The sequence below is a fragment of the Adiantum capillus-veneris genome, chromosome 8 (assembly GCF_014529385.1).
Source record: "Adiantum capillus-veneris isolate H3 chromosome 8, ASM1452938v2, whole genome shotgun sequence".
Classification (NCBI taxonomy): Eukaryota; Viridiplantae; Streptophyta; class Polypodiopsida; order Polypodiales; family Pteridaceae; genus Adiantum; species Adiantum capillus-veneris.
This window is the reverse complement of record NC_140938.1, coordinates 161,309,934-161,454,112: the sequence shown is the minus strand read 5'-3', so window position 1 is coordinate 161,454,112 and position 144,179 is coordinate 161,309,934. Positions and strand designations below refer to the sequence as shown.

The 144,179-nt window shown below is 45.5% G+C and overlaps 1 protein-coding gene and 2 pseudogenes across 2 annotated transcripts; 1 reads left to right on the top strand and 2 right to left on the bottom strand.

The window, feature by feature from the left end:
- The first annotated feature begins 23,646 nt into the window (after nucleotides 1-23,646).
- Nucleotides 23,647-141,334, top strand: LOC147453265 (nudix hydrolase 19, chloroplastic-like). Of its 2 annotated transcripts, none has more exons than XM_086519130.1 (13): nucleotides 23,647-23,819; nucleotides 85,867-85,964; nucleotides 86,129-86,221; nucleotides 86,300-86,481; nucleotides 86,588-86,723; nucleotides 87,613-87,714; nucleotides 88,254-88,310; nucleotides 139,467-139,594; nucleotides 139,767-139,956; nucleotides 140,036-140,222; nucleotides 140,298-140,353; nucleotides 140,609-140,692; nucleotides 140,804-141,334. In XM_086519130.1, exons 1-13 carry the CDS (start codon nucleotides 23,750-23,752, stop codon nucleotides 140,969-140,971), a joined length of 1,551 nt encoding a protein of 516 aa, XP_086375256.1. In that variant the 5' UTR covers nucleotides 23,647-23,749; the 3' UTR covers nucleotides 140,972-141,334. The 2 variants fall into 2 exon arrangements, with proteins under 2 accessions (XP_086375256.1, XP_086375255.1); XM_086519129.1 differs by having other exon boundaries at nucleotides 23,647-23,855.
- On the bottom strand, nucleotides 102,406-104,181 carry LOC147453267 (uncharacterized; annotated as a pseudogene).
- LOC147453266 (uncharacterized) lies at nucleotides 104,289-106,018 on the bottom strand (annotated as a pseudogene).
- Nucleotides 141,335-144,179: the final 2,845 nt, after the last annotated feature.

Below are 144,179 nucleotides of genomic sequence, written 5' to 3'. Positions count from 1 at the left end.
ATTAGCACTAGGCTTCTAAGCATGGGCAATAAGCTCAAGGCTAGGCCATCCATAAAGTGAACACTTAAGAGAGAGCTCTTAAGAATGGATACTCAAGAATGAATCCTCCAGAATGAAGCCTCAGTGCATAAAGGCTTTCTTATAGAGGCTTGCACCACAATCCTTTCTACTATGGGATTAAGTTTGAGTCCTCTAGCTAGTATATACAATTTGGAACTCTCAATGAGCTCAAGACCTTATACAATGTAAATAGAAAATATTGTGCACATAGCAAAGAGATTATCCCATTCTTGCATTTTCGCAAACAACATATGTGAATTACCAGTGGTACTATCATCCATCCCAGGGGTATTATTAAAATCACCGCAAAGGAATGCATTTGAAGTCCATGAGCAAGAAAAGATGTCTCGCCATAGAGCATCCCTTTGCCCAGATGATGTATGCGCATAAATGCCTTCAAATTCATATACCTAAAAACTCAACAGGCGGTGTACCACCATCTAGTGGGCGTGCGGATCATTATACAAGAGAGCTGGCTAAAGCTCATGCCAAACCAGCATCAATAAACCTAAATAATCTTGCAAACAAGCATATACGATTTAGCAACCTGCAAAATAAGAACACTGACCAGCAAAATCATGTTGATTGTGTTCTTGTAAAACAACTATATTTGCCCTACATGTATGTACATAGTGCCAAGTCATTCACCATTTATCAAGGTTACATAACCCACACACATTGTATGAAATGCATTTAATGCGACTTTGCATTAAAAAAATCATATATACAATGGCAAGAAGCACAAGGATCAAGTCAAGATGCCCATATGGACACCTCTCTCCACCACATCCATGTCAGAACCCATCCACTGAGTCAAAGCAGGAAACTTGTCCATAGAATCTGCCCAAGAGGTGGAGGCCTCACAAGAGTGCATCGCTTTTTCCCAAGCATCAATCAACATGCGATTGTCATTGTAGGGAAGCTACTTAAATAATACATTCTTATTAGCATTAACCAGAGGAACATAATTATGGGATAAAAGTTGGAGTACAAGTTTTCACTGTCTTTTTAGGCACAACCCATGAGCCAACATCACTCGACCCAATATTTTTGCCTTTCCCTGCAGTTACATTCCCAACATCAGCAGACTGCATATTTTTGTTTTTCCCTTTATCTTCATTGGGAGTCACCTTCATAGCAGCGACTCCATTCAATTTAGCTTCAGCCACATATTTTCTCATAGGGGCAGGGATAGAGGAAGGAACAACCGAAAGAGGGGGCTGCAAAATTGGTTCAGGACATTCAAATCGCATGGACCGAATCTACCACATCTGAAACAGGAGGTAGCAAATTTTCCCTGTTTGAGTTTAAAAGGATGCTTTCCCACCCAAGGATCTCCTGAATCCACCATAATTCCATCCGGGGTCTGCTTGTCCGTATCCCAAAGAATGCAAAACCTATTGGTGCTCCCATCCAATTTCCGACAGGATGTGTTGGTTATGCAAGTTGATATTGAAAAGGCCTTTGCCACTGTACACTGGGACTTCATTGTTGCCACAATTAGGTGCCTAGGGTTTGGTCCTAATTTTTCCAATGTGGTTTATTTCATGTATCCATGTCGCAGCTCTTCAAGAATCTTGGAGGGTGAGTTAACAGAATCTTGGCCTCTTGGTTGTTCGATCGGGCAGGACTGCCCTCTTAGTGCTCTATTGTATGCTATTTCCACTCACCCGTTGTTGACTTATCTTGATCATTTGACCTCTATTGAGCGTCTTCATGGTCTGCAGTTACCTTTGGGTTGTACCTTCGTTGGTCAAGCTTATGCCAATGATTTGTTGTTTATGCCTCGTAATCAGCAAGCGGATGTCAAAGCAATTATGGAAACCTTGGAAACTTTTGGCATTACGGCTGGACTTAGAGTCAACTTTTCTAAATCGAAGCTTCTGCCTCTTTGTTCTTGTGATTGGCATAGTCTATTGTGGCCAGGTGAGATTGTTTCTCCAAATGTGATCACTAGGCATTTGGGTTATCCAATTGGATGGAATTTCACTCAATCTCAGAAATTGGATTGGGTTATGCAACATTTGAATGTCAAATTGCATTACTGGAAGCTATCCACTTGGCCTTTACATGTTCATCTACGAATTTTTCAGAGCATAATGTTGGCATATGTTCAGTTCTTTTTGCCATTAATGCATTGGCCTCGTCTATGTCTTGATTCTCTTATGTCGGACATTATGTCTCATTTGTGGCAGACCCATGCTCAGAAAAAAGGCTCACTCTTGATGTCGATGGAGAAGCTTTGCACTCCTAAATGTCTTGGTGACCTTAATATCTTGGATTTGTGCATGCATGTTCTTGCTAGGAAAGCTATGGTGTTGCCTACACTTGCACAACAAATTTAGTCTTGGACTCTCATGTTTGCATACCTTGGTCAACATGTTGTTGCTTCCTGTTTTTTCTATTGGCAATCATCTATCTGGGAGGTGGTTTTTGGCAAGATGGAAGGGCACATTCCTAGATGTTCTCTTGCTTCCACTTTGGTATCTGCCTGGAAAGAGGAGAAGCCATGGAATGGTAGACTACGTACGCAGGTTACTCCACCAACAGGTACAGGGAATGTATCACCAAAAGGAAAGGAAAAGGTTGATGAACCTCCCTTTATGGCTGATGCATCATCAGGGTTTTCACATGTAGACATGGATTCAGATGGTTCTGAACAAAGTCTTGATGAGGAATTTGGAATTCCGGCTGTCAGGACACCTGGTGTAAGGAAAGTACAAGAAGATGCAAGAGGGCAAAGGAGTGACCCAGGACCGTGCAGATCTAACAGAGTCAGAAATCCAGTTCAAAAATTGACTTATGATGGGTATCTAGCGCATCACCAAGCCTACATGGCTAAGGTGATACAGGATGTGGAGCCCACATGTTTTGAGGATGCGGTTGGAAATGTGCATTGGGATAATGCAATGAATGAAGAGATGGCTGCATTGGAAGCAAACGACACATGGGAGTTGGTGCCATTTCCAAGTGGCAAGAAAGCTATTGGCTGTAAATGGGTGTATAAAACTAAGCATAAGGCTGATGGTAACATTGAGCGTCACAAGGCAAGGCTGGTGGCAAAGGGTTACACACAGACGTCTGGCATAGACTTTGAGGAGACCTTTGCTCCAGTGGCAAAGATGACGACTGTGAGAGCTGTCATAGCAGTGGCTGCATCTAGAGGATGGATTATGCATCAAATGGATGTAAAGAATGCCTTCTTGAATGGTGAGTTGCAAGAGGAAGTGTATATGGATCAGCCACCTGGTTATGTCGATCCAGGTTACCCAGATTATGTATGCAGGCTTCTCAAAGCTTTGTATGGTTTGAAGCAGGGCTCTAGAGCATGGTATGACAGGATTGCCAAGTATCTTGTCAGTATTGGTTTTAGGAGAGCTCATGCTGATCATTCACTCTATGTATGTGAGAGTGATGTGGGGATTGTGGTCATTACCGTATATGTAGATGACCTTATTATTGTGGGTGACAATGCTATGGAGATTGACCATGTGAAGGGTCTTCTGAAACAGGAGTTTGAAATGAAAGATTTGGGCGAGTTGCGCTACTTTCTTGGCATTGAGGTGATCAGGACTCCAGAGGGTGTATGGCTGTCACAGAGACAGTATGCTTTGGACATGTTGTCAAAGTATGGTATGGCTGATTGTAAACCAATTTCTATTCCCTTGGATGTGAATGCAAAGCTGAGTTGTTGAGGATGTCAAGATGTACAGGACGATTGTGTAATCTACTTGACTATCACGAGGCCAGACTTGAGCTACACAGTAGACTTGGAGAGTCAGTTCATGCAGCTTCCGAGGAAGCCACATTTGGATGGAGTACGACGCACACTTCGATATGTGCAAGGGACTCTTGACTATGCATTGTTCTATGCAGCAGATGCCCCATTAGCATTGTATGGGTATACAGATGCAGATTGGGCCGGTAGCATTGTTGATAGGAGATCTACGAGTGGCTTCATGTTCTCTTTTGGGAGTGCTGCTATTACTTGGAGCAGCAAAAAGCAGCCTACGGTTGCTTTATCGAGCCCAGAGGCCGAGTACAGAGGTGCAGCAGTTGCAGCGTGCGAGGTAGCTTGGCTACGCACATTACTTGAGGACTTGGGAGTGCAGGTGGACTAGCAGATTGTCATCCATTGTGACAACCTCAGCAGCATGCAGTTGGCTAGGAACCCATTGTTCCATGCCAGGACCAAGCACATAGAGGTCCATTACCACTACGTTCGAGAGCGAGTGTTGGCGGGCAACATCGACTTGATCTACGTCAGCACAGAGGAGCAGATAGCGGATATCTTTACCAAGGCCCTCAAAGCTGAGAAGCTTCGACGTTTCCGGACTATGCTTAGACTCTGCGACATGCAGAGCTCGAGGGGGAGTGTTGAGATGTCGAGCTCTACATCTTGAGCTGGCATCCACTACGGGTCTTGGCCGCTTACGACATTTACTCACTAGCGCGTTAGGTGACCGACATGGAGGATCTCTGCCAGTGATTCTACAGCTGGACTACACTTATAGTGCCAGCCTAGTATGCTTCTAGCGAGTTCACACTTAGTGATCGCATGTACATATGTGCAACTTTTCAGTTTTAGCACTTAGTCATTTGTACTCTCTTTTCTGTGTGAAGAAGAAGAAGCTTTCCATCTCTGTGTGCTTTGTGCTTGTCTTTGATGTAGAGTTGGCATCCACTATGGGTCTTGGCCGCTTACGACATTTACTCACTGGCGCGTTAGGTGACCGACACGGAGGATCTCTGCCAGTGATTCTACAGCTGGACTACACTTATAGTGCCAGCCTAGTACACTTCTAGCGAGTTCACACTTAGTGACCGCAGGTACATATGTGCTACTTTTCAGTTTTAGCACTTAGTCATTTGTACTCTCTTTTCTGTGTGAAGAAGAAGAAGCTTTCCATCTCTGTGTGCTTTGTGCTTGTCTTGTGTAGCTCTCTTGCATCCTCTTTCTTTACACTTTCTTGACAAAACATGAGGTTGCATTACATAAACTTCCTCAAATATGTCACCATTCAAGAAAGCAGTAACAATGTCTAATTGATGTACATCCAAACCAAAATGAGCTGCCAATGCACATAGAAAACACACAGTAGTCATACAATAAATGGGAGCAAAAGTCTCTTCATAATCTATGGCTTTCTCCTGTGCATAGCCTTTTGCACCAAGTCGAGCCTTATAGTGATCAATCTCACCATCTGGCTTGCGTTTCAACTTGTAAACCCACTTTGTACCAATGGCCTTTTTTCCAAGAGGCAAATCAGATAAAGTCCATGTGTCATTTTCTATGAGTGCATCATAATTTGATTGCATGGTAGCCATCCAATTTTCAGAATTTTATGCTTCATCAAAAGATAGAGGTTCCTCTACATTACATAAGCTAGAAACAGCCAACGCATAGCAATTTGATGCTTAAGATGCATGACAAGAACCTCAACGAGTATGAGTAGCCAAAGGTCTATCCGATTTACTGTCATGCAAAGTATGCACCAATCATTTTAGCATACCTCTAGACTGTTTTTTCTCACCCATTTCCTCATCAAGTACATCATGTACATCTGCATCAGAAATTGGCTGATTTGTAACATTTTTAGAAACCCCCACAAGCTATACATTTTCCTCATTCAAATTTACATTCAAATTTCCACCATTGAAAAGAGGCAAAAAAACTGTCACAATGTCATGCGAGCGTGTCTCTAGTACATGATAGTACATGATAGCAAGGGCTAAACACAATCTTCCACAAACACACCATCCCATGAAACCAAGATACACTTTGTTTGTGGATGGTACAACCTGTAACCTTTGCTTTCAGCACTATAACCATCAAAAATGCATTTGACAGCCTTATCATCCAATTTTTTGTGCTATGTTTATGGCACCAGAGCATAAGCCAAACAGCCAAAAATGCGCATGTTCTCAATAGAATGCTTTCTATCATCCATGCTTCATAAGGGATCATAGACTGCAAAGCTTTTGTAGGACACTTGTTAAATGCGTAAGTGGCACAGATGATAGCCTCAAGCCAAAACAAATATGGCAAAGCTTCTATACATCATGCCATTTTTGTAAGCGGTCTTTTTTTCCTTTCAGCAACACCATTTTGTTGAGGTGTATACAGCAGTATACATTGGTGTATTCAACCACCATGACTAGCCAGAAATGCACTAAATTCATGAGACATCTACTCCCCCCCCAATCAAAACGGAGGGTGCCCATAGTACATTTAGAGACATTTTCAGTCATAGACAGAAATTTCTTGAATCACATAAACACTTCGAACTTTGCTTTAAGAGGATACTGCATGCCTGGAGTAATCATCAATGAAAGTCACGAAGTAAAGGTAATTGTACAACGACGGAGTTTGCCTAGGCCCACAAAAATACTATGCACAAGATACAACCTGCATGTAGCCCTAATTGAACCATCCTTTGGAAACTTTGAACACTGCATCTTACCCAAAATACATCCTTCACAAACATGCTTCGCAGGTTCTTCAAGAGGTGGCAAAGAATCAACCATATCAAATTTCTGCAAACATAGCAAACTAGCAAAGTTCAAATGCCCAAAACGTACATGGCAAGTTTTGCATTTGAAACAACCTTTGAACCTGCAAGTGCATTTGCAAAATTTTGCCCACACTTGTCATACAAAAAGAGTTTATACAGTCCATGCCATAAAATTCCAAATGCAACAATCTCATCATCAAAATTGAGATCATGAATTGTACATCTGTCATCCACAAATTTGACAACATACCAAGTCTAGCAAGTGCAAATACAGACAAAAGGTTCTTTTTTATCCCACATACATAAAGTGCATTAACAAGTGTGAAAGAACTACCATTTGCAGTAATCACACAATCTATTCAACTCCCTTGACTCGATAAGAGGCATTGTTGGCACGTGACTAACTTCCCATGAGGGACATCCTTGAGAGAGGAAAACAAGTCACGATGAGAGGCAATGTTCTTTGTAGCACCATTGTCAAAGTACCACACATGAGCATATGCAGCAACTAACGTACATGCGTCATGGATAGAAGGATCATAAGTGCACGCTGCACTAAAATCTCATTCTGCGTCTACATCAACATCACAATCTCCTTTCACAAAAGACTCTACAATTTTTGTTCTTGTAGTGGAACCAACCTCTTTTTTCATAGCCTCTTTTGCCTTCAATTTCCCTTTTCACCAAAATTCCCAAACGAGGTTTTTCCAGTAGAAGCGTTAGAAACATGTGATTTGCCACTTGTCAAAGAACCATGAGAAGTGGCTACATTGTTCTTACCACTTTTCCTTTGAGCAGCAATAAAAGCATGTTCAATTGCACGTTGTTTAGTCTTTTTTTTTTCCTTGAAAGTGACTCTTGCAACATCAATGTGCTTAATGCATAAAACTTGACAACTTCTGGATTTCCTTGGGTCATAAGTCTCCAAGTACTAGCAAAAGTCTGGTAAGAATCTGGCAAAGCATTAAGAACAATCTGCACAAGGGAACTGTCAAAAATGACTTTGCCTGCAGAAATAAGTTGTTCATTAATATCCTTGATACCAACAAGGAAAGTGTCCATTTCATCTTCCTCATACATAATCTTTGACTCCAATCCTTTACGCAATACTGCAATTTTAGCCTCATTGTGACTTGCATAAAGACCAACCAAAATATCCCAAGCATGTTTTGCAGATTTAGTTGAACGAATGTGAGGAGCAATAGTGCACTTCACAGATAATGCATTCAATGAGCCTACACATCTCTTACATACCAATGAGCCTGCTCAGCCGTAGGCAAAACAACTTTAGCAGCAGCTATCCTACCACCAAAGCCTATAGCGTCCTCAACATCGCATGGATCTATAGAACTAGGATGTACATCATTGCCTTGCATAAGATTCCAAACACCGTTTGACATAAGAACTTGTTGCATCATGTAAGCCTACATTGGGTAATTATCCCCATCCAATCTATCCTCATCAACAAACATCTTGAACACATGTGAGTTGTTGTCAGCCATGGTGAATGTCTGCACTTGATGTGAAAATTGCTCGAAAAGAGGAGAAATGAAGCGAGACTAACGCCTGCTATGTAGCACAACCCAAAGAAGACTGTAAGGGACTTGTTTTGCAAAAACCGACACTGATAGAAATTTTGCACAAAATGACAAAATTGCCTGCATGTACTCGAAACGGAAGCCAAAATCAGCCCAAATAAAAATTTTGAGCAAGCTCTACGAGTTTGCCCAAATAAAAATTTTGGGCAAGCTCTACGAGTTTGCCCAAACTATTTTTTGACATCCTGACGCTCACCAAAGATCACCCAAATCAGAGAAAGTGACCAGGTGTGCTGGGAATGTTGGCAATTAAGCCCGAGAGGAAGCAAATTGTTGGAAATAGGGTTGCAAGGAAACACACACAGCTTGGAGAAGATGAAGGAGTCTCAAGGCACACACAACAAAGAGTAGTATTACTTGGTGTGCAATGGAAAGATAAGATAGCCCTAGAGTGATGGGCGTATATACAATGCACAGGGGAAAAACCTCCTACTGAGGGAAAAAATGCACCAGCTGTCCTAAGTGTGTTCACACACATCACTACCACATGTATATGGGGACAATAATATTTTTGGAAAAAATATAATGTTAGTTTGATGATGCTCGTTGCATTGGAAATGGGCACCCACATCATGGGCTATTATTCTTTATAGGAATCTAGGAAGATTCTTAAATTGAAAGGTCTTTGTAGAGTCTATTTTTAACAATAGAAACTACTATTTTTGGACTCTGTGTGTGTGTGTGTGTGTGTGTGTGTGTGTGTGTGCATGCGCACAAGCCTGGTAGGTTGCCCTCCTTATCTCACATCCCTCTCAGTGATCTTGATTGCTTCTCATGGCTCTATAGTAGGTGCACACATGCAACAACGTCGTGCTGGATATCTTGCACATTGTGTTGTGCATGTTGCAAGGCTATGGCTCATTATTTTGTAAAGGCATAGTGAGCAACCTATCTCTCCATTACCCCTCTTTATCTCACATCCCTCTCAGTGATCTTGATTGCTTCTCATGGCTCTATAGGTGCACACATGCAACAGCATCGTGCTAGATGTCTTGCACATTGTGTTGTGCATGATGCAAGTGTATGGCTCATTACCTTGCAAAGGCATAGAGAGCAACCTATTTCTCCATTACCCTAACACTATGTATGCAAATTCCATGAATTGCAAAAGGTATGACTTTATACTTACTACTTATACCAACCTCACCATCTATGGTAAGAAAGTTATAAAAAAGCCTAGTGTGGTAACACAATAGTTTGATGGTGTAGAAATAAGCTTAAGACTCCTCAAGCTCAAGTGCTGGCACTAGTAATGAGTTTCAGGATGGCTCCCTTGGCAGCTCATCACTTGGTCACCTTTTTTTAAGGCGCGGTATCAGATTCATAGATTAGAGACATTTTACTCTCTATATCCAATCAAGGAGAGGATTCCCCTAAGTTCCATCAAGATCTAGATCAAGGACGAAGTGTGGTAATCAAGTCCCGCCTTCCAATTCATGTGCTTATACTCTTTCCTCCCCATTAATAAAGATACTCATGAAGTGGTGGGGGGCCAATCCATCTTATGGTCCCCAATCTGATATCAACTCTCTATTATCCCATCTTTTGCTATTTTTAGTCTGCCTTCTAAGAGGGATTCCCCTATATTATTTAAGTATTAAATTCAATTTTGATCCCAAATCATGTGCTTGTATGCTTTCTTCCAACTTAATAAGGATACTCTAAGCGGGGGGGGGGGGACCAACTCATCTTTTGGTCTGGAGTCTAGTGTCGACTCTGTATTCTTTCATCTTTTGCTATTTTCATTCTAGATTCTAAGAGGGATTCCCCTATATTACTTGACAACCAACATCAAAGAGAAGAATGTCACCATTCCCCTACTGCTTTGGAGGAACCAACTTGTTAGGGTAATCCCAACTTGTGGCACCATGTCGGAAAGGCCTCTAGCCACCTAGGAAGAGATAATTGACATGGTCTAATAGCAAGAGGATGCAACCCATCTATCCACTGATTGTAAAGCACCAAGCCTATATTAGAGGCTATTTTCTAATGAAGCATTACACTTGGAGCATCATCATTGTGTCTATACTCTCTCTCTCTCTCTCTCTCTCTCTCTCTCTCTCTCTCTCTCTCTCTATCTATGCTCTTGCTCTTGGCATAACCTAACCCTAATCACCATCTCTCTAGCCCTAACCCTAACACCATGTAAGCTAAGGCTTCACCCTCCATAGCTTAACGCTAATCATTGGTTATTAGGGAGTACGCTTTCGCATCGACTAACCCATCAAGTGGTATCAAATCATACTAGGCCTAACTAATTTTCTCTCTTAATATTCCGTTTTCCTAATCACTAGCATCTCTAATTAAGCTTGGGCACGTTCTTTGCAATACCAATAAGCCACTACCCTTCTTGATTAGTGAGCTTTTGATTGGCGGTTTTCCATAATTGTGTGTGTCTGCGTAATTTTTGTGTGCTATTGTGTTCACTTTCGGCCAATTTTGCATTAGCATTGCTATCATTGTATTCTTCAATTGGCTTGTGCAATTTATGTGTGTGTGAAGTCATTGCGAAGAGCGATCCATCAAATCTTCCCTTGATTTGATCAAGCCTTACATGCCAAATTAATTATCCAATTAAATTTTGCAAGTTGTGTGTGTGTATAGTCCTCTACACTAGCTTAAATTTGAGCTCTTAAGCTCCAAAATCTGTGGGGATTAAGCCATTTAATCATACTTCCAACTTTAGATGTGTATATGTGTCTACACACTGTGAAGACCGACATAACATAGTTTGTTTTGGAAAGTCCCACGTGGAAATCCATATGGCCAAGAGGTGACAAGCTCAAAGGCCCTGTATCTTTTTTGAGCAACACGCGCGAACATCAAACTTGAATGCATTTGACTTGTGAGCTCTGGAGCGGGTCCGCAAGCAATGATCTTGCACAAGCATAGAAAATCACTCTTTTTGGATTTCTAAAAGAAACCCTTAGTGTTGGACTGGGTTAGGGGGACTTTCATGATTTTCAGTGCATGATGGAGACTTACCTTTCATTTCACATCCTGTCTTTACTTTTCTTGCATTCTATTGTTTTAGAATGCTAAAGTGAAGTTTTATCTTACATAATTTTAATAAATTTTATATACACACACACACACACACACACACACACACACACACACACACACACACACATATGTTTTTTGGCCTATGGAAGACCATAGGGTTCATTGTGCAAGGTTGTTGCAAGACTCAGGCCGTTGGATTCTTTGGTTGGATGAGCACCACATGGCAAGGGTCTTTGTAAAATAACTTTGTTATCCTTTTTGTTTTCTTACATCACTTTCTTGGAGATTCTTTGAGAGACAAGTGTCCCTAAGGGATTCAAAAGTCTTCTCGATAGAAAGCTAAAACTTTGGAATAGAAAGCTATTCTCCAAGGCAGCATTTAATTTTTCGGCATGCTTGAAAATGACTTTAGAGATCAAAACATTAAACAAAATATTCATAGGAGTTTGGTCTTATGATGCAGTCTTCGAGAAAGTCCTTTTTGTCTAAGCGGCAAGTTTTCTTTTATACAAATACAAAATGGAAATAGTGGTAGAAATTTTTTAATTTGCAAAATATTCGAACTATTTTCTAGTATATTTTATCGGGTTTTTTCTCCTTTGCCATCCTTTGCTATCCTTTGCAACCGGCTAATCTCAATTTTCAATCGGCTTAAGCTTAAGCTCAGACACATCTTTCTCAAACACTGAGGTATTGATAAATGATTCTCTCATTTGAGGATTTCAAAAAACAAAATCACTTCACTAAATTGTTTAATTATTTTCTATGCTTATTTGAAAGCATTAAAATATTCTTTTGTTTTGATTTTTAATGTGTCTTTTTATTTTACTTCCTTTTTGTTTTATTTTGTTTCAAAATACTAATGTGCAGTGTGCACCATTTACCTTACTATTGGGGCTCTTTCATATTATATAAGCCATTTGCGAGTAGCGAGTACCTATTAGAAGAACATAAAAAAATGGCATGATTGAGACTTACCTTAAATTTAATTTAAATTTTATTTGTTTTCTCTCACATAGCCTTATGTAGACAATAATGAACTTTCACATTGTTCTTTTTGGGACTCCATAAGGCCATTGTAAAAGGGTTACATTTTGGGTGCAATTGTGGACCATTGGTTAAAAGGCTTGTTCATTAGTGATACATGGCAACGAACTATCTTTTTTGGCTTTCTAAACGAAGCCTTAAAGATGTGTTGGGCTAGGATACTTTCAATGTTTTCAGTGATGATTGAGACTTACCTTAAATGTTATTTTGGTTTTAAAGTATTAAATGGATATTTTTATTTAAAGATTTGTTCGGTTAGGATACTTTCAATGTTTTCAGTGATGATTGAGACTTACCTTAAATGTTATTTTGGTTTTAAAGTATTAAATGGATATTTTTATTTAAAGATTTGTTCGGTTAGGATACTTTCAATGTTTTCAGTGATGATTGAGACTTACCTTAAATGTTATTTTGGTTTTAAAGTATTAAATGGATATTTTTATTTCATCTTAATTCTAGTAAGTTCTATACTACATACATACACATACACACACATATATATTAATTAGTTTATATATATATATATATATATATATATATATATATATAAAATATATAAACAAGCAAACCATGATAAAGAGAAGAAAGACTGGTGCAATGATGTCAAAACTTAGCTTAAAAATCCTACAAATCTCAAAAAATTTACTAGTATATTTGGTTTGCTTCTTGGCAAGAAGGACACTTGATCGCTTAATAAAAGAGACATTCTTGAATAGTGCTTCACCTTATATAATTCTACTAAAACTCAACCTAAAGATTTTATTACTTTCTTAGTGTTTTAGAAAGCCATCATGATCCTTTCACTTGTTAAAATGTCAATCGGACACAAGCCACAAAATAGAAAGTTTATTTGGGTGCAGTCGGGCATGCTAGCACGCAGAGCATCCCTACTTGCTCGGAACAATCTACCCACTCAAAAACCCTTTTCATAAGGGCGTTCCCACCACACATATTCACCACCAAGAGGCCAAGGTCCTCAAGCTTGGAGATTGTTCCCACCTGCAACACTGCAACATCAACAAAACCACTTGGCAGAATGTTGTTCCCACAGGCAACGAGTAGCAAAATTTTAGCATAAACACCAAGGTCCTCGAAAGAGCACCGAGTTTCCCATGAGCCTTTTGCTCCAAAGCCTCCAAGCACACTTGAAAATTCAATGCCTCAAGGTCGAGAGTCAAAGCTTTAGGAGGAGCTTTCCAAGCGGCTCAAGGCATCCCCATTTTATGAAATGTATGTAATAATTGTGAACGAAAGCACACACAGGTTTAGACATTGCCCATCATGTATAAGGTAAGACCGCCCATAAGCATGAGCACACACACAAGTGCACAACATGTTATGTATGTGTGACGGCTGCACCTTCAACACAATGGACCAATGAAGAGAAAAAAAGAAGAAGATGACAACGACATGAAGATGAAAAAGATGAAAACAAACGACAACAACAGCAAAGTGAAGACAAAGCAAAATTTGATGACAACAAACAACTTTGCAAATTTAAAGATGGCATCAACAACACATATGGCCTTCCAACATTGGGGTCACATACACAAAACATTTGAAAGCACCACATTTGTATTTTGACCTACCACCTACTTGCTTACAAATCTCTAGGGGAGGTGCACACTTTGATCCTACACCCGGTTGACATTTATCTTGGGAGGATGTTGTGGCTTTTGTCTTACACCCAATTGACAATTCTCTGGGGATAACACTTTTGTATTTTGCGTGCTAACCAAAATGATGCCTATGTATGAACACATGAACCACAAAAACACATGAAATCTTTGTAAACACCAAGTTTGGCTTAAGGGGGCGTATGTTAGGGTAAGCCCAACTTCTAGCACCATGAGGGAAAGCCCTCTAGCCACCTAGGAAGAGATAATTGATGACATGGTCCAATAGCAAGAGGATGCAATCCATCTAGCCAATGAGTATAAAGCACCAAGCCTATATTAGGGGCTATTTCTAATGAAGCATTGCACTTTGAGCATTATCATTAAGTTTATACTCTCTCTCTCTCTCTCTATGCTCTTTCTCTTGGCACAACCTAATCCTAATCACCATCTCTCTAACCCTAACCCTAACCCTAACCCTAACCCTAACACGATGGTTAAGCTAAGGATTCACCCTCCATAGACTAAAGCTAATCATTGGTGATTAGAGAGTACGCTTCTGCATCGACTATTCCATCACAACTGATGTATTCCTCCATCTCCAAAGTGAGTAGATAATGCCAAGCCAAATGCTAGTGAGCATTTCTGGTAAGCCCAATGTTGCCGCACTGAGAAAAGGGGGAAATGAGCCTTCCAAATATTTTGTGAGGTGATGCTGACTATCATGCAAAATATCTTGTCTTTGGATTGTGGATAACCTTGTCTGGATATCATGCTCAAAGTCCCTTAGTAATATCAATTTGATGTGAGATGAACACTGCCATCAGTGTCAAAATCAGGATTTAAAAAATGCTCTCCAAGGAGGCGCGTGAGCCAACATACTGCACCCTAAGTGACAAAGCCATATTGTGCACTGAACCTACTCAACACAAGTACATATGCTCTATGAATGGCATAGGAGAGGGGGGAAATCCATAAGCAATGACACACTCCATGATCAAGCACGGCCACATGGGAAAAGTGGTTAATTCTAATGTCTTGTGCCCATGAGTTGAGTGAGGTTGTGGGTTGGAGAGTACACAATTGTAGCCTTTAAAGATTAGACATTTCAATTCATCAACTAATCAAGGCAATTTCTAAGTGCTTGAGAGGGTGGCCTGAAATTTTTCTAAGACGATGCGTAGGAGCATTGAGGTAGAGAGTAATTGACCAAACATGAGTGATCCATTAACACCCTCCAAAAGAAACAATGTTCTAACCATTTTTGGGTGCAGCAAATTGGGCTTGTGAATAAACATTCTAGTTGTCCTCTACTATCCCTTGCAAGTTTCCTGTCAGGCCAAGGGCTAGAGGGCAGGGCCCGACCTAGGGGAGTCAGGGATTTAGGCCAAGGGCCAAACTGAAGGTGTGGACAGGGGATCCAGTTAGGGAAAAGGGCCATGGGCCCTCCTATAATAGGTTGGCTGGGAGGAGGATCTGGCATTCAGTCTCCCCTCGACCTTTCACTGGTATTAGAGCTTAGGGGGAGGAACCATCGAAGGGGGAAAGGACTCTCTCAGTTTCTCTCTCGATCCCAGCATGAGCCATGGCCTCCTTTTCGACAAGGGTCTCTCTCTCTCTCTCTCTCTCTCTCTCTCTCTCTCTCTCTCTCTCTCTCTCTCTCTCTCTCTCTCTCTCTCTCTCTCTCTCTCTCATTGGCAAGAGCAGGACGTGCATGTCTGGCATGCTCATGCGGGGCGTGGTGTACAAGGCGGCTAAGCAAGAGGATCACGACGAAGGCCATGTGCAGGACCCGTGTGCAGGGCCGCTAGTGCCGAGGAGGCATGCAAGGTCGAGGTGCATGAAAACAAACGAGGTTGGGCTAGTCAGGGTCCGGAGGCCCCAGCCAGAGGTTTTTGACATAGGGCAGAGCCCCGGTTCGCCACGGAGAGGACCCTGCGTGGTTTTTTCCTCCTCGCTGCGCCCTGCCTTCGTCACCGCCATGGTTTTTCTTGGCGTTTAAAATTCGGGTGCCCTTTGGGGCTTGGGGAACTTGGGCATCCCCTTTCCAAGGAGGCTTTCCCACCCCACCCCATATCTACACTATCTACACGTAAGCCCTCAAGGTCTTGCCGAGTGGTACAAGCCGATGGCAGTACACGAAGCTGACGGGGATCGCAGGCCATTCCCAGTATGACAGAAATTTTCCGATTATCTGAAAATTGTGGTTTGTCTACGATAGCTCTTAGACACTCGAGCAGGATCTACGCATCAACAGGGTGATTCTCCATGGTTGCGAGTCCACTTCGATTCACAAGGAGCTTGGTATGGATTGTCATGCAGCATGACATATGTTGCATTGCAGCTACAACAACGTGTTCTCACCATTCGGAGCGGACTTGTACGAGTCGTTTTTAGATGTTCGACAATGCATGTGACAAATCGAATGCATGCAACAAGGCATGGGCTGGGTTTCATGGAAAGGCTTCAGTATAGCGAATACAATTTATGATGATCTGCAAGGCATTTTACTATGTATTTCATTCGCGACACCATCTTCAGGGATCTTCAAAACCTTTATTTTGCTACAAAGTTAGAGTTTCCTATCACTCATGGCAAGTTTAGGCAGGGCTTGCTCAATAACGCAGGATGTTGAGCATGAAGTCACAGGCTAGGTGAATGCAACCACTATTGCACACCTCAGATACACTTCGTCTGGTAATTTTAAGCTTCCAAGTTCGTTGCAAATAAGGCAAGGCCTTGGTAACAGGAAATGGCAACGGTATTCACCAAAGCATTTCTCGGTTTTATTCTTGTTGGCAACTCGTTCCATTATTCTAATGGAAAGATCCATCGGTAGGCATTGTTCATGAGGTACGCAGTTTCTTTTTTGTTTCTTGAGAATGCGCTTGATAACTATGGTATGCCATGGACATATGAGTGGTCAAGGACAATAGTACTCAAGTCAAGCAGGTACGCGGCACATCTATTGCACGTATTTTTCTATTTTTCAACACATTGTCCAACTCAACAAGGTCGATTACTTGTAAATGCTCGGCAAGGTTAACTTTCTCTTGTTATGCCATTGTAAATTGGCAAGAGCATGTGTTCGTTATGAACACCATAACAATGCATGAGTACTTCTGTGGAGCACGGCTTCCCTTTTGACATTTGGCATAGCGATTCCCACAGTTTGGAATATGCTAATAGCATACAAACTTAGGGAAACTTGTCAAGATGTCTGCAGGTTTTTAGATCACACGAGGACGCAACTATCTCACTCAAGCAGCACATATGGCTATGATCCCGCTTTGAGCGAACTACCAAAAACCTCACCATAAGTGGGCAACAAGGTTAGTACATTTCAAGTTATGTTTGTTCTTGTCTATGTTTTACTTTTTATTTTGGAAAAGATCTCTCTGCTATGCAAAGGAAAGTGCTTGGGCAGACTTCGTACAAAGCAACTGTACAAGCAAAGTGCTTTACCTGTCTTCATGTGAAGCACGGCTTCTCTTATGTGCCATAGTATTATCGATTGACTTTGAATGAATGATAATGGCACACACCTTTGGCACTATATGGATATAAGCTCATAGTTCACGCAACGGTGCACAATGATGTATCCATGCCAAGTGTAATCATCCCAGGCACATATACTAGAGGCTCACATGGTTGAGAATTTCATTGAAACCAAGGGCTTATGATTCTATTTTTTGATATGTCTGCATGGCATACTAGTATGATGGACGCACAACACCCATCATTGCATACGCTTTCGCTATAGCACTAGCTACTCTGTCAAGGATGAGCTCCATTGTTGTTGTTTTTAGACTTTTTTTTTTATGTTTATTCACACGCAACGTGCCATACATCTGCATCTTGATATAGTCACGATCACATACAAGGTAAGTGGGTCAAAATGTGACTTTTGGTACCTCTCTCTACAAGGGCATAGTACAATTACACTAAAAATACATCTTCACGACGGCCAATACTATCAACAAAGACGAGAATGGAAAACAAGAACAAGAACATGGAAGATATGAATCACTGAAGGAAGGGGATCTCAACATGCTTATCAAGAATTGGAGATCTCAACATGCTTATCAAGAGCTTTTTTTATCTTCAAGGGCGACAACAAAGACTCGTAAAAACATGGCAAGTTAAAGAATGGCCTACAATGACAATCAATGCAAAATTCAGCAAGCGAGCTATCCACAATAACTGTATGTACCTCACATAGTGCTTCAACATTGGCTACCTACTCTAGACAACTCAAATTTCAGTGGAACTTAAAAGCAAACCCATCATCAAGTCCATCCACAAAGAGGATCAATTCTACAAACTCAAACACATCAAAATACATCTTTATGGCGGCCAATACTATCAACAAAGACGAGAATGGAAAACAAGAACAAGAACACGGAAGATATGAATCACTCAAGGAAGGGGGGAGCGTCATCAATGACAAAGCACTTCCCAACACATTGAAGACAAATCTAAAGACAATCCTATGACAAGACTGCACATGGTCGTGTCAAGGGATGACACAAGCTAGGAATGCGGGAAATATTGGCGAATTGATCAAAAGAACACCCACAAGGCTGGACACATAGACGGACACCACATATGTACTCTATTATTTTTCCAAGCTAGTGTAGTGATACTCTATGTAGATCCTGATTCCAGAGTAGCAGGTTAATTCTCTGAGTTGTAATCATGTCATGATAATTGTAAAGGTCCATGTGAGCCGGCCACTATCCGTTTGGAAATCCCTAGGTGTAAATTTCAATATCCTTATTGTGAAGGGGGCTTATCTTTAGAAGAAGAAGAAATATCTCTATTGTCTGTATGCTCAAGGAACTACGAATCTCCAACGTGTAATCATCGCAGAAGCTAATGATTGGATAATCCATTTTCAATTTTGAAACGTGCATTGTATTCCTCTCATTGCTCTTTTATTCAAGTGTAATCATTTTCAATTTTGTTGTGGCTTACGATTACGCGTCTATGAGCCTTAATTGCATATTTGAGTTCTTAAATCACTGTTTTATGATGTTTTGTCCATAGAAGAGTGTTCTTAGACCATAGGCGACATTTCTAGATAGTTATCTCGCAATTTTAAGGACCTTTTTCATGATGGATTGTGATTTTGGTACCTTGTCAGCTTGTGACTAGAGTTGGTAGGATACTGCTCCTAGGTGTCATACACCTCCTCTTAAAGTTTTGTTGCATTTTGAGTCTGTTCGAGTGCCAAAATGGCATGATGACCTAGAGCAGTGAGAAAGGACATAAGCAGATTTCCGTGATTAGTGAGTGGTGGTTTTCTTGTTGAGCTGGGTTGTTTTCTTCTTAAAGTTCACTTCTTGAGATTGAAAACCTCATAGAGTCTCCATGCCCCATCCGAGTCACTTCCTTGAGTATTGACAGTATGCTAGTGCCCGATAGCTATGCTAGAGACGTACGGGCATACAACACATTAGAATACGGGGATTTCCTCAGCCTAGCATTCTCTCTCTCTCTCTCTCTCTCTCTCTCTCTCTCTCTCTCTCTCTCTCTCTCTCTCTTTCCCACTTCTCTCCGGGAAAAGTGCAACTAGGAATGATTTTATTCAAATCTTTTTATGTCAATATGGTAATAGTAAGAGCTAAGCACCATCTATTGACACTTATTTTGGAATGGCTAAGAGCCATCTTTTTGTAATCCATCAGTGATTGCTTTCAAGATCGACCAACTCTATTCGGTAGAGTACCCATCACTTATAATGGACAAGCAAGGGTCTTGCCATTACAGATTTTTTGGGCATTATTTTAGCACTACACACTTCACGTGTGACAGTCCAGTTGAGTTTTTGACCGTCTTAAACTCGTAAGGGCTTATCTCTACCAAGGTGTATGGATGAAGCCAACATTGTGACAGCACGGCTGTTCACACAAAACCACGATTATGGATTTTTGGTGTCCAATTTCGGTGGAGCTCCTATTAGCACTAAGAGTGCCTATATGAGTACAATTTGGGGTAAGATCCAGAGCGTGATTATTAATCACTTAGTAAGGGTTGATGGTCTATTCTAGGAACCTTAACACTTGCATTTTCAAGGAAAGAAGTCCACAAACTGTCCAGGGGTAGTGGGAATATTTCAACTTCCAAAGTAATGAAATGCCATGGGCAAGCCCAAGGGGGGTCATGGACAAAGGCCACGGGCCGGCTGCTCGTTGAGTAGTTTGACAATGTTGCCTTAACCAAGGGGTCTGGATTGCAATGGCAAAGTTACATGTGCAATACTACTTGCATTTCACTCATTTTCAATTAGTGTTTCTAGGCCTCTGCAGGTGGGAAATTTGGGCAGGTGCCTTTCCCCCAGATAAGTGAACACTATGCTCAACCTCCAGAGAGATGACAATGTCATGTAAGAGCCAAGAATTTTGGGCCATTGTGTCCAAAATACATTTTTTGCATTACGTAGTTATGAACCCACTTGTAAAGTTTTATTTGGCACATGTTGTGACATGGGATACAACATGGTCTAGGAACTTAAGGAGTTCGGTTTAGCCAGTGTGGAGCATGGATAATGAGGGTCTCTCTCATGCACATCGCATGCATGTTTTACATTTACCTCCACCCCAAGTACATCTCGTACTTGAAGGACATTTTTTCAAACATCCTTACCTGAGACATATTCCACATGTGGAGAATATGAGCCTCTAGGATAGACATTGGTACCGCTCCTTCAATTATGTGTCGTGACGATGTCCCTAGGTGCTGGTCATATTGGTTTTCTAGACCATTTTTAGCACGATGTATCAAGAGCAATTTCAGTGGCCAAAAATTATCGGATACTTAGAATGACTTATTAAGGTACAAGTGCTGATAAACAACATTACAGATGGTTGTTATTAATGAAAAAGTTTCATTGTTTGCACCTAGAAGTGACTTTTGTTTCACCTTCTATTATGGTTCAAATGTTTCAGCAAGGCTTACAAATGATTGCAATAGAAAATATTTAGTTTCTTTGTGCAACTATGTATACTCCTCTTCAATGTGTGCTAGGAGCATCACATTCGCCAAACTTATTGGCAAGGACGATTATGGATATACAGGTTTGGATCTATTTTTTGCTAAATGCATGCACACTAGGTGTTATGGGTCCTAGTGTGTAGCAAAATCTGATTTGGAACGGCATGCGTATTCATCAAGTTGTTGCTTATGAAGCATTTTGCACTCTATGTGCAGTATCTCTATGAGATTACTTTTGGGTCTACCAATCACCAATAGAGGTCATGGCTTAGTTTGGGTGCTTGTGGATTTTTCAAGTTAACCACGATGGTTATTCCGCACATTGTTGATTCCTCAGCAATGTTGTACGATATTGTGATCCCCGTTTACCAATTATCTGGGAAGACTGTCTGTAAATCGTGGGGGAAACACACCTCAGCACTGTCAGTTATCCAAGGGGATAGACAGATTACAAAGTGTAATCTTGTGCTAAAGGATATGCAAAGTGTGTACATTAGCACCAAGCAATCCAATTAATAAGAATTTATTGCTCTACTTGGAGTTTTCTTACCATCAGATAAAGCATGTTTGTGATTAGGTTTAGTCTCTTCATGTATAAGTCTCGTTCTCAACCTTGAACACTAGTTATGATGGGGTTGTTTACTGGTGAAATTTGAGAACAAGTCAAGGACTTACACTTGGCTGATGAGTTATGTCAGCAAGTTACCTTCATGGAAAGGGAAAAGCGGTACACTTTCAAGTACATCTTTGTTGTGATAACTCGTTTAGCATGCTCATGTGCGTTCTAAATGGACCCTACACAATATGATTGGTTGGAGCCAGTAACACAAGATGGTTGCAAATGGACAACAATGTGCAAAATCAAGATGTTATTCTTGATTATATTGGACCTCCTACTGCACCATGTTTCGATCAAACAAACAACTGGATCCATGAGGGATACCATTGTGAAAAACATTAGTGTTCTTATGAAGATCCTACCACTTTTGTTTTTGAGAACAAAAACACTTGAATCGTAAAATGTACATAAACTGTATATCCTTTCGCATAGTCCAATAAAATGTTGATACTTTTGCCACCTGTTAGCTGCAATAGATAGGTAATTATCAATTCCATTACATACAGACTTGTAGTGACATAGATCCAACTTCATCCATTAAAGATCAAGTTAACTATGAAATCGACAAGGAATCTATGGAATACCTTGTGCAACCTGTAAATAGAATTAGCTTTTTGTACAAGCTAATAGTGTCTAGTCATGATGAACTTCATAAGGGGAGTTTTTCATAGGCAAGATTTAACTCCCTCTTCCATTAGAACACAACCAAAATCGATAGAGCTGTGAGATTGGTCTTTTATTCCCGCCCTCTCAGACAATAGACTTTTGGAATTGCATGTCGCTAGCCGCATGTAAACGAGCTTGCTTTTTTGGGACTCAACACTGTCTCTGTGTCAGAAACCGCTCTAATCCTGAGGTGACAACAACATTTATCCACCAAATAAGTTTCTCTAAAATAAGTTACTATTTTTTGTCAGGTGAAAAGTCACAATGGTCAACAAAAGAGGATGAGAAAGAGTCTGTGTGACCCACCATTCAATGGTTCTAATCAACATAAGAGGATGAGAAAGAGTGTGTGTGGCCCACTACTCAATGGTTCTATTCATAGAAGTAAGAAAACAAATGTCAACTACCTTTCTCGAGCGAGTGGCCTACATATAAAAAATCCAATAATTAGTTTGGGTCTCTTCTTTGAGAAATATGAAGACAATAAGTTTGACATCATCAACGTGCCATGTGGCACTCATTGATAAGATTTATCCCAAGAGTTCGATGCTCTACTAAGGTCTTATGTAGGTCAAAAACTTGCTTCATTATTGCTTGTGGCAATATGTCCTTTGGGTAGGCCATAAATTGAGATGTCACCTCATTCACTTAGGCGAGTAAAGTTTTTTTGAGTTTTATGTAAGTCTTTATCATCTTTTGAGTCCAAGGACACATGGAGCACAAGAGATGCAGAAAAGAGAACAAAATTAAGAAAAACAATTGCAAAACATTCCAGTGAGATTTGGGACCCTACTTGTCCACCACTTCTACTTGCCAAACATTTTAGCGAGATTTAAGAGCCCCAAGGTCGTGTTCAGACGAGGCAGTGGTCAAGAAAGGGGAAGTGGCATGCGTCCTCCCTGGAAAACAGCCACCCCCCCCCCCCCCACACACACACACACAAGAAGCCCGTTGTCGGGTTGCTTTTCAACACAAAATGTGGTGCGCGCGTGTTGAACTTAGCTCTGCAACTTCTCAACCATGAGATCAACCACTGAGCTATCCATCACATGCCATATGCCATTCACGGTATTACATAATCTCACTACAGCTATCGTCTTGTGTGAACATCATGAACGAAGGCAATACAAAATGCAATAGTGTGCTGAGGGGCTCGTCAGAACCAACCCTAATTGCCAACATCCAAATGCCAAACATTTAGCGAGATTTGGGGGGCCACCAAATCCGGAATCATTGCAGTGGCGCCCCCATGTCACTAATTGTCACCTCCTTTTCGGAGGTGGGATCAACGTCTAGGGAATGCACATTCCCATGTTTGTGGATCCAAGTTTGAACCCATGCCTCCTCTCTCCCTTGAAGTTGATTCTAATCGCTAAGATATCATGTACATGTTGAAGGGTGTGTGTGTTAAGTTTATAGATCAGGTCATCACGAATAAGTTCACACCTAGTTCACATGGAGTTCACACAACAATTGATGTGGTGCACATAACGTTCACATTGAGTTCAAACCAAATTTGATTTGGTGCATATACGTCCCGAGTGTCAATTGGACCCTACTGATGCGTGATCGTTGGAGAACGTCTAGCTATTGATGACATCGCTGTGAAGGGCGGCTATTCTCACCATGTGGTCGTGGTCCCTCCTCCAACCCGTCGGACTGTGCTCGAGGCGCTTTTCGCAACTTGCCACAAGGGGTCAGTCTGCAAGCTCTTTCCAAATGCTTTATGGAGGTGTGTGTCACTCGCGTTGAAATAACTTCGAGCCTTCAATGGATCGGCATGGGGGTCATGTGGCAAGAGTCACGTGTTTTGAGAGGCTGAAAATAAAGGACCACGGGTGACTTCTTCTTGATGGCTACGGCTCGCAGGAAATTGCAGATGTATGAGGTTGTCCAATGGCTGCAAAGAAACGGAGAGACAGGGGGCTTAGTGGGAAATCTTTCTCGTGATAAAATTGCGGTTCAAAGGGTTGCCTAAGAAGGCTGAAGCTGAGGCTCTAATCTGTCAACAATTCACAAGAGGTTCTAGCTGCTCTTTGGCTGAGATTCGGAGCTAAGGTCGTCAGCCCTTATAGGCTAGTATGGGAGCTAAAGGGGCAGTGGGATCTGCTACTAAAATTCCAAAGACTGTTTGGTTCTTAAGACACTTGGCTGAGCAAAAATGCGAAGGTTACTGGCTGCTAGGGGGGTTGTCGAGTTCACCTCTACTTCTTCTTGTACACTTGTTTTAAAAGTGATCGTCGAGGTCTCTTTTAGAGGAATCAGATTTTGGGTCTACCATTGTCTTCGAGTTTAATTGTAGAGATTCCATTACAAATGTGCCAAGTTAATATCAGTTGCAATCCTCACCAAAAATATGTCTAAAAATGCAATGGGTGAACCATATATATGCTTGCTTGCATCATGCTCTAGACTGCTGGATAGTACGTGATTGTAGAACACGATTTGCTCACCGTCACCATGATTGCACCTTGTAGTGTTGGGGTGTGACTGACAGGAGTATACACTAGCTGGTGGACGGTGACATAGGTATTGCTCAAGCACTATTGCATAAGCCAAGCAACCAAACACACACAAGTGACCAATGGATGGCTTCTTGCCATGCCGAGCCTCATAAGGAGTAATAGATTGCAACGCTTTAGTGGAACACATGTTTAGTACATATGCAACACGCATGACAGCCTTAAGCCAAAACGTGTAGGGCAAAGCTTAGCTTTTGACCATACATCATGCCATTTTCATAAGTGAACTATTTTTCCTCTCCACGATGCCATTTTGTTGAGGGGCTGTTGTTAACTTCTTTGGTGTTTTATTCCACGACTAGCTAGAAATGCATTGAACTCTTTAGACATACACTCCTCCCCTCGATCAGAACGGCGGTACATGAGTGGTTGTACTGCTGAAGCTTCTTCAACTTCTTGGAATTGAGCTTATGATCCTTGGGAGCATTTGGCTGCCAAATCTCGTCATTCACTATCAAGATAAGGTTATGGGTCGCCAAAACTTCCTCCATAAGGAGTTTCCAATCCTGGTTGTTCTGGTATCGAACTTTTAAACTTGTGAAACAATCGGCAACAAGAAAATTTTCCTGGTCAAATTACTCTTGTAATTCCGTGTCATGAGTAACTCCTCAAGCTCTCTTCGGAGTTATCCAATGTATCAAGAATAGTGTCGTCTTCATGAGAACTCTATGCAATATCCTTAGGTGCCATGGTCAAGCCACTCCAAAGTTCTTTTGAGGATGGTAGAATGGGCCGAAGAGTGTTTTCCTTGTTGAAGTTTTGCCCAATGCATCTTCCTACAAGGGGAGCAGGCATGTTGCTTTGGGATCCAAAGGGGGAGATAGTTTTCTTGGCTTTCTTCTTTTGAGAGAGAAGTGTTTGGACAAGGGGATCTTCTTCAAGGACTTGTGGAGTGGGTTCCTATGGCTGTGTTGCTTTGAGGAGTAATGTTTGCTTGCCTTCTACAACTTCGAGGACTTGATGGAGGTTGATATGGAGCTCTAGCCTTGTCTTGTAGAGACATATGTGGAGTTTCCGCTAGATTCTATCCTCTTCAAAGAGGGGTAGCAAGTTGACTCATTTGCATCTTTGTACCAGGTTGCGCATTATGGATGACAGAGGGAGATTCCTTTTCTCCCAGAAGCAGTAGATGCACTTTTATTTTTCTTTTCCACCCAAGGATGGAGGTTATCAGCATTTGACTCTTGTTCATCTTGTAGATAATACACGGGGTGCATGTGTTGGAGTTTGCTTTGGAAAGTAGAGAAAAATTCTTATATCACCATTATCACTTGTATGATCATCCGACTTGATCAGACGAGGACTAGTGGTGCTAGATGCTTAGCCGACATCTGCTACGGTCTCCTTTGATCACTAGGGTTGTCAGAGAACTCATTGTCTGCATCATTGTCGCATTCAAAATGCTTGGGAGAGTCGTAGAACAACTCTTCCTCCTTTTCCATCGTGCTCTATCGTTTTCGGTTCTTGTGAGGCTTGACACTCATCTCCTCCTTTAATTGCAGTGACCATGTAGTATTGTATCACATCACAGCCATCTTTGTCACTGAACTTTGTCGTGGGACTATCTTCAATGGCACATACATCCAAGGTTGCCAGAATGGGTTCCCATTCCAAAGGCTCTAGTGCCTCTTCGGAAAAAGGGTTTTGGGATATAGTTTTTATCTTTTAAAGCCCTTTCTAGGGTATATTCTTCTCGTTTTAAGCTATCACAATCTGAAGCTCCACACATCCATAGCTGTTTGAATCTTTTCATGTAAACTGCTTTTCATGGCAAAGGACCTTTAAATATGAGCCAAGGGCTCAGTCTTTGGCATGCTTTGGGGAGAAGGTATAGGGATTGGAGTACTGATGTTGTACTGAGTTGAAGCAATATAAAGAAATACTGAAAGGGGTGCCAAGGTTTGGGGCCCAGTGCTCTCTTGGGGTGGAACACCGCCACTCCCCGTCTCGTGTGTCGTGCATCTCTTTCTGTTCAATCGTTATTTGAAGTGCTTAAAGTTGTTCAGTCTATTCTTTTCCGTTGGCACGTGGTCCTCGTCTGCGTGACAAAGGTACGAGAGCTTCATACGTGTGCTTTTTTGAAAGCATACCAGTCCTACCAAAGAGCAGACAGAGCAAGATGGGGCTTCGAAGTTTCATAGGAAATTTTACTAAAGAATCTTCGTGCCCCGATCTCGGACTTTTCTTACAAGGGATGCTTAAAAGCAGAGCCCTAAAAGCATTTTATGTAAGGTGCAGCGGATGTGAATGTTGAACTTTGCTCAAGATGAGTGCTCTGAACTGTGCTCAAGGGTTCCTTTTACTTACGGAAGGCCTTCTGTTCCTTTAGTGAGAGAGTGCAAATGATCGTAAACAAAGCGGTAAAACATTGTGAATGAAGGTGCTGAGACTGAGAGATAGAGAGAGAAGAGTACGACACCAGAATGTTGTCAAATTCTCCTCCGAAGGCCCCACGAGTGGTCTACTATTGATTGCACAAATCTCTACAATGCAATGGACTTGCCGATGATGTCGATGATGATGAGGACGTCGACGAGACTGGCTGAAATTTGAAAACACTAAGAGTTGAAATCTGCAAATCCTTGTACTTGCTGAATTCTGACTATATGTTGATGACGACGATGCGACGACGACGCGCTGAAAACGCAGATGCTGAAATTTGTGTTTTCCAAGTTGAATCTGCAAACGTTGGCTGATTTGACCGTGCTGAGATCTGCGAGGTTTGGGACTTGCGGTACGGAGTCTATACGTTGAAAGTGCAAAACGCTGATGCAGATATGGAACTTGTCGCCGAGGAATTGCAAAACGCTGAGGCTGAATTGCTGTCTAAAAACGCTAGGGCTGATCTGATGTCTGTAGCAAAAACGCTGTGGAGTCTGCTGTTGCAAGGCTGATCTGCAATTGCTGAAAACGCTAGGCTTCTTCTACTGTTGATGGAAAACGCTGGTTGATCTTGGGTGGCTGAAAACGCTATGTCTTCTTGCCAGTCTTGCTGAGAAGATGCACTTTAGTTGTTGTTTGCTGCCTCTTTTGCCATAACTCCCTAACGCTAGCTTTTCTTATATACTGCCTTAATCAAATTGCCCTACCCAGTTTCCCAACAAAGTCACTTATCAATAATAAGTGAAAAATGGCTAAAATGGAAAAAATAGGTTTTTTGCATTGTAAAATACTCTCGATGGAATCTGATGGTAATGTTGATGATCATGTTGTGTGTAACCAGAGGATATGCATCTACTCTAAGTGTCTGGACATGCACGGTCTGTGAACAGACTCACAAAAGTGCCAGAACACTTCCTAAGCTAGGCTGACTGAACCGTAAGGTGCAGCGGAAGTGAATGTTGAACTTTGCTCAAGATGAGTGCTCCGAACTGTGCTCAGGGTTCCTTTTACTTACGGAAGGGAGAGCCTAATGTTCCTTTTAACGAGAGAGTGCAAGTGATCACAAACAAAGTGGATAAACACTGTGAATGAAGGTGTTGAGACTGATGAGAGAGAGAGAGAGAAGAATACGACACGAGAATGTTGTCAAAACCCTCCTCGGAAGGCCCCACTCTCTATGGTGAGAGCGGTCTACTATTGATTGCACAAATCTCTACAATGCTTGGACTTGCCGACGATGTCGACGACGATGAGGACGACGACGAGACGGGCTGAAATCTGAAAATGCTAATGGCTGAAATCTGCAAATCTTTATCTGTTGAGTTCTGACTCTATGTCGGTTGGCGACGATGCGACGACGACGCGCTGAAAACGCAGATGCTGAAATCTGCGTTTTCCGGGCTGAAACTGCAAACTTCGCTGGATCTGATCGTGTGGCAAGGATCTGCTACGGGAAGGTGAGATCTGCGAGCTTTGGGACTTGTTCTGGTGAGTCTGACTGTTGAAAAACTGAAAACAGTGGTGCTACTGTGGATCTTGTCGCGATGTAACCGCAAAACGCTAGGGGCTGATCTGTAATTCAAAAACGCTGGCTGATTTGGAGTCTTTTGCAAAAACGCTAGTGGGTCTGTGGTCCTGCTGTTGCCGGTTGTCCTACAAATGCAAAAAGCTAGATTGATCTGCTATTCTACTGTCACCGGGAATCTGTAAGTGCAAAAACGCTGGCTGATCTTGTTGATGGGCTGAAAAACGTTGAGTCTTCCTGCCGGTGGGGAGTCTTGCTGAGAAGGTGCCTGCTGAACCCTTGGTTCCTGTTGCCTCTTCTACCAGAAAGTGCTTGTCAGGTGCAGTGGAAGAGAATTAAGGATTTTGCTCGGATCTAGTACTCCGCAAACAAACACAAGGGACACTTTACTTCACTCTAAAGAACTGAACTGAACTGAACGAAAGAGATGACGAGAGAGAGAAAAGAGATGACACAAGGATGTCGGGTCCCAACCCTCAAGGGCCCCCTTGCTCTGTTGCCAGAGCAAGTATTTTCTTTATTCTTGCACAAATGCTACTACAATGACTAGATGCTGAGATGCTGATGCTAAGGGGTACTGATGCTGTGGTACTAGGTACTGAGGTACTGAAGGGATACTCAGGTTCTATGTCGAAGATGATGATGCCAACGACGAGTACTTCGGGTTCTATGTCGAAGACGGGGAGGTTGACGACGAGGTCTATGTCGAAGATGATGAAGTCGACGACGAGGTACTAAAGGTCTGTGTCGATGACGGTGAAGTCGACGACGGTACTGTGTCGAAGACGGTGATGTGGACGACGGTTCTGTGTCGAAGACGGTGATGTCGACGACGGGGTCTATGTCGAAGACGGGTACTGTTGGTCTATGTCGACGACGACGACGACGACGATGGTGACTCTGACGACGACGACGATGGTGATTCTGACGATGACGACGATGGTGTCATTGTCAAGTCCGGGATTACGATGACGATGACGAAGGTGTCGTCGTGAAGATAGGGATCTGCGATGACGATGATGGAAGTGTCGTCGTCAAGATAGGGACTGCGATGACAATGATGATGTCGATGACGACGATGGTGTTGACGATGACGGCGTCAAGGCTGAAAACTGAAAACGCTAGGCTGATATGGGCCTTCTTCTTCTTGAGAAAACGCTAGGGCTCCTGCTGAGGTGCTGCCTGATTGTTGGGTGCCTGCCTCCTTATGTCCTTGCTTCTTCTGCCTCTCCTAAGTGCCCAATTGGTTTAAAATGCCTGCATGATGAAATGATTGTTCTTGTGCAAGAGAGGGTATGCATCTATGATTGGCCTGGGCATGCACGTCTTGCTAAAGGCTCACAAAGGTGCCAGGCTCAGTCCTAAGCTAAGACTCATGCTAGACTATGGTAGAAGCATGTCCACGTAGCGCAAGTGAAGTGCGCACGTGACAGTGCTAGCGTTGGGTTTACTTATATATATTCATAGTCAAATCAAAAGTCACTTAAAAATAATAAGTTCCTTGAAACACTTTCAACCAAGAAACATGGAAAACGTTGTGCATTGACCATGAGTTAGGCAATTGCAATTTCATTGAAACCTCATTTATCTTTTTAATGATAGGAAATGGATCATACATTCGAAAAGACAACTTATGACTGGGTGGTGTTTGGCATGTCTATCTCCCTATGTCCTTTCACTGGTATTAGAGCTGGACACTTCTTTCCAACTTGCTTAAGACGTTGCTTCATGATTCTTAAATACATCCAATCTCCTTCCTTGATCGAAACATCTTGACGATGCTTATTAGCCTGCCGTGAGTAAGACTCCTGAGCCTTGCTTAGTCGAAGCTTCACACTCTTCGAAATCTCATTCAACGACTGACTTTCAGCATTGGCATCAGGCATTTGACTGACCGAGTGAGTGATTAGAATGGACGGCCAAAAGCTGCCTCATACGGAGTTCGACCAATGGCAGAGGAAAAAGAGTCATTCAAAATAGCCTGAATCAATGGGGGATAGAGCTTTCAACGAGACTACTGATCATGAATATATGACTTTAAAACATCAAAAGCCAATTGATTGCAAATCTCTGTCTGGCCATCTGACTGTGGATGAAAAGCCGATGAAAAATTCAACTTAGTGCCAAAATTTTAAAGAGTGCGCGCCAAAAATTGGACGTGAATTTAACATCCCTATCTGAAACAATCGATTTTGGCAAACCACAGAGGGGGTACCAATGCTTTATGAACAACCGTGCCACATCTTGTGCGGTGACTGTGGCCTTACAAGGAATCAACATGCAAAACTTGCTGAAACGATCAACGATTGTTAAACTTTGAGTGTTCCTTGAATGAAAACTAGGTGGAAGGTTAGTCACAAAATCCATGGAAATATCTTGAAAATGTCCATTGGAAATAGGCAGCGGAAGCAAGAGGCCTTGCTACTTACCCCGATGAGCGTTTACCTTTTGACAAATAGTGCACTGTGTGACATAACGAAACACATCTTTTTGCATTTTAGGCCAATAAAAGAATCTTTCTATTTTCTCCAAAGTGGTATTCATTCCCCTGTGCCCTCCCGTGAGAGAGTTATGTGTAAGGTGCAACGGAATGAATGTTGAACTTTGCTCAAGATGAGTGCTTTGAATTGTGCTCAAGGGTTCCTTTTACTTACGGAAGGAAGAGCCTTCCGTTCCTTTAGTGAGAGAGTGCAATGAACACAAACAAAGGAACGGAAGTGGATGAACACTGTGAATGAAGGTACTGAGACTGAGAGATAGAGAGAGAAGAATACGACACCAGAATGTTGTCAAACCCTCCTCCGAAGGCCCCACTCTCTATGGCGAGAGCGGTCTACTATTGATTGCACAAATCTCTACAATGCTTGGACTTGCCGACGATGTCGACGACGATGAGAATGACGACGAGACGGGCTGAAATCTGAAAATGCTAATGGCTGAAATCTGCAAATCTTTATCTGCTGAATTTTGACTCTATGTCGGTGACGATGTTGATGACGACAGTACGACGACGACGACGCGCTGAAAACGTAGATGCTGAAATCTGCATTTTCCGGGCTGAAACTATAAACTTCGCTAGATCTGATCGTGTGGCGAGGATCTGTTGCGGGAAGGTGAGATCTGCGAGGTTTGAGGGTTCTACTGCGGGTACTGACTGCTGAAAACTGAAAACGCTGAGTCTAATGGGGATTCCGTCGTGAAGATCTGCAAAAACGCTAGATCGCCTTGCTGCTCCAAAAACGCTACGGTTGTATTTTGCTAATGCTAGAGCTGATCTGCTGTTTCGGGGAAACTCTGCTAACGCTAGGGCTGATCTGCTGTCTACTGTCACTGGGAATCTGCAAGTACAAAAACGCTGGCTGATCTGGTGCAAAAACGCTAGGCCTTCTGGTGAGAGAAAACGCAAGAGTTGTCGCGGGGGTTGGTCTTGTTGAGAAGTTGCCTATTGAGCAAGGTGCTCCTGTTGCCTCTTCTGCCAGAAAGTACTAGCGCTAGGTTTGCATACATACAAACTTAGCAAAATTGCCCTACCTACTTTTCAACAAAAGTCACTTGAAAATAATAAGTGAAAAATGTCAAAAATAGGGAAAATAGGTTTATGCAATGTAAAAATGCTACTGATGTTATCTGACTGGAATTTGATGGTCATGTTGTGCAACCAGAGGATATGTATCTAATCTAAGTGTTTGGACATGGCACATACACGGTCTGCGAACAGACTCACAAAAGTGCCAGATCACTTCCTATTCTAGACTGACTTAACTGAACTGAACCCTGGTCATGCTGTAGCTTGTCCACGGACACATAGGGTTGGATGTGTCACGTGACATCCCCTCCGTTTCAAAGTGAGGGATTGGTACCGAACTATATGGCGTCGAGGGAGATCGCCAATAACATTCGGAATCCTGGAAAGGACTCTTTGCCGGCCCACTTTGATGTGTGGGTTGTGCGGTACTTGAACTTCATAAAGGTCTGCAACGCTTGCTTCTTTGGGCCGCGCTGAAAGCGACACAAAGTCTTTTGTGGCTCCTTTGATACTTCAACTTTGTCTATAGTCATGTGTCACAAAGTGATGACGTGGCGGACAACAGAAACCCTAATTTCTGCCAGAAACCCTAAAATTCCTGCAAACCCTAATTTTTGCCAAAAACCCTAAATTCCGGAAATCGCGGAGGCGGATTATTATACAAAAAAAAAAAAAAAAACTTTTTTTTTTTTTTTTGTGGAAAATGATGAGCGACGCAAATTTTGCTTTTGCTTTTTTTTTTATAAAAAAAAAAGAGAAAAGACTCTCTAAGAGAGAGAGAGAACTGATGCTTTTGATTTTAAAAGCTTTTGGGGCTCTGCTTTTGGGCATCCCTTGTAACCTTTAAATTAGTGGTGAGGGCCTCACTTCTCAGAGCATCTGGACGCAGAGTCTGAGAGTGAAACCCTAACCGCTCTCTTGTACTTTGATGATTGATTAATACAAAAAGAAATACCGAAAGGGGCGCCAGTCTTTGGGGCCAATATCTCTAGGCACGGAACTCCGCCGGGCCAGTGCAAATCTATTGTGATCTGTGAATTGTTTTGAAGTGGTTATTTGGTGCTGTCGCGGTTGATTCTTGACTTGGAGTGTCCAAGTTTGTTACAGTGGTATCAGAGCACGGCCGATTTCTCTTCTACGGGAAATCCGATCCCCGAATTTTTTTTTTCCGCGGCACCTATGGCTTCAGGCAATGATCAGTCGACTCCCTCTGCATCTGGAGATGCGGGCTGGGATCACAACGAAGATTCAGACAGAGAGTATGGCCCGCCTCGGCCTACTCAGGCGGAGCAAACAGAGATGGAGCGTCGTCAATTGATTGGCGATGCAACAAAGATGATGCTCAATTTTGCCAAGGACCCGAAGATGGTAAAATATATGAACCAGACCTCTTTGAAAGAGGTACAGATGGAGTGGCAGAGAACCACAACACCACTCCCGAAACCCGCTCTCAAGAAACCTTCTACCTCCAAGAAATATACGGAGAAGGAACTGGAGAACGTGGTTGATGCACGGATTGCTCAGCTTTTCGACGTGCAAAAGAAAGGCAAAAAGCACGGCAAAAAGCAGAACAAAGGTACTGACTTCCCGGGATATTTGGGTCGTCAGTCGACATTCGACAAAGCAAAGAAACCGAAGAAGCGTGTTCGATTTGAAGGAGTACCCAGTTCTTCTTCTTCTTCTTCTGACAGTTCTTCTAGCTCCTCGGATTAGAGCGAAGAAGACAAAAAAAAAAGCAAAAAGCGAAGCAAGACACAAAGCTTCGGAACGGGCAAGAAAAAGGCAAAGAAGGCTACATCTCGCCCAGAGACTGACAGTTCTACTGAGGACTCGTCTGCAGAAAGCTCAGATTCCGATGACGGAAAGTTTTATGTGAACAAGAAGAATTTTTACAAAGCAAACGAGTATGACTTTCTCGAAGATAAAAGCAAGAAAGTCCGAGAGTTTAAGGAAGGTGGCCACTCGATCAAGTTTGATACTTTTCAGGATACTCAGATGCTTCGAAGGCTTTGTCTCTTATACAGCAGTTTGACATCGCTTTCGCGGGAAGACGCTATTCAGAGCACTCCAAGATTCGGAGAGCTGCCTCTTACTCTGAGGGGAATGCTCGTACTTGGTGGTCCACGCTTCTATTAAGCAAGACTGTGCCAGTTACATGGCTGAAATTCAAGAGGCTTTTTATTTCTTCTTGGTTGACTCAAGAGTTTGAGCGAGATATACGAGCTGCTTGGAACCATCTCCGGATGACCAAGAGCGATACAGTGAATTCTTATTGTGAAAGATTCTGGAGCTCTTTTCTACCCGCCTCTTCATTCAAGAAGATCTCGTTCAGAGAACAAATTGAGCGGTTTACCTTGGGTCTACCTACAGAGATCCGAGATCACTGCTTGGAACAGAAGTCAGCTTCTATTCAGGAGTTGATGAGTCATGCGAAGCGGGGCTTTGCCATTCACTCTGGCAGTCTGACCTACCCCACAGATGAGGCCATGACACAACGAGCCAAACAGACTTCTGGGAATGAAAGTAGAATGAAAAAGAGCAACCCAGAGAAAAAAAAAGGATGCACGACCCAAGCTTACTCCTGAGGAGAGAGCTCGCTTCATCAGAGAGGGGAAGTGCTTTGGAGACATATTTCCGCAAAGTGCCCTGATAAGGCACAGAAAGAACAGAATGATAAAGACGACGACAGGTCTGAGAGTTCGAGAGCAGCTGAGGAATGTGGCAGAAAAGGCAGATAGAAAAGCAGAACTGGTACCACATGGCGTGGGACTTGCACCGAATCAAATGAATGAAAGTACAAACTTTGCCGTTTTTTTTTTGGGGCAAAGTGAAGGATCAAGAAGCTCTTTTGAAGGAGCCAAGGCCAACTTCTTTTCACTTGGAATTGGCGGCTCGATTTGGAACTGCGCCCGATAGACTGACGCCACTGGCGGAGGTAGTTCGACTGGCACGCGGATGGGATGTTGCCATTACACCGAGCATTGGCAAACTTCGTTTGCAATGACAGGGGTGTTCAGGGCACGTGAGTGACGTTCTACTCGGGATCCCTTGGTACCACAAGAACTACGCCGTGGTTGACTACCGGGCCGAGAAAGCGACTTTGATAAATGAAGGGCTTAGAGATTGTACTTGATGAACTTCAGTTTTCTTACTCATTCTTTTGGGAGAACTGAACCATGGATAAAAGTTGAATTTGTTTTGACCTGAAGAAAAGAACGCCAAGATTTTTTTCTCCACGCTCATGCCGATTGCTTTTGAGAGGGCCTGAAGATCATACCATTGATCTGATATCTGGAAGCACACCACCGAATCGGCCACCTTATTGTGTGAGCCGAGTACAGAATGAAAAGATTATGAACTCAGTGAAAGACCTCTTGGAAAAGGGTCTTGTCCAGCTTAGTACTTCACCGTATTGCTCTCCAGTGTTGTTGATTTTGAAGAAAGACAGATCTTGGAGAATGTGCATCGATTATAGCACTCTCAACGAAATCACCATCAAGAACAGATTTCCGATTCCTAGGATCGATGATATACTCGACAGGTTACAGGGATCCTCGTGCTTTAGCAGGATTGACTTGAAGAGTGGATATCATCAGATCAGGATAGCGCCAAGAGATGTCTACAAGACAGCTTTTCGGACGACTTTTGGGTTATTTGAGTTTTTGGTGATGCCTTTTGGCTTAACCAATGCTCCTGCGACATTTAACCAGATGATGGACATGATTTTTCGAGAGTACAGGCTATTTGTTGGCACTTTCTTTGACGACATCATTGTTTTCTCCAAGAATGAGGCAGAACACAGAGATCATCTGCTTCAAGTCTTTTAGGCATTACGAGATCACACGCTAGTGATTAATGCAAAGAAAAGTGAATTTTTTCCTACCATGGATACACTTTTTGGGACACATTGTGTCAGCAACACAACAGGAGTGCAAATGGACCCGGCCAAGATAGAGACTATCCGTGATTGGCCCGATTTGAGGAATGTCCATGAAGTTAGAAGCTTCTTGGGACTATGTTCATACTACAGGCGGTTCATACGAAAGTTTGCAGAGGTTGCTTCCCCTTTGCATATCTTGACACAGAAAGGAGTGCCTTTTTCGTGGGGACCCACAGAGGTGACTGCCTTTCAGACATTGAAAGAGAAATTGACTACGGGACCTATTTTGACTTTGCCGGACTTGCAGAAGTCATTCGAAGTATATTGTGATGCTTGTGGTCGTAGTCTGGGTGCGGTCTTGATGCAAGAAGGCCATGTCATAGCTTACGAGAGCCGTTTGTTCTCTAGGCCGGAGATGACAACACAGATTTATGAGAAAGAGCTGTTGGCGGTTATCCATGCTCTTACTCAGTGGCGGCATTACCTACTCGGAGCGGATTTTATTGTCTTTACAGACCATCAGAGTTTGCGCTACTTCTTGTCACAGAAGCAGCTTTCGGAAAAGCAGATGCGGTGGGCGAACATCTTGTCACAGTTTCACTTCCAGATTGTCCATGTGCAGGTACAGAAGAATGTGGTGGCAGATGCTTTGTCTCGGAAACCGTTGGTTCTGGCTATTTCCGCGATACATCATAGGAGCTTCGAGGATATGGTCGATCAGTGTGCCACAGATACAGATTTTGCAGATATTTTCACACGGATACGGGATGGGGAGACAGTAGCTGGATACTCCCTTCGAGAAGGCTACTTGATGAAAAAGACTATGTTGTGCGTTACACAGCCGTTGAGGGAAAAGGTTATGACTGATTGCCACTGTCCACCTTTTACGGGTCACCGCAGCATTGCTACCACCATGAAAGGGGTAGAGAGAGATTTCTTTTGGCGGAGACTGAAGAAGGATGTGGAAGAGTTTGTGCGCAGTTGCTTGGTATGCTAGAAGGTCAAGTTTGACAGGCATAAGGCACAGGGATTGTTACAGCCTTTACCCATACCCACCCACCCGCCCCTGGGAAAATATTGAAATGGATTTCATTTTTGATCTCCCGAGAATACAGAATGATCACGATGATTTTCCGATTACATGGCACGCCTGAGACGATTGTCTCCGACAGAGACCCCAAATTTATGAGTTTGTTTTGGAAGGCAATTTGGGAGAACATTGGGACGCGGTTGCAGTTCTCGTCATCGTTCCACTTGCAGACTGACGGGCAATCTGAGATTGCCAATTCAATGATTTTCGATTTATTGAAGTCTTGTATCTCGCATCAGAAGACTCAATGGGAAAAGAACCTATCTTTGGTGGAATTTGCCTACAATAGCACGATACACTCTTCGACGGGGAAGATGCCATGTGAGATTGTTGAAACTGCTGCGAAGGTTCCATCCTTCCTGAGCACGAAAGATTAGAAATTTGAAGCGGATGAATATTCGCGAGATTTGGATACGGCTTTTGCCAAGGTTCGCGAGACTTTACAGAAGTCTCAAGAACGACAGAAAAAGGCAGCGGATCGCCATCGTCGCGACTGGAAACTGAAGGAGGATGATTGGGTGCTCTTACTTTTGAGAAGGCACGCCTAAGAAAAAAAAAAGGGAAAGGAGAGGCTTTTTCCAAAGCTTAGTATGTGATACTACGGACCTTTCCAGATTACTGACAAGATAAATGATGTCTCCTTCCGATTGGACCTGCCAGATACTTGGAGGATTCATAATGCATTGCATGTGAGTCTCTTGAACCCTATTAAGGGTGATGTGCCTGATGATGGGGAGCCTGATGAGCAACCCGAAGTGGAAGAAAACGAGGAGATCCTTGTTCCTGAACAGATTTTGGCACATAATGATACGAAGAAAGGTAAAGTCCGAAGGCGGTTCTTGGTTAAGTTCAAGAACTTTCCTGCATTTGATGCGAAGTGGATGGAGGAGGAGGACCTAGCAGATACTCCTCGGATTGTGAAACTTTACCTCGATGTTTTGGTTTAGCATAGTCTACTCCAAACGGAACCCAGAACTCAGCTTGGCCGAAGATTTGGTGCAGTGGGATGCACAAGAGGGGAGTCGCTCCACTCCTTTGTCAACAGATGCCTCGATTTTGATACTAAAGTCACTGATGTCTCTTTGAGCTTCAGGGATACTGAGAGCTGACAGTATTCTGCTGGATGACTTTATGAAATGGAATTCCTGATAATGATACTGATTTGTTCTTGACTTCTTGTGAGTGCAGGAACTGATGCCGAAATGACTGCAGCATTTTGGTCTGATTGATCTCGAATAGACATGGTTGCAATAGGGGTTAGTCAATCGGACATCGATGAGGTCCCGATTGGACCTAGATGTGATTGCTAGCTACATTGCCGATAAATCATGGTCTAAGATCCGAATGAATGTTGAATGTCATGTGATGTCCTGTGATGTCTGGTGATGTCCTGTGATGTCGTGTGATGTGACTGTCGATTTTGTACATGTGCTAGATGTGTGTTCCTAGTACGTAGGTACTAACAGTCAGTGTCTGCTAAGACGGTTTATGGCTTTTGTCGGTTTTGCAGGCGTAATCGCGGTCGATTACAATGCTTTCAAGAGGGGGGTATGTCACAAAGCGATGACGTGGCGGACAGCAGAAACCCTAATTTCTGCCAGAAACCCTAAAATTCCTGCAAACCCTAATTTTTGCCAAAAACCCTAAATTCCGGAAATCGCGGAGGCGGATTATTATACAAAAAAAAAAAAAAAAACTTTTTTTTTTTTTTTTGTGGAAAATGATGAGCGACGCAAATTTTGCTTTTGCTTTTTTTTTTATAAAAAAAAAAGAGAAAAGACTCTCTAAGAGAGAGAGAGAACTGATGCTTTTGATTTTAAAAGCTTTTGGGGCTCTGCTTTTGGGCATCCCTTGTAACCTTTAAATTAGTGGTGAGGGCCTCACTTCTCAGAGCATCTGGACGCAGAGTCTGAGAGTGAAACCCTAACCGCTCTCTTGTACTTTGATGATTGATTAATACAAAAAGAAATACCGAAAGGGGCGCCAGTCTTTGGGGCCAATATCTCTAGGCACGGAACTCCGCCGGGCCAGTGCAAATCTATTGTGATCTGTGAATTGTTTTGAAGTGGTTATTTGGTGCTGTCGCGGTTGATTCTTGACTTGGAGTGTCCAAGTTTGTTACACATGCGTCTACCTTCTTCGAGAATCTTCGAGGTTCAAAATTCCTGAAACCACTTTCAACACAAAAACATGAACATACCTATTCCGTGTAAGGTGACTGGAAAAACTCTCGTCTTCCTCAAAGACTTGCATGCAATGTAGATGAACAAAGAGACGGAGTGCCATACGGCTCACCACACACACACAAACAATGAGATCAAATCTTTCTCTTCTGATCTAAATCAATCAACTGTGGCAATTCACAACGGAAATGCCCATGCTTGGTGCTTATACTTTCTTGTGCTCTTGCTACGACTGTGTCGTGCCAAGGAAGAGACATGGAATGTGACTTCCATGAATGCATATCATGAGAAATCCGCATACATTTGTGCTCATTCATGAGTGAATCGTGCTCAACGTACAATATGTCATGCCTAGGAAAAGGGATCACATAAAGACGCTGATTAAAATACAGGAAACGATCGCGAATGAAACACTCGTACAATGCGTACTGACTAATGATGTGCATACACAATACTTCCTGTGAGAGTTCTTTGGACCTTGACTCAAGAGCCAAGATCGGTTCTTCGTGAGGGATCGAAACTTCCTGAGGGGGTTCTTTGGACCTCGACTCGAGAGCCAAGATTGGTTCTTTGTGATTGATCGAATCTGCAATGAGGTTAGCTTCACTGGAGAAAGTATCAACTAACACATCATCCTTGTGAACAATCACATCATCTTCATGCTTGTGAGAAATCACATCTTGATCATGCAAATCATCATGCTTGTCATTTGTTATCCAAATCATCATGCTTGTCATTGTCATGCAATTCTTTATGCTTATCATCATGCAAATCCTGTGTGTCATGCTTTGGAAAAAAAGAGACTGAGAGAGTCTCCTTCTCTTGAATCTTTTTAATCTTCGCCTGCACATTAGAAATGAGAGAGGAAGAATGAACAACTTTCTTGCGATCCAAGTCTGTTTTTCTTTCTGCGTACTTGTGATCAAATTCTTTGGCCTCCAAGCGTAATACAGCCTTGTATTCATACATAACTCTGTGCAAAGAAATTATTGCTCGAGAGGAGACCGGGTAGGCACTGGGCCTCTGGCTGTGAGAGTAGTTAACCTAGTAGAAACTACAAATGGCACGTTGTCATCATGTCCATCATCGTCTTGCACCAAGCCTCTGTAGGATCTGGTGCAATCCTTGGCGTAGATGGGGAAGGGGGAGGGTCAGAAAAACCTCCTGATGGGGAAAATTCTTCTTCGCTACTCCCATGCTCACCACCTCCAAGCGAAGTATCCATTCCGCTTCGAGTGATGACCATCCATTTAAGTCGTGGGTTCTTGTGGTCTTGGGTTCTTAAGTTCACGAGGAACTCGGATTCTTGGGGGTCTTGGGTTCTTGGGTTCTTAAGTTCACGAGGAACTTGGGTTCTTGGGGGTCTTGGTTCTTGGAGTTCTTAGAGGGTCTTGAGGTTCTTGAGGGTCTTGAGGTCCTTGAGGTTCTTGAGGGTCTTCAGGTTCTCGAGGTTCTTCTTTCTCTTGCAATCTGTGTTAGAGAAGGATCTTCTCTTCACCCGAGTTCTGCTCTTTTCCGCGGGCACACCCCTTGGCGGCCTTGCGCTCACACCAAGGTTGCTTTTTCTCACCTCACGTCGATTGGCCGGCCGCTAAGTGCACGGTTCGCTCTCAATGAGTGAAAAGAGGCACAAGGGGAGGCTGGACAAGCCCTTCTTTCTTGGGTTTCTTGTCACTCTTCAAAAACACGATTAGGAATCGACACGCCCAAGAGGACTTGGGTTACGTGCGACTGTAACAAACAAAAAAAGATTGTTGTGGTTCTTTCCTTGAGTGATACAGAACATTGCCAAAGCTCTGCTACCAATGTAAGGTGCAGCGGAATGAATGTTGTACATTGCTCAAGATGAGTGCTCCGAACTGTGCTCAAGGGTTCCTTTTACTCACAGAAGGGAGAGCCTTCCGTTCCTTTAGTGAGAGAGTGCAATGGACACAAACAAAGTGGATGAACACTGTGAATGAAGGTACTGAGACTGAGAGATAGAGAGAGAAGAATACGACACCAGAATGTTGTCAAACCCTCCTCCGAAGGCCCCACTCTTTGTGGCGAGAGCGGTCTACTATTGATTGCACAAATCTCTACAATGCTTGGACTTGCCGACGATGTCGACGACGATGAGGACGATGACGAGATGGGCTGAAATCTGAAAATGCTAATGGCTGAAATCTGCAAATCTTTATCTGCTGAATTCTGACTCTATGTTGATGACGATGTCGATGACGACAGTACGACGACGACGCGCTAAAAACGCAGATGCTGAAATCTGCATTTTCGGGGCTGAAACCATAAACTTCGCTAGATCTGATCGTGCGGCGAGGATCTGCTGCTGGAAGGTGAGATCTGCGAGGTTTGAGGGTTCTACTGCGGGTACTGACTGCTGAAAACTGAAAATGCTGAGTCTAATGGGGATTCCGTCCCGAAGATCTGCAAAAAACGCTAGGCCTGAATTCTGCTGACGCTAGGGCTGAGATCTGCTGTTTCGGGGGAAATCTGCTAACGCTAGGACTGATCTGCTGTCTACTGTTGCTGGGAATCTGCAAATGCAAAAACGTTGGCTGATCCTGTGCAAAAACGCTAGGCCTTCTTGTGAGAGAAAACTCCAGAGTTGTCGCGGGGGTTGGTCTTGTTGAGAAGTTGCCTGTTGAGCAAGGTGCTCCTGCTGCCTCTTCTGCCAGAAAGTGCTAGCGCTAGGTTTGCTTATATACAAACTTAGCAAAATTGCCCTACCTATTTATCAACAAAAGTCACTTAAAAATAATAAGTGAAAAATGTCAAAAGTAGGGAAATTAGGTTTATGCATTGTAAAAATGCTACTGATGTTATCTGGCTGGAATCTGATGGTCATGTTGTGTACAACCAGAGGGTATGTATCTAATCTAAGTGTCTGGACATGCACGGTCTGCGAACAGACTCACAAAAGTGCGAGATCACTTCCTATTCTAGACTGACTTGACTGAACTGAACCCTGGTCATGCTGTAGCTTGTCCACAGACACATAGGGTTGGATGTGTCACGTGACATTATGTGCATCATGCAATATGATTGTCCTGAAAGAGGGTAACACACATACAGGGTGGTCTCGTATGGTCACGTACGTTTTGTCCACGTAGGAAGACGTACGGTACTCATCGAACTAGAAAATTTTATGTCGTACGACATGGTCACGTACGTTCAAAAATAAAAACACGCAATTCTGAACCCTAGATTTTACACTTGGGACAATTAGAGAATTCATTATCACATTGGACAAGAAGGCAACTTGCAAGTCCGCTCTTCGTCGAGCTTCTTGGTGCGCATGTCCGCATAGGATGGACCCGTCCACTCCTCATGGATTGACAGCCGCAATAGCTTTCACGATCCTCTTTCACCCTGTTTACGAGACCACCCTGAAAAGTCCGTCCGAGATCAACGTTTTTTAAGCCGGTCAAACGGACCTTAAAAAAAAAAAAAAAAAAAAAAAAAAAAAAAAAAAAAAAAGGCCGACGGATCGGACGGGACGACACCGGACGGGACGAGCCGTACGACGGACGAGAACAACCCTGCACACATAGACGTTGATGAAGTTACAACAAACTATCACGAATGAGATAGTTGCTTGGCCCTTGGGAAGCAAGAGCTTGCAACCATTGCTTACCAAATTCGGAATCCGCATACTGGTTCTTCATGCTGTCGAAAGACACACCCTGAAGAGAAACTGTGGACCTTGACCCAAGAGCCAAGATCTGTCCTTTGCGACTTAATGCATCTGCAACAAGGTTAGCTTTTCCAGCCACATACTCAATCAAACCTCCAAATTGCTCAAAAAATTGTGACCACCGTGCTTGGCATAGATTGGGTATAGATTGGAGCCACTTGAGGGCTTGGTGATCTGTGCGAACTGTAAACTCTCTACCATAAAGAAAATGCTTTCAATGCTTAAGAGAGTGAATGACAGACAACAGTTCTTTATTATAAACTGAATAGTTCTTTTCTGCACTATTGAGCTTCCGACTAAGGAAAGCTACTGGACGACCATGCTGCTGAAGCACAGCGCCTATGGCGACATTGCTCGCATCCGTCCATACCTCAAAGGGGTCATCCCAAGAGGCAAGATAAGACACGACACTTCTGTCACGGCAACCTCGAGAACTGTGAAGGCCTCAACGGCTGCCTTGGGTAAATCCATGCACTGACTGCGAGTCTTTACCCCTTTCAAGACATCTGTCATAGGTGCGGCAATGCGTGCAAAATTCTCTATGTGCGAACTATATGCTTGACATAAACCAAGGAAAGAACGCACATCATATGCAGTTTTGGGCAAATCCCAATTACGTACCCGTTCCACCTTCGCGGGGTCTAGCTTGACGCCTTCTGCAGAAATGATATAACCGAGATAAGTAACTTTAGGGAGGAAAAACTCAGATTTTTTACCTGCAATGTACAACTGACACTCATTCAAACAGGTCAATACCCTTTCTACATCCTTTTCATGTTGTTCCCATGATACAGAAAAAATGAGAATATCATCAAGAAAGATGAACACACATACACCAACCATATCGCCAAAATGGCCTACCATGAGACGGTTAAATGTACCCACGGCACTTGTCAATCCAAAAGGCATAACCATATACTCCCATTGCCGTCGCTCTGTGCGAAAAGTGGTCTTGAAGATGTCGCCTTTGAATACTCCTACTTGATGGTATCCACTTTTGAGATTGACCTTGCTGAAGACCTTTGCCCCATTGAGTCTAACAAGGATATACTCAATCTCGAGGCATTGGAAACTTGTTCTTGACGGTCATCTTGTTCAATGCCCTGTAATCAACACACAAACGAGACGAACTATCCTTCTTGCGTACAAACAAAATAAGAGCAGCAAAAGGACTTACACTAGGATGTATGAATCCTCTAGCCACCAACTCCATGAGTTGCTGCTCTAACTCTTCTTCCTGTGTCTTGTTCAAACGGTAGACTGACAGGCTGTGCCCCCTCCGTAAGCTCAATGCGATGGTCCTCCAGCCGCTCGGGTGGGAGACGGGGTGGAAGATCATCTTGCAAAAAGAGATGCTTAAACTTGGTAAACAAAGCTGAATACCTATCTGGCTTGAATGCTCTGGGTAACTATTCACGCTTTACCTGCACATGAGAAATGAGAGGCAAAGAATGCAGACCCTTCTTAGCACGAATGATCATGGGAGAGTCACTCTTGGCATTTAATGTGAGAGTGTTGTCCTCCCAATCAATGAGAGGGTTATGCTCACGAAACCATCTAATGCCCAAAAGCATATCACATCTTGAGAGAGGAGACACGACAAATTTCCTATGGAGAGCAGCTTGTTTCTAGGCGGGCTCTCTCTACAAAAGAGACACTAATCACATCATGCATACTGCCTGGATCAAACAATATGACAAAACGCTGACCCTTCACATGTAAGGTGCAGCGAAAGTGAATGTTGAACTTTGCTCAAGGTGAGTGCTCCTGTCACAAACGAGAGCGCATAACAATATAAAATACATTCGGATAAATAGGATTTATCACTTATTACTGAAGCCAGAGGATATAGAGAGAAATAAATAGAGAGAGAGAGAGAGAGAGAGAGAGAGAGAGAGAGAGAGAGAGAGAGAGAGAGAGAGTGAGAAGATCGACACAATACTCGGGACCAGAAGATGGGCTGGTCCCCCCTCGTAATAGTATCTTTATTACTGAGGAGAAGTCTATACAAGCACTTGAACCGAACGTATTACCACGTTCGTTCTAGAATAAGACTTGATGGTTCCCGGAAGCCTCAGCTTCCGATTCCTAGGGCAAAACCCTATTCCAAGGAACTTCCGTTCCTTATTCCAATTCCTCGAGAATCAAGGTTCTCGCCTCTGGATCTCACCTTCCAGACTCAGGGCATGGCATCCCTGCAACTCTTTTCCAACTCTCTTTCCAGAGTCCTCTTCCCGCAGAACAACTCTGCTTTCCCGGACACGAAGTCCTTACTTGAGAATCCCAACTTCCGGATCACAACTTGAGAGACTACCTCTCTCCGATCCGTGGATCTACTTCCCAAACTCAGGTACGAAACCCTTGGGCTGATCTGGCTCTAGTTCCTTAGAGCGCTTTTCTCATGCAGAGGCTCATACCTTCCTCTGCTCCTACTCCCTCACTAAGAGGAAGTACACCTGCAAACAAATACTGAGAGTTCATAACATGAAAATCGTTACCTTCAAAGTCTCGACGCTCGAAACGCAACTCCGTTCTCGAAAAGCAATTCCCTGGAAGAGATCTCTCCATAGAAAATCCTCTCTTCCAATCCTACACACAAAAGAGGTGTGTTCTCGGGTTCCTTCTCGTAAATCAGCCCCGTCTACGACATTTATGGGCTGAAAACAGAGAAAAACAGCAACTTGTCGCGATGGAAACACTCTTCGTAGGCACTTCTTCGCGAGGGAACTCGCGCATTGGGTCTTGGCGATATCTGGTACACTTGGGGCAGCCATGGGCATCACCGGTAACGTCTTCTTTACGGCTAAAATCTGCAGCAGCATCTCCTCCTTGCAAAGATTGGTCCTCCCCTCTGAGTGAGGGCACGTGATGCTTTTATAGCTCCTAGCCACGGGCACGAAAAGCTGCTCGCGTCAAGATCGCGACCGTTTTTTTTTTTTTTTTTTTCAATTTTTTTTTCTGTTCTGCCAGAAAAAGAGAGAGAAAATGCTGGTTGATCTGTTGCCTTATTTATCAGATGGCTGCCCACTTATTAAGTGGGCGGCCGGCGTATTTTAAAAATAGTCTGAACCTGCCCAATAACTCAATAAAACCTTATAAGTTAAAAACAATGCTTTCACAGCACTTCCCAGGTGTCCCTGGATGCAATCACACGCACAATTGCAATGCCAACATAAACTTCCTTGCGGGAAAGCAACTGCTTTCCCGAAAAGCAATCCCGCTGAGAAAGCATCTGTTTTTCCTCAAAGTTTCCTCTGAACCCATCTTCATTCAAGTGCTTGCTTTTCCTTGTGCACAATTCTAACACAGTTCGGAATTTCCTCCCGACTATGGATATTCCCTTTCCGATGCACCCGTCACCCACCTTGTGACGCATCAGGAATACCCATCACCTACTCCTTTCCTACCGAACTTACGGTACAATCTCCTTCACGATGCTCTATGTCACCCATCCTATGACGCATGAGAGATGTCCGTTCCCGGATGGTCGGATACTTCTTTCCGATTCTCCCTGTCACCCATCCGATGTGACGCATCAGAAGTACCCGTTCGTGGTGGCCTTACAGATATTCCCGTTCTCAGTGTTCCCGTCATTACTTTAAATGACGCACTAGAAATACTCTGTACTCGGATGTCTCCAGTGAGAAAAACCCTCTCACTTAAAATTCCAATAATTCATTTAGAATTATTTTTCTGTCAGATAAAGCCAATTTGGCAACAGCTCCGAATTGTGCTCACGGTTCCTTTTACTTATGGAAGGGAGAGCCTTCCGTTCCTTTAGTGAGAGAGTGCAATGGACACAAACAAAATGGATGAACACTGTGAATGAAGGTGCATGAGACTGAGAGATAGAGAGAGAAGAGAATATGACACCAGAATGTTGTCAAACCCTCCTCTGAAGGCCCCACTCTCTATGGCGAGAGCGGTCTACTTATGATTGCACAAATCTCTACAATGCTTGGACTTGCCGACGATGTCGACGACGACGAGACGGGCTGAAATTTGAAAATGCTAATGGCTGAAATCTGCAAATCTTTATAATCTGAATTTTGACTCTGTGCCGGTGACGATGTCGATGACGATGATGCGACGACGATGCGCTGAAAACGCAGATGCTGAAATTTGCGTTTTCCGGGCTGAATCTGCAAACTTCGCGGGATCTGACCGAGCGGCGAGGATTTGCTGCGGGAAGGTGAGATCTGCGAGGTTCGGGACTTCTACTGCGGGTTCTGACTGCTGAAAACTGAAAACGCTGAGTCTAGGGCTGATTCCGTCGCGAAGATCCGCAAAAACACTGAGGTGTCTTGTAGATGCAAAAACGCTAGGGCTGAAAATCTTCGGCTGCGGTGGAAATCTGCTAACTGCTGTAGAATCTGTTGACGCTAGTGGATATGCTGTTTGCTGTGGTCGCTGGGGCTAATCTGTTGAGCAAAAACGCCAGGGCTGGTCTATGGTGCAAAAACACGAGTGTCGATGCTGTGTTGCAAAAACGCTAGGCCTTGCTGGGGGTCTTGCTGAGAAGTTGCCTGTTTGAGCATGGTACTCCTGCTCCTCTTCTACCAGAAAGTGCTAGCGCTAGGTTTCTATTTATACAAACTTAGTAAATTTGCCTTACCTACTTTCCAACAAAAGTCACTTTAAAATAATAAGTGAATTTTTTTATAGAGAAAATAGGTCTATGCACTGTAAAAATGCTCCTGATGGATTCTGATGGAAATCTGATGGTCATACTGTGTGCAACCAGAGGATATGCATCTAATCTAAGTGTCTGGACATGCACGGGGTCTGCAAACAGACTCACAAAAGTGCCATATCACTTCCTATTCTAGATTGACTTGACTGAACTGAACCCTGATCATGCTATAGCTTGTCCACGGACACATAGGGTTGGATGTGTCCCGTGACATCCCCTCCTTTTCAAAGTGAGGTACTGGTACCGAACTGTATGGCATCGAGGGAGATCGCCAATAACATCCGGAATCCTGGAAATGACTCTTTGCCGGCCCACTCTGATGTGTGGGTCGTGCGATACTTGAACTTCATAAAGGTCTGCAATGCCTTTTTCTTTGGGCCGCGCTGAAAGCGACACAAAGTCATCTTCAATGCTTCCACTTCGTCTATAGTCATGCATCTATCTTCTTCAAGAATCTCCGAGGATGAAAATTCCTGAAACGACTTTTAACACAAAAACATGAACATACTTATTTCATGTAAAGTGACTGGAAAAATACTAATCTTTTGTAGAGCCTGTGCATGCAATGTAGATGAACATAGAGACGGAGTGTCAAACCGTTCATCAAACACACGCAAACAATGAGGTCGAATCTTGACTTTCTGATCTAAATCAATCAACTGTGGCAAAACACAATGAAATGCCGATGCTTGATGCTCAATCTTGCTTGTGCTCTTTCTGAGACTGCGTCATGCCAAGGAAGAGACATGGAATGTGACTTCCTTGAATGCATGCTTTTCAACTTTTCATCAGAAATCCGTATACATTTGTGCTCATTCATGAGTGAAACGTGCTCAACGTACAATATGTCATGCCTTTGGAAAGGGATCACATAAAGATGCTGACTAAAATACAGGAAACGACCACGAATGAAACACTTGAACAATGCGTGCTGACTAATCATTCGAACACATAGTACTTCCTGTGATGGTTCTTTGGACCTAGGCTCGAGAGCCAAGATCGGTTCTTCCTAAGGGGGTTCTTTGGACCTAGGCTCGAGAGCCTAGGTCGGTTCTTCTTGAGAGGGTTCTTTGGACCTAGGCTTGAGAGCCAAGATCGGTGCTTCGTGATTGATCGTCTTCGCAATGAGGTTAGCTTCACTAGAAAAAGTATCCACTAACACATCATCCTTGTGAACAATCACATCATCTTCATGCAAATCATCATGCTTGTCATTGTCATGCAAATCATGTGTGTCATGCTTGGGAGAAGAAGAGACTAAGAGAGTCTCGTTTTTTCGAATCTCTTCAATCTTCGCCTGCACATTAGAAATGAGAGAGGAAGAATGAACAACGTTCTTGCGATCCAATCCTGTTTTTCTTTCTGCGTACTTGCGATCAAATTCTTTGGTCTCCAAGCGTAATTGCTCGCGCTCACGCTCACGCTCCATGGCTGCCATTCTTGATTCGTGCCACACTGTCATCATGTCAATCATCGTCTTGCACCAAGTCTCCATAGGATCTGGTGCAATCCTTAGCGTAGATGGGAAAGGGCGAGGGTCAGAAAAACCTCCTCGTGGGGAAAATTCTTCTTCTCTATACTCATGCTCATCACCTCCAAGCGAAGTATCCATTCCGCTTCGAGTGATGACCATCCACTGAAGTCGTGGGTTCTTGTGGATTCTTGTGGTCTTGGGTTCTTAAGTTCAGAGGAACTTGGGTTTTTGGGGGTCTTGGTTCTTGGGGTTCTTGAGGGTCTTGAGGTTCTTCTTTCGCTTACAATCTGTGTTTGAGAAGGATCTTCTCTTCACCCGAGTTCTGCTCTTTTCCGCGGGCGCACCCCTTGGCGGCCTTGCGCTCACACCAAGTGTAAGGACATGGGTCCTATGGACAAGGCCACCGGCACGGCCGGACAGTGTGTACGCTAGGGGGAGGCTATAAGATAGCACGGTTGGGTGGAGACTAGCATACGCATTACCACCGCCCTTTCACTAGTATCCGAGCTATTTTTGGGAGGAGGCTAAAAGCGGCTTGTATGTGCTTGCGACGCCCTGCATCCCTCCCACGTTCCGCAGACAACGACGTCTCCGCTGTGCAGCAAAAAGAAGATAGGCATAGTTTTCTGTGCGAGCAGCGTGTGGACAAACAACGACAGCCGACCGCGGCCGCCCCACCTACGCCCTTCACAGTGCACGACTAAGGCGGGCGAATAAGGCAAACTCGATCGGCAACTCGACGGCACCGAGGCATTGAGGCTCCGAAGGCTTTCATTGGCGCTGTTGGCTGCGCATATAGGAAGGCCCGCTTAACCCTTGCATGGAGGGTTGAACCCACCCCATGAGAGTAAGAGGCCAACACTTTACCATCAAGCTATTGGCCCTTGTTATGTATAACAAGGAAAGATAGTTTACTTGTGTTGAAAGGAAAACTAGAAGGAAAGGGAAAGCTTCAAACTTCAAGGAAGTAGTTTCACCCTTCCTTTTCACTCCTTGGAAGAAGACAAGTTTTCCTTCAAAAATTCTTTTTTCCTCAAGGAGGTAGCTTCAAAGTGAAGAAAAGCCTTCACAAAAACGACGAGTTTTTGTGAAGAATCATCAAAGGTGTTCTTACAACGAACGACAAGTGAAGCGCTCAAATTCCCGCAAGGCGAGGTTCGCATGCAACGCAAATCGCGAAGCATACAAAACACAAAGACTTCAATTTCTCAAGGTATAAGTTGTCGTTTTTTTTTTCTCTTTTTGCATTAGTGTGTGTTTACCATGGCCAGTGAGGATATCCCACCTACACACACGTTTGATTTTGAGCACGTAGATCAAAATCAGGGCACCACGAGTGTTGCTGACACTAATATGCATGATGATGATGATCTAGGAGATCATGGGCTTGTAGATATGGCTTCTTTCAAGACTTTGGAACATCGCCAAAGCGTACTTGAAAGCAACCTCTTTGCACTCAATGCAAATGTTACCAATCTTACGGAGTATGTGCCAACAATTTTAAAAAAATCGTTAATAGCACGAATCTGGGGCGATGCCCTCTCAGGAGCAATCAAAACGGAAGCAGCAGCTCTTGCGATTCTGTGTGTGCATGGTCTGACGACTCTCTCTCTCTCTCTGTCTCTCTCTCTCTCTCTCTCTCTCTCTCTCACACACACACACACACATAACGTGGGTGGTTGCAGATGATTTCTCTCTCGCTCTCAACGTGGGTGGCTGCATGGCAACTGGGCGCGATGCCAGGGGCTGCTTCATAGTTTTTTTAAAAACTTTTTCAATGCAGGTGGAACGCGCAAGCCCTTCGTCCCATAGTTACCAGGAACGGGAAACCGGAACGGAAACGCGGAACGGGAACGCCGAACAAAATGCCATTCCTTGTTACGGGTACTCACGTTTGAAACAGGGAACGGGGATTCGGAACGAGAACTTGGAATGGGAACGGGGAACGGAGACCTGAAAACGGCCATTCCTTGTTACTATGCTTCGTCCGCTTGGCGTATAGCAGTGATTGCTGATGCTGCCCACCCTCGTTCGAATGCTGCAATCATTTCCCTTTTGAAAAGGGACTTCAGACGAGATGGAGGTAAATACGGAGATGAGAATATTCCTGGCTATTGAATAAGATTAAGAACCTACCAGTATGTAGTATGTAGTAGTACGGAGTTACTTGTGAAATTTATGAATTCACAGACGACTCAAGGAGCCACCAGTGACATGGTTCAAGGGAACCAAGCTCGCACGACTCAAGGAGTCCAAGAGACAAGTGCTGCAGAAGATGTAGAAGGTAGCAATGCATTACTTAAGAATATCACCATTCCTGAGTTTCACGAGGAAGAGCCTGATCGCAACAAAGATGCGGTCAATACGTTCTTACACAAATGGAGTGATATTCATAGATTGAGACACACCCCGAATATAAAGAAGTCTGTGGAAACAAGTCTATCTCTTAAAGGCAAGGCCTGTAAGTGGTTGATGACATTTCCAATAGATGCTCGTCCTCCGTCTTGGGTTGCGTTTCAAGCTTCTTTCTCCAAAGAGTTTTTGGACTCCAATGAAGAAGATAAGAATTGGTTAGCATGGGATCCATGCCGCATGTCTGGCGTCTCTCTCACACAGTACCTCGATGAATTCCAAAAGATACGGGGTTTTAATAGGGGTCTTGACAAAGACTATCGTCTTCATGTCAAGACCCAACATCCAAAAAGTTTGGAAGAAGCCATTAGTCATGCGCAAAGATATGATGATGACCAAGAGAGGAAAGGAAATGTTCCCTACTCTAAGAATACTTTTGCTAAGAGCAATGTGGCTAAGAGCCAATGGCGAGGTAGATCTCCAACACGTTCCAAAGAGGAATAAGAGACATTCTACCTCTCCATGCCCACAAGAGGCTAAGAAGCCTAAACAATCACGAGATACTCCGCGTGGGTCTCTCAGAATTGCTGATTTTGAGCGTGCAAAGAAACACAATTTGTGTTTTAGATGTCTTTCGGACCAACATAACAAGAAAGATTGTCCTGTTTTGCAAGGCAAAGAAAAGGCCATGCACACGATGTAACGCCTCACGTTAGATTCATCCTAAATATTGTGCTGTAGAGGTTCTTCATATGGAAGAGAAGCACAAGTGTTGTGTGCCTGCTTCAATGTGGCAGCCCACCTTTGGCCCCCATGGTTTGATTCGCATGCATGGCACTATGAACGGACAACGTGTTTGTATTTTAGTGGATGATGGTGCAACTCATAACTTCTTGAACTATAAGCTAGTCAAGAAATTGAAGCTTACACAGACTCCTTGCTCTCACAAGTATGTGGTGGAGCAGATGTCTGGGAATGATAAAGAAGTATGGGACACGGTAGTTCAAGGGGTTGAGGTAATTGTTCAAGATCATACGATGACCCTTGACTTCCAAGTTATGAACATGGACCGTGCTGATGTAGTTTTAGGACGGGAGTGGCTACATGGTTTAGGAAACACATTGCACACTAGTTATGAACACAACTCCTTATCCTTTATGGCCAATGGTAAACATGTGCTTTTGCTTGGTGAGAAAAATATACCATCTGCACCTCTTATATGTACAGCCGAGATTTCTATTTTGCAGAAAGCAAATTTAATAGATGAAGTCTTTTTGTGTTACTGCTTGTCTCCAAGTCTTGTGAATTCCCAAGAGCAAAGTGCGGTGAATTCTAGTAATGGTATGCAAAGTGCAATGAATTCTAATGGTATGCAAAGTGCAATGAATTCTACTGATAAACAAAGTGTTAACAAATCTAACGAGCAAAGTGCTCTCAAGCAGTCAGTGTTTTTTACTCCACTTTTTGAGGCATGTAAGGTCATGGTTGGGCCTAGCACCTGCTTCATGAAAGATGTACGGATGCAGTACCTAGTGGTTTTCGTTCACAGTTTTTCAATATTCCTCTCATCGAGACGTTGAGCGATCTTGTGGCGGGCAACCTGTAGCAGGCTACAATGTCACTTTCACAGGACGCACAGTTAGTACAATTGGACTGGTCTGGTTCACACTGGACGGACTCTCTGGGCTGGGCAGTGACACGTGGCAGGGATACGGACGTTGGTCTAGTGGACATCGTGGTCGGGTCATCACCCTCAGTTTGGAGAGAGACGTAGATGGCTGACATTTATGAGCCGTTGGTGGCTCTTTATTGTGGCACATATGAGTAGTAGCTGTTGGGTCATGTTTACGTAGTCGGCTAGAGTGAGTCTATACACATAGCACGTCTTCACTATCCCTTCACATTTGAGCCTCGAGACCCCATTGTACCTGAGAGTCCCCTGGGCTGGAGCTGAGTGTGCTGCCACGCCAGAGTCTGTATCAGTTCTTTGAGATAGTCGAATCATTTGTTGTGGTCTACTGCTGCTGTTGTGTCTCTGTGAGCTCAATTGTTGTATAGTGTTTCCTGTTTTCAATCTCTTTTGAGTGAGATTGTCACGCACATTGCACTGAGGAGCATCCATTGTAGAGAGCACGACACACTATCGACGCTACAACGGCCATAGACCTTGCTTTGGACCCGTTGTGCTCGTAGAGGCTATCGAACTTGTTGACCCACTTGTGGACGACGAGGCAGAGTTTATGGAGACGGACATCGCCGAGGGGAACGACAAGGTACTCTTGGAGAATGATGATGATGACAACTATGACTTGGCTGATCCTGCTGATATCCTTACGGAGACGGAGCTCTCTAGCGGGATAATTCAAGCATTTTAATGCCAAGTTGACTACCTTAGAAAACGTACAGGCTATTGTAGTCACGATGCTGCAAAGCATCTCCACACGTCTAGACGCACTTACCGTTGCTTTGGTGGCATCTCCTCTTCCTCGGAGTAGGAGGGCACCCGTAGCACGACTTGTTAGATTTACACCACTCTGTTGTTTTACACAGGTCTAGGGCACTTCCTTGTATGGCTAGTGTCTCCAAGGTGGCTATCCATAGTTTAGGTTGTACCTTGTCCGGCCGCCCAAGTTTAGGACCGGCTGCCCACGTGAGTTAGACGTCCACCTTGGGCACTCATATATATGGGGCCAGGGGGGGTACACATTATCATCTGATCATTGTACGGGTTCTCTTGTTCTGGTAGTCATGGGGGGTTGATGCCCCCTCTTCCCCACATCTAGCGTTTGTGTCTCTCTCTCTCTCTCTCTCTCTCTCTCTCTCTCTCTCTCTCTCTCTCTCTCTCTCTCTCTCTCTCTCTCTCTCACGCTTCCGCACACGCGCACTCTCACATGGTATTAGAGCTCAGTTATCACATGGTATCAGCGGTTTCAGGCTCTCCATGGACCAGACGAGTTTCTCCTCCCAAGGGACACATCAACCAACGTTTTTTGCAAGATCTGCGGTTTCTGCTGGGCTGCTTGCAATTTTGGATTTGCATCTTTCCCCCTTGGCGCCCTCCTAGCAACAAATCGCATGCAATTCGGACTAGATTTGCCTAGCATTTTTGGCCAAAATTGCGTTTTTGGGATAGTTGCATTTTTGGACCTTGTTGTGTTTTTTGGTTGCCATGTATCTAGCGGGTGATGCCATTAATTGGTATCAAGCTTGGCAGGAGTCACCATTGGTGGCGCACCTTGAGCATGCCGCGGATGGTGTACCCCTCTCTCAAACATGAACATACCCATTCCATATAAAGTGATTGGAAAAATTCTAGTCTTCTTTAAAGACTGTGCATGCAATGTAGATGAACGTATAGACGGAATGCCAAACCGTTCATCAAACACACGCAAACAATGGAATCGAAACTTGTCTTTCTGATCTAAATCTATCAACTTTGGTAAATCACAATGGAAATGCCGATGCTTGATGCTCAATCCTTCTTGTGCTCTTTCGGATACTGTGTATGCCAAGGAAGAGACATGGAATGTGAATTCCTTTGGTGCAAACATTTTATCTTTTCATGAGTAATCCGCATACATCCGTGCTCATTCATAAGCGAATCGTGTTCATCGTACAATATGTCATGCCTATGAAAAGGGATCACATAAGGACAGTGAGTAAATGCAGGAAAGCGTCACGAATGAAACACTCGAACAATGCGTGCTGACTAATCATTCGAATACAGAATACTTCCTGTGGGGGTTCTTTGGACCTCGACTCGAGAGCCAAGGTCGGTTCTTCGTGATTGATTGAATCTGCAATGAGGTTAGTTTCACTAGAAAAAGCATCAACTAAACCATCATCCTTGTGAACAATCACATTGTTATCCTGCAAATCTTCATGCTTATCATTATCATGCAATTCATCATGCTCGTGAATAATCACATCTTGATCATACAAATCATGTGTGTCGTGCTTTGGAGAAGACAAGACTGAGAGAGTCTCCTTCTCTTGATTCTTTTCAATCTTCGCCTGCACATTAGAAATGAGAGATGAAGAATGAACAACTTGCTCGCGATCCAATTCTGTTTTTCTTTTGCGGCCGCCAAGCGTACTTGCTCGAGCTTGCACTCTATGGCTGCCATTCTTTCTTCGTCTGCCAAGCGTGCTTGCTCGCGCTCAGGCTCTATGGCTGCCATTCTTTCTTTGTGTTCACGATCAAATTTTGCCTTTCTTTCTTCGCGCCACGCTTCTTGTTGTCTCATCATGTCCATCATTGTCTTGACCAAAGCCTCCCTAGGATTTGGTGCAGTCCTTGGCGTAGATGGAGAAGGGGGAGGGTCAGAAAAACCTCCTGGTGGGAAAAATTCTTCTTCGCCACTTCCATGCTCATCACCTCCATGCGAAGTATCCATTCCGCTTCGGGTAATGACCATATACTGAAGTAGTAGGTTCTTAAATTCACGAGGAACTTGGGTTCTTGTGGTTCTTGGGTGCTTGAGTTCTTGAGGGTCTTGAGTTCTTGAGGTTCTTCTTTAGCTTGCAATCTGTGTTAGAGAAGGATCTTCTCTTACTTGAGCTCTTCTCTCTCCCGTGGACGCACCCCTTGGCAGCCTTGCACTCACACCAAGGTTGCTTTTTCCTACCTCCCGGCGATTGGCCGGCTGCTAAGTGCACGGTCCGCTCTCAATGAGTGAAAAAAGAAACAAGGGGAGGCTGGACAAGCCCTTCTTTCTTGGGTTTCCTGTCACTCTTCAAAAACACGATTAAAAATCGACACGCCCAAGTGGACTTTGGTTACATGCGACCGCAACAAGCAAAAAGAAAAATGTGGTTCTTGTGGTTCTTTCCTTGAGTGATACAGAACACTGCCAAAGCTCTGATACCAATGTAAGGTGCAACGGATGTGAATGTTGAACTTTGCTCACTATGAGTGCTCCGAACTATGCTCAAGGGTTCCTTTTACTTACGGAAGGGAGAGCCTTCCGTTCCTTTAGTGAGAGAGTGCAAATGATCACAAACAAAGTGGATAAACACTGTGAATGAAGGTGCTGAGACTGAGAGATAGAGAGAGAAGAATACGACACCAGAAAAGTTGTCAAACTGTCACAAAACGGGAGCGTACACGAGCACTTAGAAATCTGAAAAAATAAAATACTTTGCAAATGTGAGAGAAGGGAGAAGATCGACACAGTATTGGGGATCAAAAGATGGGCTGGTCCCCCCCCCCCCCCCGTCAAGAGTATTCTTTATTCAGGGAGAGTCGTATACAAGCACAAGAACCCGAGGAAACCCCTCCGATTTGTAATCTTAGACCCGAAGGTCGTTCTTTCCCGTAAAGGACATAGGCACGAGGCCGTACTTTCCCGTAAGGGACTTAGGCGCGAAGCCGTACTTTCCGTGAGGGACTTAGACGCAAAGGTCGTACTTCCCGTGAGGGAGGATTCCTGCAAAAACAACTACACAAAGCAACAACTTGTAGTGCGTATCGACAATTTATACCTGTCGCTCCTCGCTCGGACAAACGGCCTCCGTACTCCGTCGTCACACGAACCCTCATAGATTCCCGTCGCCACACTTTGCTCCAAAACCTCAGCGTTGGCACTTCCTGCTACTCCTTGCGATCTCCTTCAAAAGCTGAACGCTACCTGCCTCTTTATAGGCCTTGGCACCCGGCAGGAATAGGGCACAAAAGCAAAAGCTCTGGCGCTTCTAGAGAGAGGAGAGAGAGAGATCGCTGTTTTCAGCCCATCCGTACAGCTTGCGTAGGCTTTTTACGTAAGGATTTGGGGCTGCCTTATTTTATTAATAAAAGGGACCGGTCACTTAAAAGTGGCCGGCCACTTTTTAAAAATAAAGTGTGAACCTGTTCAAACTTTTAAAAACCACTCCGTTAGTGAAAACAATGCTGCACGAACACATTCCAGGCGTCCCCGGATGCAGAACACGGCACAGATGCAATGCAGACATAAATTCCTCGCGAGAAAGCATCTGCCCTCCCGCGAATGTTCCTGCTTTTCGTAAAAAGCTTCTTTGAACCCATCTTTATTCTTGTGCTTGCGTTCTTACGCGTAGTTTCTTACTCCGTTCGGATTTCCTCCTCAGCCTACGGAATGCCCCCTTTTTGATGCACCCGTCACCCATCATGTGACGCATCAGGGGCACTCGTAACTCGGCCCTTTCCACCAAACTTACGGAAACTCCTTCGCGATGTTTACCGTCACCCATCAAATGACACATTAGAGTTGTCCGTTCTTGATGGCATTTCCTGTAGCTACAATCTTTTAACAGTTCTTAGTGTACACAATCAAATATCCTAGAAAAAGAAATTAATCATTAAAAATAAGAAAATAGTGCAATTAGTAACATCCCTCTGGCTTCTAAACAGTTGACCTCAACTGTAGTGCTTGGACATATACCTCCAGTATCTCGGGATAAGCTGCTAATTCCTCCCGCGTCATCCACTGAGCATCTAGATTCGAATAATTCTTAAACTTAACCAAATACTTCCGTGTTATTTTTCCGGACTTGAGGGGCCGCTCCTGATGACTTACTATCTGCTCCGATTGGAGTATTTCTTCTGTTTCCTCAACCTCAGGGGGTTCCTCAGCACTAGTCTGACTCGAAGGCGGTCCCACATACGGCCGGAGTAAATTGACATGGAAAGCATTATGGATCCTCCAATTAGGCGGTAGCTCTAATCGGAATGTGACATCATTCACTTGCTTAGTGATCTTAAACGGCCCATATAACGGGTAGAAAGTTTTACCACCTTCCCCTTATGAGACGCTTGTTTCTTAAGTCTTGCCTTCTCAAACTTTAGTAAGACTAACTGTCCGACTGTTAAGTCTAGATTCCTCCTGTGCTTGTCTGCAGCTTTCTTATGCTTTTCTTGAGAGCGTAGAATAGCTCTTCTAACTTGCCCGTAGGCTGTGTCCAAATCCCGGACAAATTCATCTGCTGCAAAGATCTTATCCTTAGTTAAAAGGATCGGTGGAAGCAAAGGCTTACCATAGAGAGGTGCTTTCCCCGTCGATGAGTGTATGGTATTGTTATACGCATACTCAACAAGGGGCAAATATTTCTCCCAGTCAGATTGCCGGTCTGACACATAAGCTTTTAACATATCCAATACTGTGGAATTGGCTATCTCACTTTGCCCGTCCGTTTGGGGATGGTAGGCAGACGAAAAATTCAACTTCGTACCAAGATTATCCATCAAGGCACGCCAAAAATTTCCTGTCACGCGAGGATCTCGATCACTCACAATAGACTTAGGCATTCCATGATGCTTAAAGATCTGTGCCAGAAAGACCCTAGCCATATGATCTGCTTTGATCGTTTTCTTGACTGGTATAAAGTGTGCTTGCTTGCTAAACCTGTCCACAATGGTCCAGATCGCGTCATTTCCAGTCTGAGTTCTAGGGAGGTCCATGATGAAGTCCATGGCAATACTTTCCCAAGGTTCATTAGGCACAGGCAATGGTTGTAGCAACCTAGGCGTCTTATGCCGATCATACTTCACTTTTTGGCAAACCAAGCATTCCCTGACATACTTATCAATGTCTGCTCTAAGGCTAGGCCAAAAGAAATATCTTTCCATTGCTAAGGTCGTAGGGAGAATACCCCGATGACCCGCATAAGGCGAAGCGTGTGCTTCATCCATGATCTTCTTTCTTAATGGTTCCGCCACACATATGGCCTGATGGTCGTAGAGATAACCGTCCCGAATGGAATAGGGAAACTCATTCTCTCCACGATGTAGCTTTCCCCAAATGGTGGAGAAGTCTGGATCATTCGGATACAAATCCGGTAGTGCTTCTAATTCTTGGTGATACACCGAACTGATAGCGTTCACCCTTGGCCGCCTAGACAATGCGTCCGCAACCACATTCTTACTCCCAGCCGTGTGAAGGATCTGGAAGTGAAACATAGACAAAAAGTTTGCCCATCTCATCTGCTTCTCAGATAGTTTCCTTTGCGTAAGAAAATACCGCAAACTCTGGTGATCAGTCTTGATCACAAAATCCGCTCCTAGAAGATAGTGCTTCCAGTTGGATAAGGCGTGAATCACAGCCCTAAGTTCCTTTTCGTAGATTGATGCATGCAGCTCTGCATCCTTAAGCCGTCTGCTTTCGTAGGCCACTGCATGGCCTTCTTGGTTTAACACTGCTCCGATGCAATCGCCTGAAGCATCGCAGTGAACCTCAAATGGTTTCCTTAAGTCAGGCACTATCAAAATAGGTCCATGGCTAGCAAGTACTTGAGCCGATCAAAAGCTCCTTGTCGTCTCGATCCCCATCTGAAAGGAATCTTCTTCTTTGTCAAATCATGAAGTGGTCCTGCTACATGGGCAAATCCTCGGACAAACCTTCGATAATACGAGCATAATCCCAAAAGCTACGTATATCATGTCCCGTAGTGGGAATAGGCCAATCTTCTACCACTTGGATCTTGGCAGGATCCATACTCACTTGATTGTGAGAGACTATATGGCCGAGATAGTGTATCTCCGAGAGAAAGAACTCGCTCTTCTTTGCATTCACATGCAACGCATGCTTTCGCAATTCTTGAAACATTAGGTCCAAGTGCTTCCGATGTTCCTCTTTTGACTTAGAGAAGATGAGTATGTCATCAAAGAATACTCCCGTAAAAGCTCGATACAGGCTGAAAATGCGGTCCATCATGCGATTGAACGTCGCAGGAGCATTGGTCAAGCCGAAAGGCATTACCAAAAATTCATATAGTCCAAAGGTTGTGCAGAAAGCAGTCTTATGAACATCCTCAGGGGCGATCCGTATCTAATGATACCCACTCTTTAAGTCTATGCGACTAAAGACACTTGCACCTTGCAACTTATCAAGTATATCATCAATCCGAGGGATCGGAAAATGATTCATGACCGTGATCTTGTTTAAAGACCTATAGTCTATGCACATTCGAAACGTGCCATCTTTCTTCTGCACCAGTAGAACTGGAGAGCAGTAGGGTGAAGCACTTGGCTGTACTAACCCTTTCTCTAGAAGCTCGTTGACTTGCTTCAAAATTTCCTCTTGTTGAGCAAGACTCACCCGATAAGGGGGGTTGATTGGGAGGCGAGCTACCTGGTATGAGATCTATGCGGTGATCTTCCGGGCGTACCGGAGGTAGTTCATCAGGGAGTGTTTCCGTGAAACAATCTTTGTACTTTTCAATAAATTGAAAACGCTTAATTTCCAGACTAGAGAGTGAATCCCCTCTAGTTTTATCCTTCTCACGTGCAAAAATCAAGCAAGCAGAAACACACTTCTTCATTTCTTTCTTAATGGAGATATGACTTACAATTGGGAACTGCCAATCTCCTACATCATCATGAGTCTTTATTTTCTTACCCCCATGATCAAAAGTGAGGGTCTTTTCCACATAATCGGGGACAGGTGTCATGTGGAAGTGCCATGGCATACCCAAGATGATATCACATCCCTCGATGGGTGCCATCAAAAATGATTCGCGGTCCTTGTACTCGCCAATCTGAAGATTGAGCTATCCTTGCACGGGAGTTGCATTGGTTGTCAACCCTTCGAATGCCGATCCGGATGTAACCGGTGTGCCAAGCTGAGCCGGTGTGAGGCACAAACGTTCCGCAGTATCCAGGGAGATGAAGTTATCCGTGGATCCTGGATCATAAAGAATCAGTACTCGCTGGTTGTTCAAAGACCCCCAGCCCTTCAGAAGTTGACGCTTTCCTTTCTCCGTTTCTGTGTTTCCTTAAACATTTGGAATTGAGTTCGAGCTTGGTGGAGCGGGTTCCTTCCTTGCTTTATCTTGCCTCGTGGGGGCGTGTTCTCGCCGTTGCTGCTTTAGCGGGCAATCCGGTTTCATATGTCCTATCTTGCCACAGTAGAAGCATCTTCCTTCCTCTCTGAAGGTTTGAAGTTGAGTAGGAGAAAGATACTTAGTTCGCTTGCCATTGCCCTCTGGCTTCTTAGAATGATCATAGTCCCTAGATGGAGGACGTTTTCTTCCTTGGCCCCCTTGGTCATCGTAGACCCCTCTTTGTCTCGCACGGTAAGTGCTATGCTCCATTTTTCTGGGCGTCCCAGTTGAGTGCAAATCCTCAGCAATGATTGCTGACTCCATCATCCTCTGAAGAGTGTCATGCGGATACACTTTCATACTCTTTCGAAGCTGCAGTTGGAGACCCGCTTCGAACTTCCGTTTCTTTTCCTCGTCGGCAATCTTCATGAAGGGAGTGACCTTCAGAAGAACCGACCAACACTTGTCCACATAGGTCGTTACTCTCTCATGTTCCTTCTGGGCGAGCCAGTCCCATTCCTTCCGTATGTCCTGCTCGAAGTCAGGCGGAAGAAACTGTTCATAAAATTCAGATTTGAATCTCTCCCAAGTTCTGGCCTGAGAACCTTCCAGAATCTTGGCTAGCCACCAATTACTTGCCGTTTCCTTGAGGTGCATCCCCACATGGCGCAATTTGGATCTTTCTGTGAAGTGCCCATTGGTAAAGGCGACTTCAAACTGTCTGATGAAGGATTGTGCTTTGGAGATATCTCTCCGTCCGTTGTAGGTTTCGAACTTGATGTCCTTGTCGCACGATTTGAAGACTCTCATGCGATGTTGAGACTTGCGACCATGCTTCTTGAATCGAGGCTTATCTTTAGGTTGATGTAGGGTAGTAGTAGTAGCGGCTTCCTTCTTCTGGCGAGACGATTGAGAAGTAGAAGTATAATCAAGAGAGTAAGATGGAGATGAGATAGAGATGTCCTTGCTCTCGTCTAGCAAAGAGAGCGTTTTTTCTTGGCCTTTCCTTGGAGTAGGCCGTTCATTCCAATCCGAAGATCCTTTGTGCACCTCGGCACGTTCTTCTTCTCTTTCTTCCTGTGGTCTCACGCCAACAGTGTGGTCTGGATGCCCGGCTGCATCGGTTCCATTCGTTCTCTTCATTCCGCCCAAGAGCTTTTGGACATCTGGCGATAGTAAGACTTGTTGCAAATCCGCAAGCTGAGCTCGCACTTGTTGAAGCTCTTCTTCAACGATTCTCCCTTGGCTCGAAATGGTTCTTTCCGTTCTTCCCGGAATCGTCCTTCTTTGCAGAGAAAGAGAGGAGTCCGAGCTCTGATACCACTGTCACAAAACGGGACCGTACACGAGCACTTAGAAATCTGAAAATATAAAATACTTTGCAAATGTGAGAGAAGGGAGAAGATCGACACAGTATTGGGGACCAAAAGATGGGCTGGTCCCCCCCCGTCAAGAGTATTCTTTATTCAGGGAGAGTCGTATACAAGCACAAGAACCCGAGGAAACCCCTCTGTTTTGTAATCTTAGACCCGAAGGTCGTTCTTTCCCGTAAAGGACATAGGCACGAGGCCGTACTTTCCCGTAAGGAACTTAGGCGCGAAGCCGTACTTTCCTTGAGGGACTTATACGCAAAGGTCGTACTTCCCGTGAGGGAGGATTCCTGCAAAAACAACTACACAAAGCAACAACTTGCAGTGCGTATCGACAATTTATACCTGATGCTCCTCGCTTGGACAAACGACCTCCGTACTCCATCGTCACACGAACCCTCGCAGATTCCCATCGCCACACTTTGCTCCAAAACCTCAGCGCTGGCACTTCCTGCTACTCCTTGCGATCTCCTTCAAAAGCTGAACGCTACCTGCCTCTTTATAGGCCTTGGCACCCGGCAGGAATAGGGCACAAAAGCAAAAGCTCTGGCGCTTCTAGAGAGAGGAGAGAGAGAGATCGCTGTTTTCAGCCCATCCGTACAGCTTGCGTAGGCTTTTTACGTAAGGATTTGGGGCTGCCTTATTTTATTAATAAAAGGGACCGGTCACTTAAAAGTGGCTGGCCACTTTTTAAAAATAAAGTGTGAACCTGTTCAAACTTTTAAAAATCACTCCGTTAGTGAAAACAATGCTACACGAACACATTCCAGGCGTCCCCGGGTGCAGAACATGGCACAGATGCAATGCAGACATAAATTCCTCGCAGGAAAGCATCTGTCCTCCCGCGAATGTTCCTGCTTTTCGTAAAAAGCTTCTTTGAACTCATCTTTATTCTTGTGCTTGCGTTCTTACGCGTATTTTCTTACTCAGTTCGGATTTCCTCCTCAGCCTACGGAATGCCCCCTTTTTGATGCACCCGTCACCCATCATGTGACGCATCAGGGGCACTCGTAACCCGGCCCTTTCCACCAAACTTACGGAAACTCCTTCGCGATGTTTACCGTCACCCATCAAATGACACATCAGAGTTGTCCGTTCTTGATGGCATTTCCTGTAGCTACAATCTTTTAACAGTTCTTAGTGTACACAATAAAATATCCTAGAAAAAGAAATTAATCATTAAAAATAAGAAAATAGTCCAATTAGCAACACAAACCCTCCTCCGAAGGCCCCGCTCTCTATGGCGAGAGCGGTCTACTATTGATTGCACAAATCTCTACAATGTGATGGACTTGCCGACGATGTCGACGACGATGAGGACGGCGATGAGACGGGCTGAAATCTGAAAACGCTAGGGGCTGAAATTTGCAAATCTTGTATCTGCTGAATTCTGGCTCCATGTCGGTGATGACGACGCCGCACTGAAAACGCAGATGTTGAAATCTGTGTTTTCCGGTTTGAATCTGCAAACGCTGGCTGATCTGACCGTGCAGCGAGGATCTGCTACGGGAAGGTGAGATCTGCGAGGTTTGGGGGACTGCGGTGCGGAGTCTACACGCTGAAAACTGAAAACGTTGATACTCTCTGCGGATCGTCGCCGGGAATCCGCAAAACGCTAGGTGCTCTATTGTCCCAAAAGTGCTAGGGCTGGTTTGATGTCTGATGCAAAAACGCTAAGGGATCTGTTGGGTCTGCTGTTGCCAGGCTGCTGCAACTTGCAAAAACGCTGGGGCTGATTCTGATGGCTGAAAACGCTGGGAGTTCCGCTAGGGGGTCTTGCTGAGAAGGTGCACTGTTGGACACTCGGTCCCTGCTGCCTCTTCTGCCAAAAAGTGCTAGAGCTAGGTTTTCTTATATTTTGGCTTAGTCAAATTGCCCTACCCAGTTTCCCAACAAAGTCACTTATTAATAATAAGTGAAAAATGGCTAAAATAGGGAAAATAGGTCTGTGTACAGAAAAAATGCTCCTGTTGGGTTCTGATGGTAATCTGATGCTCATGCTGTGTGCAACCAGAGGATATGCATCTACTGTAAGTGACTGGACAATAATAAGTGAAAAATGGCTAAAATAGGTCTGTGCACTGTAAAAATGCTCCTGCTGGGTTCTGATGGTAATCTGATGCTCATGCTATCGATGGGAGCAAAGCGAACCCCGAACCCCCGACGGCCTCTAAAACACCGGGGACTGAATGGCGCGCCTCGAGCCTGTCACGGTAAAGCGAACAGGGGGCACCACCTAGCTTTAGCGGCTAGGATGCAAACAACACACCACCATAACAAAGTTTTCATCCAAGAGAGATGGATGCTTGGGAGTGATGATGAAGAGGAAAGGGAATGAGATCAAGTGAGAGAGAGAGAGAGAGAGAGAGAGAGAGAGAGAGAGAGAGAGAGAGAGAGAGAGGGAGGGGGTATAGCGGCTTAGTACTTAGGCACCACAAAAGGATGGCGAATCCGTACACCCTTCACACATACACAAGCTCACTCCAAACACAAGACTAGGTGGCGATTCCGCACACCTCACATGGGCAAAACATTGCAAGAAAACATACTCACAAAACCTCAAGCTTTATTTAGAGAATAAGGCGATGAAATGGGGAGCATAGGGTAGGGGAATGAGAAGGGAGAGCGTGGTAGAGCACATGGCGGATAGGTGGGAGTTGATGGCGAAGACTCGCACGAGGGTTATGGCCATCATCCTTCATTTAGTTTCCCTTCATCTTCCATAGCCCAAGGGTGTAGAGGTCATGCTCAAGACGAGCATGGTGATTGCGGTGATGGTGATGGTGTGGGTGTGTGTGTGTGCACTAGGCATACACAGTGCATAGTGTACTCTTTGGTGATGGTGTGTGTTTAGTGTGATAGTGACCTCTCTTTATATAGGGGAGGAGGGGAGGGAGAAATTCTAGAATTTAGAAATGAAGAAATCATTATCTACATAGGCCATGTGACTGTGGGCCCCACTTGTCTGGCTGTGTGTATATGTGCCAGAACAGCAGTCTCATGAGAGAGAGAGACTAAGAGAGAGAGATGGGTTGATGAAAAAAAGTGAGAGGTGACATGGAGAATAAAGTAATTACAAGAGGAGAGAGAGAGGAGTGTGTTCAGAGGTGAATCTGTGTGCAGATGTGTGTGAACACAAGAAAATCAGGTAACCACTGGGTGGGGATGGGTTTGTGGGCACCTTTTTCAGTGAAACTGAGTGTGTGTGAGTGTGGGGGAGGCCATCTGGCTACAAGACAAGAGAGATTTCAAATTTTAGAGAGAGAGGGGGGTATTTGGATCATGGGAGAGTGTAGGAGAGAGAAAAGGGGGGTGGGGTATACTGTTTTGGAAGATAGCATAAGTTGCATGTGAGTTAGGGTGCATTATTGGTGAGTTATAATGCATTATTGGTGAGAGGTGGGGTAGCTTGAGGGGAGAGAGAAAGGAGAAAGGACAAGGGGAAGAGAGAGGGGGTTGACCTTTTGAGTGGAGGAGAGGAAAAGGGACACACGGCGGGGCAACAGTGAAGAAAAAGGAGGCAAGGTGGGGATGGGCTGCCCCGCAAGCATGAGGTGGCCAATTTTACCTTTCTCATATATTTACATAGTCATATTTTATTTTTTTCTTATTTTTTCCAATGCTTTTTATCACTCCCTCCCTAAGAGGGGGTTTTCATGGGGTGGGAACGAGAGAAGAGGGGTATGGGAGCTTGGCTTGCGAAAAGCCCCCATCATTAGCCCTCCCCTTTTGGTTAGAGGCATTCATGCCTCTAGCTTATCTGTTTCTTCTTCCGCTTAGCTGTAGGATCCGATATCGAGTTGCCTTCTGAACTATCCATTCCATTTCACCATTGGTGAGATTTCTAGGATATTCGTTGATCTGTAACAGGTCCGGGTGATAGCTTGTTTCTTGGAATAGTGTCGGTTGATTAAAGGGGAAGCCCATGGCTTCCAGAACTTTGTGCCAGTGTCCTCTTGGATCCCAAGTGAAAAATAGGATCATTGTCTGCAGTGTCCGAACAATAAAATTTGCATGTCAAATTGGACCAAATTTGTAACCACCAGTAGCGAGAGGGGAAATGAGCATCTTGGCTCCTGCAAAGACAGAACTGAAAATTATGATTCCCAAGAGTGTACCAAGAATCCACCATATATGGCCGCCTTGTTGGTGTGGTGAGCTCAAGTTGTCTTCAGAATCCTTCTTACTGCCATGACTAGAAAAAACTGCAAGCATATCATGCTTCTTTTGGGTGTGCTCAAACATATCAGCTTCCTTTACTGATGCTAATAGCAAGCCACCTACCTTGCGGCTTAAATTCAAGCGTAATCCACTTACCTTTCTCCAAAGAGAGGATGCACTATCTGTAAAAAATTGTACCAAATTGCGAATGAGGTCTTCATTCTTGCATTCTATCAGGCTTTTGTCTATCCATGGCTCCTTTGCTCTTATCTCCATGCTGATCTTCTCTCTATATGTTAGAGCGGCTAGCCATAGCCATAGGTCTGATGCATCCCATGCAAACACAATGTTGTGTTGTGGAGGAGTTTGGAACATCCTTAAAAGGTTGGCAACATGTTGATCATCAAACTTACTTTGAACACCCTCACATAAATTGGAGGCATTACCCATCTCCAAATTTATAACACCCTTCAGTAGACTAGAGGTATTACCCATCTCTAAGTCTATAACACTACACAATAAAGTCTTGCTCGGCTGCCAAGCCTCTGGAGAAATATCCAACTCCAAATCTTCAGTCATACTTACCTCTTTGTTATGGTCCTTAAGTGAAACTGCCTTGATGCAAGATTCCTTTAGCTTGCTACACTGTCCTGGGTCCATGCTGGTGCACAGGCTTCCGTTTTCAAAGCCCTCCCCTTTGCTTGATATGTTGCCTACCTTCTGCAAAGCCTTGCTAACAGGCTGGTTTTCCTCTTCTCTTGTATCTTTCATGACCTTTGCATTCCTCTTACTCTAACGAGGCCTAATCAACACTTTACACCTTCTTATCCTTACTGCCCAATGCTGTCGATTGATCGCTTTGGTGCCTATTTCATTCAAGGTTAAAGATGTACTCACATTTGTAACACAATTTTCTTCACTTACCTCCCCCACCTGGGTAGCATCTTTTGATTTTTTTAACCTCTTGTTCTATTGCTTGAGTTCTTTGAATAGTCTTCTTACTTGATCCTTCTTCTGTTACACTCATTTTGACCTCTTTTGCAAGACTAATGATACTTGGTGTGCGGGTACCAATTGATGGTGGGCGTAGGATGATTGTAAGTGGTGATTGTGGTGGTGGTTGCATTGTTGACTGGCGTCGAATTGGTGTGGCCAGCTGTGGTTGCACCGCTGGTGGTGTGATTTGAACAGGTGGGATTGGTTGCCTGAGTGGCGGAGGTCTTGCTCTTGGTGGAGAGTTCTGATTCTGTCTCCCCCCTCTATTGAAATTCTACCTCCTCGGGTGTGGGCAGTAGTACATTTCATGGCCATCTTCTCCGCAGTTGTAACAGTGGTACTCTGGGTTCTTCCTTCGTTGTCCTCTTCCTTGTTTTGGGTTCCTGCCAGGTGTATGCCTTTGCTGCACCAGATGCACAGATAAACTCTCTAGTTGGGTGGTGATGCGACTCAGCAGGTCTTGCTCTTCTGATGCCTCCTGTGGTTGGACTCTATGATTGGCTGTTGCAGTCATTGGGGTTGGTTGGGCCGAGCTTGTTTCCTCTGACTCGTTTACTCTTGCTTGCATGCGTAGCTTCTTGTCTTTAAGGCGGGCTACTTCGACTGCCAACTCATATGTTGCAGGAAACCTTCCCTTCACCTTCTCTCTAAGCGGCGACCATAGACCAGCAATGAAACGGTCCTTCTTTAGGAAACTAGGTGCTCCTTCACCTTCCTCCAGCGAGGCAACCCATCTCTCCCATAAGTCCACAAATTTAGACTTGTAGGTGGCATACTCCAGCAGGCCTCCCTGCTTTAATTCTGTCAGTAACTGCCATAGCCTCTCCGAGGTTGTGCCTCCACCAAACCTCTTTACAAAAGCAGCCATTAACACATCCCATGCATTCTTGGTGGCCTGGGGCAATGCATTATACCAGGACTTGGCCTCTACTTTCATCAGTAGAGGAAAAATTCTAAGTCGTGAAGCGTCGTCATCTTTGTTGGAGACGATACAAGCAATGTCGAAATCATCCAAAAAGTCAGTGGTGAGATCCTCTCCCTTCTTTCCACTGAACGTGGGGAAAGAAACACTTGCCATGGTAGTGACTCAGGAAATTACAAACCTCTTTTTTTTTTTTTTAAAAAAAAAAAAAAAACATTACATTAACAGTAGCGGCTCATAACAGCTTTTTATAGGGGTGGATGGATAGGTTAAAACAAGATAAAGATAGAAACATTAAAGGAATGATGGTAATCTAATATGGGGAGAATGATAGGGTTCGGGGAATTGAGGATTTCTCCTAGTACCGCCGCACCGAATAGGTGTACGATCTTCTGTTGGTAGAAGACTTTCCTATCTACATAGATATTCACATGCATATGCTGCAAGAATCTGAACGGGAATGCCGTTGGCCCGTTTTCCATCATGCACAGAGGATGAAATACTTACTTATACTCTTATCGTGCCAGTGTTGATGAGTCGGCACATCCACAAGAGGTCGTCGCCTTTCATGGGCTCTACCTTTCCTTCGTTGCTCAGCACGTACGAGGTGATGGCGACGCGTCTGACCACTCCCAGCCTCTTGGCTAACAACAATTGCAGGTAATTTCCGTAGTCGGCGTGTTGCATGAATTCTACTCCATTCAGTTGCAACTCGTCCCCAGCCCACTGGGTTTCTCCCGTGGTAGAGAGCTTCTTCAGGATAAGTTGTATAGGGAGAGGAGGAAGATCCTCCACTCTTTTTCCAAAACAGCGAGAGCAGTAGCCGAACCACTCTTCTCTAGGACATGGGAATCTTCTTACCACTTCTTCTTCCGGATTGTCGAAGTGGATTGGTAACACTCGCATGCGTTGTGCAAATCGGTAGGCGACCTTTCGTCGCTTAGCTTCGGATGACTTCCTCTTTGGCAAACTGGGTACAACCCGGCTTTCTGAGCTTGAAGCACTTGCTTGGCCAGATGCTTCTCCCTTCGGGGTCATGTGTTTCCAGACTGGCTTATCTTCTCCTTGCCTTTGGCTCGAGCAGCCCCTTTAGGCCACTTTGGAGTTATAACTTTGACTGTATTTTCTTTAGGGAAAAGAGGTCTCACCGTTTGCTTCCCTTCCTTGATGTGAATGACTTCTTTGCGATGAATGTCGATGTAGATGACTTCAGCCCTTTCGCTGCCTTCGTTGCTGGCACTCATTGACAGTGTGCCTTGGTTGACAACAGTGATGGCACTTCACCGACCTCCCACCTGATGCTCTCAATTTATAGTTAGAACGAGCGACACGAGATGGAGAATTTACCTCTTGAATGCTGACGACACTGCAGCCTGGTAGTAGCACCTCAATGAAGGCGGCTAGTGCCTCCTTCGTCTCTTCTTCTTCCGTCCTCCAGTTAAAAAATTCCTTCAGCCATTCGTCCATGATTGATAGTGGGCGTCACTTTCAGCATTGTAAACTGAAGGGTCTTAGAAAGCCCTCCTCAGTGGGGGCACCAAATGACGGGAGCAAAGCGAACCCCGAACCCCCGACGGCCTCTAAAACATCGGGGACCGAATGGCGCGCCTCGAGCCTGTCACGGTAAAGCGAACAGGGGGCACCACCTAGCTTTAGCGGCTAGGACGCAAACAACACACCACCATAACAAAGTTTTCATCCAAGAGAGATGGATGCTTGGGAGTGATGATGAAGAGGAAAGGGAATGAGATCAAGTGAGAGAGAAAGAGAGAGAGAGAGAGAGAGAGAGAGAGAGAGAGAGATAGAGAGTGAGAGAGGGGGTATAGCGGCTTAGTACTTAGGCACCACAAAAGGATGGCGAATCCGCACACCCTTCACACATATACAAGCTCACTCCAAACACAAGACTAGGTGGCGATTCCGCACACCTCACATGGGCAAAACATTGCAAGAAAACATACTCACAAAACCTCAAGCTTTATTTAGAGAATAAGGCGATGAAATGGGGAGCATAGGGTAGGGGAATGAGAAGGGAGAGCGTGGTAGAGCACATGGCGGATAGGTGGGAGTTGATGGCGAAGACTCGCACGAGGGTTATGGCCATCATCCTTCATTTAGTTTCCCTTCATCTTCCATAGCCCAAGGGTGTAGAGGTCATGCTCAAGACGAGCATGGTGATTGCGGTGATGGTGATGGTGTGGGTGTGTGTGTGTGCACTAGGCATACACAGTGCATAGTGTACTCTTTGGTGATGGTGTGTGTTTAGTGTGATAGTGACCTCTCTTTATATAGGGGAGGAGGGGGGGAGAAATTCTAGAATTTAGAAATGAAGAAATCATTATCTACATAGGCCATGTGACTGTGGGCCCCACTTGTCTGGCTGTGTGTATATGTGCCAGAACAGCAGTCTCATGAGAGAGAGAGACTAAGAGAGAGATATGGGTTGATGAAAAAAAGTGAGAGGTGACATGGAGAATAAAGTAATTACAAGAGGGGAGAGAGAGGAGTGTGTTCAGAGGTGAATCTGTGTGCAGATGTGTGTGAACACACGAAAATCAGGTAACCATTGGGTGGGGATGGGTCTGTGGGCACCTTTTTCAGTGAAACTGAGTGTGTGTGAGTGTCGGGGAGACCATCTGGCTACAAGACAAGAGAGATTTCGAATTTTAGAGAGAGAGGGGGGTATTTGGATCATGGGAGAGTGTAGGAGAGAGAAAAGGGGGGTGGGGTATACTGTTTTGGAAGATAGCATAAGTTGCATGTGAGTTAGGGTGCATTATTGGTGAGTTATAATGCATTATTGGTGAGAGGTGGGGTAGCTTGAGGGGAGAGAGAAAGGAGAAAGGACAAGGGGAAGAGAGAGGGGGTTGACCTTTTGAGTGGAGGAGAGGAAAAGGGACACACGGCAGGGCAACAGTGAAGAAAAAGGAGGCAAGGTGGGGATGGGCTGCCCCGTAGGCATGAGGTGGCCAATTTTACCTTTCTCATATATTTACATAGTCATACTTTATTTTTTTCTTATTTTTTCCAATGCTTTTTATCACTCCCTCCCTAAGAGGGGGTTTTCATGGGGTGGGGACGAGAGAAGAGGGGTATGGGAGCTTGGCTTGTGAAAAGCCCCCATCACTGTGTGCAACCAGAGGATATGCATCTACTGTAAGTGACTGGACATGCACGGTCTGCGAACAGACTCACAAAAGTGCCAGAACACTTCCTAAGCTAGGCTAACTGAACTGGACTGAACCCTTGTCATGAAGTAGCTTGTCCACGTACACATAGGGTTAGATGTGCATGTGACAACGGGGTCCCATAAGTTGGTAGGACTTCTTCTGTTGTTGCTTGTTTGTCTTAGGGTTTAGGCCCCTCGGCCGGTGATCAGCACAGTGGCTCCGTTCTTGAGTGTCTTGACAGGTCACCAATTTGTGACACCCACACACCCGAGGAAAAGAATGTTAACGTCGTAGAAAACTATCCCAAGAGACCTTAAAGATCTATCTGACGAGAAGAGTTGAACTAAAGACCTATTATTCAAGAGGGAAATGGCATAACCAATCTACCACACTTGGGTGATAGAAGGTTATACCATTTTCCTCTTCTTATTAGCACACACACCCACACCCACACCCACCCACACACCTGAGAAGAAGAGAATTCAAACGTTGTAGAAAACTATCCCAAGAGACCTTACAGATCTATCCGACGAGGAGAGCTGAACTCAAGACCTATTATTCAAGAGGGAAATGGCATAACGAATCTACCACACTTGGGTGATAGAAAGGTTTTACCATTTTCCTCTTCTTATTAGCGCGCGCTCGCGCGCACACACACACACACACACATACCCACCCACACACTTGAGAAGAAGAGAATTTTAACGTCGTAGGAAACTATCCCAATAGACCTTAAAGATCATACGACGAGGAGAGATGAACTCAAGACCTGTTATTCAAGAGGAAAATGGCATAACCAATCTACCACACTTGGGTGATAGAAAGGTTATACCATTTTGCTCTTCTTATTGGAACACACACCCACGCACCCACACACCCGAGAAGAAGAGAATTTTAACGTTGTAGGAAACTATCCCAAGAGACCTTAAAGATCTATCCAATGAGGAGAGCTGAACTCAAGACTTGTTATTGAAGAGGGAAATGGCATAACCAATCAACCACACTTGGGTGATAGAAAGGTTATACCATTTTCCTCCTTATTAGCGCGCACACACACACACACCCACCCACACACCTGAGAGAAAGAGAATTTTAACGTCGTAGGAAACTATCTCAAGAGACCTTAAAGATCTATTCGACGAGGAGAGTTGAACTCAAGACCTGTTATGTCATGTGACACATCCAACCCTATGTGTCCGTGGACAAGCTACAGCATGATCACGGTTCAGTTCAGTCAAATCAGTCTAGAATAGGAAGTGATCTAGCACTTTTGTGAGTCTGTTCGCAGACCGTGCATGTCCAGACACTTAGTATAGCTTCTGGTTGCACACAACATGATTATAATTCCCATCAGAATCCATCAGAACCTTCAGGGGAATTTTTCAGTGCATTTAGCCTATTTTCCTTATTTTCCTTATCAGTCTAGAATAGGAAGTGATCTAGCACTTTTGTGAGTCTGTTCGTAGACCGTGCATGTCCAGACACTTAGTATAGCTTCTGGTTGCACACAACATGATTATAATTCCCATCAGAATCCATCAGAACCTTCAGGGGAATTTTTCAGTGCATTTAGCCTATTTTCCTTATTTTTGACATTTTTCACTTATTATTTTTAAGTGACTTTTGTTGGAAAGTAGGTAGGGCAAATTGAGTAAGTTTGTATATAAGCAAACCTAGACTAGCACTATTTGGCAGAAGAGGCAGCAGGAGCTCCATCGCTCAACAGGCAACTTCTCAGCAAGAACCCTTGGTGGCATTTCTCCTCCAAGCAAGACTCCCTTCACCTAGCGTTTTCAGCAAGCAGCAACATCGCCATAGTTTCCCAAGTCCTTGGCGTTTTTCATCACCAGAAGACTTCAGCATCAACGTTTTTCATCAAGGCTACACTGCAAGATAACCTCAGTCCCTGGCGTTTTCCAGAGCCCTAGCGTTTCCAGATTGCAGCCTCAGCCCACAGCGTTTTTCAGCATATAAAGACCAGCAGGTTTTCAGCCTATGAAGTTTCCCAAGTCCTTGGCGTTTTTCATCACATATTGCATCGCCAGAAGACTTCAGCATCAGCGTTTTTCATCAAGGCTACACTGCAAGATAACCTCAGCCCCTGGCGTTTTCCAGAGCCCTAGCGTTTCCAAATTGCAGCCTCAGTCCATAGCCTTTTTCAGCATATAAAGACCAGCAGGTTTTCAGCCTATGAAGCCCTAAAGACCAGCAGTTTGCAGCCATTAAGAACCTGTCCACATCAGCGTTTTTGGTGTCAGATCATTTCAGCCATTAGCGTTTTTGAGGACAACAGCCATTCAGCCTGAGATTTCAGCAATAGCGTTTTTAGGACAGCAGATAAAGAGTAGCAGATTTCAGCCCTAGCGTCAGTCTCGCCATCCCCGTCGTCGACATCGACCTAGTCTATACTTTCATCAGTCACATGCATTCAGTTTGTACCAGTTTGTGCAATCAATAGTAGACCACTCTCGCCGACGAGAGTGAGGCCTTCGGAGGAGGGTTTTACGTCTGTGGTGTCGATTTCTCTTCTCTCTCTATCTCTCAGTCTCATGCACTTGCACGCACAGTGTCCATTCACTTTGTTGTGATCATTGCACTCTCTCATTAAGAACGGAAGGCTCTCCCTTCCGTAAGAACAAAAATAACCTTGAGCACAGTTCGGAGCACTCATCTTGAGCAAAATTCAAACATTCATTCCGCTGCACCTTACATTGGTATCAGAGCTTTGACAGTGTTCTGTATCACTCAAGGGAAGAACCACAAGAATCACAATAATTTTTTTGCTTGTTGAGGTCGCACGAACCCAAGTTCGCTTGGGCGTGTCGATTCCTAATCGTGTTTTTGAAGAGTTACAGGAATCCCAAGAAAGAAGGGCTTGTCCAGCCTCCCCGTGTGCCTCTTTTCACCCATTGAGAGAGGACCATGCACTTAGCGGCCGGCCAATCGACGTGAGGTGGGAAAAAGCAACCTTGGTGTGAGCGCAAGGCAAGGTGGTACCAAACGTACTATACATGGCGTATATGTACGTACTATACGTTGTTCCGTACAGGAAAATTTTTTATGTACGTAAAAATACGTACTCTTGTAAAAAGACCGCAAAGTACTAAATTTTCTAGGACATTTCCAATAAAAAACAAGAGAGAAGGCAACAATTTATAAAGACATTCAAAGACACGTTTTACAAGACAACCACCTACCGTGTAACTACTGCAAGAGACTTAGATTTTTATATTAAAATCAGCACCGTACGGGCTTCCCACACAAAAAAACAAACCCAAAAAAAAAAAGGGCGTACGGATCGTTCCATACGGTACGGATCTGTACAGAACATCCGTACGGTAACGAACCGATCCGTACGTACGTTTTGATCCAACCTTGGCGCAAGGCCGCCAAGGGGTGCGTCCGCACAAAAGAGCAAAACTCGGGTGAAGAGAAGATCCTTCTCAAACATAGATTGCAAGCGAAAGAAGACCCTCAAGAACCCAAGTTCCTCGTGAACTTCAAACCCAAGAACCTCAAGACCCCCAAGAACCCAAGTTCCTCGTGAACTTAAGAGCCCAAGACCACAAGAACCCACAAGAACCCACGACTTCAGTGGATGGTCATCACTCGAAGCGGAATGGATACTTCGCTTGGAGGTGATGAGCATGAGAGAGGCGAAGAAGAATTTTCCCCACCAGGAGGTTTTTTCGACCCTCCCCCTTTCCCATCTACGCCAAGGATTGCACTAACTCCTACGGAGGAGTTGTAGCAAATGTTTATGGACAGGAAGTTAGAACTCGAAGCAAGAAGAGTAGAAAGAATGGCAGAAATGGATCGCAGACACATAGAAAGAAAAGCAGAAAGAGAAGCAGAAAGAACGGCAGCCATAGAGCGTGAGCATGAGCAAGCGCTACACATGCAAGAGTTGTTTTGACTCTTTTCTCAAGTGCAGGCACAAATACAAGAGATTCGGGAAAAGGAGATTCTCTCAGTCTCTTCTTTCCAAAGCATGATACACAAGATTTGCATGATGATTTGAATGACAATGATTTGCATGATGATTTAAGTGATAATGATGAGCATGATGATTTGGATGACAATGACAAGCATGATGATTTGCATGATGATCAAGATGTGATTTCACAAGCATGATGAGTTGCATGAAGATGATGTGATTGTTCACAAGGATGATGTGTTAGTTGATACTTTCTCTAGTGAAGCTAACCTCATTGCAGATGCGATCAAACACGAAGAATTGATCTTGGCTCTCGAGCCTAGGTCCAAAGAACCCTCACAGGAAGTATTATGTGTTCGCATGATTAATCAACATATATTGTTCGAGTGTTTCATTCGTGATCGATCTGTGTATTTTTGTCAGCGTCTTTATGTGATCCCTTTTCCTAGGCATGACATATTGTACGTTGAGCACGTTTCACTCATGAATGAGCACGAATGTATGCGGATTGTTCATGAAAAGCTGAAAAGTATGCATTCAAGGAAGTCACATTCCATGTCTCTTCCTTGGCATGACACATTTGTAGAAAGAGCACAAGAAAGTATGAGCACCAAGCATGGGAATTTCCGTTGTGAATTGCCACAGTTGATTGCTTTAGATCAAAAGAGAAAGATTCTATCTCATTGTTTACGTGTGTGTGGTGAATGGTTTGGCACTCCGTCTATTTGTTCATCTACATTGCATGCACAATCTTTAAGGAAGACTAGATTTTTTCCAGTCACTTTACATGGAATAGGTATGTTCATGGTTTTGTGTTGGAAATGGTTTCAGGAATTTTCAGCCATGGAGATTCTTGAAGAAGAAAGAAGCATGACTCTCAACGAAGTTGAAGCATTGAAGGAGCCACAAAAGACTTTGTGTTGCTTTCGGCGCGGCCCAAAGAAGCAAGCGTTGCAGACCTTTATAAAGTTCAAGTACCGCACGACCCACACATCAGAGTGGGCTGGCGAAGAGTCCCTTCCAGGATTCCGGATGCTATTGGCGATCTCCCTCGACGCCATTTAGTTCGGTACCAGTACCTCACTTTGAAAAGGAGGGGATGTCACGTGACACATCCAACCCTATGTGTCTGTGGACAAGCTACAGCATGATCAGGGTTCAGTTCAGTCAAGTCAATCTAGAATAGGAAGTGATCTGGCACTTTTGTGAGTCTGTTGCAGACCGTGCATGTCCAGACACTTAGTATAGATCCATATCCTCTGGTTGCACGCAGCATGATCATAAGCATTCCCATCAGAATCCATCAGAATCCTTCAGGGGAATTTTCTAGTGCATTTAGTCTATTTTTCCTATTTTTGACATTTTTCACTTATTATTTTTAAGTGACTTTTGTTGGAAAGTAGGTAGGGCAAATTCAGTAAGTTGTATATAAGCAAACCTACACTAGCACTATTTGGTAAAAGAGGCAGCAGGAGCTCCATCGCTCAACAGAAAACTTCTCAGTAAGAACCCTTGGTGGCGTTTCTCCTCCAAGCAAGACTCCATACAAGAAGCAGCATCGCCATAGTTTTCCAAGTCCTTGGCGTTTTTCATCACAGATTGCATCGCCAGAAGACTTCAGCATCAGCGTTTTGAACCCTTGGTGGCGTTTCTCCTCCAAGCAAGACTCCCTTCACCTAGCGTTTTCAGCAAGCAGCAGCATCGCCATAGTTTCCCAAGTCCTTTGCGTTTTTCATCACATATTGCATCGCCAAAAGACTTCAGCATCAGCGTTTTTCATCAAGGCTACACCGCAAGATAACCTTAGCCCTTGGCGTTTTCCAGAGCCCTAGCGTTTCCAGATTGCAGCCTCAGCCCATAGCGTTTTTCAGCATATAAAGACCAACAGGTTTTCAGCCTATGAAGCCCTACAGACCATCAATTTTCAGCCATTAAGAACCTGCCCACATCAGCGTTTTTGGTGTCAGATCATTTCAGCTATTAGCGTTTTTGAGGGCAGCAGCCATTGAGCCTCAGATTTCAGCAATAGCGTTTTTAGGACAGCAGATAAAGAGTAGCAGATTTCAGCCCTAGCGTCGGTCTCGCCATCCCCGTCGTCGACATCGACCTAGCCTAGACTTGCATCAGTCACATGGATTCAGTTTGTACCAGTTTGTGCAATCAATAGTAGACCACTCTTGCCGACGAGAGTGGAGCCTTCGGAGGAGGTTTTACAACGTTTTTGGTGTCATATTTCTCTTCTCTCTATCTCTCAGTCTCATGCACTTGCACGCACAATGTCCATTCACTTTGTTGTGATCATTGCACTCTCTCATTAAGAACGGAAGGCTCTCCCTTTCGTAAGAACAAAAGGAACCTTGAGCACTGTTCGGAGACTCATCTTGAACAAAGTTCAAACATTCATTCCGCTACACCTTACATGTTATTCAAGAGGGAAATGGCATAACCAATCTACCACACTTGGGTGATAGAAAGGTTACACCATTTTCCTCTTCTTATTAGCCCCCACACACCCACCCACCCACACACCCAAGAAGAAGAGAACTTTAACGTTGTAGGAAACTATCCCAAGAGACCTTAAATATCTATTTGACGAGTGCTGAACTCAAGGCCTGTTATTCAAGAAGGAATTTTCAACCAATCTATCACACTTGGGTGATAGAAAGGTTATACCATTTTCCTCTTCTTATTAGCACACACCCACATCCACACACCCGAGACGAAGAGGGCTTAAACGTCGTAGGAAACTATCCTAAGAGACCTTAAAGATCTATGGGACGAGGAGAGTCGAACTCAAGACCTGTTATTCAAGAGGAAAATGGCATAACCAATCTACCACACTTGCGTGATAGATAGGTTATACGATTTTTCTCTTCTTATTAGCGCGCACACACACACATCCACTCACACACCCGAGGAGAAGAGAATTTTAACGTTGTAGGAAACTATTTGAAGAGACCTTTAAGATCTATCCGACGAGGAGAGAGGAACTCAAGACCAGTTATTCAAGACGAGGAGAGAGGAACTCAAGACCAATCTACCACACTTGGGTGATAGAAAGGTTATACCATTTTCCTCTTCTTATTAGTGCACACACACCCATCCACCCACACATCTGAGAAGAAGAGAATTTTAACGTCGTAGGAAACTACCCCAAGAGACATTAAAGATAATAAGAAGAGTAAACAAACATGCCCTTTGTTGTGCGCGTGTAGGGAGTGTGTGCAAGAGAGGGGGAAGAAGAAAAAGGGGAAGGGGATGATACACAGACAGCCTGTGTTGGGTTAGTGGAGAAGAAAGGGAAGAGTCAACTCTTCCTCTTTTTCTCCCTATATTGATTAGGTGAAATCAAGTGTACAAGGGTGGTTTCCCACGGCCACCTGGCCTACACCCCAACAACCTCCCACTTGAAGGTCATGGTGGCCAAATAGTGGCATTAGTATAGTTAGTCTATACAAAATTGATGAAGTATTGCCGAGGTTTCATCCTGCACCCATAAGTTCTATACAATGTGTAAATCGCTCCGAGGCTAGGCTCTTTGTGAGAGCATCTACGGGGTTGTCGTCAGTGTGAACCTTGACAAGCTCGATACGCTTGCCAGCCAATGCATCTCGTATGACACGGTATCTGACCTCTATGTGTTTCGACTTTGAGTGAAACACTGGATTCTTTGCCAAAGCAATGGCACTCTGACTATCACAATGTAGTACTGGAACCTCGTGAATGCCCAAATCTCCCACTAGACGAGCCAACCATATGGCTTTCTTGCTGGCGTCAGACGCAGCAACATATTCTGCCTCAGTGGTAGATGAAGACGTGCAATCTTGGAGACACGATCTCCAAGAGATAGCTGCTCCAGCAAACATGAACACATAGCCAGATGTGGATCTTCTACGATCCACGCAACCCGCATAATCCGCATCTGTGTAACCTACAATAGATGCATCACTGTTTCCGAAGCGTAAACACTTGCTAGCTGTACCTTTCAAATATCTGAGGATTTTCTTCACTGCTTCCCAATGCTTCTTGCCAGGGTTTGCCATGTACCTACTAACCACTCCCACTGCATGTGCAATGTCTGGTCTTGTGGCTACCATAGCGTACATCAAACTGCCAACTGCTGAAGAATATGGTACTTTCGCCATTTCCTCTTTCTCAGCCACTGTCTTGGGAGAGTCTTCCTTGCTAAGTTTGGAGTTTGCTTGCATTGGGGTACTCAATGACTTTCTCCCCTGCATACTAAAACGTTGCAAGACTTTGTGAATGTACTTTTCTTGAGATAATTCAAGAATTCCACGTTGCCTGTCTCTCTTGATGTGCATACCAAGAAAGTGATTGGCATCTCCCAAATCCTTCATGGAAAACTGAGTGCTTAGCATCTTTTTCAACTGATTGATTTCATTAATTGATTTGCCTGCGATAAGCATATCATCTACATACAAGATCAAGATGATTAAAGAACCATCGTTCAATCTTTTTGTGTATAAGCAGTGATCCTCTTGACTTCTTATGTAACCCTGAGACTGCATGAATTTGTCGAATTTTTGATACCATTGCCTTGAACCTTGCTTGAGGCCATAGAGTGCCTTTTTAAGTCTACAAACCAATTCTGTCCTCGTTGGTTTTTGGGTTTCACATACGAAGCCCTCTGGTTGTTTCATGTAGACATCTTCATCTAGATCCCCGTGAAGAAATGCTGTGTTCACATCCATTTGGACAAGTTCCATGTCCTGGATAGCAACCAAGCCAAGCACGGTGCGAAGTGTAGTCATCTTGACTACTGGAGAGAAAATCTCATCAAAATCCACACCTTTTTGTTGCTTGAAACCCTCGGCAACTAGACGAGCCTTGTATCGAGGCTCGGCATCTTCCGTTGTATACTTCTTCTTGTATACCCACTTGCAAGGTAAAGCATTTTTGCCTTTTGGTAATTCAACCAAATCCCATGTCTCATTAGTCACAATCGAGTTGTATTCTGATTGCATAGCCTGCTCCCACTTAACGCTATCCTTCATTTGTATGGCTTCTTTGTAGCAGGTTGGCTCTTCACTGTCAATGACCAAAATGTGGTGTATACCCGACTCAAACCGCTCGGGCGCACGTGATACTCTCTCAGAGCGTCTCAGTGCCTGACTGTTAGACTCTGCTCTCTCCGGAGCAATAGTAGTATCTTGCACTTGAGGAGTAGGTGCAACACTACTGAACTGAGTTGGTTCGGAGGCTACATCCTCAAAACGAACACGTCTGTACTCAACATCTTTGATGGGCTTCTTGTGCATTTTTGATTCATTGAAAATCACATGTGAGCTACGAATGACTTTGTTTGATTCTGGGTGCTAGAGACGATATCCCATCTCTCCGTTTGCACCATAGCCAATAAAGATACATTTGTGTGATCTGGGATCTAACTTCCGACGAAGTTCTTTGGGCACATGTGCATATGCCTCACATCCAAATACACGTAAATGCTCATAGCTTGGCCTTTTGCCAGTCCATAATTCCTGTGGAATTTTGAAATTCATAGGAGAACTAGGTGACCTGTTGATGATGTGCACTGCTATCAGAACAGCTTCCGCCCAAAACTCTGGAGTAAGCTTCGCCATAGACATCATAGAGACAACTCGCTCTTGAATCGTACGATTCATTCTTTCAACTATCCCGTTTTGTGCAGGTGTGTATGGAGCAGTAAACTGCCGCCGAATGCCTCTTCTATTGCAAAAATCCTTGAACTCTGTGGAGACGTATTCTCCACCATTGTCCGTGCGAAAAGCTCTGAGCTTTGTTTCTGATTGGTTCTCAACCATGGCGAGGAATTTTTGGAATGTCGAAAAGACTTCTTCCTTACGCTTAAGGAGATACACCCACACCTTTTTGGTAGAATCATCAATGAACGTGAGAAAGTAGTTTGCCCCCCCTAGAGTTTTATGTGGCATTGGACCGCATAAATCACTGTGCACCAAGTCTAGAGGTTCGCCTAGTTTCTTATTCAATGGCGAAGATGTCAATCTAGTCTGTTTGCCATATAGACAATGCTCACACATTGGAAAGTCCGTGTAATCTAACACAGGTAAGTAGCCAAAACGCTGAAGTTTTTTCATTCCCTTTTGGTTAATGTGCCCTAGCCGGCTATGCCACAACTCAGGAGACGGCAGCTCGGCAACATAGATAGAGTGTTCGTCGACACTCGAAACAAACAAAGAGTACAGGGATCCGTTTTTATTGCCTTTTATCATGATAAGGTTGTTCTTGCGGATCATCCAAGAACGATTACCAAAAACTGTAGTGTAGCCAAGATAATCCAATTGCCCTATAGAAAGCAAGCTTTTCGTAAGCTTGGGCACATGTCTGACATTCTGCAGCACAAAAGTAGTGCCATTATGCATCTGAAGTTTCACATCACCAATGCCAATAATGTCAATCTCATAGGAATCACCAAGCTTGACTATTCCATGCATGGATGCATAAGAGGAAAACCACTCTCTATGCGGTGTGACATGAAAACTTGCATCAGAATCAAAGATCCAATTCTGTGCATAACCCTCATCTTGTGCAACCAAAGCATTTGGAGTGAGATCTGAAGTGAAAATGAGAACATCTGAGGCATCTGATGTTACCTCGGCATGAATCTCTGTGGGCATAATGAGCATCACTGGAGGAGGAGCATCCTCTACTGCAGTGGTAGGTATGGGAGACTCAACAATATTGAGCTCCTCAATCTTTACTGTACTTTTGCTTTTGCCAGAATTATCCTTTTGCATGTTTTTCTGATCTCTTAGGAAACTGCGACAATCCTTTTTGTAATGACTCTTCTTGTGGCAATAGTAACACTCGACATTTTTGGCATTGCGGTCTCTACTTTGGTTCCTGTGTCTGCTAGGACTACGAGGATTTCGCTCTCTACTTTTGCTTTTGTATTTGTTTCTGTCATGGCCTCTTGCCTTTGTTGAACTGCCAGCCATATATGCATCCCCATGACTAGCATTATCGAGAAATTTACGACGAATCTCTTTAGTGAGCAACGCATCTGTGACAACATTGAACTCTAACTTGCCATTCGGAGCTGAATTGCTAATGGCTATGCAAAAGATATCCCATGAACTGGGTAGAGAGCATAACAAGAAGATAGACTTGAGTTCATCGTCAAACTCCTTAAAGCCCTGAGATGTCAGTTGACTAAACAAGGAATTGAACTCATTTAAGTGACCGAAAACTGTGCTACCTTCTTTCATGTTGAGCTTCATAAGCTTTTTCATGAGAAAAACTTTGTTGGATGCACTTTTGCTCTCCCATGCTGAACATAAGCTGTCCCAAAGTTCCTTGGTTGTTTTCTTCCCTATGATAGTGAAGAAGACTGACTCGGCTAGATGTAGACGTATCGTAGCCATGGCTTTTGCATCCAAAAGCTCCCATTGAGCTTGTGTATAATCATCATCTTCTACGCGCTCTTTCAACGGTTCTGAGAGGCCTTTGTTTATCAAAACATCTTTCATGCGCTCTTTCCACATGGTGAAGTTGCTGCCATCGAACTTCCGAATGAAATACTCCTCCTTTTTTGAAGAAGAAGCCATCGCTGATAAGAGGGTTTGAGAGGTGCCAAACTATGGCGAGAAGATGTAGAAATTTGGGCAGAGTAACCTTTGTATCGGGAGTAAAATCTCAACCGAAATAGACTCAAAAGTGCCAACAATGAAGGTCACGACTCGCGGGAAGTAATCGGCAGAGTCTCCTTTGTATGAGGAGTCAAACTCAACTCAAAATGCATATAAATGTGCCAACTGCACTAACTGAGCATCTGTTGCACAAAACCACTGCTGTGTGAGTGCCAACTCGGCGTCAAAAGCATAAATAACCGTCCAGATACATATCCTATGGTGAGGGTACCGTAAAGGGGAACTCCAGCTACCTGTATCACCGAAGGTGTCTCAACATTCGAGCACACCCCAGCTCAAAGAAAACCTCACGGTATCGACCCTCCAAAAGCTAATGCAGACACAAATGGGCTAGCCACAGTCTCAGAAAGGGCTCGCCGAGTAGCCGTAAAATGCCAATGCTCGAAGCCGGTATCGAACGGTCGAGGCCGAGTCAGATCGGTATCGATCGCAGATCTCGCTCGATCTGTCAATATCACTCTCAAGCTTGTCGAACTCGGTGTGTGGACGTCGAAGTCGGATGACGTTGTCAAAGAAGTCGATGACGAAGTCGCAGAATGGCTGTACGTCGATGTCGGTGCACGTCGCTCGTCAAGAGCAAGAGCTGTTGTGGTCGACTTACCAAAAAGCCCTACTCCTCATTTCTGCAAGCTAAATGCTGCCCAATTCAGCTCAGTGCTCAATTCCCAAGCAAATGGACTCGCTATTTCTCCAACTCCTGAGAGTGTGTGTGTGTGTATACACTACCACACACATTCAATTGCAGCTTGTGAATATTCTTTGATTTGTGGCTCGCCACTACTTGTGGGAACAAGTGTTTGCACACACTATTGTGTGTCAAACATACAAGCAAAAAATTGAATTTAAATTTTGTTTTTTTTGCTTTTTGACGACTGCCTGTTGCAGAGAAATGCCGACTCTGTGTGTGTGTGTGTGTGTGTGTGTGTGTGTGAGCAACACCACCACAAGGCTCGTGCTCTCTCTCTCTTCTTTGGCTGCATCACCCGGCATTGACTTGCTCCATGCCTCGCCCTTCAAATTCCGCTATTTGCTACTGCTCGTAGTGAGCCCGACTTCCCCAATTGCTCGATTATTTGCAGATGCTATGCTATTAGCTTTCCTTTGCTCGACCCTTGCTCTGCTTCTTATGCCCAAACCTGATTCTGCTCAACTGTCTGCTCTAGCCTTGCTTGGATTCGATTCTCCCTTGCAATGCTTTAACCAGCACTGTCTGTTCCTGCAGAGCTACCAAGCTCACAATTCCAAGATTGTGTAATCACCAATGCCCGACCCAAGGTCTTCTCAAAGCTTACAATGCCCTTGATTGTGCTTGGCCGATTCCTAATGGCTGCCTAATTTTCTGTCTTGAAAATTGTGAGATGCCTCCTCCCTGTGTTGCTCGATGCTTCAAGTTGCACTGACATGTCGTGGTCGGTGCTTCTCACCAAGCTGCCCACTTGCTGCACTGTGCTATTGAGCTGCTTATTGACTCTCTTGCAAGCCCCCTTCTTTGATTCAATGCCTTCAAGCTCCTGCTAGTGCTCGTTTGCTTGGCAACACTTGCCTTCAAGCTCAACAACCTGCAGATCTCGAATTCCCTGCTGAGATTCTTTGCTTCCAAGGGCAGTTGCACACGCGGTGATGGGGAGTGGGATCGGCAAGCCAAGCTCTGATACCAATTGTTGTGCGCGTGTAGGGAGTGTGTGCAAGAGAGGGGGAAGAAGAAAATGGGGAAGGGGATGATACACAGACAGCTTGTGTTGCTTTAGTGGAGAAGAAAGCAAAGAGTCAACTCTTCCTCTTTTTCTCCCTATATTGATTAGGTGAAATCAAGTGTACAAGGGTGGTTTCCCACGGCCACCTGGCCTACACCCCAACACCCTTCCCATTCCAGACACTCTCCTAGGCCAGAGAGATCCATAACCTCTCTCCATCTACGAGAAAATTTCAAGAAGGCCCATGGGGCTCAGTGCAAGAACCTGCTTAGATGTTTTCAATAATTGGGGAGACATAAGCTATCTTGTTATGGAAGGGCGCTTAAATTTGGATCGTCCATTTATTTTTCAAAAACAGCTTTGATGTGTTTTTGAAGAGCCCAACTTCATAATCTGCATCCAATCACCGTACAGCCTAAGCAACAGGACTCCAAGCTCACAGCTGATTGTCTTACGGTCTAGGGAGTTTGGGTCGTGCGACCCGAGAATGATACCAAGATTCATGGTCTCTGTTGATTTTCTCCATAGAATTTGAGCTCGAGCTTCAGTTTTAGAGGAGGAAGGTAGCTGTTTCACAGTGAGCCAGGAAAGTGACATGATTGGATGATGAGGTTGACATGCTAAATATGTCTGAGGCACAAACTCTTTATGATCTACCAATGAAAGTTTTGAGTTTTATCATTTTGGTCATCCATCTCCAATAGTGCTGGTTTGCTTTGAATCAGGTTGCTCAAATTACTGGATAATGTCAAATTGCAACAAGAAAAGACATGTGAGCTTTCATAGCTTCTCATCATCCACCAATGCTTTGGACAATAACCAGGTGGATATTTTTGTCGAGCACATATCTAATGTAATGATCAGTTTGATAGTTTGAATGTAATGGTAATAAGAAGAAAAAGCAACTATGATAATAGTCAATTAGACATTGCACATATGGAATATTGACAGCAGGCATCTGATTGAGTGAAAGTTTGTTCCAAGCAGGGGGCTTCTGTACCTCAACCAGCCTTTAATAGGGCTCCAGAGAGGCGTGCCGATTCAATCTGGCTTTCAGAAGTCTTCTCAACCTCTGCTCTTGTAAGGATCTGTTTTGGGTTGGAATGGCATTATTATATGATTTTCTAGTGCCTGTATGTTAAAGTGACCATTTTGTAGATTATTCCGTTTCTAGGGAGCAAAAGCTTAGTCAAATCTGGGGAACCTGTCTTGTTACCATCAAAAAATCTCCCAAAAGGAGAGAGATTGAAATCAGCATGTATTAAACAACCCATCTTTTTGGGATTGAGAGAAACGAGCAATGAACCATTGTTTGCAGTGGAGGTCAGTAGTGTCTGCAGGTAAAACTTTGTAAACACCATGCATCTGAATATGTTATTACCCAACCTTCATGATTGTTTTGATTGTTTTTAAATCTAACATCATGCACATCATTCATGGAAGCAGAGAACATTTGAGTTCAGAGTTGTGGCCAGAAGGATGTGAGTGGGTTGACCTTCGAAGCTATGCATCAGAATTGAAGAGTAATGATGCTGGACTTCTAGCCTATGCTAGGGGATTGGTGGAATGGCACATGAGAAATGTATGTAGATTTGAATTAGCAATTCCACTTTTATTTTCCTGCTTGCTCTCACAGCTTATCTAATATTTCTGATGAGTCTACCATTTTTGTGCAATGACGAGGGTAGACCTTCAGCTGTTGTCTTGCATCATGTTCTTGTTTCAACTGGAGATGCATGGGTGGGTATGGGGTGAAGAGTCCTCAAAGGAGGGGTGCAGGATCCCAGAAGGCCTGCTCCACCCGCTCTTGTGTGGCCTGCTGATGTCAAGCCAGAACGGCCATTGCTGTGCATCCTGCTGAATTACTTTAGGCTTTGAATCCCATTGGTGCACATCCCATGATTTCATCTCTCTATGGGCATGCCATCGGATACTGGTGCCACGATTTCACAACCCTTGACATATGCCTAGTGTAATCCTTGTATGAAAAGTTATCAGTATCTATCTTATGAATCTGCGTGGACATGCAGTTTGTATGCACAGGCTCGCGAGGATGCCAGACTAACATCTCATAGACTCTCATAGACTTATCTCGGCCCTGAACTAGTAGTACCATGTGGCACACTTAGCTGGAATGTATGATAACTTTTTTACTTTCAATATTTTATTGCTTGCTCTATTCTAAGATTCAATCCAAGATAATCACACTCTGAGATAAGGCTCACATTTAAGTGTGCTTCAACTTACGATAGTTATGCAAAGGCTTGTAGAAATGTTGAATTTAGAAGTGAGGGCTTTTACTCATGCTTACAAAAAGTGTAAGTGGCAAAGGTATCCTTGCGTGCATGTAGAAAAGACTTTGTGTTGCTTTGATTGAGGGATGCGAATTTTACTTTTTGAAATGCAGAATGATGCACTGTTATGAATTTTCACTGGAGAATTCGCACTAATTAATGTTTCATTGATTTTAGAGATTTTGTTCCTGTTGCGGTGGAGAAATGGAGTTCAAGGAAGGTGGCCATAGCTTACAGTGCTCCTCTAGAGAGTGTGGAAGTTCTATATATCCCCGTCTGGTATGACTATCAATGCTTAAAGGTGCTCGATTGTTACTACTGAGGCTTTATTGTGTGGTTCATTTCTATCTATGAACTCTGATTCTTTATTTGCTTACATTTACAAAAAAAAAAAAAAGAGGGAACTGGGAAGGGAATTGCTGATATTAAGAGAACAGCACGCTAATCTGGAATGTCTTTTAGTATATAAAAGAGCCTAGAAAAGCTCTAAACATTATGAGACATTTATATGATAAATAAGCTGAAAGGTGGAAGGCATATCTCCTTTGAAGTGCCAGATAACACATACACAAAAGTGTTCTGATAATAGTGGGTCTTGCCTAAATACGTCCAAGTAGAATCTTCTGTTTTTCCTTTCATCCTCCTTACCATCTACACATTTGTTAGTTTATTGATATAATAGAGAAGAAAGGTATGTGTACAAGCAACAAAGTGTAAGCCGCGTTGTTGTTGTTTTTGTAATATGAAAGTGAATTGCATTTAATGATGTACTATTTCATAAACTGCACTGCCTTATCAAGTCGTTCACCTGTATGCAGGATCCAGCAGTCATAGTGCTTGTCACTTGTGGAGAATATCTTCTTCTGGGCAGACAGGTAAGGCCTATTGGACTCAAGGTATTTTAGTCCATGTGATTGATTGCATGATGGGTTTTAGTATTTTGGTCTGAGATTAAATATCTAACAAAATGTTAGCAGGTTGGCTTGTGGGAGTTATTTTTTTAAGTCTACTTAATGCTACCTAAAAAAATGTTAGCAGGTTGGCTTGTGGGAGTTATTTTTTCAATTCTACTTAATGCTACCTAACAAAATGTTAGCAGGTTGGCTTGTGGGAGGTATTTTTTTGATTCTACTTAATGTGTGAGGGTGGAGAGTCTTTCTGTGCAGTGAGAACGCTGGGTGGCTGCATTGGAGCCTACTTATTGCACCTTACAAGCTGACTTACAGCAGATACCTAAGGTGTACAACCTCACAGCAGCATGTCCTGATGATGTTGCAAAAAGTTCTGTTTGCTCGTTAGAACGCCAGGGGTGGCTGCATTGGGGCGTTCTGTGCCTTCTAAGCTAATTTTCAGCAAATTGCTACTCCATCTTGGCAGATGTAATGGCTGCACAGACGCGCGCACAGATGGTAGTTATTAGGGACTTGCAGCAGCAGGTCCGAAACGCCCATCCTCAGGTCCAAAAGTAGGTGGCATCCATCCACACATCTCCAAACATAGGTGGAGGCCCTGCACTCTTTAACTTGAGGTGCTATCGCAAAGTCAGACATCGACACAGCAACAGACACTTCCTGCGCAAACAATAGGCACCTCTGTTCGTACTACAAAGCTCCATGCCCTGAGTGCTGCCACTATGCAACCTGCTCTCCCCTGTCATAGCAGGATTCCTAGAGGGGCAGAGGTTGATAATTTCTTCAGTGAAGGGGATGATTGAAGTATGTGTGTAATATTCTTGGAAGCAAAGTCCATGTAGGAGATCATTGAGCAGTTTAAGAAGAAATGCTGCCTACACAATCAAGAACTCTGGGGGTTGGTGACAACACTTAAAGCACCGCAGTAGAGCGGGAGCTCAACCTTTGATTACCAACTCACCCAGCTCTAGCAAATGACCCGGGCACAATTGAGCAATGTGTGGCTCAATTTGCATATGGAGGTTCATGGCGTGGCATTGTCACAAGAGAACCCTGTTTTGTGCTCTTGGAACAGGGATGCACGTTCCACAGAGGTTCCAGTTTCGGTTCCCGTTTGACACTGCAAAATGTGTGAATAGACAAGTAGGGAATCTATTAGGCATGATTGATGAATTATCATTACCGATAACAAGACGATCTAGAGAGTTCCTTCCTTAAAAAGGCGCTTTTCCAAAGATTTGAAGATAACTAAATAGCGTTTCTACACAATAATGCAAAGATGTGGCGTTCCCATATGTTCGAGCTTGTGGTGCTTGAAATCAGGGTTAGGGTTTTGTCTGCGCTGTGCAGCTGTATTACCCTAGTTTTGCCCATCTTAGAGTCACCTCAAAGTATTTCTAGACCAGCATTGGGCTTGTTTTGGTCCTTTTTGGAAAATTATCTTAGTTCTGGTGCTTTTGGTTGGGGATGTCCTCTCATAATTTGGGGACCCAATATGTAATACCAAATGTTTGGGGTGTACAAGCTTGCAATATAGATCTTTCTGTCTCCATCAAGTACTTAAATGTGGGCGTGGGAATTGTCAGAGCGTGCAACGGAAGGAAAACACGAGAGAGAGAGAGAAAGAAAGAAAAGAAAGAAAGAAAAGAAAGAAAGATTTTTAACGTCTATGTCAGGCCGAAATCGGCCTATGAGACAAAACAGATGTACATGGTGTGTATGTCATCCGTCTATCGGAAAGACAAATGAAACAAAACTGATACAAAACTGAACTGAATGTAGGTAGTGGAGTATCTGAGGAGGGATGGAGCTCTATCTCTCTAGGGGTATATGCATGTCTATATGCTCAAGGTAGTACAATCATGAGAATGCATCAAGCTATCTAGCTCCATCCTGTACTAATGGGGGGATGTAAGATGTGGTACATGGGCGGGGCTGGTGCCAAGGCTACCCGGATGAAAGCTGTCGGGTCGGCCCTCATCTGAGCTACTCGCTCCTCAGTGGCACAGCGCTCCCGGGCTCGGATCTCCTCGATCTGTCGGTGGTGGGAGCTCGCGCCCCTGTAGCCTGTGACTCGTGGTCGTCGTCTAGCTCGGTTCACCTCCGCCTGTGGAAGTGTCACTCCCCTCTGAGTGTCTGGTGAGGGAGGGGCGGCAATCCTCTGAAAGAAGTCTGTGAGCTGTGACTGTCTCCCCTCTGTCTGTGTAGCTGTGTGTGGCTGTAGTAGTGTGTCCCGATGGCTCTGTATCTCTAGTAAGAAACGTCCGAGCTGTCTCTGATCTCGAGAGTCCATGATCTCTCGGAGAGTGGGCTGTCCTCTGAATAAGGCCTCATACCTGCCTTTGATCTCAGTGTATGCTCTGCATCTACATACAAAGTGCTCCTCACTCTCTACCTCCTCTGTGCAGGCTCTGCAGACTCGCTCCTCCCTGGGAACACCAGTGTGTCTCCCGATCTCAATCTCTAACCTGTGTGAAGCCACTCTCAGCTGACCAATCGCCACCCGTGAGCTATGTGGCATATATGTGTCCATATAGCGTGGTCTCTGTATGAACCCCCCAGACAATATGGTGAGAAACTGGTCTCTGTAATCTGACATCCTCGTCCCCAAGCCAGGTGACTCCCAGACTCCTAGTGTATAGCTGCCACAGATCCTGTCTCAATACCAAGTTCCTCTCACTGCGAGAGAGGTGAATATATGGTGAGTGGGGGTCGTACTGGAATGGTGGTAGGCTCTCCATGTCAAGACCGTGTCCCTCAAACCATGCTCTGACCTGTGAGTACCATGCTCTCTCATGCCCACTCTCTGATAGCTGTATAGCTGCCTCAAATGCTCTACGAGTAAGTCTGTCAGGAGGTAGCTCTCTCATCCTCTGGAGGAAGCAGACTGTCTGGAATAGTGCCTCTACAACCATAGGTGGTGTGGCGAGCTCGGCTCTAATAATGTCATGTGGCACTGTCTTCTTGCTGCGGAGCAAGCGTGAGATCATACATACCTGTGGCCTCTCAAGCTGTGTCCACTGGTCAGCTGTCAATCCTGGTGCCCATACTGCCGCCGAGTACATCAGGGCCGAGGTGACTAAGGTGTCGAAAAGCCACCCCTTCGTGCGGGGCTCCTGAAAGTGTGCCTGGTGGCACCTCCGCTCTAGCATGGTCAGAGCTGCATATCCTCGGGTGAGCCTGTCAGCAGCAGCCTGCCTCATAGTGAAGGGTCCTGGTAGGTTGGTGAATGTGATGCCAAGGTAGACATAGGAGGTGACTACATCAACTTGTCCTCCTGCTGCTGTGAAGGTGGCAGCGCTCCTCACTGCACTGGATGTGTGAAAGATCATGACCTTGGTTTTGCCAAGGTTCACAGTCAACCCCTTGTGTGTGCTGAATTCGTCCAAGGCCTCAAGATGGCGCTGCAAGCCCTCGGGTGACTCTGAAATCAACACAATATCATCAGCATATAACATGATGTGGACCGGAGTACCTGCCAAGTCGCTCCCCTCTCCCCCTGCTCGCAGTATGTAGTCGGAGATCTCATCGATGTAGAGCCCAAAGAGTGTCGGGGAGAGTGGGCATCCTTGCTTAACACCAATGGTGCTAGCAATGGTCTCTGAAAAACCGCCTGGGCAACGAACCCGACCCGTCACCCTCTCGTAGAGAGTATATATGGCCCAAATCATCTCTGTTGGTACCCCAATGCTGTGAAGGCGCTGGAAGAGTCTCTCGCGTGGGACTGTGTCAAAGGCCTTGCGGAAATCCACAAAGCAGCAGTAAAGCCTCTTCTTCCGCGCCTTTGCCCCATCAATGAGGCAGCGCAGAACGAAGATGTGATCAGTGGTGGAGAAAGCTCGTCTGAAACCTGCCTGGCCTGGAGCTCGTAAACCCTCGGTCTCTGCGTAGCGGCTGAGCTGTGCCTCAAGTACTGCTCCATATAGCTTGGCCATCGTGTGGCCAATCATGATAGTCCTGTAGTTCCCTGGGTCCAGGGTGTCGCCAGATTTGTGGATAGGCACTATGGTGTGCTGTGTCCACTCCTCTGGGAAGCCCTCCCCTATAGCCCGGTTGAAGACATGTGCAATCAACGGGGCTATAGTGGAGGCCTCATAAATGATGTGCTCACTCTGTAATCCAGTATGGTCAGCTGATCGTCTGTGCTGCATGCGGTGTATGGCCCTCTCTACCATCTCTGCTGTAAAGAAGGAAGAGCACGTGGGGCGTGGCCCGTGTGGCTGTGGGATAGGAGGCTGCCCTGGCACCTCATAGAGTCGCTCTGCATAATCATGCCATATCTGTGGATCCTCAATAGCTGTAGTCGGACGTGGCTCGCGCAGGGTGCGCCATGCCGTCGCGCTATCCATGCTCATGAATAGGCGGTATAGCTCTAGCTCCTGTGCCTCTTCGAATGCTCGCCGCTTTTGGCGTGTCAGCGTCTTCATATGCCGTCTGGCCTCTCTCTCTATGATCTCTCCTAAGGCTCGTCGCGCACGGAGGCGTCGGTATAGCTCTCTGCACTCATCATCATACCAGCGGTTCTGAGGCATAGTCCCGGGAGGGGGAGTGCGTCCTGTGTGAGTGGTGTGTGGAAAAGAGCTAATAGCTGAAGTGTGGAGAACGGAAGAGATATGTGATGTGAGAACTGAGAGTGGTGTGGATGGGTGGAGGAGGCATAGGCCATGCTCGACCTCGGCCGAGTAAAGAGGGGCTAGCTCATGTGTGAAATGGATGGTGGTGTGTGGAGTGTGTGCTGTGGAGCTGTGTGGGATGGTATCTCCGATGATGGAGAAAGAGAGGTATGTGTGGTCGGCTCCGATGGGTATGGGTGGAATGGTGAAGGATGTGATAAGGTGTGTAGCCTCCCTGTGTCCCAGAATATAGTCGACTGTACTCCCCCCTCCCTCTGTAACTCCATGTGGCATACAAGTCAGGCCCCCTGAGGTGGGCCACTGGGCCATCCCGTTATAAATAACGAGACGGTGCTGGGAGCCAAGTCGAAGTAGATGTCGTCCGTAGGCTGACTGGAGCTCTGTCTGCTGTATCTCTCATAGTAGCCTCCTCATCTAGAGTGTGTAGTGCCTCTAGGTCCTCGTGGTCATATGCCTCACACTGCTCACTACGCGTACGAGCATTGAAGTCTCCCATAAGGAAGACTTCACCCAGTGTGGAGTACTCCATAATCTCCTCCGTGAGGCATGCGTACGGTGACTCCTGCTCAGTAGGGGCGAATCTGGAGCCTGTGGGAGCAAAGTAGCAAAGGGCAATGTAGACGATCCTGTCTCGTGAGAGCTCGAGGCGAATCCACATGTAGCGGGCCTGTGGGTCCCGGGCAACAATCTGTAGTCTGTTGTGAAGCCCCTGTCTAAAGAGTATGGCCACTCCTCCTGAACCGCGAGTGGTGTGCTGGCGCATACATCCCCGATGTAGAGACTCCCACTGGAATCCATGTATCCGTGGTAGTCCTCTCTCTGGGCTCTCGTGTGTCTCTGTAAGTAGAATGATGTCTCGACCTCTCATCACCTCCTCAAGTCTCTCTGGGTGTGTCCATAGGTCTCCATTGCAATTCCAAGCCGTGACATGAATCTCCTCGTGTGTCCCACAGGCCGCGAGTCCCTATGCGATGGTCTTGCCATCAATGATGACCCTGCCATCTCGATATACTGCCTTCTTCCCTTCTTTGCGGGCTTGGTGGACTCTAGGCATGCACGCACGACGGTGATCTTGTTGCATCTTTGTGAGGTCATCATCAAGATAAATCGGGGGGCCTTCTAGTCCTCTCAAGATGACCCTCTTTCGGAGGAAAGAAGTTCGAGACTCCTCGGAGGCGAATTGGAGGATGAGAGCTCTCTTCTTTGGATCTTTGCCGGCTCTCCAAACTTTGGAGAAAGGGATCTCTTCTTCCTTGTATCCCACTTTCTTGCATAAAGCTTTCCCATCGCTCTCGGGTGTAGACCCTTCTTCTTCTTTGATGCCGGTCACTCGCACATTGAGACGGCGAGTTTGTCGCATCTTCTCCTCCTCGATGGTTGTGTGTACTATGAGTACCTCATCTTTTTGGGCTTCCTCTCTTGCTACCTTCTTGATATTCTTTTTGACCACTTCGACCCATCCTTCTTTGGTGGCCTCTAATTTGTCCTCAATGCTTGCGGTGAGGGCTTTGGTGATCTCCTCCTTGAGGGCTTCCTTAGCCTCCTCTTTAATCTCTCCTTCCTCGGGGGTGAGGGATGTGATGGAAGCATGAAGGAGATCGATTTGTGCCTTCATCTCTTCTTGCTCTTTCCTCCATCTCTCCCTCTCCTTCTCGTTCTCCCGTTCCCTTCTCTCCTTCTCCTCTTTGAGGTTTTGGATTTCCGCTCTCATGTCCTCCTTCTCTTCGTTCCATAGCTTGATGAAGGTGGCTTTCTCCTCCCTTCATATCTCTCTCTCCATCCACCATTCTTTCATGTCCTTCTCCAATTGTGCAAGCCTCTTGTTCGTGAGCATGAAGGTTGTCTTCATTGTCGGTGTCGGCGTCTTGATGGTGGGGGAAGACATGGTTGTCTTCGAAGCTACCCTCTCTTCATATTGTGAAGAAGAGGGGAGAAGGGGAAGAGAGGGAGTACGTGTGTGTATGCGTATATGCGTGTATTATGTGTGTGGGTATGTATCCGTGTGTGTGTGTGTGTGTGTGTGTGTGAGAGAGAGAGAGAGAGAGAGAGAGAGAGAGAGAGAGAGATGGCTGCGTGATGGGAGCGGGTAGGGGCTGCGTGAGGGGGAAGCTGGAGGGGGGCTGCGCGAGGGGAAGAGAGGGAGTACGTGTGCAGCAAGGCAGTTCAGCAGCAGCAGCAGGTATAACAGCGTCAGCAACAGGCGGATACCGGGGGTGCTGTGCAGGTGGGGTGGGCGCGCTGAGCACTGGGGTGACACAGCAGCGCGCAGCACAGTAGTAATGTGCCTGGGGCAGCACAGCAGCAGGTCCGCGCGCTGGTGCAGCAGGAGGAGGGCGCTGGTGCAGCAGGTCCGCGCGAGAGAGAGAGAGAGAGAGAGAGAGAGAGAGAGAGAGAGAGAGAGAGAGAGAGAGAGAGAGAGAGAGAGAGGAAATGAAATGTTATATTAACGTCTTTAAAAGGCCAGAATGACCTATGAGACCAAACTGATACAAAAGTGGTGAATCTGTTACAATGTCTGGGTACCTTAGTACTAAAGTACTAAGTGTGAAAAGTGTGAAAGTGTGAAAATAAATGTGAAAAACTAAATACAAAGTATTAAATAAACTTCTTAGGAGCATTCTGGGTGTCTGGCTAGAATGCTTCTAATCCTTTGTTGTAGTCTCCTCCGGTGAAGTGTGCTTCTGCATCTCGGTCGTGGTCGTCTCGATTTCCTAAGCTCAATCGCCTTGTCAATGAGGGTGCCTTTGGTATGAATGTGGGTACTCCTTTGTGCTGGCTGCTGGCCTCTTGCTTCTCCTTCCACTCCTGCTTCTCTCGATCCGAAGAAATCTGTGATCTGCCTCTGAGGCTGTAGTGCTCTTTGTCTTCTCATTAGATTATCCCTGTGCCGATGTAGTTCCAGTAGGTACAAGCCTAAGCATCTTTGATCTTGGTATTGCATGACTCTATCTAGAGGTCCAAAGCCTTCTTTAAATAGGCAATGGAAACACCCACTCCGCATAACTTGCAAATTCTGCTCTCAGGTGGGATTCCCCAAAATCTGCCAAATTCAATTTCCAGCTGGTGTGAGGATGTACGAATCTGACCAATAGCACATCTCAAACCATGAGACATGTGGGTATCCATGTAGCTCGGGCGAATCACAAATCCATCTTCAGATAGCTGTAGGAAGTTTTCTTTGTAGTCGGCCATCTTCGTGCCCAATTCTTGTGTAGGGTCTACCCATGTCCTCTTAATATCCAACTATATAAGATCCTGACGGATGATTTTATTAATCTCCGTTCGTGTAATTGCCAGTGATGGAGCCTCAAGAGAGTATTGGAAGGGGGGTAATCTTTCCATACTGAACCCGTGTCTCTGAAACCACGAGGACAGTTGCGCATACCAGCATGATGTATCCCCTTTCATTGCTAATTGTCGAGAGGATTCGAGGGCCAGTCTAGTATATCGGCAATTATTTGTATCCCACAAACCATGTATAAAGGGAAATTATTTGTATCCCACAAACCATGTATAAAGGACACTGATCTGGTAAGAGCTTCAATTTCTATTGGAGGGGCAGCTAGTTATATTAAATGAAATGAAATGAAATGTTATATTAACGTCTTAAGAAGGCCATAATGACCTATGAGACTAGAAAGTTACAATGTGGTGGACCTGATACAAAGTCAGAGTAACAAAAATGAAAAAATAAAATAAAAGAATCCGAAACAGCTAGGTGGGATAGCTAAATCACAGATCACAAAAGATCCAACACCGGTCGCTAGCGGATCTCATCAATCTCCTGCATGGTCAATAACCTGACCGGGCATCGTGCATGTCGGGCCAAAGTGATCTAAATCCTCTGATGCAGCCTCCGTCGATGCTGTGTAGTCCTCCACAGTCGTGGGCGTCTGGATCTCCCTAGGTCGGTCGCTTGGTCGATCAGTGTGCCTCTGGTGTGAGGCGGCAAGCTCTCCTGTGGTAGTAGCTCCTCCGGGTGTCTAGTGTCTGCTCTAAAGAAGTCTGTGATCCGTCTCTGAGACTGGCTGGCGTCTCCCCTCATCAGGCTCTCTCTATGTCTGTGTAGCTCGAGCAAAAAGAGACCCAAGCATCTCTGATCCTCGTACCGCATGATTCTGGAGAGTGGTCCGAAGCCCTCTCTGAACAAGCAGTGGAAGCGGTCGCGTATCTCGTAGTAGACGGGGCAGTGGCATGTGTAGTGCAACTCTGTCTCAGGCTCCAGATCACACAGGAGGCATGTCCTGGCCTCTACTGGTACTCTGCTGTATCTCCCAGTCTCGATCTGCAGCTGGTGTGAAGATGTGCATATCTGGCCAATAGCACATCGTATCCCATGAGACAAGTGGGTGTCCATGTATCTGGATCTCGTCACAAAACCATCCTCCGTGAGCTGGAGAAGATGCTCTCTGTAGAAAGCCATCTTCGTGCCTAGCTCCTATCCTAGCTATATCCATGTCCTCCTGGTGTCTAGCTGAGGCAGGTCCTGGCGGATGAGCCTGGTGATCTCGGACTTTGTGAGAGTCAAAGAGGGTGCATCCAGTGACTACTGTAAGGGGGGTAGTTTGTCTATGCTGAACCCATGCGCCTGAAACCATGACGTCATCTCCCCGCCATGTATTTGGATCTCGTCACAAAACCATCCTCTGTGAGCTGGAGAAGATGCTCTCTGTAGAAAGCCATCTTCGTGCCCAGCTCCTGTCCTGGCTATATCCATGTCCTCCTGGTGTCTAGCTGAGTCAGGTACTGGCGGATGAGCCTGGTGATCTCGGACTGTGTGAGAGTCAAAGAGGGTGCATCCAGTGAGTACTGGAAGGGGGGTAGTTTGTCTATGCTGAACCCATGCGCCTGAAACCATGATGTTGTCTCCCCGTACAGCATGCTGTATCTCCCTGCATGGCTAACTGTCGAGAGGACTCAAGTGCAAGGCGGGCATATCTATTTCTGGGAAGTTCCCACATGCGGTGTATGAAGGAGACAGATCTGGTGAGCACCTCAACCACTAGTGGGGGGGCAGCTAGCTCTGCTCGGGTAATGGCACGTGGTACTGAAGCCTTGGCTCTAATGAGCCGTGAGATCATAGAGACTAGTTGCTTCTCCATGTCCCCCCATCCATCAGTGCAACTTGTCCTCCCATGATGGTCCAATGAAGGTCCCCAAATCTCAGCTCCATAGAGCAAGCTGTCGGATCTCATCAATCTCCTCCATGGTCAATAGCCTGAACGGGCGTCGTGCATGTGGGGCCAAAGTGCAAGGCAGACATATCTGTTTCAGGGAAGTTCCCACATGCGGTGTATGAAGGAGATAGATGTGGTGAGCCCTCAACCACTAGTGGGGGGGCAGCTAGCTCTCCTCGGATAATAGCACGTGGTATTGAAGCCTTGGCTCTAATGAGCCGTGAGATCATAGAGACTAGTGGCTTCTCCATGTCCCCCCATCCATATGTGTGACCTGTCCTCCCATGATGATCCAATGAAGGTCCCCAAATCTCAGCTCCATAGAGCAAGTTGGCGGATCTCAGCAATCTCCTCCATGGTCAATAGCCTGAGCGGGCGTCGTGCATGTCGGGCCAAAGTGCGAGGCGGGCATATCTATTTCTGGGAAGTTCCCACATGCGGCGTATGAAGGAGACAGGTCTGGTGAGCGCCTCAACCACTAGTGGGGGGGCAGCTAGCTCTGCTCGGATAATGGCACGTGGTACTGAAGCCTTGGCTCTAATGAGCCGTGAGATCATAGAGACTAGTGGCTTCTCCATGCCCCCCCATCCATCAGTGCGACCTATCCTCCCATCATGGTCCAATGAAGGTCCCCAAGTCTCAGCTCCATAGAGCAAGCTGGCGGATGTCATCAATCTCCTCCATGGTCAATAGCCTGACCGGGCATCATGCATGGCGGGCCAAAGTGCAAAACGTGCATATCTGTTTCTGGAAAGTTCCCAGATGCGGTGTCTGAAGGAGACAGATCTGGTGAGCGCCTCAACCACTAGTGGGGGGGCAGCTAGCTCTGCTCGGATAATGGCATGTGGTACTGAAGCCTCAGCTCTAATGATCCGCGAGATCATAGAGACTAGTGGCTTCTCCATGTCCCCCCATCCATCAATGCAACCTGTCCTCCCATGATGGTCCAATGAAGGTCCCCAAATCTCAGCTGCATAGAGCAAGCTGTCGGATCTCATCAATCTCCTCCATGGTCAATAGCCTGAACGGGCGTCGTGCATGTGGGGCCAAAGTGCAAGGCAGACATATCTGTTTCAGGGAAGTTCCCACATGCGGTGTATGAAGGAGATAGATTTGGTGAGCGCCTCAACCACTAGTGGGGGGGCAGCTAGCTCTGCTCGGATAATGGCACGTAGTTTTGAAGCCTTGGCTCTAATGAGCCGTGAGATCATAGAGACTAGTGGCTTCTCCATGTCCCCCCATCCATCAGTGCGACCTGTCCTCCCATCATGGTCCAATGAAGGTCCCCAAATCAAGGTCCCCAAATCTCAGCTCCATAGAGCAAGGTGGCGGATCTCATCAATCTCCTCCATGGTCAATAGCCTGACCAAGCATTGTGCATGTTGGGCCAAAGTGCAAGGCGGGCATATCTGTTTCTGGGAAGTTCCCACATGCAATGTACGAAGGAGACAGATCTGATGAGCGCCTCAACCACTAGTGGGGGGTCAGCTAGCTCTGCTCCGATAATGGCACGTGGTAATGAAGCCTTGGCTCTAATGAGCCGTGAGATCAGAGAGACTAGTGGCTTCTCCATGTCCCCCCATCCATCAGTGCGACCTGTCCTGCCATGATGGTCCAATGAAGGTCCCCAAATCTCAGCTCCATAGAGCAAGCTGGTGAATCTCATCAATCTCCTCCATGGTCAATAGCCTGACCGGGCGTCGTGCATGTCCGGCCAAAGTGCAAGGCGGGCATATCTGTTTCTGGGAAGTTCCCACATGCGATGTATGAAGGAGACAAATCTGGTGAGCGCCTCAACCACTAGTGGGGGGGCAGCTAGCTCTGCTCGGATAATGGCACGTGGTACTGAAGCCTTGGCTCTAATGAGCCGTGAGATCATAGAGACTAGTGGCTTCTCCATGTCCCCCCATCCATCAATTCTACCTGTCCTCCCATGATGGTCCAATGAAGGTCCCCAAATCTCAGCTCCATAGAGCAAGCTGGCGGATCTCATCAATCTCCTCCATGGTCAGTAGGTCTCGTCACAAAACCATCCTCACCCGCAAGCGGTGTAAAAAGGAGACTGATCTGGTAACCACTAGTGGGGGGGCAGCTAGCTCTGATCAAATAATGTCATGTGGTACTGAAGCCTTGGCTCTAATAAGCCGCGAGATCATAGAGACTAGAGGCTTCTCCATGTCTCCCCATCCATCAGTGCGACCCAACCTCCCGTGATGGTCCAATGAAGACCCCCATATCTGAACTCCATATAGCAATGCGGAAGCCACCAGAGTGTCAGAAAGCCAGAGCTTCGTGCGAGGCTCCTGAAACTGAATCTGTGAACACATCCTCTGTAATCCACCCAATGCTGCATGTGCTCTAGTCAGTCTAGTGTCTGCTGCTCTCCTCAATGAAAATGCTGGTACACTAAAGACCACCCCAAGGTAGGTGTAAGCATCTATATACTCCATTGTCTCATGGCTGTATGTGAATGTGGGTGTTGATCTCCTGGCCCACTGTGGGGTGGTGTTAAACACCATAACCTTGGTTTTACCAAGGTTGACAGACAAACCACTGTCTTGAGCAAACCTATGCAAAGCATCCAAGTGACGTTGCATCCCCTTCGAGAGTCAGAGATCAACACAATATCATCAGCATATAACAGTAGTGGAATCCATGTCCCTGCCAACTGTGCACCTCTATCACCCTCTCTTTCAATTTAGTCAGAAACCTCATCCACATACATACCAAATAGAGTGGGAGAGAGTGGGCAGCCCTGCTTCACCCTGATAGTGGAGTGAACTAATGCAGATAACCCCCTTTGGAGTGCGTACACGCCCCACTACTGACATGTATAATGCCATAATCCCCCAAATCAGCTCCGTGGGTACTCCCATCTCTTGTAGTCTGCGCATTAATCTAGCTTTAGGCACTGTGTCAAATGCTTTGCTGAAGTCCACAAAGCTACAGTAGATTCGTCTCCCATGTGATCTGCCCTCCTCAATAATGGCTTTGAGTGTTAGAATGTGGTCAAGAGTAGAAAAACCTCTCTTGAACCCTGTCTGCCTGGCTGCGTGTATACCCCCCTTCTCTACCCATCTACTCAGCTGCTCTTGAAGAATGGATGCGTACAACCGTGCCAATGTGTGTCCAATCATGATAGTGCGATAATTCCCAAGCTCCATAGGGTCTCCTAACTTGATGATAGGTACAATAGTAGATAAACTCCAAGTATGAGGCAAACCCTCACACGGCACGGTTGAACATCACTGCTAGAAGCTCTGCGAGCAGATCCTGGCCTCATGTTGCTTCTCTTCTTCTTTGATCTTCCGCACTTGTTCTTTGATGATTGAGTTTCTCTATTATCGAGGGCTGGATTTCTCCTTCTTCAAGTCTTCTTCCCCCTCTAGTTTCCTTTTTCCATTGCTTGCTCTCGTTGAAGACCATTTGGATGAGGTTGGCCTTTTCTTTCCACCATCCTTCCATCTCCGTTTCCACTCTTTCATCTCTTTTTCCACCTGTGTTGTTCTCTTGTTCGTGACCATGAATGTTGCCTTCGTTACCGTCGAGGGAACTTGCACACGGGTGAGTTGCTCTTGGTCTCCATTGAGAGAGAGAGAGAGAGAGAGAGAGAGAGAGAGAGAGAGAGAGAGTAAAACAACCAAAAAATACGAGAAACCCTAAAAAGCAGCAAGAAACGATTGTGAAACCCTAAAATACAGAGAAATCAGCTTTGAAACCCTTAAAAAAAAAGCAAAAAACAGTGGCGAAACTCGTTAAAACAGCAAGAAACAGTGACAATCCTACAAAACAGCAAAAAAACAGTTTTGAAACCCTAAAAACAGCCAAAAAAACAATTTCAAAACCCTAAAAATTGTCCAAAAGTGGTGACGAAACCCTAAAAACAGTGAGAGAGTTCAAACCCATGAGAGAGAGAGAGAGAGAGAGAGAGAGAGAGAGAGAGAGAGAGAGAGAGAGAGAGAGAGAGAGAGAGAGAGCTTTATTTACGTCTACTAAAGGCTAAAGTTGGCCTATGAGACCAAATCATATACAAAAGTGGTGATCTGGGTGTCGGTAAAATGAGAGAAAGAATAAACCGACTGTGCCTACTGTGAATGAGTATGAGAGTGGGTGGTAGCTCCGACTCCACGGATAGTGGCTACCTTGTGTGTGTAGCATAGCAGTATAGGCACGTGTGTGTAGCTCTGTCACAACAGAAAATGACTACACAGTATAATACAAGGCCACATGATGGTGGGCAATGTCCAGCTAAAAGCATACTATAGGGGGTGGGTGGAGAATGTCATACATAGGGGAGGGTGGTCGAAGAGCCTCCTGCAGCCTGGTGGTCCAATGCGTAGATGCATACCTCATCTCCAGGTGGTGCTGATGTAGTGCCCGTATCCTCAATACCTCGTCGTGATGTGGTCGCCGTCTCAGATAGCCAGGGACTCGTGGTCTACGACGCGCTCTCTGGGTGTCGGCCTGCTGAAGCGTGAGCCCGCTCGTGTGAGTCGGAGGTCTCTAGCTAGACACCTCTCGCTGGAAGAACTCTGTAATAGTCCGCTGTGTACTCGCACCTCCCTGCTGCAGTGGTTGTAGAATGTGCTCACGCATGCTAAAAGCAGTGGTCAGGAAGCGGCCTAGCTGGATCTGGTCACTCCTCGCTATACACTGCTGGAGTGTATCCTCTATGCCAAACTGAACTCTGAGCTCCGAGTAAGCTGGGCATCTCACCATGAAGTGCTCCTTGCTCTCCACCTCTGTATGACAAATAGGACATATACGCTCATCTCGTGGTATGCCTCTGGCTCTGCCCCTCTCAATCTCCAACTGGTGCGAGGACACTCTAAGCTGCCCAATGGCCACCCGAAGGTGATGTGGCATATATCTCTGCATGTATAAGGGGGTCTCAATGAATCCCTGCTCTGATAGCTGTAGAAAATGCTCGCGGTAATGTAGCATTTTCGATGGTAGCTCATGTCCTGGGTCAACCCATGTCCTCTAAATGTAGGTGTGCTATATCTCCTGTCTAATGACCCTATTCCTCTCAGATCGTGTGAGGGAATAGGTGGGGGCCTGAGTGTCGTACTGTAGTGGCAGCAGTCTATCAATGTCCAGTCCCTGAGAAGAAAACCAATCCCGTGTCTGAGCATACCATGAGGTCCTATCCTCTGTCAATGCCATGTCCTGTGATGCCGAGAAGGCTCGATATGCAATACGATCTCTGTCCATGCTCTGAAGTCTGTGCAGCATGCATACAGTCTGAAAAAGTGCCTCAACCAGCATAGGTGGTGCAGCAAGCTCGGCTTGAATGATGTCATGTGGTACTGAGGGCTTGCTGCGAATGAGTCTAGAGATCATGAGTATCTGTGGTCGCTCTACTAGAGTCCATACAGAAGCAGCTAGCCTTGGGCCCCATATCGCAGCCCCATACATAAGTGCTGGTGTGACCAGTGTATCAAACAGCCACCCCTTTGTACGGGGCTCCTGAAAGTGTGCTTGATGGCACTGTCTCTCCATCAATGCCAGTGCTAAATACCCTCTAGTGAGTCTGTCTCTAGCTGCCTGTGCCATCGAGAATGCCCCTGATGCTGTTGTGAAGGTCACGCCAAGGTAAACATATGACCCTGTAATCTCAATGCTCCCTCCTGCTGCTATAAATGCACTCTGCCTCCTGACCTGTGCTGAAGTATGAAAGATAAGAACCTTGGTTTTACCAAGGTTCACTGAATGCCCTCGCTGTAAGCAAAAATCATCAAGCGTTGAAAGATGTTGCTGTAGCCTCTCAGCAAACTTTTCTACTAGCCCTATGTCATCTGCGTAGAGCAATATGTGTACTGTAGTCCCGTCTATCTCCACTCCATCTCCTCCTCTGTGCTGAATGAAGTCCACAATCTCATCAATATAGAGTCCAAATAGTGTAGGTGAAAGAGGGCACCCCTGTTTCACCCCAATGGTGCTAACAAGAGTGTCTGATATACCTCCTGGACATCTGACTCTGCCAGAAACATGCTCATACAATGCATATATCCCCCAAATCATCTCCTCACCCATACCCAGATCCATCAGTCGTCTGAATAACCTCTCTCTAGGTACTGTGTCAAAAGCTTTGTGGAAGTCCACAAAGCAGCAATACAATCTCCTCTTCTTCACTCGAGTCTGATCAATCAGACATCTAAGAGTGAAGATATGGTCTATGGTAGAGAAAGACCGTCGAAATCCTGCTTGGCCTGGAGCTCTAAGACCCTCCGTCTTGGCTAGAGTGCTCAATGCCTCCTCCAATACTGCTCCATATAACTTGGCCAGCATGGGCCCTATCATTATAGAGCGATATGTGCCCGGGTCCATAACATCCCCTAACTTGTGGATAGGCACAATGGTATGCTCTGTCCACGAGTCTGGGAATCCCTCTACTAGAGCCCTGTTGAAGAGGTGAGCAATAAGTGGTGCCAAGGTATCTCTCCCATAAATCAAATGCTCTGCCTGTAATCCAGACTCATCTCTGCCTCTTCCATGCTGGAGGTGTGAGATGGCTCTGCTCACCATATGAGATGTAAAGAATGATGCTGTAATCGGTCGTGGTCTCTGTGGTGTGGGTATAGGTGGCTGCCCTGGTATTTGGTAGAGGCGCTCTGCATAATCATGCCAAAGGTGAGGATCATGTATAGGTGTCGGGCGCCCTCGCTCGCGGATGCGTCGCCAGGCCTCTCCACTATCTCTACTCATGAGCAAGTGATATAACTCCCAATACTGACATTCTTCCCATTCTCGCTTTTTACGGCGGATAAGGGACTGCATGCGCCTCTGTGCCTGTCTGTGTGTGATCTCGCCACGAACCTCTGCTGCACGAAGACCTCTGCGGAGCTCCCGGCAATCATCATCATACCAGCCATTCTGTGGCATAGACCCCACTCGAGATGGGTGTGTGTGAGTGCTATGAGGATAACTGTGAAGAGCTGAATCATGGAGAGTCTGTGTGAATTGTGTGGTAAGTGTGTCGAGTGGGGCATGAGGGTCAAGGGAGAGCAAGCGTGAGTGGAGATGATCAATGTAGACATGTGAGAGCTCATGAGTAAAGTGGATCTTGGTGTGTGTGTGTAGGAGGTGGAGTGTCAAGTGAGATGGAGGATGAGAGTGCAAAGCTAAGAAAGGTGTGGTCGGCTCCGAGTGGGCAGCGTCCAATACTGAATGACTGTAATAAGTGTGCAGCAGATAGAGGTCCCAAGACGTAATCCACAGTGCTCCCCCCTCCTCCATGTGGGAAGCAAGTCAGTCCGGTAGAATCTGGCCATCGATGCATCCCGTTATAAATAACGAGATGGTGTGTGCTGCCCAACTCTAGAAGGTATCTACCATATCCTGTGGTATCCTGGCCTGTGTCGTCTGAAGATCTGCCAATCCCCATCTCCTCCGGGTCAAGAGTCCTCATAATATCGGGCTGCTCCATGTCATATATCTCACACTGTCTGGGGCCGTTGAAGTCCCCCATGAGGAAGACTTCTCCGAGTGTGGAGTAATGTAGGATATCCTCCGATAGAGACGCGTATGGGGAGTCACTATCTCTAACCTGTCCCGCACCCTCTTGACCCGCATATCTAGATCCACGTGGAGGAAAATAGCAAATGGCTAGATAAATCCATCTCTGATGTGATATCTCCAGATGTACCCATAGATATCTGGCCTCCTCATCCCTGCTCATGATCTGAATGTGACTCTGTAGAGTATGTCTAAATAAAATAGCCACTCCCCTCGACCCTCTAGCTATACTCTGGCGTGTAGTATGCCTGAAAGCTGACTCCCACTGGAATCCCCTCTCCGGGCTCTCATTAGTCTCTGTGATACATATGAAATCATGCCCCTCCATGACCTCCTCTAGCATGTCTGGCCGCGTCCATAGAGAGCCATTGCAGTTCCATACTACTCCTCTAATCAATATCTCCGGTGGTACTGATGTTTCATAGGCCACGTGGCCCTATTTAGTAGGGCGACCATCGATAAAGACCCTACCATCATGGTAGAAGGCCTTTCTGCCCTCCCTCCTGGCGTGTAGGATCTGAGGCATGCATGCTCTCCTATGCTTAGTCTGCATCCTGGTCAAGTCCTCATCCATATATATGGTCTCACCGGGCCGCCCACGTAGTATGGCTCGCTTTCGAAAGAAAGCAATTCTGTCCTCCTGAGACTGCATCTGTAAAATAAGAGCTCTAGATCTAGTTGCATCTTTCCCTGCCCTCCAGACCCGTGTGAATGGCATGGTTGTGTATCCCATGCTCCGACAAAACTCCTGCGCATCTGAATCAGGTGAAGCCCCTTCTGGGAGTCTAGTAATACGCACGTTTAGCCTGCGTGCATAACGTAGCTTCTCCTCTTCCAGTGTGTCCTGAACCCTTATCACATCTTCTTTCGCATTCTCTTCCTGCACTTCTTTCTTGATGTTTTTCTTTACTACCTCGATCCAATTCCCTTGCTTTGCATCTAATTCCTGTATCATGTCTTCCTTGAGCTCCGCTATGCATTCTTTTTTCAGTCCTTCTTTGAGTTCCTCTATTTGGGAGATTAGTACAACCATGCAACTCCATCCTGTGCTAATAGGGGGGACTCGGCATTGTCAGAGGTCGCATTGAGTGGCATTACTCCCCACCACAGTGGTTTATCCTGCACTCCTCCCATATCCCACCCTGAGGAGTTGCATTTGGTGAATTCTTCCATAGACACCTTTGGTTTTTTTTAGCCGTGTACATCTTGCGAGACAGGCTACTTCTAGCATCTCCAGGGTTCTATTGTATTCAAATTTATAGAGATGATCTTTCCCCCCCCCCCCCCCCCCCCCCCCCCCCCCCACACACACACACACACAGAGAGAGAGAGAGAGAGAGAGAGAGAGAGAGAGAGAGAGAGAGAGAGAGAGAGAGAGAGAGAGAGAGAGAGAGAGAGAGAGAGATGAAAATGAGATGAAATGTTATGTTAAATGTCTTCAAAAGGCCAAAATGACCTATGAGACCAAACTGATACATTCCTTGTGGATCTAATCCAATGTCTGGTTACAAAAATAAAATGAAGTAGAGTGAAAGACTAAACTAAAAGACTAAGTGTAACAAACTTGGACACTCCAAGTCAAGATTCTACTGCGACACAGCAGAGATTCACTTCAAAACGGTTCACAATTGACACTTGATTCGACCCGGCCCGGCGTAGTTCCGTGCCTAGAGATTTGGCCCCAAAGATTGGCGCCCCTTTCGGTATTTCTTTTTGTATTAATCTGTGTTCAAATTACAAGAGAGTGGGTAGGTGCTCATGCTCAGACTCTGCGTCCAGATGCTTTGAGAAGTGAGGCCCTGCCCACTTATTTATTGGTTACAAGGGATGCCCAAAAGCAGAGCCCCAAAAGCTGTAAGTGAAAAGCTTCTAAAAATAAAGCATTGGAGCCAAAAGCTGCCAATAATTTCAGCCAGTGCTAAAGCAAGAATTCTGTACAACGTCTCCACAAAAAGCGGAATCTCTGTACATTGTGCCACGTCACCTTGTCAGTGCGTTTTGCGGCGGAAATTCTGGAAGTTCGTACGGTATGCCACGTCAGCATGTCAGCGCAATGTGCGGGGATCTGTACTATTGCCAGCCGGTGTGTGTGTCCGGGCATGCCACGTCACCAGTTTGTGACATACCCCCCTCTTGAAAGCATTGTAATCGCCCTCGATTACGCCACAAAACAAACAGAGGCCCTAAACTGTCTTAGCAGACACTAACTGTTAGTACCGACGCACTAGGAACAACACGTCTAGCACATGTACCAATCGACAGTCACATCAGAGCACATCACATGACAAATCACAGTCAAAATCCATTCCAATCTCAGACCATGATCAATCGGCAACGTATTTAGCAATCGCATCTAGATCCAATCGGGACCTCACAAATGCCTGATTAACTAATCCTTTTTGCAATCATGTCTATAGAGATTTATGAGACCGAAATGCTGCAGTTATTTCGTCTATCAGTTCTTGCATTTAAACAAGTCAAGTTCAAATCAATCAGTATAATTTTTATTATCGGGATTTCCAGTTCATAAAGTCATACAACAGAATACTGTCAGCTCAGCAGTATCCCTGAAACCCTAAGGCACATCAGTGACTCTATATCAAATCAAAGTCTCGGGGCAATCTGTTGACAAAGGAGCGGAGTGACTCCCCTCTTGTGTATACCCGTTGCACTAGATTCGAACATGCTGAAATCGGGGCTCTATTGGAGTAGGTTATGCTAAACCGAATGTTTCAAGGTAAAGGTTCACAATCTGAGGAGTATCTGCTAGGTCCTCCTCCTCCATCCACTTTGCATCCAATGCGGGATAGTTCTTGAATTTAACCAAGAACCGCCTCATCACTTTACCTTCTATCTTTCTATCTTTATGTGCCAGTATCTGTTCTAGAACGAGTATCTCCTCGCTTTCCTCCACTTCACGTTGCTCAACTGGCTACCCATCATCAGGCACATCGTCTTTAAAGGCTTCAAGAAACTCACATAAAGCATTGTGAATTCTCCAAGTATCGGGCAGCTTCAGTCTAAAAGAGACATCATTTATCTTTTCTTTTATTTGGAAAGGTCCATAGTATCTCATGCTAGGCTTTGGAAAAAGACGTTCCTTTCCCTTTTTCTTTCTCAGGCGTGCCTTCTCAGAACGTAAGAGCACCCAATCGTCTTCCTTTAATTTCAAATCACAACCGTGTCGATCTGCTGCCTTTTTCTGTCTTTCCTGAGATTTCTCTAAAGCTTCCCAAACCTTGGCAGAAGCAGTGTCCAAGTCCCTTGTGTACTGGTCGGCTTCAAAAATCTTATCTTTCGTGCTTAGGAAGGGTGGAACCTTCGTAGCACCTTCAATAATCTCAAATGGCGCCTTCCCCGTTGAAGAGTGAATCGTGTTATTGTAGGCAAATTCCACCAAAGGTAAAAACCTTTCCCATTGAGTTTTCTGATCCGAAATGTAAGACTTTAATAAATCCAGTACGATTGAATTTGCGATCTCAGATTGCCCATTTGTCTGCGGGTGGAAAGATGACGAGAACCGCAACCGTGTGCCAATGTTCTCCCAAATAGCCTTCCAAAACAAACTTGTGAATCGGGGATCTCTATCAGAGACAATTGTCTCAGGCATGCCATGTAATCTGAATATCTGGGCAATGAACAATCTCGCTAAGTGACCCGGCTTGACTGTTTTCTTCACTGGAATGAAATGAGCTTGCTTGCTAAATTTGTCAATAACAGTTCAAATACCATCGTGCCCATTCTGTCTTCGGGAGATCAAAAATGAAATCCATAGCAATACTTTCCCTGGGGCGGGTGGGAATGAGTAAAGGCTATAACAATCCCTGTGCTTTATGCCTGTCAAACTTGACCTTCTGGCATACCAAGCATCTGTGTACAAAATCGTCCACGTCCTTCTTGAGTCTTGGCCAAAAGAAGTATCGCTCCACACCTTTCAGAGTGGTGTCAATGCCACGGTGACCGGCAAATGGTGGACAGTGGCGTTCGGTTAGAACCTTTTCCCTCAACGGCTGTGTAACGCACAGTATGGTTTTCTTCATCAAGTATCCATCTCGAATGGAATATCCCGCTACTACCTCCCCCATCTGTATTCGACCGAATATATCTGCAAAATCTGGATTTGTGGCATATTGATCGACCATGTCCTCGAAGCTTCTATGATGTATTGCGGAAATAGCCAAGACAAATGGCTTCCGGGACAAAGCATCTGCCACCAAGTTCTTCTGTCCCTGCACATGGAGAATCTGGAAGTGAAACTGTGACAAGATGTTAGCCCATCGTATCTGCTTTTCCGATACCTGCTTATGTGACAAGAAGTAGTGAGTTGTGAAGACCGTAAAATCGGCTTTGAGTAGGTAATGTTGCCACTGAGTAAGAGCATGGATAACCGCCAAAAGCTCTTTCTCATATATCTGTGCTGTCAATTCAAGCCTTCAAAACAATCGGCTCTCATAGGCAACGCCATGGCCTTCTTGCATTAAGACCGCACCCAGACTACGACACAATCATCACAATATACTTCGAATGACTTCTGCAAATCCGGCAAAGTCAGAACTGGTCTTGTAGTCAATTTCTCTTTCAATGTCTGAAAGGGAGTCACCTCTTTGTGTAAGGACATGGGTCCTATGGGCAAGGGCACCGGCACGGCCGGATAGTGTGTACGCTAGGGGGAGGCTATAAGATAGCACGGTTGGGTGGAGACTAGCATACGCATTACGACCGCCCCCTTTCACTGGTATCAGAGCTTTTTTGGAGAAGAGGAAAAGCGGGTTGCATGTGCATGCGACGCGTTGCTTCTCCCCCACATTTCGCAGACAGCGACGTCTCCGCTGTGCAGCACAAAGAAGGCAGGCACAGTTTTCTGCGCGAATAATGTACGGACAGATAGTGACAGCGGACGCCCCATCTACGCCCTCCACAACGCACGACTAAGGCGGGCGACCAAGGCAAACTTGACTGGAAACTCGAGGGCATTGAGGCTCCGAAGGCTTCCGTTAGCACCGTTGGCTGCGCGCGTAGGAAGGCCTGCTTAACCCGTGCATGGAGGGTTTAACCCACCCCACGAGGGTAAGAGGCAAACACTTTACCATCAAGCTATTGACCCTTGTTGTGTATAACAAGGAAAGATAGCATACTTGTGTTGAAAGGAAAACTAGAAGGAAAGGGAAAGCTTCAAACTTCAAGGAAGTAGCTTCACCCTTCCTTTTCACTTCTTCGAGGAAGGCAAGTTTTCCTCCAAAAATTCTTTTTTCCTGAAGGAGGTAGCTTCAAAGTGAAAAAAAGCCTTCACAAAAACGACGGGTTCTTGTGAAGAATCATCAAAGGTGTTCTTACAACGAACGACAAGTGAAGCGCTCAAATTCCCGCAAGGCGAGGTTCGCATGCAACGCGAATCGTGGAGCAAAAAAAACACAAAGACTTCAATTTCTCAAGGTACAAGTTGTTGTTTTTTTTTTCTCTCTTTGCATTACTGTGTGTTTACCATGGCCAGTGAGGATATCCCACCTACACACACGTTTGATTTTGAGCACGTAGATCAAAATGAGGGCACCACGGGTGCTGCTGACACTAATATGCATGATGATGATGATCTAGGAGATCATGGGCTTGCAAATATGGCTTCTTTTAAGACTTTGGAACATCGCCAAAGTGTACTTGAAAGCAACCTCTCTGCACTCAATGCAAATGTTACCAATCTTACGGAGTTACTTGTGAAATTTATGAATTCACAGACGACTCAAGGAGCCACAAGTAGCACGGTTCAAGGGAACCAAGCTCGCACGACTCAAGGAGTCCAAGAGACAAGTGCTGCAAAAGATGCAGAAGGTAGCAATGCATTACTTAATAATATCACCATTCCTGAGTTTCACGGGGAAGAGCGTGATCGCAACAAGGATGCGGTCAATACGTTCTTACACAAATGGAGTGATATTTATAGATTGAGACTCACCGCGGGTATAAAGACGGCTATGGAAACAAGTCTATCTCTTAAAGGCAAGGCCTATAAGTGGTGGATGACATTTCCAATAGATGCTCGTTCTCCGTCTTGGCTTGCGTTTTAAGCTTCTTTCTCCAAAGAGTTTTTGGACTCCAATGAAGAAGATAATTGGTTAGCATGGGATGCATGCCGCATGTCTGGCCTCTCTCTCACACAGTACCTTTCGAAGTATCAGGAAATCATATTAAAACGATGAATTCCAAAAGATACGGGGTTTTAATAGGGGTCTTGACAAAGACTATCGTCTTCATGTCAAGACCCAGCATCCAAAAAGTTTGGAAGAAGCCATTAGTCATGCCCAAAGATATGATGATGACCAAGAGAGGAAAGGAAATGTTCCCTACTCTAAGAATACTTTTGTTAAGAGCAATGTGGCTAAGAGCCAATGGCAAGGTAGATCTCCCACATGTTCCAAGAGGAATAAGAGTCAATCTACCTCTCCACGCCCACAAGAGGCTAAGAAGCCTAAGCAATCACGAGATACTCCACGTGGGTCTCTCAACACCTGTTGATTTTGAGCGTGCAAAGAAACACAATTTGTGTTTTAGATGTCTTTTGGACCAACATAACAAGAAAGGTTGTCCTCTTTTGCAAGACAAAGAAAAGGCCATGCACACGATGTAACGCCTCACGTTAGATTCATCCTAAATATTGTGCTGTAGAGGTTCTTCATATGGAAGAGAAGCACAAGTGTTGTGTGCCTGCTTCAATGTGGCAGTCCACCTTTGGCCCCCATGGTTTGATTCGCATGCATGGCACTATTAACGGACAACGTATTCGTATTTTAGTGGATGATGGTGCAACTCGTAACTTCTTAAACTATAAGCTAGTCAAGAAATTGAAGCTTACGCAAACTCCCTGCTCTCACAAGTATGTGGTGGAGCAGATGTCTGGGAATGATAAAGAAGTCTGGGACACGGTAGTTCAAGGGGTTGAGGCTATTGTTCAAGATCATACGATGACCCTTGACTTCCAAGTTATGAACATGGACCGTGCTGATGTAGTTTTAGGACGGGAGTGGATGCATGGTTTAGGAAACACATTGCACACTAGTTATGAACACAACTCCTTACCGTTTATGGCCAATGGTAAACATGTGCTTTTGCTTGGTGAGAAAAATATACCATCTGCATCTCTTATATGTACAGCTGAGCTTTCTATTTTGCAGAAAGAAGATTTAATAGATGAAGTCTTTTTGTGTTACTGTTTGTCTCTAAGTCTTGTGAATTCTCAAGAGCAAAGTGCGGTGAATTCTAGTAGTGGTATGCAAAGTGCAATAAATTCTAGGAATGGTATGGAAAGTGCCATGAATTCTAATGGTAATGAAACAAACATTACAGGAATTACAAGATTCTCCATCCGAGCATAACTCTAGTTTACTTTCTCGTTTTGCATGGCAAAAGTTGACTCACTTAGTCACGGAGTATAGTGATGTGTTCTCAAGTGATTTACCACCGGGTTTACCCCCTACACGTGAAAATTCAGCATCTAGAAGATCTCAGATTTCAAACCAAGTTGCCGTCGTCATCAGCATAGTCCCATTGCATACGCATTGTACACCTTTGTGCAATCAAAGTAGACCACTCTCGCCGACGAGAGTGGGGCCTTCGGAGGAGGGTTTTACAACCTCTCGGGTGTCGTATCTCTTCTCTCTCCTTCTCTCAGTCTCATTCACTTGCACGCACAATATCCACTCACTTTGTTCGTGACCACAACACTCTACAAGACGGAAAGCTCTCTCTTTCTCCAAAGAACTAAAAGGAACCTTGAGCAATAAAGATCACTAATCTTGAGAAAATACAACATTCATTCCGTTGCACCTAACATTGGTATCAGAGCTTTGGAAGTGTTCTGCATTACTCAAGGAAAGAACCACAAGAATTTTTTTTGCTTGTTGCGATCGCACGAACATGACTTTACTTGGGCGTGACGATTCCTAATCGTGTTTTGTTGAAGAGTGACAGGAATCCCAGGAAAGAAGGGCTTGTCCAGATTCCCCTTGTGTCTCTTTTCACTCATGGAGAGCGGACTGTGCACTTAGTGGCCGGCCAATCGACGTGAGGTGGAAAAAAGCAACCTTGGTGTGAGCGCAAGGCCGCCAAGGGGTGCGCCCGCAGCAAAGGGTAGAACTCGGGTGAAGAGAAGATCCTTCTCCAACGCGATTTGCAAGCGAAAGAAAACCTCAAGAACCTCAAGAACCAAGAACCCTAAGAACCCAAGACCCTCAAGACTCAAGAACCTCAAGAACCCTAGATTCTCACGAATCAAGGACCTCAAGAACCTCAAAAACCCAAGTTCCTCGCGAACTTCAAAACCCAAGATTATAGTGCATAGTCGTCACCCGAAGCGGAATGGATACTTCGCATACAGGTGATGAGCATGAGAGAGGCGGCGAAGATTTTTCCCCACCAGGAGACTTTTCGACCCTCCCCCTTTGCCATCTACGCCACGAGTTGCACTCACTCCTATGGAGATGATGGTCAAGTCGATGTTGGACATGATGGCACAACAACAAGAAACGAATCGAGTTGCATTTGCACAACTTGCAAGCAAAGCAGAAGCACAAGAAGCCAAGGACCGCGAGCGCGATGAAAATCGCCTTGCTTAGGAGCGTGAGCGCTTTGCTCTTGCCGCAAAACAAGAAGAAAATCGACTTGCTTTCGAACGCGAGCGCGATGAATGCGAGGCTCGAAGGGAGATTCGTCATCAAGAATTTATCTCCCACATCCTAGCCTCGAAGACCGAACCACCCAAAGATCGTGGAAGTTCGTCAAGTGGCGCAAGCCACGACGCGGATTCCAACCATCTAGTTACAGAAAAGTTGACTTTCAGTAAGTATGACGGTAAGATGGATGCTACTATTATTCATTCTTGGTTGCATCAATTTAATGCTTATTTTGCGACAACTAAGAAGACAGGGAATAGCAAAGTATTGACGGCAGCTATGTATCTTGCCGGTGATGCCATCAATTGGTACCACGCATGGCAAGAGGCACAGCTAGCCGCGCACCTAGAGGCAGTTGACGATTTCACGCCCCCCTCTTTTAGTTGGGCTGATTTCCAAGACAAGCTCAAGGCGCGGTTTATGCCACCTCAGTACCTTGCACGATTGAAGGACGATTGGCGTGCTCTCAAGCAAAATGGTATGCCGGTTATGTCTTTTTTTAATCGTGTTTTGCAGTTAGGTACCCAACTTCGCATGTCGGATGATGAACGCAAAGAGGCTTTTCTCTTTGGATTGGACGAGTATATCAAGTACGATGTCGAGGTATTCGATCCAATCGATCTCAACAAGGCGGTAGCGATTGCTCTCGCACAGGAGATGAAGCACAACAAGGGAAAGCCTAAGGAGAACAAGACTTCCACAAGTACCTCGCAGACTCCTTAGAACGGTAAGAACGGTAAGAATGATCACTCTTCTAACCAATCTTCCAACAGTCTCTCATCAAAGAATTCTTTCAATGAATCTAAGGGTAAGGCTAACACAACTGCTAAACCTAAGCTTACTCCAGATGAAAAGGTAGCACAAGGAATTGTAGGAGGATACATCACTTCGGAAGAACAAAGCACGTATTTTAAAGAAGGTCGTTGTTTTCATTGTCACATTAAGGGTCACATAAAAAGAACATGTCCTAAGCTTGAATCGAATGAATCTAAGGAACCTATAGCACCCACTACATCTGTCAATGCAATGAATGATAACACGATTGTGCCCACAGTTTCTCAGGACCCTCCCATTGATGATTCTCTCATTAAATGTTATGGTCGTACGTCGGGGCACCGTTTTGTCATATTGTTTGACCCAGGTAGTATACATGATGTGATCAATTCCTCTCTTGTTGAGAGAGCCCGCATCAAAGTTAGTCCGAGATCTCCTATCGAGGTCTTTGGCTTTCGTCCTGGTATGGACGCTCTCATCATCGACGAATGTCTTGATGTGTTGTTTGCAATCAAACAGACTGTCTTCACTAGAAGATTTGTTGTTTCTCCTCTCTCGGGATGTGATATGATTTTGGGCATTCGATGGTTTCGTGATAATGACGCTCTCATGGATTTTCTGACTAACACTATAACTCTCAATGTCAAAAGTGATTCTCCTATTGTCATTCATGGAGAGGACATTGCTGATTCTCCATCTCTCATTGCTAATATGCAGGACAAGATTGAAAGGATTCAAAAAAAGGACTCTCTCAGTCTCCTCTTCTCCACAGCATGATACACAGGAATTGCATGATGAGAAGCATGATGAATTGAATGATAATGATTTGCATGATGATTTGAAGCACAATGATTAGCATGATGATTTGCATGATCAAGATGTGATTTCTCACAAGCATGATGAATTGCATGAAGAGGATGTGATTGTTCACAAGGATGATGTGTTAGTAGATGCTTTTTCTAGTGACGCTAACCTCATTGTAGATTCGATCAATCACCAAGAATCGATCTTGGCTTTCGAGTTGAGGTCCACAGATCCCCCACACGAAGATTCGATAGATCCCGAAGAAGCGATCTTGGCTCTCGAGCCTTGGTCCAAAGAACCATCACAGGAAGTATTGTGTGTTCGCATGATTGATACGCACGCATTGTTCGAGTGTTTCATTCGTGACGGTTTCCTGTATTTTAGTCAGCATCGTTATGTGATCCCTTTTCCTAGGCATGACATATTGTATGTTGAGCACATTTCTCTCATGGATGAGCACGAATGTATGCGGATTGTTCATGAAAAGCTGAAAAGTTTGTATGTCAAGAAGTCACATTCCATGTTTCTTCCGTCGCATGACACAGTTTCCGAAAGAGCACACGATTGTATGAGCACCAAGCATGGGCATTTCCATTGTGATTTGCCACAGTTGATTGATTTCGATCAAAGAGAAAAGATTCGATCTCATTGTTTGCATGTGTTTGATGAACGGGTTGTCACTTCGTCTATTTGTTCATCTACATTGCATGCATAGTCTTTAGCGAAGACAAGATTTTTTTCCTTCACTATACATGGAATGGGTATGTTCATGGTTTTGTGTTGGAGATGGTTTCAAGAATTTTCAGCCATGGAGATTCTTGAAGACAAAAGAAGCAGGACTCTAGACGAAGTTGAAGCAAGAAAGGAGATTCAGAAGACTTTGTGTTGCTTTCGGCGCGGCCCAAAGAAGCAAGCGTTGCAGACCTTTATGAAGTTCAAGTACCGTACGACCCACACATCAGAGTGGGCCGGCGAAGAGTCCCTTCTAGGATTCCGGATGTTGTTGGCGATCTCCTTCGACACCATATTATTCGGTACCAGTACCTCACTTTGAAAAGGAGGGGATGTCACGTGACACATCCCAACCCTATGTGTCCGTGGACAAGCTACACCACAGCAGGGTTCAGTCAGTCCAGTCAAGTCCCTAAACCCTAAACCCTAAACCCTAAACCCTCAAACCACGCCAATCACAGATAGTCTCAATCTTGGCCGGGTCTATCTGCACTCTTGCTCTGCTGCTGAGATGATGTGTCCCAAAAAGTTTATCTCTGATAAGAAAAATTCACTTTTCTTTGCATTGATCACCAACTTGTGATCTCTTAATGCCTGAAAGACGTGTAGCAGATGTTCTCTATGTTTTGCTTCATCCTTGGAGAAGACAATAATGTCATCAAAGAAAGTGCCAACAAAAGATCTATACTCTTTGAAAATCTTGTCGATCATTCGGTTAAAGGTCGCTAGAGCATTGGTAAGGCCAAAAGGCATCACCAAAGATTCAAATAAACCGAAGGTCGTCCGAATAACTGTCTTGTAGACATCTCCCGGCGCGATTCGGATCTGATGATATCCGCTCTTCAAATCGATCGTGTTGAAACAAGAGGATTTCTGCAATCGGTCAAGAATATCATCGATCCTCTGAATTGGAAATCTGTTCTTGATGGTGATTTTATTGAGAGCTCTATAATCAATGCACTTTCTCCAAGATCCATCTTTCTTCAAGACCAACAACACCGGAGAGCAGTAAGGTGAAGTACTCGGGTGGTAAGACCCTTTTCCAAGAGGTCTTTCACTTGGTTCATAATCTCTTCATTCTGGGCTCGCCTCACACGGTAAGGTGGCCGGTTGGTGGTGTGCTTCCAGGTATCAGATCAATGGTATGATCCTCAGGACGAGCTGGTGGCAACTCGCCTGGCAGGCCCTCAGAAAAGCAATCGGCATGAGTGTTGGCCCCAAAGTCTGGCGTCTCTTTTGGTATTTCTTTTTGTATTAATCTGCGTTCAAAGTACAAGAGAGTTGGTAGGTGCTCACTCTCAGACTCTACGTCCAAATGCTCTGAGAAGTGAGGCCCTGCCCACTTATTTACTGGTTACAAGGGATGCCCAAAAGCAAAGCCCCAAAAGCTATAAGTGGAAAGCTTCTAAAAAATAAAGCATTGGAGCCAAAAGCTGCCAATAATTTTCAGCCAGCGGTAAAGCAGGAATTCCATACAGCATCTCTGCAAAAAGTGGAATCTCCGTACACTGTGCCACGTCACCCTGTCAGTGCGTTTTGCGGCGGAAATTCCGGGAAGTCCGTACGTCATGCCACGTCAGCATGTCAGCGCAATGTGCGGGGGTCCGTACTGCTACCAGCCAGTGTGAGTGTGTCCGGGCATGCCACGTAACCAGTTTGTGACACTAAGATCGTCAAACTAAAATCATCATCATCATCGTCATCCATGCCCGAGGATGCCCGGCATTGGGCATTGTCCGAGAAAGCATTACATCGATCGCTGAAGAGCTTTGACAATGTCCGCCTCTGTAAATAGTCGTATTGGGCGTCTCCCATGTCGTGCTAGAATAGTCATGATTCTCTTATGGAGCCGATGTTGTGGTCGCCCCTGTAGACGTGGGCGTCTAGCTCTCCCGAGCTCAATGGCTCTATCCACTAATATACCTTTGGTAGAAGTGGGCTGTGAAGGCTGCTGTGAAGCATGCATCTGGTTGCTGAGTCCTTGCTCTAAAAAAGTCAGTGATTTCCCTTTGTGAATGTCTCCTCAAGGGACTCTCCTTGTGTCTGCAGCTCTAGCAAAAACAATCCGAGGCATCTTTGATCCTGATATCTCATGACTCTAGCCAACGGTCCAAAGTCCTCTCTGAATAGACAGTGAAAGCGGCATCGTATCTCATAGTATACCGGACAATGACAAATGTAATGTAACTCTATCTCTGGCTCTATATGACACAACTGGCATATCCTGGCTTTTGCTGCTACTCTCCTAAATCTGTCAGTCTCAATCTCTAGCTGATGCGATGATGTGCGCATTTGACCAATAGCACATCGTAGGATAAATGGGTGTCCATATAGGCCGGTCTTATCACATATCCATCTTTTGTTAGTTGGAGGAGATGCTCTCTATAGAAAGCCATCTTCGTGCCCAACTCTTGTACCGGCTGTATCCATGTGCTTCTGGTATCTAGTTGAATCAAATCATGACGTATAAGTCGAGTGATCTCTGTCCGTGTGAGAGAAAGGGAAGGTGCATCCAAGGAGTAGTGGAATGAGGCAATCTATCCATGCTGAAACCATGTGACTGACACCATGATGTCATCTGCCATACCAACATGTTGTGTCCCCTTGTAGCGCTAGCTGTCGGGATGACTCGAGGGCTAGCCGAGCATATCTGTCTTTGGGGAGGTCCCGTAAATTTATGCATAAAGGAAACTGATCTAGTAAGGGCTTTAACTACGAGAGGGGGGGCAGCTAGCTCAGCTCCAATAATCTCATGTGGCACTGAGGCCTTAGCCCGAATCATTTGAGAGATCATAGAGACTAGAGGCCTCTCCATACATCTCCATCCATTAGTGCTACCAGGTTTGCTAATGGTGGTCCACTGAGGACCCCCAAATCTGAACCCCTTAGTGTCAAAAAGACACAGCTTTGTTCGAGCTTCCTGAAACTGAACCTGCGAACACATCTTCTCCAATCCTCCCAAGGCTGTATAAGCTCTCATCAATCTAGTCTCTATTGCTCTTCTCTATGAAAACGTGGGTCCATTGAAGGTGTATGCATCTATATACTCCACCGTCTCTTGGCCATATGTAAAAGTGGGTGCTGACCTCCTGAGCCACTGTGGTGTGGTGTTAAACACCATAAACTTGGTTTTCCCTAGGTTAACAGACAATCCACTATCGTGGACAAAGCATCTTAAGGACGTTGCATCCCCTCTGGGGAGTCGGAAATCAACACATTATCATTAGCATAGATCAAACGTGGGATCCATGTCCCTGCCAACTGTGCTTCTCTATCACCATCCCTCTCAATATAGTCAGTAACCTCATCCACATACATGCCAAATAGTGTAGGACATAGCGGGCAACCCTATTTCACCCCAACAGTGGAGTGAACCAAATCAGAAATCCCCTCTAGAGTGCGTACATGCCCCACTATTGACTTGTATAGAGCCATAATCCCCCATATCAACTCTTTGGGGACCCCCATCTCTTGCAGTCTACACATCAATCTAGCTCTGGGCACTGTATCGAAGGCTTTGCGGAAGTCCACAAAGCAACAATAGAGATGTTGCCCAGGTGATCTCCCCTCCTCAATAATGGTTCTGAGTGTCAAAATATGATTAAGAGTAGAGAAACCTCTCCTAAACCTGCCTTGTCTTGCTGCCCGTACACCCTCTATATGTCTATGTGAAAGAAAAGAGAGAAAGAAAGAAGGATTTTTGACTATGAGTCCACTGGCCATCCGAGCATCACGCACCCACTTTTGACAGTGGCGACCTGGTTTTGACCCGACTTCGGATGTGCTAGTAGAGGAGGCAGACATTCCCATCTCAGTCTGCTTTTCGGGTTTACGAAGGGAGTACCGACCACTTCTCTCCAGGATTGGCTCCGTCATTGGGACTGTCCTGGAGACACCTCGTACGGCAGCATCAGTAGCTGCCAAGGCGGCTGGCATCCCCTCAGTTTGAGTTTTGGTCAGAGATACCCACACGCTCCCGAAGGTCATCCTTCTGCCTCGGGTGAGTGGGGGTTGGTTTAGACAGAGTGTGGAGTACTCGGGTCTTCTGAACGAGTGCTTCACTTGCAGACAGATGGGCCACCTAGCGAAGGCCTGTCCACGGAGGAGGCCACGACCTGCACCTCAACCTCAGCCCCAGCCTGCCAAGGCTGGGCCGCAGCCACAGCCAGCGGCACAGCGCACAGATTCAGAGTCACCCTCCGAGCCTGGGGCTCCAGCGGAGGAGGGGTGGCAGTAGGCCCGTGGCCGTCGACACCAGGGGCCACAGCGATAGCCTGACACTCAGAGTGGCCCTCAGGTGCCTACTCAGCAGCAGTGGGTTCCCACGGAGAACCGCTTTGGTCCTCTTGAGCAGGAGGAGCCCCCTACGCCAGCCTCCACCTCCGCTTCACCTTCGCTAGCCATCCCCCCTTCAGAGTTCCCCTCCTCCTCATCCCCCCCCCCCCCGCCGCCCTCTGCTCCCGTCCACTCCCCACCTCGCCCCTCTACCTCTTTCGCCCCACCCCGCTTTTCCTCCTCCCCGCCCCCTCAAGCTCCTTACCCCCCTCCTCCTGCTCCAGTTCCACAGTCGACTCAGGAGACTCGTCCCTCGCCGGCAGCTAGGAGATCTCTTGGCAGCGCCTTTGCCACGAGTCGCCTAGCGAGAGAGGGTCAGCCCTTCTTGCAGCCCCCTCTGCAGATTCAGACTTCTTCCCTTGCAGCTATCCCTCGTGGTCTGACGAGCATTGACCTCCGACGCCGTTGGGATTTCTTCGACTACGGGTTCACTCGCTTTCTCGGCGATTCCGCAGCAGACCACGAGGCAGCCTGCTTCAGGGTCCATGCTTTGTTCCTCGCCACTAGGGAGACAGAGGCCTTGGACTCAGCAGTTGGTTTCTCCTTCCACCTCTGTGGTAGGACCGAGATAGAGTGGTCCCTCGACTCAGTGGTGGGATGGTTGCATACACAGGTTCTCGAGTTCTCTCACCACATGGGAGAACTTGGAGTTACAGATTTACTGCAGACGTTATGGCCACTGGCCAAGTTTGCGGTGACACCCCCAAACTCAGCAGGATGTAGGCACATTGTGGTGTACTTTTTTGCTGATACGCAGTGTTTGCCTTGCTATGTATACATTCATGAGGACTCCTGGACAGAGGAGGTTGCTTTACGCACGGCTCGCTTTGCTTGGGCTTGGACTAGGCACTCACTACAGTCTCGCCTATCTAGAGGACGCTCGGATGCGGATTACTCCCCATCCAAGCCAGCCTCGAAGATAGCCCGTCTTGCTGCTGCGGCAGCATCTGTTCTCTCTCGCTCCCCGTGAGGATCGTCTCGTGGAACGTGCAGGGACTAGGTGGGCCCCAGTTTCAGCGACAGCGGGGCCGATTGCGTCAGGAGCTTCAGCGTTGCCTTGTGGGAGGAGAGATTGATCTCCTTATGCTACAGGAGCACCATTTGTCTGAGACCCGCATTCGGCGATGTGGTCAGATTTTGCGTGGACGATATGATACCTTTTGGTCAGCTGCTTTTGGAACTGGAGGCATCCAGGGTGGGGTATGTATGACTATTGCAGACTCATTGCAGCAGGCCATTGTGGGCAGAGGGATTATTGTGCCAGGCAGGGCTCAGTGGATTACTATGCAGGTTCAGGGTGGCCTTGTGGGCTTCCTGAACATCTATGCGCCCAATGTGGCGAGTGCTTGTGCAGAGTTTTGGTCACAGATTGTTGAGTCTTTGCCACAGGCTGACCATTGGTGTGTAGGGGGGGACTTCAAGATGTTGGAGGACCCTTATGGCAGGATTGGAGGCAGCCATGCTACTGTGCATGGAGTCGAGTTGGCAGCTTGGGAGAGGTTGTGTATGACTTTGAGGGTCTCGGATACATGGCAGCACTCTGGCTTTGTGAGACCTCCAGAGAGTCTTGCCTTCTCTAGGTCGGACCGCAGAGTGGGTGGAGTGAATCTATCGCGGATAGATCGCTTCTACACTAGTGACCACTTCAGTGACTTGGGGAGATCAGTGGGCATCCTGGCAGGGACATCCTTCTCGGACCATGCACCAGTGATCCTCACAGTGGCAGACAGGTAGAGGAGTGGGAGCACGATGCTTCGCATCCCAGAGCGGGTCTTGTTGGACTCAGCACTCAGAGAGAGGGTAGAGGCTCTTTGGACAGAGGGCATGGACAGCCAGGCTCTACCTGTAGACAGAGTGGCCTCAGGCCTAGCTCAGCTTAGCCACTTTTTTCTCCAGGAGTCTCTGGCTCGACGGGCTGCAGCGAGAGAGGAGGAGCAGCGTCTCAGACGAGGCATTGCTTCACTACAGAGGATGCAGGAGCAGCATCGAGACAGTCCATGGTTGGAGGAGCAGTTACAGCAGGCTCGACAGGAGCTTGCTTGCACAGAGGAGAGGCGTCATGAGTTTGCCTTTCAACGATAGGCATCTCAGTGGACTCAGGTGGGTGACAGAGTGACAGGTGCTTTTTTTGAGACAGTGGGATCCGGCACTCGCATGCCAAGGTCAATCATTTGAGGGGACCCGATGGGTCAGTTGTTTGTGAGCCAAAGGATATGCGTGCAGTTGCTACTGACTTTTATCGTGAGTTGCTGTCGGTTGAGCCCCAGTCAGAGCGGCAGGATGCATGCAGAGAGCAGGTTTGGGCACAGATGCCTTGTCTTGTGACTGAGGAGATGTGCCAGAGACTAGAGATGTCTCTTCAGCTTGAGGAGCTGCACACGGCTCTTAGGGCCCTACCTCGTGGTAGGTGTCCAGGTGAGGATGGGCTGACTCCCAGTTTCTTCTTGGAGTACTGGGACCTGCTTGGCCAAGATCTTTGTAGTGCCTTTCAGTACATTCTGCACACAGGAGTGATGCCGAATAGCATGAGTGAGGGCTTGATTTACCTCATTCCAAAGGAGGGTGGCTCCTTGGATGAGATTCGACAGTGGCGCCCCATCACCATCCTCAACTCAGCCTACAAAATTCTTGCCAAGGCTCTGAGTTTGAGGATTCAGCCACTTTTGGAGAACCTTATACATGGGACTCAGACAGGTTTTGTCAAGGAATGCAGTATCCTTGACAACATCTTCACTTTCTGGGAGGCTTCTGCCCTGGCACGGCTCCGTGGGGAGGACCTTGTGATTCTTCTTCTCGATTTTGAGAAGGCATACAACAGAGTTGACTGGGACTTTCTAGAGGGCACTCTACGCAGGATGGGTTTCTCAGATGCTTGGATCAGAGGGGTGTCAGCTTTGTACAAACAGGCTCATAGTCAGGTGCTTTTGGCAGGAGGTAGAGGTGAGCGCTTCATGCTCACACGATCTGTCAGACAGGGTTGTCCTCTTGCCCCCTTTCTCTTTCTGTTCTATGCGGAGGCGATGAGCAGATTTTTGGTGTCACAGCAGGTTGGTCTGAGGGGTTTAGCACTCCCTATACGGGGAGATGAGCTTCTGGACGTTGAGTTTGCCGACGACTCAGCCTTGTACTTAGAGGGCCAGGAGGCCAATCTACACAGATGTGAGCAGGCTTTGGAGACCTTCTGCTGTGGATCGGGCGCACTGGTCAACTGGAGAAAGACAATGGCTTTCTCGGTTGGCAGTGCTCCTGTGCCAGATTGGATGCCAGGAGAGGGTTTCAGGTGGATTCCTCCAGGGACTGCAGTTCGGTACTTGGGTTGTTAGGTTGGTTTGGACTTGTCCCCTGAGCAGCAGATTGCTCCTCTTCTCCTGTCCATCAGGAGAAAGATGTTACATTAGAGCTCAGCACGACTTTCGCTGGTTGGTAGAGTAGTAGTTGCCAACCAGGTGTTGTTGGCGACTATGTGGTACATCACTTCTTGCTGGATCTTCTCGAGTTCTTGTATCAGCCAGGTAGAGAGGCTGATACAAGAACTTCCTTTGGTCACGTCGTGACACTCTGATTGCCCGAGCCAAGGTGGCTTGGTCGGTCATCACACTTCCTTGTTCTCAGGGAGGGCTTGGGATCATTGATCTAGCACAGCAGAGCAGAGCCCTTCTTGGGAAGTTTGTCATCGTCAGAGGACTTCTTCTAGGCGAGGAGCCCTGGAAGGAGTTCTTGCTGCAGAGGCTTTGTGCCAGGGTGCCTTAGTCAGGAGGTCCTTGGCAACCTTCGACCAGATGGATCTTTACAGAGTTGCGCCGAGTTGGTTTGAGCAGGAGACTGGAGGACCGATTCGTTGTGAGTCTGCTTCGATCTTGGGAGCTCTTACGGCGTGGCCTAGAGCAGAGACAGCCGACGTGCACGGAGGAGCGCCTACCGCAGCCCCTCGTCTGGAACCCCATGGTTAGCACTCAGAGAGGCCACTTGGTAGGGAGTCGGCCTCATGTTTCTTGGGGTCCCATGGCAGCAGGTCCAGCGCGTTCTCTAGGTGACTGGCTTGAGTTCACAGGTTTGTCTGAGGAGGTGCAAGGTGTCCAGCTACAGGGCATGAGAGGGGTGCAGAGCATGTGTCAGGACATCTCAGAGTCAGTTCCAGCTGAGTGGCTCACGCCTCTCAAGCCAGTAGCACCCCAATGGATGGGAGCCTTCACAGGACTGGAGGTTCTCATTTCAGTCAGGGCCTGCTCAGAGACTGTCCCAGCCCTGTTCTTCGAGCTTCAGGGTGGGGGACGATTACAGCGAGTTGCAGTAGAGGCCCCGCAGGTAGCAGAGTGCTGTTTCCAGAGGATCCGAGTTGTGGGCATCTGTGGGAGGACTTGCGTCATAGACCCTAACCGAGCAGCTCTTGAGACTGGACACTGGAGGCTATGGGCTTGGGAGTGTTGTCCACTGGCACGAGTACAGTGGGATCCTGGTGAGTGGCTATGGAGGGACCCTTTCTCTTCTGCAGACCGCCCAGGAGTCCCCTTCTTGCAGTACACTGGTCGGCTTGGACGTCATGTACTTGTAGCACAGAGAGAGGCCCGCCCCGCTGTAGCACGTCATTGGCAGGAGGAGGGCCTCACAGTCGAGTTCTTGGCAGCCTTCTGGCAGAGGCTGTGGGACTCCAGACAGCCTAGGCGCGTCACTTTGTTCCAGTGGCTGGTTGCACACAGAGCCACAGCAGTAGGGAGCTGGCTTGTGCATAGTGGTCTGTCGGCCGCATGTGCAGCCTGTGACCAGTTGGTGGAGAGTCAGCGTCACTGTCTTTGGGACTGTCCCTCGGCCCAACAGGTGTGGCTACGAGTTCTTCGGCTGATGCCTGCCCTCTCCACGGCTCGACAGTACACTTGGGGGGCAGCGGCTTGGTCCACCCTCACGGGCCCAGCACTTCAGTTTGAGCTATCGTCCACTAGCAAGATGATAGTGATGCAGGGGGGGCGACCTACACTCCAGCCTGCTACAGAGCTTACTCCACAGGAGTGGTGCAGTGAGAGAGAGGAGTGTTGGGAGCTCATCAGGGGCCTAACTCTCTGGTTCATCTGGCCGGCCCGCTGTTTCCGCATCTCTGAGGCTCGCCCTGTGCCACCAGCAGAGACTGTTCATGACTTTTGGCTAGAGCTGATCCATACTCTCAGAGGACAGCTTGAGGGACTACAGGGCAGCTCCGACCGCATGCAGGAGCGCCGCGAGGCTTTCCTTCGACTCTGGCGCCCTAGGCCTTTCTACACCATAGTCCAGGGGGTGCTTAGATGGCACTACTGTCCACCTGTGTGGCTCTTCCCTCCCCCCATCTCTTGATTTAGCCTCATTGTATATATGCTGTTTTTTCATTGGGAGAGTCTCCCCATCATGCTTGTTGTAGCCCTCTCTTGCAGAGGTGGATGTAGCCTATGGGCAGTTTTCAGTAACTAATAGAAGGATCTTTTTCTCGGAAAAAAAAAAGGAACACGTGGGCGTCGTCTTGCCCTGCTGGTCGCAGCCTGCTGGAGAGTCACTTTCTTTGGTGGATATGGGAGGGGTGGTCCTCTGGAAAAAATCTGTAAGCTGGGACTGTTTGTAAGGTGCAACGGAAGTGAATGTTGAACTTTGGTCAAGATGAGTGCTCCGAACTGTGCTCAAGGTTCCTCTTACTGATGGAAGGGAGAGCCTTCCGTGCCTTTAATGAGAGAGGGCAAGTGATCAAAAACAGAGTGGATAAACACTGTCAATGAAGGTGTTGAGGCTGAGAGATAGAGAGAGAAGAATACGGCACCAAACAAGTTGTCAAACCCTCCTCCGAAGGCCCCACTCTCTATGGCGAGAGCGGTCTACTATTGATTGCACAAATCTTTACAATGCTTGGACTTGCTGGCGATGTCGATGACGATGAGGACGACGACGAGACGGGCTGAAATCTGAAAACGCTAAGGGCTGAAATCTGCAAATCTTTATCTGTTGAATTGTGACTCTATGTCGGTGACGATGTCGATGGCGATGATGCGACGACGACGCGCTGAAAACGCAGATGCTAAATCTGCGTTTTCCGGGCTGAAACTGCAAACTACGCGGGATCTGACCGTGCGGCGAGGATCTGCGGCGGGAAGGTGAGATTTGCGAGGTTTGGGACTTCTTCTGCGGTGTTTGACTGCTGAAAACTTAAAATGCTAGTGCTTCTTGGTGTTCCGTCGCGGTGAATCTGCAAAACGCTATGCTGATGCGAAAACGCTAGGGCTGAAAACTCTCTTGCGGTGGAAATCTGCTAACGCTTCTTGTTGTTGTGCCATTATGTCCATCATCGGCTTGACCAAAGTCTCCATAGGAGTTGGTGCAATTTGTGGGGTAGATGGGGAAGGGGGAGGGTCAGAAAACCTCTTGGTGGGGAAAATTCTTCCTCGCCACTGCCATGCTCATCACCTCCATGCGAAGTGGCCATTCCGCTTTGGGTAATGACCATACACTGAAGTTGTGGGTTCTTAAGTTCACGAGGAATTTGGGTTTTTGTGGTTCTTGGTTCTTGAGGTTCTTGAGTTCTTGAAGTTCTTGAGGTTCTTCTTTCGCTTGCAATCCGTGTTAGAGAAGGATCTTCTCTTCACCCAAGATCTTCTCTTTCCCGTGGGTGCACCCCTTGACGGCCTTGGGCTCACACCAAGGTTGCTTTTTCCCACCTCACGTCGATTGGCCGGCCGCTAAGTGCACGGCCGGCTCTCAATGAGTGAAAAGAGAACAAGGGGAGGTTGGACAAGCCCTTCTTTCTTGGGTTTCCTGTCACTCTTCAAAAACACGATTAGGAATTGACAAGCCCAAGAGGACTTGGGTTACGTGCGACTGCAACAAGCAAAATAATTCTTGTGGTTCTTTCCTTGAATGATACAGAACACTGCCAAAGCTCTGATATCAATGTAAGGTGCAACGGAAGTGAATGTTGAACTTTGCTCAAGATGAGTGCTCCGAACTGTGCTCAAGGTTCCTCTTACTGACGGAAGGGAGAGCCTCCGTGCCTTTAATGAGAGAGTGCAAGTGATCACAAACAAAGATAGCTTTGTTCGCGGTTCCTGAAACTGAACCTGCGAACACATCCTCTCCGGTCCTCCCAAGGCGGCATATGCTCTTGTCAGTCTAGTCTCCGATGCTCTCCTCAGTGAAAACACCGGTCCACCGAAAACTACCCCAAGATAGGTATATGCGTCTGTGTACTCCACAGTCTCCCGGACATACGTAAATGTGGGTGTTGACCTCCTGACCCACTGTGGTGTGGTGTGGTGTTGAACACCATAACCTTGGTTTTCCCAATGTTGACAGACAATCCACTGTCATGAGCAAATGTATTCAAAGCATCTAAATGATGTTGCATCCCCTCTGGAGAGTCAGAAATCAACACAATATCATCAGCATATAGTAACAATGGAATCCATGTCTCTGCTAGCTGAGCCCCTCTATCTCCCTGACGCTCTACATGGTCTGAAAACTTGTCCACATATATCCCAAAAAGAGTCGGAGATAGAAGGCATCCCTGCTTCACTCCAATAATGGAGTCGACTATGTCAGACATTCCCTCAGTAGTGCGTACCCGCCCCATCACTGTCCTGTATAAAGCTAGAATACCCCATATCAGCTCTATAGGCACACCCATGTCTTGTAGTTTGCGTATAAGTCTGACTCTCGGCACTGTGTCAAAGGCTTTGCGGAAATCCACAAAGCTACTATAGATCCTCTTGCCATGGTGTCTACCCTCCTCAATAATAGCTCTGAGTGTTAGAATCTGGTCAAGAGTGGAGAAACCTCTCCTGAATCCTGCTTGCCCTGGTGCTCGTATGCCCTCTCGCTCTGCCCATCTACTCAGCTCCTGCTCAAGGACGGATGCATACAGCCTAGCCAATGTGACCAACCATGATGGTGCGATAATTCTCGGGAGACATGGGATCTCTTGACTTGAAAATAGGCACAATCATAGACATACTCCAAGTCTGAGAAAAGCCTTCATACATAGCTTGATTAAACATCTTAGCAAGAAGCTCTGCAAGCATGTCCTTGGCATGGATGAAGTGCTTTGCTACCAGAACATGATGATCATGTGCTCTCCTTGTCTTCATCCTGTCAATGGCTTTCCTTAACCTCTCGGCAGTAAAGAAAGTACATGTCTCCGGGCATGTGTCTAGTGGGTCCGACAAAGGTTTTTCAATTTTGCCCTGATGCTGTGTAGAGGGATGTGGCATATTCCCCCCACGTCTCTGTGGAGGTGACCGTTGGTGGTGGTGAATGCTCGTGGAATAGCCTCCATGCTTCGCTTGAGTATTGACTCATAAATAGCTGATACAGACTCCGCTCTAGCTGAGATAGATAAGCTCTTTTCTTTCGTCGCACTAGGCGGCGAAAGATAATCCGTGACTGTCTATGTGTGGTAATACCCATGAGCACTTCCCTCTGTAATTTGATCCTTGTCTCTCTACATTCCTCATCATACCAACTGTTTTGGGGCAGGCTCCCAGACTGTCTCCGTGTAGGCTGACTGTGGGGGTATGCCTCCGATGCTGCATCATAGAGCGTCTCTGTCAATATCTGAGTGAGTTCAGCTAGTGGCCGTCCTGGCTCTGAGTGCATAGCTGTCTGTATATCTCATCCATATACACAGAATCCATCTCCCTCATGAAAGTATACCGAGTATGCGTGGGGACCTCTCCTAATGGAGCTGTGCTGAACTGAAACGTTGTCAGGAGTTTTTTGGAGCAAGGAAATTGCCCGTTTTTCAGAGCCAGGTGGTTACGTGGGGCCCACATGTGTACAGGTAGGACAGCATGTACATAGTGCAGCGATTTTCACTATTATCAGTACTAGTGTGTTTTTTCTACAATAAGGAGGAGTTGGTAGCGCGTAAAACTTCTCGAGGAAGCTATCCGCGGGCCGACGACATGAGGTCAGCAGGTGCGTCTGATGGCATCTAGTGGCGTCAGGAGGGCGAACGAGGTCAATATTTGCACGCGGATGAGGACGGACACAACGTGGGTGTTTTCTTGTGAGAGTTATGCATCATTAGGACCACTTTTTGGGGCCATTTCACGTGGTGGCGAGATGCATTATTGGAAAAAAGCTGAGTGCCAGGTGTGCGAATGATGCAAAAAGGTGACAACTGCGAGGTCAGTTTTTGGCATGTTCGGGGTCCGTTTGAGGTCATCTAAAAGGCCAAGGGTGCCCAAGTAATAAAGCTAAGTGTGGGAACTGAAAAAACTGAGAGAAGACCAGAAAAAACGTGGAGAAGAGAGGAGGAACAGCCGCAGGTGTGTTTTTGCTCATTTTGGAGCTTGTTTTGGTCGTAAATTGCTCATCGAATGTCGGATTTGAGCACTTTGACATTGTAGACTGGGGTTTTGGGCCGTTCCGGACGCGATGGCGCTGTCCATTTTGCCAAATTCCTCACTCTTTTCCTGCTGTTTTTCTGTGTAAGTTTCTCCTATGAGCGAAGTTTCTGCTCTAGTTTGTGATTGTATCTGGCTTATTTTACCTATATTGTGTGAGCTATTTGTCCCATTGGTGTTGGCCCAAGCTCAATTGTATCTAAACATCAGAAATTCTCCTCTTTTGAGCTGAGTTTTTTGGGTGTGTGTGTGTGTGTGTGTGCGTGTCTGTGTGGAGTGGGCAAGTGGATAGTCTCTCTCCTCTCACTCCATAGGTGTGTTCCCTGTCTCGGCCAGGTGTGTTGTGTAAGCCGAGTGGTGCCCCATAGTGTGTGTGTGTATCTTCCCAAGAGTGTGTGTCGGGTCATTATAGAGGCGTTCTGTGTGTTTTCATCCCGCCTACATTCTTTTGTCGCCCCCACGGAGGATCTGCTTCGAGCTTCGTGCTTCGAGCTTCGAGCTGCGAGCTTCGAGCTTCGAGCTTCGGGATTACAAGTTGTAGGTTGCAGGTTGTAGATTACAGGTTACAGGTTACAGAGAAAGGTACAGGTACAAGTACAGGTGATTCACACAGGTACAGGTAGCTGGAGTACAGTGATGTACTAGCAGTGATGTCACTTGCAGTTGTTGTGGGTATGCATCACTTGGCGCCTGTTTGAGCGCATTGTCTGCTGGATTGTACGTTACTTGTGGAAACTGCCATTGTACGCCTTTGTGGAGCCATACTTGGTTGTATTTGGCAGTCTGAGCCATTTTTGAGACTTGGTCTGGAAGATAGTCATTTATGAGACTTGACTATACGCGATTTGCATTAGCCTTCGTGTGAGGGTCGATAGCGTGAGGTTTTTATTGAGCTGGGGGATTCTCAAATGTAGAGATCATTTCGGTGATACAGGTAGCTGGAGCACCCTTTTTGTGACCTCGCCATAGGCTATGTACTAGTGATTCCTAATTGATGCTCGGGTTCTATTGTTGGCAGTTTATGCATACATAGACAGTCTATATTTTGGGTTCACACTGCTCTACTTCTGGGGAAACTCTGCCAAAATTTTTCCAAGTTATGATGGCTGGTTTTTTGGTATTTTGAGCCATTTATGTTGTTATGCTGCTGAAATTTGGGCAAAAAATCAGAGGATAAGTCAGGTGTGCCTTCTTGGGAGCTTCATGGTTGGCTTTAATGGATGATCAAAATGGCCCTCAGTTCACTCCTTTTCATTTAACTCAAAGAATTCAGATTAATGTTCATGTGTCCAGGAAGATCTTTTTCCAGCAGCGCATAGTCTTTATGTTTGGGCCAAGAAGATTGAGAGAGATCCTGGAATGTCCTTTGCCTGTTGTCATTCCGATGATTAACTATGAAAACTCATTTGATGTGCATGTGTTTGTCCTTATCTAAAGCTGAGCTCCATTGAAGTTTCTGGGGATTGGGTAGTGAAAAGTTTTGGGTTCTTGCACGTGTGTTCGAAGGGGTTCTCAAAGCATCATAATTTGGGTAGCCATGGCTTTCTCTTATCCGGAGTTTCATGGAAGAAGTGATGAAGATGTGGAAGAATTTTTGGAAAAGATGGAGGCTGCCTGCATTAGCAACCAGATTCATGACCCTGCGCAGATGTTACGCCTTCTCCAAATTTGTTTGAAGAGTGATGCACGAGTTTGGTCTAAAGCATTTGAAGAGGAGTTGCGTGTGGCTGATCCACCTGTAAGGTTGAGTTGGGACAATCTACGACATGGGTTGGAAGTGGAGTTTGTGAAGATAGAAGATCCTGACAAAGTGTGGCAAGAAGTTCAGGCTTTGGTGCAAAAGGAAGGTGAGTCAGTAGATGCGTACATACGTAAGTTTTCATTGGCATGGGAGCGAATGTGCAAGGCCTTAGCACCACAGGTACCCCCGCTTGACATGATGAAGAAGGACAGGTTCTTAGCTGGTCTTTGGGAGAATATACGTTGGAGAGTGGAGCTAAAGAAGCCTAGGACATATGAAGATGCAATAGAGGTAGCAAGGAACAAAGAGTGGAAGTTGAGGAAAATGAGCCAGTTAGGGGTGGAGTCTTTGCCAATGAGGTCTGAATTTCAGCCTATAGAGTCTTTACAAGGTCGCATGTCAGGGGTTCATCATGAACCATTGGTTCCTGTTACTACTCAGGTTATGCTAGCAGTGGTCACTACATCAGTGCAAGATGATGGGCTAAGGCAAGACATGAGGCAAATGGTAGATTTGATGAAGAATCTCAGCCTAAACATGCTAGGTCAAGTGGGAAATAATCGAGGTCGAGGGAGGTATGCAAATCAGCTAGGAGGTGAAGAAAGACCTAGGAATGGTGTTGGACAAAGCAATGGTAGGTTTTGGAGGTAGACGCCCACCTGTTACAATTGTGGAGAGTTGGGTCACATCAGCCCGCAATGTGATAAGCCACCAAGGATGGGGGGAGACATGTATCCATTGCCAAGACAGGTGTTAACCAGGTCAAATGATTATGGCATCGAAATTAAGGGAGACGAAGGAACCAGTGGACTGACCCAGGAGGAAAAAGGAAAGACAAAAGTGCTAAGTGTAGTCACCTTGGAGAAGGCATCAAAGCTAGAGGATACATTAGTGATGCCTATTGGGAAGAGGACCACAGAGGAAAAGGAAGGAAGAAGTGCCCCAGGTCCTAGTAAGAAGAAAGGAAAGAGCCATGAAGGCGAGGATGTCAAGGCCAAGAGGAAAAGGAGAGCTTGTCGAAAGTTTCATGTTTCAGATTTTCCACTAGGGGATGGGCAATTAAGCTATGACTTGAAGGAGGATCTGACGAGCAGGAAGGCAGATGTTACTTTTGGGCAGCTTATAGAGATGGTGCCTAAGCTAAAGCGACAGTGGAAGAGGATGGTTAACCCAATGGAGAAAGAGCCAGAGAGAGGTTCAGTAAAGGTGTTGGCAATGGATGAGCTACCAGACATTTGTCCAATAGTAGATGTGTGGCATAAAAGAAAAAATTTGGGATAAGGTTATGTGGATGGCGGAGCCCAAATATGTGTCATAACACACTCATGCATTGAGAAGATGGGTCTCACAGTGGCTGGGGTGTCAGGGTTTCGGATCATATTGGCAAACCATCAAAAAGTAAAATGCTTGGGTGTTGTAAAGAGCTTAGAAGTGGAGGCATATGATGCAAAGGCAGTGGTTGATTTTCATGTGATGCTAGCAGGGTTGGGAGCATATCCTATTATACTGAGCAGACCATGGTTACGTGCAGTGGGAGCTGTTCAAGATTGGCGACATGGTACGATTACCCTCTATGGAAAGACAGGTACCAAGAAGCTTTATAATATGGACACGAGGAAACAATTAGAGGAGCTTTATGAAGATGAGGATGAATCTAGTGATGAAGACTCTTCCACGGTGACAGATGAGGATAGTGATAGCACTACCAGCAGTGATGAGGATGCTGATGTTGCATTTCTTTTGATGGACAAAGAAATCCAGGAGTTTAGTTTAGTTGCATTTGCGAATGAGGTTGAAGATGAAAGTGAAGGGCCTTATGAAGTGATTGAAGGGCTGATGCAAACCAAGGTTGAGTTGTCAAAGAAGCAGGAATTAATGACACAAATGATCAGTGGAGACCTCTCAACTATGGAGAACGATATATATTTGCACATGTTGGCTAGTTTTCCTGATTTGTTCATTACTTCATATGAAGAGATCAGAGGGTTCAAGGGCGAAGAGATGCATATAGAGCTGAAAGAATGTGCTAAGCCAGTGCGGCAAAGGCTAAGAAGGATGGGTCAAGAGCAAATGGAAGCCTTGCGAGAAGAGGTGGACAAGTTATTAAAGGCAGGGTTCATAGTCCCTGTGGAGACCACAGAATGGGTGAGTCCAGTTGTAGTCAGTCCAAAGAAGGATGGGAAGTGGAGAATTTGTGTAGATTTTAAACCCTTAAACGCAGCCACTAAGAAGAACCCATATCCTCTTCCATTCATTGATCAGATCTTGGATTCAGTGGCAGGTTATGAGAGGTATAGTGTGTGTGATGGTTTTTCAGGCTATTTTCAATTGAAGATTGCTCTTAAAGACCGCACAAAGACAACTTTTATTACGCCATGGGGCTGCTATTGCTACACAGTATTGCCATTTGGGTTGTCAAATGGACCTTCCTTCTATCAAGAAAGAGCAAATTGGGTGTTGGAACCATTCATTGGTAGTTGTGTTAAAGCTTTTATGGATGACTTCTGTGTTTATAGCAGTAGGGCTGAACACCATGAGAAGCTGCAGATGGTATTGGCTCGATATGATGAATGTGGAGGACAACTAAATCCAAAGAAATGTCATCTAGCACAGCCAAGGGTGAAGTTATTGGGCCACATGGTGTCAGAAAATGGCATTGAGGCTGATCCAGACAAGGTTAAGTCTATTATTCTTCTTCCATCACCTACGAGTACGAAGCAATTGGCAACCTTTATACACAAAGTGAAGTACATGGCAAGGTTTATTCCATTGTCTTCTCAGATTCTTTATCCATTACAACAAGTGGCAAAGCATGATCCATTGCAATGAGATGACAAGTGTGAAGAAGTGTTTCAAGAGGTGAAAGAGGTGATAGGGGGTTTGTCAGCCATGCAGGCTCCTGATTGGGAGAAAGTTTTTTATGTAATCCCTCAGTAGGGGATGATGCCATTGGAGCCATGCTATTGCAAAAGGGGAAGGGCAGCCATTATATGAGGCCAGTGTATTGTGCAAGCCGAGTGAAGTTGGTAGCGGAGAGAAAGTTCTCGGAAGTAGAGCTAGTGATGGCCAGTGTAATATTTGCATATAGTGCAGCGATTTTCACTATTATCAGTACTAGTGTGTTTTTTCTACAATAAAGAGTTGGTAGCGCGTAAAACTTCTCGAGGAAGCTATCCGCGGGCCGACGACATGAGGTCAGCAGGTGCGTCTGATGGCATCTAGTGGCGTCAGGAGGGCGAACGAGGTCAATATTTGCACGCGGATGAGGACGGACACAACGTGGGTGTTTTCTTGTGAGAGTTATGCAGAAAGGTCATCATTAGGATCACTTTTTGGGGCCACTTCACGTGGTGGCGAGATGCATTATTGGAAAAAAGCTGAGTGCCAGGTGTGCGAATGATGCAAAAAGGTGACAACTATGCACTGCGAGGTCAGTTTTTGGCCTGTTCGGGGTCCGTTTGAGGTCATCTAAAAGGCCAAGGGTGCCCAAGTAATAAAGCTAAGTGTGGGAACTGAAAAAATTGAGAGAAGACCAGAAAAAACGTAGAGAAGAGAGGAGGAATAGCCGCAGGTGTGTTTTTGCTCATTTTGGAGCCTGTTTTGGTCGTAAACTGCTCATCCAATGTCGGATTTGAGCACTTTGACATTGTAGACTGGGGTTTTGGGCCGTTCCGGACGCGATGGCGCTGTCCATTTTGCCAAATTCCTCACTCTTTTCCTGCTGTTTTTCTGTGTAAGTTTCTCCTATGAGTGAAGTTTCTGCTCTAGTTTGTGATTGTATCTGGCTTATTTTACCTATATTGTGTGAGCTATTTGCCCCATTGGTGTTGGCCCAAGCTCAATTGTATCTAAACATCAGAAATTCTCCTCTTTTGAGCTGAGTTTTTTGGGGGTGTGTGTGTGTGTGTGCGTGTCTGTGTGGAGTGGGCAAGTGGATAGTCTCTCTCCTCTCACTCCATAGGTGTGTTCCCTGTCTCGGCCAGGTGTGTTGTGTAAGCCGAGTGGTGCCCCATAGTGTGTGTGTGTGTGTATCTTCCCAAGAGTGTGTGTCAGATCGTTATAGAGGCGTTCTATGTGTTTCCATCCCGCCCACAACGTCAGGGTGAAAGACAGGATAGCATGATCAACTGCCACTCCAACTGGCCTAGTGCCCACCATGAAGTCTTGAAAGAATGGAATGAGACCTAGTTGGGTCATTACATAATCCACTGTACTAGCAGCATGTCGGTGCGGAAAGCAAGTAAAACCTCCAGCTGTTGAGAATCTTAGTAGACCATTTAAAATGGCCAATCTATGTGCAGTTCCCATATCTATCAAGTATCTGCCATACTCAGTGTACTCATCTTGTGATAGTCTGGATAGGCCCATCTCTGTAACGTCCAGCTCCCTAAGCATCTCCTTGGAAGTATCATAAAATATTGTTTGGTGATGGGCAGTCCTAGCATTGAAGTCTCCTAGTATGATAATGTCACCATCCTTAGAAAACTCCCATATGTCATTATCCAAAATATCAAAGGGGTACTGTCCTCTAGGTGATGCATATACTGACGTACTAGGAGGAAAGTAACAAATAGCAATGTAGAGGTATCTACCCGTCTGTGCCCTGAGCCTCACCCACATGTACTTAGCCTGTTCATCCTTGCGCGCTATATATATCGATGGCTGCAACTCCTCCCTGAATAGAACTGCCACTCCCCCTGAACCCCGTCCTCGATGCTCCGATCTGGTCTCTTGTCTCAGGCTCCCATCTATATCCGCTCACCTGTGGCATGGATTGCCTAGGGGCTTGATGCATCTCAGAGTAAAAAATGATGTCTCTCCCTATGAAACTATCCTCAAAGGTAGCTACATCAAGGCGAAGTGACCCATTACAATCCCAGGTTGCCATCTTTAGTGTGGTCCCATAGGTCTCGCACCGTCATGCGGAGCATCGCTCCAATATCACCACCCTTCCATCCTTGTAAAAACAAATCTTCCCTTTCTCCCTTGCTGCTCTAATATCCGGCATTACTTCTTGCATATGAGCAATCTGCGAGAGGGTGACGTCATCTCCAAGAAAGATGCCAGTCTTCTTTAGAGTCGGTCTCTTCTTCAAGAAGTCCTTCGCTTCCAAGAAACGGAGGATGAGTGCCCTTTCTTTCGAGGTTTCTCCGTTGCTCCCACTTTTCTTATTGCCTACTCTCCAGGCCCTCGTATGTGTCTGCTCGTTGACCCCCACTAGAGTCATGAGAGAGAGAGAAATGGATTTGCATATTGTCACTTGGAATGTTAATGGCTTGCATCACAGTAGCATCAGTGGTCCCAAACAGAATTTTCTTCGCAGGGATTTTCGCTCACATGTAGATCAAGATGCGAGTATCCTTCTTGTGCAGGAACACAAGTTTTGTATGGATAGTTACCAGAGATGTGGCAAGTTGCTACCCGGAGATTCTCATACATTTTGGGAGAGTGCGATTGGACAGACATACCATAGTAGTGGTGTATGTATTTTAGTAGGACCCCGTTGGTGCCATTGTGTTCGTGACCATGGTACTTCAGTACATGGTAGGGTGATGTGGGTTACTCTAGGAATTGATGATACCTTGGGTGGTGTGATGCGCATCTATGCCCCCACCTCAGCCCAAGAGAGAGCTGAGTTGTGGCAACAAATTGTACATGCATTGCCTCATGTGGATTTGTGGGTTGTCGGTGGTGATTTCAACAATGTAGAGACTAGTGAGGATTGGCGTGCCATTCAACCCCCATCCTTACCATATATAGCACCATGTGAGAGATGCTTGGGACAGATTCATTTTTGCAGTTTCTGGCACAGATGCTTGGCATATTTCCTCTATGGCTTGCACTCAATAGTCATTGCAGTTTTCGTGGGGTTTTAAATGGCAATCAAGTCATCTGCTAGAGAGACTAGACAAATTTTGTGTGGGTGCATGGGCAGCATCCCATGGTGGTACAATTACGATTTGGCTTGGCACAGTGCTCTCTGATCATGCCCCAATTTCTTTGCACTTGAGTTTTGAAATTTCCTCTATGCCTAGATGTGAATCATGTATACCTGACTTGGTGTTAGAAGATGCTTCATTGTCTCAATTAATTCAGGATGCTTGGACACGCACTGCTTCTTCAGATATAACGTCCCATGTGCTTACTGCATCATTGCGTCCTCTGAGGCTTGCCGACAGACCACTGTGGAGCGGCGACGACGCTTGTTTCACAGCAAGCGTGACCTACAAGACCGCGTGAGCCAGTTAGAGTGGTTGGCTCTTTCTAGAGGAAATCATGTGTCGACTCCGTTTTCACTGTTGAGGAGGCTCTACTTTGGAGACTATGGATTTGGTAGGGCAAACCCCTTGTTAAGTTGGACTAGGATCCTAGAGAGTGGCATTGGCCTTCGTTGAGTGATGATGACGCCCCTCTATCCTTTCTTGAGTGCACAGTCTCCCTTGGGAGGAGAATTAGAGGTGTGGCAGGATCAACGCATCCTCCCAGCTTTCCAGCGTCAGTTTTGGTCATGCATTTGGACCCTCCGGTTCAGCCGCAGGATAAGTTTTTTCATGTGGATGATAGCACATGCTGGATTGCCTGTAGGCACTTGGGCAGCAGTCATTGGTCATTATCTGACTTGTCAGAGATGTACTTTGGAGTCCTTGCGGCACTGTTTCTGGGTTTGTCCATATGCGCAGCCAATGTGGATGGCAGTTTGTTGTTTGTTGATTAGAGTGGGCATCCACGATGGGTTTGTAACGTGGGGGGCAGTCGCATGGCTTTTGCAATTTCCGGGATCACAGACCTTTTTTCAGGGCTTGCCAACAGATCTGGTCTTCCTGCTTACTCCCTTAGGATATAGATCAGGTACTCTACAAATGATACCAGATGCAGGTTATGCCTTGGATTTCTGCCACCAAGACACAGTTTCACCATGATATGCATCATCACGCTTTGGACCACGTGGAAGGCTTGTTGTGCCCACATTCTGGGCTCTGTCCTCCCCTACGTCCACCGTTTTGACAGCCATTTGGACAGAGCTGCTGCATACTCTTCGCAGTCAGTGAGATTCTTCAGCCGGCTCCTACAGGGCAGCGGAGCAGCGTCGATATGTCTTTCTTCACAGATGGGCAAGACGTCAGCTCTTTTCGGTCGAGATCATGGCCACATCACATGGCATTATGCTCCCCCACAGTGGCTCCTTTTACATTCATCATATAGGCCACCTTGATGTATATATAGTTCACACCTTGTTAGCCCACTTTTGTACTTCCTCTGGGTGGTAGGCCATAGTGCATCTCCAGAGGTCTCTTATGTATAGAATACAGCCCCTTTTCTGAGAGAGAGAGAGAGAGAGAGAGAGAGAGAGAGAGAGAGAGAGAGAGAGAATATATGTTTTGTGATCAGAGCAGATGGAAGCCAGGCCGATATTCCTTATTGGCAGGATTTGTAGAGGTTGGAGAGACTTTTGAAACAGCGGCTGCAAGGGAGATACAAGAAGAGTCTGGAATAAAAGTGAAACTTGACGGATTGAGGTGCAAATCTCTCAGAACTGTGTCTGAATATGTTAGTCGTGGTGGTGTGATTCATCTTTAAGTGTAACGTTTGTTTCGGACTGCTTATGCATGCACACAAGCACCTCTGTGCAAGTGGATCTCTACATATCAGCGTTCAAGGATTTTGCTCATGATATATTTCAATGTTCAGGTATATTGCGAGCCAGCCTTGGCCATTTCCTCAATCACTAATGGTGGGGTTCATGGCTGAGGCTGAAGAGAAACAATTAAGCTTTCCTAAGTTCGTCGATGATGTTGTACCAGTCGGCAACGAGGGACTCCGTGTGTTAATGGAGAACACAAAACTTCCTACAATTGCAGTTGACACAAAGGAGCTTGAGGTGAGAATCACATTGCCTAATTTTTCCGCACAGATGTGCATTCTTACTGCACAAGGATTAATTCTTGGTTCGTCAAAAGGATGCCAGATGGATTCACAGAAGCTACTTGAAAGCAGTCCTTCAAAACCAGCCACTTAATGGTAATAGACCATTCAGTGTTCCAGGTAGCCATGCTGTTGCAAATTTTCTCATGCAATGGTGGATATCCTATCAGAAAAACACAGAGTGGGGAGGCGATGAAGTCTCTTCTGTGGAGATAGATGAAGGTATATTTACAAAGAGGCAGGCTAGGTGAATCTCATGCACATGTTGATCTAAACCCGACTCCATTTTTTGTGTAGGTGTGTTCAAGTACATTCTTATTCGAGTTAGTGACGGCAAGGGAAATCAGAAATTGGTAAGATAGTCTTGCAATCTTAATATACTATTCACTTGCTATAGTATCCATGTACTGGAGTTGAGTGTGCCCTCATTAGTGTATGCTAAGCTACATGGTCTTGAATATGTCTTCTCTGCTGCCTGTTATTGAGTTATTTCAATTTTCGAGGTATGGAATTGATGTATGTGCTTTGATTTAATTGTTCCTTCAAAGTTTATTTGCCATGCACTGCTTCAAAATTCTGCTACAAGGAAAACTGATAGTTGTTTTCAGGTGGTCCGAGGAAATAAGAGAATGTCATATCATGCGGACATTTTCAATCACACAACGGACAAGCTTAGGGCGCTTAAACTACAAGTAAGGCGCTGTAAAATTTCAATCGTATCCTCTAATATGTGTTGCATGCTTGAATTCTTTAATCAGTTCAGGTGGTTGTATGAAATAGCCTTTGTGGATATTTCATGACAGGTTGAAGTGTTGGGTGGTGGTCGAATAGACCATCATGTAACTGAACGTGTCATTCTTGTGTATGGGTTCTCACAAGCTTATGGACAAGCCAATCATGCGGTTACGGTTGCACTCTTAAAGCAGTGGTTTCCATTTCACACAATCTCGTTTGATTGGGATGGTTACTGAACCATCTTATAATGTAGCTTTGTAGTACTTCATGCATTGATGAATAGTCTTGAACCTTGAGTAAATTCCTCCTATTTCAAAATGTCATCATGGTATTTGACAATTGTAACAAATCTATGGAAAATATGACTTTTTGAGTTATTCAAATGCAGTAGTATGAAATGGCATCCCAGGGGGGGGAAAAAGAGAGGACAAAGCTCTCATTGGCCCAGGGACATGCCAAGGCAAAACAAGAGGACACAAGTTCTCTTCTTATTGCCGGAATCTAAGACTCGACTCTTTGTGATCAAGTTGTACATTGAGAGTTGCAACCAGCATGTGGATAAATTGAGCAAATGCAATCAGTTGCTTTCTGGGGTCTTTCGTCTTGGAGTAATTGTATTATGTTAGAGAGGCAAGTTGTCAATAATTACTCTAGGTCTGTTACAAGCTGGTTGATCTGTTGCGAGAAATTACAACATCACACATGGGATTGAAAAACTTATGAGGAACAAATGAAGTCATTGTGGAAACAAAATAGCCACAGCCAGGGTGTATAGTTATCAAGGTAGTGCAACTGTCTACATCACCTCTCTCTCTCTCTCTCTCTCTCTCTCTCTCTCTCTCTGTCTCTCTCTCTCTCTCTCAAGTGGCATGAATGTGCTATGCGTTGTTTGCAAGCTCAAGTGGCATGAATGTGCTACGTGTTGTTTGGAAGCTGGGAAGGGAGTTTGCTATGCCCATAACCTCAATTGGAAGAGATCGCAACTCAAGAGCATGGAATGGATGCAAGACATAAAGAAGTGATTTGGGAGATGGGACTTGACCTACATACTTTCCTCTCTCAGTCATAATGTGGGCTCTCCATTCTGAATCTCGTCACCATGGTCCTTGAGCGTTGAGAATTACTTATCAGCCCCACACATAGTACTTCACATGTATCTTTGGTGCCAAAGGTCATATGTGACCTTTGAGGATGGTAAGAAAAACTATTTCTTTTTGATCTCTCTCGATGGATAGAAGTAGTTAAAAAGAAAAAATTAGCCCCTCACCTTTAGTAGGGGACAATGCATAGAGAGAGAGAGAGAGAGAGAGAGAGAGAGAGAGAGAGACACTTTTAATGAAGTTTGCCAGAGTAGAGGGAGGTCATGTCGGTGCAGCACTGATGGGATCTTCCGAAGGTTTGTAGTATGGAATTGTAATGTCTTATTCAGATCGGATATAGGTGCTTGTAAGAAGATTTTTAGAGGGTAAGCTGTTGTTTTATACTCTTAAACTCATGAATGATAGGAGTCATTGGCAAGGAAAGAAGCTCGTGGGAATACTAGTAGAGGGTTAGGAGTAGTTGCCACGGTTTACAGGGAGGAGTTACAATGTATGATGCACATGTATGGGGGGATGGGCATGCTCATGTAGGTGTATGAGAATCCACACAAATGAACGGTCCTTGTGACATTGCCACATACTTCTTTGCACCTTCTTCCTTGAATATGGGCAATCCTTGTACGTGGATTTTGATATTGAGTACTTGAAAATGGGAGATATCATGTTGGCTAGGGACTTTAAGACAAGGATAACAACTTATAATTCTTGTCAGGTTTACACTTTTGTTACATCAATGGAGGACTTTGAGAGGATGACCAGTTAGCCGCACTCAATGGAAATCATCCGGAGCATGTACATGTTAGTATGATGTTACCCACACCGACATGGTGCTTGCTAGCACAGTGGATCTTATACTCGCTCAGCTTACTCTGAAACCACATATTGGAGAGCTTACGTTTTAGCTATAGACCTTTTGAAGTGGTTGTAGATCTTCATACTAGATTGTTGCTATGCTAGACAGCCCATGGATGACCAACAGATGTGGATCCCCATGCGCCTTGGATGGAGCTTACATAATAGCTTGTAGATGAGTCTTTACCCGCCAGATTACAAAGAAAGGTAGCTAAAGGGAATACAGCAAAGCACAGGAAGCTTAAGAGCAATCTTCGCTCATTCAGCATCTTAGGCTATTTGTCATGTCTTTGCTACCTGCCATAACGTGGCCTAAAAGATTATAGAGAGGGAGAGGAGAGAGAACAAAAATGTTATTCATAGCCGGCTTTTATATAACCTGGAGTATTTTCACACTGCAAAAGATATTTGGATAAAACTTGCAAGCAAGGTGCTGCAACAAATTTGCAAGATTGAAACATAGCTGGTGACATTGACTATACTTCAATTTCAGGGCTCATCAATACAAAACAGAAGACTATAACTTGCAAACTTGCTCTTTATAAACCCGCTTCCTACACTCGAAGCCCCACCCCTACACCTAACAATAGGGAGTCCGTCCCATTCATGGAAATGGATTATTTAAATGGAGGAGAATAGCGCTGCTCCTCCTCGCACGCTTGTTTAACGATCGTGTGTGTGATGGGTCTAACTTATGATCACATGTGGTTTAGAGTTGCACCAATACTTAATATATGAAATCAAGAAAGCACTAAGAATGTCCCCAAAGAGTTGGTATAACGGTAAGGCTTTGGCCTCTCAACCTACAGATTGTGGGTTCAAACCCCCCGTTGGGTCACCCCTAGAGGGACACCTTGTGCTCACCCGGTGTTCATGTTGCTAGGGCTCTTGCCTTGGACACTCGAGTGCATCCTCCTCTTGGGGTGGGTCACCGGAGGAGGAGGTTCCTCCTAGTTGCAAGTTCTCTCCATCGTTCCCAGCATGTGGTGCATCAATTCGGTGACCATGGTGATGCCTATGCGTGGCTCTTGCCCGATGGTACGTGGCCTTGCGGGACGAAGAGAACTGGCAACTAGGAGGAACCTCCTCCTCGGGTTTCAAATCAGTCTAACCCTAGTTTGATAACCTAACAAGACATAAAAGTGTCCTTTCATGTTTTCTATCACTTTCTTTGAGCTATTTAATGCGTTATGGACATGGGAATGATTAGAACGGATTTTCCTCATATTGTGTGTATATATGAGAGCACATACTGAGTCCATACTAGCACATGTAAGGGCGATTGAGAATAGTGGAAGTTATAGTTTCATAGAGGGAAGCTAGTCGAAGTTGGGGGATCTGGCGGAGGGGAGGGGGGGGGGGGGGGGGGCGGATGGGTGGTTAAGGGTGAGAAATTTTTAGAGCTTTATGTTCACTTTGCAGATGCTTTCACCCTTCCTTACAACTTTTCTAAAGTTCACGCACGATTGTGGATTGGCCACCCTTTCATCCT

What these genes read in the sequence shown, in the direction of transcription:
- LOC147453265 (XM_086519129.1), top strand. Translation starts at nt 23,750, where the DNA reads ATGTGGTCGTGGTCCCTCCTCCAACCCGTCGGACTGTGCTCGAGGCGC. An exon ending in ATCTTCTTCTGGGCAGACAG is followed by an intron (nt 88,311 to 139,466) that starts GTAAGGCCTATT and finishes TTTTGTGATCAG; the next exon opens with AGCAGATGGAAGCCAGGCCG. An exon ending in GCAAGGGAAATCAGAAATTG is followed by an intron (nt 140,354 to 140,608) that starts GTAAGATAGTCT and finishes AGTTGTTTTCAG; the next exon opens with GTGGTCCGAGGAAATAAGAG.